The 140,881-nt window shown below is 45.1% G+C and overlaps 4 protein-coding genes, 3 long non-coding RNA genes and 1 pseudogene across 15 annotated transcripts in view; 3 read left to right on the top strand and 5 right to left on the bottom strand.

Moving 5' to 3' along the window:
* Positions 1–10,701: 10,701 nt before the first annotated feature.
* On the bottom strand, positions 10,702–11,369 carry LOC150000906 (uncharacterized). Its single transcript, XR_016513582.1, has 2 exons — positions 11,073–11,369; positions 10,702–10,904 (listed from the first exon to the last, which is right to left on the bottom strand). It is a non-coding gene; the product is annotated as an uncharacterized LOC150000906 (long non-coding RNA).
* Positions 11,370–11,700: 331 nt separating this feature from the next.
* LARP1 (La ribonucleoprotein 1, translational regulator) lies at positions 11,701–59,643 on the top strand. 3 transcript variants are annotated; one of them, XM_090288472.1, is made up of 19 exons: positions 11,701–12,572; positions 39,952–40,013; positions 40,276–40,341; positions 41,276–41,450; positions 42,595–42,723; positions 42,800–43,006; positions 43,105–43,267; positions 44,102–44,246; positions 47,086–47,260; positions 47,392–47,561; positions 48,868–49,260; positions 50,076–50,199; positions 50,325–50,530; positions 50,922–51,028; positions 51,839–51,990; positions 54,715–54,859; positions 56,919–57,028; positions 57,221–57,348; positions 58,937–59,643. In XM_090288472.1, exons 1-19 carry the CDS (start codon positions 12,140–12,142, stop codon positions 59,144–59,146), a joined length of 3,300 nt encoding a protein of 1,099 aa, XP_090144598.1. In that variant the 5' UTR covers positions 11,701–12,139; the 3' UTR covers positions 59,147–59,643. The 3 variants fall into 3 exon arrangements, with proteins under 3 accessions (XP_090144598.1, XP_090144600.1, XP_090144599.1); XM_090288474.1 differs by having other exon boundaries at positions 42,800–42,907; XM_090288473.1 differs by having other exon boundaries at positions 42,628–42,723.
* Positions 59,644–63,532: 3,889 nt separating this feature from the next.
* Positions 63,533–91,452, bottom strand: FAXDC2 (fatty acid hydroxylase domain containing 2). 2 transcript variants are annotated; one of them, XM_090288475.1, is made up of 9 exons: positions 91,305–91,452; positions 77,356–77,403; positions 73,074–73,165; positions 72,856–72,959; positions 70,653–70,774; positions 67,391–67,596; positions 66,837–66,942; positions 66,271–66,437; positions 63,533–65,277 (listed from the first exon to the last, which is right to left on the bottom strand). In XM_090288475.1, exons 2-9 carry the CDS (start codon positions 77,401–77,403, stop codon positions 65,124–65,126), a joined length of 999 nt encoding a protein of 332 aa, XP_090144601.1. In that variant the 5' UTR covers positions 91,305–91,452; the 3' UTR covers positions 63,533–65,123. The 2 variants fall into 2 exon arrangements, with proteins under 2 accessions (XP_090144601.1, XP_090144603.1); XM_090288477.1 differs by lacking the exons at positions 77,356–77,403; positions 91,305–91,452 and adding an exon at positions 73,447–73,465.
* On the top strand, positions 70,080–78,574 carry LOC150000909 (uncharacterized). The gene is made up of 3 exons (XR_016513329.1): positions 70,080–70,106; positions 75,638–75,824; positions 78,011–78,574. It is a non-coding gene; the product is annotated as an uncharacterized LOC150000909 (long non-coding RNA).
* Positions 91,453–95,935: 4,483 nt separating the features above from the next.
* Positions 95,936–97,279, bottom strand: LOC150000910 (uncharacterized). Its single transcript, XR_016513330.1, has 2 exons — positions 96,911–97,279; positions 95,936–96,794 (listed from the first exon to the last, which is right to left on the bottom strand). It is a non-coding gene; the product is annotated as an uncharacterized LOC150000910 (long non-coding RNA).
* A 50-nt stretch (positions 97,280–97,329) lies between these two features.
* On the top strand, positions 97,330–115,143 carry CNOT8 (CCR4-NOT transcription complex subunit 8). Of its 3 annotated transcripts, none has more exons than XM_090288478.1 (7): positions 97,330–97,525; positions 106,216–106,399; positions 107,623–107,816; positions 110,264–110,425; positions 111,064–111,208; positions 111,986–112,096; positions 113,657–115,143. In XM_090288478.1, the coding sequence occupies exons 2-7, from the start codon at positions 106,283–106,285 to the stop codon at positions 113,804–113,806; spliced, it is 879 nt and encodes a 292-aa protein (XP_090144604.1). In that variant the 5' UTR covers positions 97,330–97,525; positions 106,216–106,282; the 3' UTR covers positions 113,807–115,143. The 3 variants fall into 3 exon arrangements, with proteins under 3 accessions (XP_090144604.1, XP_090144606.1, XP_090144605.1); XM_090288479.1 differs by lacking the exon at positions 97,330–97,525 and adding an exon at positions 101,267–101,335; XM_090288480.1 differs by lacking the exon at positions 106,216–106,399 and having other exon boundaries at positions 97,432–97,525.
* Positions 109,621–109,718, bottom strand: LOC150000912 (U2 spliceosomal RNA; annotated as a pseudogene).
* A 1,737-nt stretch (positions 115,144–116,880) lies between the features above and the next one.
* GEMIN5 (gem nuclear organelle associated protein 5) overlaps positions 116,881–140,881 on the bottom strand; it is a 36,255-nt gene continuing 12,254 nt past the window's right edge. For 2 of the 4 annotated variants that reach the window (XM_090288484.1, XM_090288482.1), the window contains exons 10-28: positions 140,829–140,881; positions 139,701–139,837; positions 138,077–138,150; positions 137,234–137,415; positions 136,657–136,796; positions 135,542–135,713; positions 134,687–134,923; positions 132,944–133,057; positions 132,415–132,537; positions 131,120–131,215; positions 130,534–130,671; positions 129,376–129,523; positions 125,761–125,880; positions 125,081–125,291; positions 123,340–123,594; positions 121,733–121,895; positions 120,661–121,150; positions 119,380–119,476; positions 116,881–118,795 (exon numbers count right to left, since the gene is read on the bottom strand). The exon at positions 140,829–140,881 is cut by the window's right edge and continues 30 nt beyond it. In XM_090288484.1, the coding sequence (XP_090144610.1) occupies positions 118,628–118,795; positions 119,380–119,476; positions 120,661–121,150; positions 121,733–121,895; positions 123,340–123,594; positions 125,081–125,291; positions 125,761–125,880; positions 129,376–129,523; positions 130,534–130,671; positions 131,120–131,215; positions 132,415–132,537; positions 132,944–133,057; positions 134,687–134,923; positions 135,542–135,713; positions 136,657–136,796; positions 137,234–137,415; positions 138,077–138,150; positions 139,701–139,837; positions 140,829–140,881 (3,118 nt within the window). In that variant the 3' untranslated portion in view covers positions 116,881–118,627. Of the gene's footprint in view, positions 118,796–119,379; positions 119,477–120,660; positions 121,151–121,732; positions 121,896–123,339; positions 123,595–125,080; positions 125,292–125,760; positions 125,881–129,375; positions 129,524–130,533; positions 130,672–131,119; positions 131,219–132,414; positions 132,538–132,943; positions 133,058–134,686; positions 134,924–135,541; positions 135,714–136,656; positions 136,797–137,233; positions 137,416–138,076; positions 138,151–139,700; positions 139,838–140,828 lie in introns of all 4 variants that reach the window. The other 2 variants (XM_090288483.1, XM_090288481.1) reach the window with 1 other exon arrangement.

Raw genomic sequence — 140,881 nt, forward strand, 5'->3', positions numbered from 1 at the left:
ATTGTTCCAGCTTTCCAGCCCTGCCCCAACTCCCTTCCCCTCAGCCCTCTCACTCAGTGACCCTGAAATTTCCCTGATCCACTCGCACACTGGGTCCCAGGGACCCTCAGATCTTTGTCTCCAGTTCTAGGCCCTCAGTTAACCTTTTCCAGGAATCTGCTCAGGGAGGTCAGTGAGCACGTGCATGTGTGTGTGCTTTCATGCATACATGCGTGTCTCTGTGTATGCCTATCTGTCTGAGGTGGGATACTATAACTGCCATTCCCTTAGCAGTCTTGGTTACCACATGTGCATCTCACCCTACTGAATTCCACCCTACTGAGAAATTCATGCTTTTTTCTCACAACCTGACCTCTACATGCCAGCAAGCACCCAATCTGGACCTTCCCAGGAAGCAGCAGGCTGTTACAATGCCCACAGATACACCGTCAGAGAGACTGTGCCGGCTCCAACCTGCTGCCTTCCTCAGAACAGTCCTTAAACCCTTTAGACTATACATTATTTTTGCCCTAACTGTTAACCTTAGACACTGACCCTCTCACGAAATAGGATGCTGCCGTACATTTTATCATTTTATAAAAATTGGGCTGAGCCATGACCAATGTGGGCCAGTTGACTGGGCATTATTCCATCCACAAGGTGAAAAAAGTCGCTGGTTTGATTCCCGGTCAGGACACGTGCCTGGGGTTATATCCCCAGCTGGGGTGCCTACGAGAGGCAACTGATTGATGTTCCTCTCCCTCTCTTCCTCCCTCCTCTAAAAATAAGTAAATAAAATCTTTTTAAAAATTGAGCTAAATTTATAATAATATACTGTACAGATTTTTCAGTATGTAGTTCAATGAGTTTTGACAAAGGTAAACCCCTATGAATTACAAGATTTTGATACAGAATCAGCTAATGTAGAAAAATTGCAAGATTCCATATAACTGTTGGAAAGAGAATAAAGTTTTTAGTCAAGAGGCCTGGCTCTCTGGTTAAGCCTCTGCCATTAACCAGCTGTGATTTTGGGCAAGTACCTTCCCCTCTCTGGACCTTGGTTTTTGATCTGTACAATGAGGAGGCTGCCTCTGTGGGCGTCCTCCAGCATTAGGTCTACATGACATGATCGGGACTGAACAAAGGTCACATAAGACTTCCTGAAATGATGCAGCGCTACTGTGTTCTGCTGACATTCGCGCAGCGCACGCACCTCACCTGAATCCTTCCAATCAGATTCCTGATGAAGAGAAACTGAAGAAATAATCAATAATTATAACAATCAGCCTAGATGGCAGAAATCAGCCCAGCCCAACCTTGCATCCTGTAGGAATGTACCAAATGCTTGTAAATAAACCCTTCTCAAATGTGCTTGCTCCGTACCTTCATGAAAGAAGCTTCTGAAGCAATTAGCTTCCAATTCACGACGAGTACCAAAAACACACTGTTTGCCAAATAGGTTAAGTTTAGCTGTTTTGCTGTTTGGAAGCTAATGTGCCTTGCTAAAAGAGGAAAGGGCTTCTCCAACAAAATAAGAGGCTTCCCTTACATTTATATAGCATCTCACTTTTCAAAGCCTTCTTGTTCCGTTTCTCTTTTGATCTATACATGGTTTCTAGGGCAAAAAGCAAGACAGATTATGCGCACTCCTTTTTTGGGGTGAGGATGCTGTGATCCAGAGAAATGAAGTGAATGCTCTCCTGGCCACCAGCGAGCCTACGCAGGCCTATGTCTTTGGGCAGAACCCACCGCTGTCTCTTTTGCCAACAAACCTACCTAGAGAACAGAGCCCCTGAAGATCTAAATACAGTCACAAAAACAATAAGAACACGCATAGGTGGCATAGGTGGTAAAGTTACAGATGTTCATTGACCTCCCTCTAGGTGTTAACACTGGTAATTCTCCAACAGCCCCACCAGTGTTACCCCTCCTTTACAGAAGACGAAATGGAGTCACAGCGAGGGTTCGTGGCTTGCTCAAGCAAACGCAGCAAGCGGGTGGCAGAAGTGGGATTCCGCCCAGGCCACCTGGCTCTGAGCCCCGGCCCTTTGCCCTGTCCTGCACTGCCTCTTGTTTAACAATGCTGCTGATTAAAGAACTTTCTAAGCAAATCTATTCGTAGGCAAGGCAGGCGGTGTGTCCCTTACCGAGCACTTCAAGTGGATCAGTGCTGAGCGCTATTTAGAGGGCAGTTAGGCTTAAGGCAGAGGGCTGGCCAAGTAGTCCTGGAAGGTCCCTTATAACCAGAGATTAGAGCAGTGGTTCTCAACCTTCCTAATGCCACGACCCTTTAATACAGTTCCTCATGTCCTGATGACCCCCAACCATAAAATTATTTTCGTTTTTACTTCATAACTGTAATTTTGCTACTGTTATGAATCGTAATGTAAATATCTGATCTGCAGGATGTATTTTCATTGTTACAAATTGAACATAATTAAAGCATAGTGATTAATCACAAAAACAATATGTAATTATATATGTGTTTTCCGATGGTCTTAGGCAACCCCTGCGAAAGGGTCGTTCGACCCCCAAAGGGGTCGTGACCCACAGGTTGAGAACCACTGGATTAGAGGATTTGATGAAATCTCTCAAAAATTCCAGTCTTTCAATTCAGGACAGTGATGAGTCCTCCTGGCCCTTGGGTTTCCAGATTGAACATCCTCTTCTAGCCCACCCTGCCTGCCAGCTATCCCCTCCTTGCAGGTACCTGATCAGTGAGCTGGGAGAACAGGTGGCTATGCGTGGATTATCCTGGAAATCTGACAGCATGGTCCCTAACCCAGGGACTGGGGAGGAGGAATGGCAGAACACTAAATTCCAGGGTGCCTGCTGCCTGATTAAATCAACGTGCTATGTGCAGTACTACAGAGATACAACACGCCAGGCTCACTTGTGGGCCTGAGGCCCAGGTGTTAGTCAAAGAACCACAGTCAGAGCTCCAGGGGCCCTCAGCAGCACCTCATCCAACCACTTCATTTCACACAAAGGGCTACAGAGGCCCAGAGAGGGAGAGCAACTTGCCAGAGGCCACACAGCACTCATTCAACAAAATATTAACTACCTACTATGCCATGCACTGTGTTTAGGACTGGAGATACTAAAAAAGGAACAGAAATAGCCATAAGTTCCAGTCTTGTAGAATTTACATGTTAGTGGAGGATATGGGCAAAAAGCAGGTAAACACATAAAAATCAGAGATTGTGATCTGTGTTATGAAGAACATGGAGTACTCCAGTCAAGTTGGTCAAGGGAGGTCTGTCTGAGAAGGGTCCATTCAAGCTGGGGCTTGAAGGATGAAAAATGTATAGTGTTTGTGTGTATGCATGTGTTGGGGGGGAGGGACATGCCCCAGGCAGTGGGAACTTGATGCCCAGAACCCCCAGGCTAGGATGAGTCCCATGTGTTTGAAGAGCTGGCACAGGGCAAGGGCTGGGGAGAGGAAAAGAGAGGGGAAGTCGGAGCTGGTTGGAGTCTGGAGCACACCAGGTTTTGTGGGCCGAGGTAAAAGGTCTGGAGTTTATTCTTGTTGCAGTATGGAGTTATTGGAGGGGTTTTTGCAGGAGAGTGGCAGACATGCTATAACGTTGCTGCCTAACCCAGTTGAGGGGCTGCCCGGGAGCCCAGTCCCCTAGGAGGCTCGGGGATAACTCACCAGGCAGTGCTACCCACACAAAATGAGCTAGGCTTTTGATACCTTGTTTTTATCTAGTGATTTCCATGCACTTTGCCCATATGAGGTAATCAGGCCACTCGTATGTCACAGATCTAGACACTCAAGTGCTGTGAGACCCTGTGAGAACAGGAAACCTCTCTGATCCAGTGGCTGTTGCTGGGATAGGCAGGTGGGCAGCCCCATCAGCTTGCCACACTCTCCTGCCTCATACCTGGGGCCAGTGCACATCCCCTTTGCTGCAGAGGTATGAAACATTAGAAACTGCTATCAAGACTGCTAGGATGAGAAACTTACAGAATATTTCGACTTTTGTTTTTTAATGGGAAAACTGAAGGCCAGAGAAGAAAAGGGACTTTTTTAAGTCCCATAGGAAGGAGCAGAGGAGCTGGAACTGGAAGGCAGACCCCTTCCTAAATCCCATTGTCTGAGATTGGAGTTGCCTTGACAAACCTGAGGCAGCATTTCTCAAAGGGGGTTCTGCAGAATACCAGGCCCAGATTTAGTCTTTGTCACGAAAGTCTCAGGAACGCTGCAATCACTACGTCCTTTTAAAAGATTCACCATGAACATTAAGGGCCCCAACACATTCTATAGCAAAATACTCATTTAACTTTGCTTAGCCCAGATTATTTCATTTTCAAAAAATGATTTCATCTTGGTGGACTATCTTTTCATACTTTGGGGAACATTCCTTGGGATGTGCTGCCCTAAGCAAAAAGTCCCCCTTTCCTAGCTCCTGCCGCTATCATTCTCATTCTGACTGTTATCATACTTCGACTCATGTGATCACGCCTCTCTCCAGGTGCCCCGAGTCCTCAGGGATAATGGCACAGATCAATTGCTCAATCAACAAACACTGATGATGTGTGTTGACTCTCCACCTCCTGAGTCATGTGGGCTCTTGTGAGATAAAAAGCAGCTCATTTCTTTCTTCTCCTTTATCAAAGAAAAAGCCTGGAGAAGCCTTGGCAGGGAAAGTAAAAAACATCCCTGAAGGTCCCCAAATGCTAAAGCCATCTGCTCTATCTCCTAGTCTCCCTTTTAATCTGGACACATCTCACTCCCCAATCTTGAATCCTAATTCAAATACAGTCACCTCCAGGAAGGCTTCCCTGACTACCTCTTCCCAGTCCCTCTGGCCTGTGGTCCTTTCTGCGTCCCTTTTAGTCTCCTGAAATTGACTGTACTGTGTGTATAGTGAATGACATGGCATCAGCCTGTGCAGGGATCTAAATGAGGGTAGTGGCTAGGTACAACAAATGTACTAGTGTGTGCTGGACCCATCTAATCACAGTTAAATTAAATTTTGAAAAGTACTGTTCAGGCCAAAGAAAACATATATGGGGTCTGTAACTTGCCAGAGGGCTGACAGCTTGCAACACCTAGAATATTATCTAGGTGGGGAAAGCATTATATTTGGAATCTTTAGAAGTCCTAGAGCTGCCACCAATTAGCAGTGTGACTCCAGATAAACACCTCATATTTCTGGACCTCAGTTTCCTCAACTATAGAATAAGGTAGCACTTGCTCTGCTTTCTTCATGAGATTTGAAGAATATTTCTCTTGACTCTATGCCAATGACCACAACTCCCTTTATAATAATAGGGAATGTTTATTGAGCACTTACTATTTGTCAGGCACTTTTCTAAACACTTTGCATGTATTAACTCACTTAATCCTCACAATAACCCTAAGAGGTAGGTGTAGTCATAAGGCCGGTTTTACAGATTAGAAAACTGAGACTGAGAGAGGTGAAAGAACTTGCTCAAGGTTAGAGAGCTGGTGGATGGCAGAGCTGGGACTATAAAACCCTTTCGCAAAGATTGGTTCACTTAAGTTCTCAAAGGCGTAATGAATTTTATCAGGCAGGTATTTCCTTTTTCACCATTTTATAAATGGAGACACTGAAGCTCAGAGGAGTGAAGTAACTTGCCTGATATCACAGCAAGGAAGTGGGCAAACCTGAGCCTGAACCCAATTCTTGATCCAAAACCTTTCCTTTTTCCTTTTTTCTTTCTGTGCCATATGTAAAGGACAGGCATGTGGTCTGTGAAGAGAAAAATGTGCTGGTGTAGAGAGGTTTGCTCCCTGGGTCAGAGAGCATGTCTTACCTTCACTGTTTCCACTCTAGTCTCTAGGTCAGGGCCCTCCTGTCCTGGGAGCTCAGTGCCTCTGACTAGTGATGGTCATGTTGTTGGGGAAATTGCCCTCAGCCTTCATTTTGGCTGCTGATTTCCACTTGTCTCCATGAACTTGGATGTTTCCTTACCCTGGAGTGGTTAAACATGGTTACTTGAGTCTGTCTGATTGTGGGGTTTTGCACTTTCCACATGTGCTATCTGTGCTTCCTGTTGTGTGGAGTAAGGGCCTGGAACGGAAGGGGTGAGACCTGGGCTCTGATCTTGATTCTGCTGCCCTGGCATCCAAGAGCAAGTCACTGAGCTTCTGTGGGGCTCAGTTCTTCAGATGCCAGCTGGAACAATCATGTTTGCCCTGTCTCCGTGAAAGCCCGTTGGAAAATGCACTGTGATGCAAATAGGTGTGCTGTGAGTTAAGGGATACACAGGCGCTTAATAGACGACACTTAGAACTGACGGTATGGAGGGCATTTGCGATGATATGGAGAAAGCACTCATAATAAAGTGTTGGGGGAAGCAAAAAATAAGAATGCTGAATGTTGCAATATGATCTCAATGATGTAAAGTATACATAGAAAAAATACTAGAAGAAAATACACCAACATGTTGCCAGTGATTGCCCGTGGGTTGTGGGCTTTTATGTGGGTTTTGCTTTGCAGGACATAAAATTTTTTTTGTTTGCTGAAGTTAATGCATTTTACTTTTATATTTTATCATTTAAAAAATATATCTATATAATGTATATTATATACATTATTTATTATATATAATATATATACAGTAGTTTCCCCTTATCCACCCTTATTCAGTGGTTTCAGTTTCCTGTAGTCAACCACAGTCCGGATCTAATAAATGAAGAATTCCAGAAATAAACAATTCATAAGTTTTAAATTATACACCATTCTCAGTAGTATGATGAAATTTGAGCTGTCCCACTAGGGATGTGAATCATCCCCTAATCCAGTACATTCACACTGGATAGCCACTCAGCGGTTAGTCACTTAGTAGCTGTCTTAGTTATCAAATTGATTATTACAGAGAGAGTGAGAGAGGAAGAGAGAGAGAGCACACACGGTCACATAAGTTTTATTACAGCACATTGTTATACTTTTCCTATTTCTTTATTAGTTATTGTTGTTAACCTCCTACTATGCCTAACTCACAAATTAAACTTTATTATAGGAATGCATGTATGGAAATAAACAGTAGATACAGGGTTCAGTGCTGCCTGCATTTTCAGGCATTCATTGGGGGTCTTGGAACACATCCTCCTTGGATAAAGGGGAATACTGTATGTGTGTGTGTGTGTGTGTGTGCATATAAATATAAATATACATCGCAGGGAGAACAACTAGTGGGGAAGCCTATCATGAGACCACTACGAAGTGCAGGAATGCCAGGGAGGGTAGCAAGGCTGGGAAGAGAGGCTACCTAAGTAGGATGGAGGAGAAAAGGGCTGGGACGGTGCCTCTCTCTTAACTCAGAGTAATGAATGTGTTGCAAGGTAATTTTCTATCAAACCGTCTTCACTGCAAACCCATTCTGTTCCTTTACCAGCTCCCTTGAGCAGTTTGGACTGCCTCTGAGCTACTTCCTTATCTTTAAAATGGGGATAATCATACTTACAGAGAAGGTTTGCCCTGAGGGTTAACCCGGTATTATGGGGACAGTCTGCACCCTCCCTCACTTCTCACCTTAGGCGTTAACTCTTGCAGTCTACATCTTTCCAAGAGGAGACCTAGCCTGAGCCTCCTCCCATGAACTGAAGTAAGTTTCTTGGCATGTACCAGAAGGCCCAAGAGTCTTCAAGGTTTGGAAAAACACTCCCCAGCTGGCACTGTTTGTTTTGGCCAGGTCCCTGCTTTTGCTGACCCCACCCACTCCTCCATGTCAGTGTAAAGAGGCCTCCTGCCCAGGAGCCCCTGATATCAGACGCAGATAAGTGATACAGCCCCAGTTCACCCAGAAATACAAGGTCCTTTGGAAAATCAAACTCAAAGAGAAATAAAACTGCATACCCCAGTGTGTGGAATTTTCCTTCCTAGTAAGCACAGATAACGCAAAGAACCACCCCCACCCCACTTGTATGTACGTCCCCCAAAAGACAGAATAAAGTTTCATGGAAGCTGTATCTTTCTTCACGCTCGGAAGCCAGATGGGCAGGCACTGTGCTTTTCATTTTGTGGATGGGGCCATGGAAGCTTAGGAAGGAGGCTGCCCCAAGTCTTTCAGCAAAGCCAGAGATGAACCCAGGTTACAAACCAGGTCTCCCGGCTCTCTTGTCCCTCATTTGGCTTCCTCTGTCTCTCTTTAGGACATTGTCAGCACCACGAGCAAATGAACACATAATTGATTACAAATAGGTATCTGGATCCCCTTTATCATGTTTATTTTGCAAGTCTGATTTTCTCCATGTGTCTGTTTTCAGCACATGATGTGTGGAAGTCATGGGTACAGCACAAGTTAGCCTGATCCTTGTTCCTTTCTGCCTAAATCATACATTCTTACCTTTTTTCCCCCTTAATTATTTGGTCCCCCCAATTAGAGTCTACCTTTTGGAGAGACAGAATTCAAAATTTTCAGTATCTTCCCCAGGCCTATGTATTTGACTGGTTCTTCATAAACACTTGTGCATGTGGCAATGGAGGGAAGAGAGGCAGGCCTTACAGTGTGGTGTGGTGGGTAAGAACAAGGCCTGTGGAGTTAGGCTGCCCTGAAAAAGACCACTCTGATATTTAGCTGCTGCCTGGGATGCAACTACCCATCTTACTTGCCTTTCTGAACTTCATAATTGTTTGTAACTGAAGATAACAATACCTGCAGGGCCTTGCCTAGTGCCTGGCACATAGTAGAAACTCAATAAATATTTGTGTAAAGAATTAATACCTGTCTTCCTGGGTTAGTGTAAGGATTAAATGAGATAATGAGTATCAAGTATTTCTCATAGAACCTGGCATTTGGTAGCTACTCAATAAAAGCTATTCAACTTTTGGGTCATTATTAGTATTAAAACTAAACACAGGGATGTAGAATGCTATGTGGGTTAGGAATCTAAAAAAAAAAAAAAAAAAAAAAAAAAAAAACCAAAACCTTGAATTCAAATCCAATATCCATTATGCAGAAAAAGCTACTGGATTTGGGATCAGGATACTCAGGTGTGAGACCTGGCTCTACTGAGACCTGGCTCTACCATAGACTGTGTGACCTGGGATAAGTAACTTTACTTCTCTCAACTTCAGTGTCCTCATCAGCAAAAGAAGGAGACTGAGTAAACATTAAGATTCTATTTTTTTAGCTCTAACCACCACAGTGTAAGATGTAATTTCATGCAGGCCCCAGTTTGCCCATCTGTAAAATGACACACAGGTGTTGAGAAGCCCCTTTTTGGGGCAGAGCAGGTCCAGGGTATGCAGATCCCAATGCCCTTCCAGCCTCCACACAGCAGGTCCTGGCAGTAGTTGTTCAGCTCAGACTGAGTGCTGAGTGGTGTGACCGCTGTTCGGTGTCCACACAGAGCTGTGGTCCCCTCATGAGTTGCATGGGGGCACCTTTCCCCTCTACCTCCAATTACAGGAATATTGAAAAGAATGACCAGCAATTATAATTATGTCCCCTACTAACAAAGTTTAGAAAGGACCTAGAGTGAATAAGCTCTTCAGGAACTATTTATTAATAAATACAGTAAAAAATAATGCATTGCAGCAGCAATGTGCAACAATTTATCTTCTGATTAAAGGTGTATATAACACAATTGTGAAAAATCCTGCTTAAACTCACTGAGATCCTTTTAATCATTACCTTCTTTAGTACCTCTTTTGAAGCATTGGCCTGTCTCTATAATTTGCACAGCCTAGACATTTGACTTACATTGTCTTGACTCCTCACAAAAGCTCAGAGGGTAGAAGCAAGTCAAGCATTACAGTATTCCCTCACTTATCACGTGTATTGCATTCTAGACCCCCCCCCGCCCCCCCCCGGCGACAGGTGAAAATCTGTGAAGTAGGAACCTTACATTTATTTTAGTATTTATATATATATATATATTTTTTAAGGCTTTATAAACCCTTCCCACACACTTATAAACTGTTCCCAGTCCCTTATTAACCTTTTCCACATTTTTATAAACACTACTTATGTTTTTAAACATATTCTACACTCTTAAACCTACGTAACTTTAACGATATATGTATACAGTACCGCCAAATCCCGCGATAGAGCGAAAAATCCGCGATAAATAATTAAATATAATATTTTTTAAAATCCCGCGATAGTGAGGCCGGGATAAGTGAACCGCGATATAGAGAGGGACTACTGTAGTTACCCCCCATTTTCCCACCAGCAAACGGGGCCCAAGGGAGTGGGCAGAGCTGGCCATGGTGCAGACATCAGATTGCCTGGCTGTCCCCCCAGCACCTCTCCCCAGGAGCCCTGGTTACAACATCCCTACAAGCAACCTTGCCCTGTAGGGCAGCTCCAAGAGGGTTTTCAGTAAGCCTTTTCTCCTCTATCCAGCAGGTTGTGGGTTTTAACTGTCTTGGAGATGGCCAACATTGCCAGGCTGTCCTGTCTTGAGCAGGTGGGATCACAGTTAGAGGCAAGGACTTCTCCAAGTGAAGTGTGGGACCACCTGGTGGGTAAGCACCCAAGGAGCCTTGTTAGACATGCTTTGGAATCTGCGTTCCAAGTTTTCCCTTGCCCTCCAAACTTAAGTAGCCGATCTAGACTAGCAGAGTACTGTAGTCATTATTGTCTTCACAGATACTAGACAAGAACTTGTTTATCACATAATTTGTTAATTATCTCGTTCTCAACCTTAGAATGTAAATTCCATGAGGATAGGGACTTTGTTAGCCCGGTTTATTGCCAAACCCCGGTTTCCTAGAACCCAAAGGCCCCCACAGCACGAGATATCAGTAAATATTTATTGAATTGCATGTGCGCTAAGGTTTGAAACCACTGTCGTCATACACCACTCCTTCGTTTTACAGTGGGGAAACTGAGGCCCACTGAGTTAGTGACTGCTGCAGAGTTGATAACGGGCACCAGAAGGATAAAATCTCAGACCTCCGGAGTCTCAATCAAGGGTTGGTTCAACTCCGCCCAAAACAGTTCTCAAGAAAAAACGAAACTCAGTTGAAATAAAAGACATTTCCTGTCAATAAATACCCAGTTTCAGGGGTTTGGCCGGGTTGGGGGCTGGTAATTCCGTTTCCATTTCCTAGGCGCCCCCTGCCTCCAAGGGTTAAGGACCCGCCTTCCGGACCCGGCGTCAAACACACCTCTGGGCAGTGTCCCCGGGGTTGGCGGGGAGGAGCTGAGCACAGCGCACTGAGGTGAGGGCGGCTCGCCCAAGGTCATCCGAGCGGCGTCTGGAGGGGCCAAACACGTGGGGTGCCAGGGAACCGGCGGCCTCGGCGCGTCTTCGGGGTGAATGGGCACCCTCCTTCATCATCTTGTAAGTCGGAGGTGACATTAATGGTTCCTTTCCCCAAACTTGGCGCACCCAACCTAAAGAGCGTGAGCAGGCCCGGCCAGCCGCGTGGCTCGCTCCATGTGCTCCACCTGCGGCCGCTCTCAAGTGTTGGCCCTTTAAGACACCTCCCCCTTTTCAGCCCGCCCCCCCGTGTCTCCTGCCTCCCTCCTTCCCCCCCCCGCCCCCCCCCCCCGCTGCCGAATTGCATCAGGCACGTGCTCGGCCCCGTCGGGTCTCAGCAACCCCTCACCCCCTAGCTTGGGAGGTGCTCCGAGGAATCGGAGGCGAGGGGCGGGGCGAAGGGCGGCTCAGCGAGGCCGTGCGCGCGCGCTCCCGCCTCCGCCTGCCCGCCCGTCGCCCAGGGTCGGCCTCGGCGGGCGCGCTCCCGCTGCGCCGTCCCTCCCCTCGCCCGCCGCGTCGCGAGGCGCGCGCCCGCCCGCCGCCTGCCGCGGATCGCGTGGTCGCCTCGGCTCGCCGCGCCTCTCCCCCGTCCGTCCATATTGCAGCAGCCCCCGAGCCGGGAAGCTCGGGCCGTCCCGGCGGCGGGGGGGAGGGAGGGACGGTACGAGAAGCCTGCCAGGCTTCGGGTGGGGGTGCCTTGCGAGGAACGGGCGGGGGGGGACGCGCGCCAAGGAGGCCTGGACCGCAGAGTGGGGGGCCTTCCTCCCCCCCCCGCCCCACCAGCGGGCCTTGGATCTACGGCGACTGCATCCGACCGGGAGGGAGGCCGCGCCTAGCGTGAACCCCGACCCTTCGCAGGGACTGGGTCCCAGCGCCCCGGAGGAAGGCGTCGCGGGCGCGCTGAGAGCCAAGTTCGAGGCGGGGGAGGCCGCCTCTGTCGCGCCCGGCTTCCCCGGGGGGGCGGGCGCGCAGATGGCCACTCAGGTGGAGCCGCTGCTGCCGGGGGGCGCCCCGCTCTTGCAGGCCGAAGAGCACGGGGCGCTGGTGAGGAAGAAGCCGCCGCCGCCTGAGGGCAAGGGCGAACCCGGGGCGAACGACGTCGGAGGGGGTGAGCCGGACGGCAGTGGCCGGAGACCTCGGCCGCCCTGCGGCAAGCCACACAAGGAGGCCGCCGGGCAGCTGGAGCGCGAGAGCCCGCGGCCTTCTCAGCCGCCCAGCGCTGAGGGCCTGGCCTTCAGCGACGGGGAGGAGGGCGGCGGTGAGCCGGGCGCTGGCGGAGGAGTGGCCGGAGCCGCGGGCGCCGGGCGCCGAGACTTCGTGGAGGCCCCTCCGCCCAAGGTGAACCCGTGGACTAAGAACGCGCTGCCGCCGGTCCTGGCCACTGTGAACGGACAGTCCCCTCCAGGTGGGTCTTCCTGCTTGCTATCCTCGGTACCAGGGCCTCTTCCGGGGACCTCGGCGTCCCCTCCCCCAGCGGCCTCCAGGGCCCGGGGGTCCGCCGCTGGTCGTGGTGACTCGGGAATTTTTTTTTTTTTTAATTGCTTTCTGGCTAATTCGGGTCGATGAGCACTCCCCCCAGACACACTGGGAAACCTGCCTCTTCCGGAGGACCCGGCCTCCCGGAGGCCTTATCGGTTAGTGGGCAACGGCGTGGTCCGGGCCTACCCAGCTGGGACCGGGTGGGCGCTGATTTCGGTGAAAAGGGCCCTCGCCCCCGCCGCGTGTTGGTGTGAGAGACGCTTTCTAGACTAAATCTTTCTCGGGAAGCCCTCTCTTACCCCTCCGCCCCACACGCTCCCTTTTGGTAGCATTGCGATCGTCCTCATGTAAATGTTTAATGAGCATATGTCATGGACAGCAGAGCGCCCGGCGGTGAGTTCTTACCGACCACAAGGGTTCGGGATTTAAAAGTTAGCAACTTTTGTTCTCGAGTAGATGATACCAGGCGGTAGAATCGCCATTGGCGACGGATTGAGGGGTCGGTTACGGAGAGAATGAGGAGAAGAGGAAACCCAACGTGTCATTGAATTCGGTGGTTTCCCTCCCCGATCCCGGGGACCTTCCGCCTTGAGAGGGGGCCGGATGGCGAGTGTGCGGGGAATCCAGTTATGGGGCTGGCGGAAAATGCGAGGCGAATGAGGGGGCTTGCAGCTGCACGAGGGGCGTGTGGCGGCCGAGGAGGGAGTGGCTGGGCTGGGCGGGCGGGTGACAGTTGGTTGGGCGCCGTGCGCCGCCGGCCCGCGGGCTGCTCGCGGCCGCTCAGCCTGTGCGTTCGGCGCCCGCCGCGGCGCTTGGGGGGTGGGAGGCGGGTGCGGGCCGGCGGCGCGGTCGGGAGTGTGCGTGTGCGCGAGTGTGAGTGCGCGGCCCCCCTTCCCGGCATTCCTCCGCAGCCGGGACAACGTGGTGCCTCCCCGCGCGGGGAGAGGCATGTGACCGGCGCTCTCCGCGCTCTCCCTCTCCCTTGGTTTTTTGGTCCTTTTGGGCCGGGTCCCAGGGGAGGTTGGGGGTGGTGGTGCAGGAAATCCCAAAGGAGCCGTGTCAGCACGGGGAGAGAGGCCGTGCAGAAATATGGAGGCTCGTTTGGGCCTCCTTTTGCCGAGAATAGACCGTCGGCTTGGTTTGGGAGCACGCCCTCTCGTCCCCCTTTGCCGGCGCGTAGGGGCAGAAGGCGTCTGGATTCTTTGGTTTTGGGTCCTTTTGAAGTGGGCCGGTATCAAAACCCTATTGTAGCTAGAGTGATGGCCTGTGGCCATTGCCCTAGTGCCTTTTCAAAACTCCTCCCCTTCTGCAGTCACTGGTTGAGGCTGACTGGTGTAAACCATCAAAATGGGGAAAGTTGAAGAGGGGAGCTTAATGCCTTCACTTTCAAGGGAGTAGGATCATTTGTAGTCCTAGGAAAACCAGAACAGCTAATTCTGAGAATGGCGTGTTGCAATTTTTATTTCTTTTAAGGTTGCTTCATTTGGAGGAGGGGACCTTGAGTTTACTAAAGTACCTCAAACCGGGTTCTCTTCCTTCTGCCCTTCCCCCTTTTCCCTTCCAGAGCCCTCTTATGCAAAGGGCAGTGCTGAAACCTCCATTTTCTTGCATATCCCTCCTGGTCCACCCACAGAGGGAGGGAAAGCAACTAAGACAATCTTTGGTCCTTCCCCCTCTTTAAACTCAAAGGGGTATAATCATCCCCAGGAGAGAGCATTCCTCAGAAGTTTAAATGGGGCTACTTACTCTGGCTGCTGCTGCTGCTTAGCCAGTGGTGAACCTGCCTTGTGGGTTTTAAATCAGCCATGACATCAGGTGCTATTGGGTGCCTGAGCTGGTATTTTGTGCAAGTCCAGGGGCCCTTGATAGGGTGCGTCACTGAGGTTATTGATCGTGGGAAGAAGACGGCTTGGCTGACATCTCACCTTTTCTCTGAGTGGAGAAGCTGACTTGCTCTAAGCGTCCAAAGCAAAATCTTAGTCGTTGGATTTGCTCTGTTCGTGTTTTTTCTGGAATCTTAAGGCAAGAAAGTGTCATACAAGCTACTCATTGATTTTGACACTTAGGAGTAGTCTTTGACAGACTAATTGAATTAATTCAGTGGCTTCCATCTAATCCTGTAGTTAGGGCTTGGATACTTCTTGCAGGAGAATTTTGTGATTGACTTGTCTGTCTGGTGAGGTTAAATGGTCCTTTCATTGTACTGGACGTGGGTCTCTAAGGCCCCTTTCCAGCCCTGATTTTATTTGCAGCTTGGACAAGTATAAATGGGACACCCGTGGAGTAACAGTGTGGTCTTGGGGATTTTTGTGTTCTGTGATGCATATGTTTTTGGGAGTCTACAGAAATGAGTGCCTCATAAGCAAGCGAAAAGCTTTCCAAAGCTTACTGCAAATGCCTATTTTTAGCCCTCCTTTTGGCTCAGATGAGAGTGTTTTGGTTCTTTCAGGGACACATGCAGTAACTAGTAATAAAAGATGTTTTTCGATATTCCCCCCCTTGCTTTTGGGGTTCCCTATTCTGGTTTAAGCTTCCACGTCTCACATTTGTACTTTAAAATCTTGGGGTTTGCATTTTGGCTTTTTGTATTTCCCTCCTCAAGAATATTTTGAAAACGTTTACTTTTTTTTTCCTATCCTAGCCACAACTCTTTAATTATAAGTACAAGAGACACAGAACATCTTAGTTAAAAGAAGAAATGATATATAGCAAAGATTCTGTGGTCAAAACTACATGGGTTCGAACGCCAGCTCTTACCACTTGCTAGCTGTGCTGCCTTGGGCAAGTTTCCTTAACCATTCTGTGCCCTAGCTTCCCCATTTGTAATAGGGATTAGATAATGATTTATCTGCCTTTTGGGCCTTTTGTGAGTATTCACTGTGATATGTGTAAAGCATTTTAGCCCACTGCCTGATATGTGGTAGCTGTTATACCATGTCTGGGAGACTGAGACTTATGGGACTTTCCAGAGGTCTTCCTGAGTCTGTTTTCTCCACCTGTAAAAGAAGGGGGCTGGAGAATGTACTACTTTCCTTTTCTGGTGTTGTATTGGCTCCATGAACTATATGGGATCATCTCCTTAAAAAATGAACTCTTGCTTATCCACAGACGTAAAGAGCATGATATGGATCATCTTAAATGTTGGTTACCCAAAGAATTGGCTATTTTTGCTTTGGAATGTGGTATGATGACTTCTAAAAATAAGTTTTAACTTGTTTATTTGCCTTTCATTAGGATGGGGAAAGGCCATTTTGACTGAAGTAAAAGTTGACTGTGGCTAAGTGCACGTGCAGTGCGCTGAGACTTGGCAAGTGTGTCGTCACTACACGCTTCCACTCCCCGCAGTGTGGGGAGTCCCTGCGTTGGTTGTGTAGCACCTCTGACTTAAAACTAACCTGTGCTGCAGTCTTTTCTTTTTTTCCTTTCTTCCTTTTTATTTTTATTTTTTTTAAAGTATATTTTATCGATTATGTTGTTACTGCAGTCTTTTCTTGATTTCTCTTTAAAGGAAAGTTGGGGCAGGGTCTGAGACTTGAGTGTTTATGTTCTGGGCGTTATTTTTCTCTGTGTCCCTTGAAGTGTACAGCTAACTGATGCCACAAAATAAAAAAGGGTTATAATCTCAGCCCATGACAACCCCAAGAATCCTCCACCCCACTGAACTGGCCTCAAATAAGCTTCTGCTTCCTTGCTTTACTTTCCTTCCTGGGTTTGGGCCCTTCCTCAGGTCCCCCTACCCCATTGCACTAGGTGAGGCATCTGTGGTTCTGGGCATCAATCTTCACTGTGTGAAGACCTCATAGCCTCAGACCTATTTCACCTCCTGATTCCTCCTTCCCCACCACTAAAGGTAGACTGGAATGCATGTGAGAATCACATAGTCTGCTCTTTTGAGCTCCAGCTTTGCTTCTTTTGCTGCTGCTACTTTTTCTTTATTGAGTTCTAATTATTGTATAATACTATATCAGTTACAGTTGTACAACATAATGATTGTGTATTTGTATGCATCCAGCTTTATGTTTGACTTGCTGTGCGATCTTGGGTGAATTACTTGACCTCTCTGAGCCACTGTTACTCTCAAAATGAGAATGATAGTTACTATTTCAGAAGGTCATGAGAATTAAAGAAAGTGATATTTATAAAGCCCTTAGCAAAGTGCTAAGCACAGAGCATCTGTTAAATGCTACGTATTTTATAATTGCCGTTCTAAAATTTTTATGATAAATGATCACTATTATTAGAATTTGTTCGTTCCACTTCCAATTCTGCTCGTGATCAGCATTGTGGAAACCCAGCAACCCCAGTGCTTTCTCTTGTTTCTTCTTTAAAATGACAGGATTGTGTTAGGTCTAAATATTGTCAAAGTTTTTTAGTATTAGAAATACTTTTTTAAGAAAAATTCCTATCCCCACAAAAGAAAGATACCAAAACAGAGCTGCTTTTTTGCATGTGTGTGTTTATACCTGCTATAGTGGTAAAAATCCAGCTCTGTGAGGGCTGGAGTGACTTCTGGTTTCAGGAACATGGGCCGTTCACTTGGGGGTACATGTCAGACATTGTGGAACAGCCAGACATTATGTGCCTTACAATGCTGTAGTAGCAAGTACACAGCATTGTCTGAAAATTTCTCCCCACCAAGTAAAAATTGAACCCAAACTTAATAGAACCGTTGATCTGGGGGGACAGAGGAACAAGCCAATTGACTGTGAGGTAGCAGTTATCCTATTCTAGAATGTGAGACATTCTACAGTACAGAATGCTTTTATCAGTCAGTAAATGGCATTTTTAAAAACGAAACTGTTTCAGATGAAAAGAGTGGAGATACCAATCAGATCAGTACTGTATGGATCCTATTTGAAGAAACCAGTTTAAGAAGACATTTTGGGGACAGTTGAGGAAATCTGATCATTTTAGATTTATATTAAAGAATGTATTACTTGTCAGAGTTGGTAATGGTATTATGGTGGTTTTTTATTTGTTTTTAACTCCATAGCTGGTTACATTACACACTTATGGTTAAGAACTGCTAGGTTAGCCTAGATAAATGAGGGCTTAAAGCTTTTTTTCTATAGTTCAAATTACTTTCTCCTCTTGGTAGCTGAAGTTGGTTGGAGCATCATCCTGATATGCCCAGGTTGCGGGTTCAATCTACAGTTAGGGTACATACAAGAAGCAATCAGTGAATGTATAGATCAGTGGAAAAACAAGTCAATTTCTCTCTCTTTCTCTCTCCCCCCTCTTCCCTCCTCCCTTCCTCTTTCCTTATAAATAAAAAGTTTTTAAAATGCATACAATTAGGGCATCCTCTGAAAGGGAAAGGTGGGGGGAGGTCTTCATTTGAACCTTCAGCTCCCCTGCCCCTTTTTCTGGGCAGGGAATTTGGGTTTTACACTAACTGGGAGGTGAGTGCTTGCTAGGGAGGGAGAGGTTAGGGGTGGTTAGAAGGTGGTTCCAGGCCCTTGGGAGGTGGTGGGTAGTCTTAATCCTCCTTGAACCCTGACCCTCCCAAGAGGCAGTCTCTTGGGTGACCACCCCATTTGCAGTGGAACCTAGGCAAGAATAAGCATTTTATAGCTGTTACTCAGCACTGTTTGTCTCCCTTTGGTAGGTGGGCAGGGGGAGGAGGATGAGTGGGCCTGAAACCACAAAACCCTCTATAAAATGGAGAGCTTGGCAGATGGGAGTGCCCCTGTTTGCAGAATCCAAGACAAGCTGAAAGGGGGTAATTAAGAGTTTTGGGGCTTCAAGAGGGCTCATAGGTGCCTCAGTCAGGGCTCACAGTCCTCACTGGCTGATCCAGAGCAACAAAGGAGTGGCCAGGAGAGAGGACAGCCCTACCTTGCTGGGGGTTCATGGTGAGAAATAAGTTTTGGTGCCTGGCTAATGTAAGTAAAGGAAACAACAGGGTGAAGGAGCAGGGGAAACAATGGGGTGATGGGGTTTAATTCAGAGCATGGGCAGCGTACCTCTCTCTGCTCTCAGTGACCTTAGCTTGCTTTGCCTCTTTTTCTTATTTACAGAATGGGACTACTGCCGCTGCTGAGGCGGTTTTAGAATCAAATTGATATTGTGTGGGTGTAGCATAGTTCCTAAGTTACAATGTCCTGCACAGGTGTAAGTGGTTTATATTCCAGAATATGCGTTCCAGAGCACCTGTTCTGGGGGTTATCCATACCTTTCCTAACTGAGGCTGGATGATAGGAATTAGCTTAATTTTCAAGTAGTGCTATTTATAATAGTTACTAGGGCCACCTGGCCAACTTCTTCAGGCAAACAGCTTAGGGTGTCTCCCTGAGGGAGTCCAGAATCAGGACAGTCTTGACACGGTACCTTTTTTGGGCTATGTCTTTGGACTGGGAAAGCCCTGGGTTTAGGGATGGGGTTGGCAGGAGTGACTAGTGTGGACCTTGATTGATGAATTTTGCAAAGCCAGCCATATGAATATCATGTATGGTGAGGGGCTTCCCCATCTCAGTTTGGGGCACTATTAGTAACCCAGATGACCTTGTTTACAGGGTGCTTTGTAATAACCTTCCAGAATTATGGTGGTAATCACCTTACCCTCCAGACATAATGCAACTCAAGGTAGCCTTTTTTCTTCCGCACTTTAAAGTTAAGTTGCAAGCTTCTCAGAGGAACTGAAGTCCCACAGTAACTGGGAGCAACCTGGATGAATGGTCCACCTGGGCTCTGTGTGGCTTTTGCTCTTCTTGTCACATACACTAGTTTATTGAAGCTTTTGATAACCCAGAGATTAATAATAGTGATACCATAGTTATGATTTATTGGGTGCTTTCCATGTTCTGTCCCATGTAATCTGAGCAGGTGATCTTTTTTATACCCACTTCACAGATGTGGAAAGTGCTCCCGGATGTATTCAGGTGCCACAGGAGGTTCTGAATTCCTTGACATGGTGGTAATACTTAAACAGTTTGGATGGCAATTTGCCGTAGGACTCTGCAGCTGCAAATTTGCGAAGTATTTTTCTAGATTTGTTCATTCAGAAAACATTTGAGTTAGGATTCGGGGGTAAACAAAACACTTTACTGCTACGATTGGGCTTATATCTTGGAAGTCACAAATGGGCATCTTCCACCTTACCTCCTCAAGCCCAGTCCAGCCTACTGACAGGTTTTGGCCTTGTGTTTAAAAAAAAAAAAAATTACATTTGTTTATTTGCTTATTTATTTTTAGAGAGGGGGGAAGAGAGGGAGAGAAACATCAATGTGAGAGAGGAACATTGATGTGTTGCCTCTTGTATGCACCCCAACAGGGAACCAAACCACAACCTACACATGTGCCCTGACCAGGAATCAAACTGGCAGCCTTTCACTTTGCAGGATGACACCCAATCAACTGAGTGGTGCTGGCCAGGGCAAATCACCTGTATTTTTAAATCAAGAAAATTTATTTGGAAACTTGGAGATTTGCAGCTTCTCTTTAAAAAGCCAGACTAAATATACAAAAAAAAAAGAAAGAAAGAAACCTATTGAATTTATACTTTACATGGGTGAGAAGCATAGTAGGTGAGTTATAGTAATAAAGCTGTTACGGAAAAAAAATAAGACCTGGCCACACTGAGCCTCTGTCCAGTGGTGGGATGTAGCCTCCCTTTAGACAGGGATGGCCTGTGGGCTCAGACTTTGTATGTTTTATTGTACAAAGGAGAGAGAGCAGTGTCTTTCCAGCCTACAAGCTGAGGGAGCATACTCTGGGAGAAGAGTTTGAGAGGAGACATTAGGGAGATCTTAAGACCTAGGGCAGGAATTGCTGTTCCTAGAGGACTCCTTACCAACCTCTTTTGAGGGAGAATGAGTGTGAGGGGAGACAGGATACCTCCAGGCATTGTGGCCAAAGGCCCCAGAGCTGTAGTAAAGAGCTGTCTGAGAGCTAAGGTATGGGCTGCCAGGGAAACTGGGTTATCTTAGGCCCCCGGGCCTTTGTTCCCTTCACCCATCTGTGAAATGGGTGTGACATCTTTGATCTCAGTCTCTGAGGTCTCCTTCAGCTCAGACACTCTGTTAGATGTGAGACCAACTAAGGCAGATGCTATTGTGTCCTGGGGTGTAAAGGGGAAAGATCCTGGCTAGGAGGCCTTGTGCATCATGGTCCTGCTTTTGGGCACTGGATCATTAAATTCTCTCTGGGAACCGGAACCACTGGAGAGAGACCTCTCCAAGGCAGAGCTGCTCCTCATATAGTTCTTGGGGTGACCCTGGGGGAGTAGGGTAGAGAATTTGGCAGGAAACTGGAGATCAGCCTTCTAGTCCCAGCTGTTTGGTTCACTTGCTAAGACACCTTGGATGGCTTAATAAACATTTCTGGACTTCCTGTCCCTCTGCTGAAAATGAAGGTGGTTGAGCCAGAAGACCTTTTAAGGTCCTTTCCCACTAGGAAGTTTGCTATATCAAATTGGAGATCAAAACTACAGTTGGTGACAAAGATTTCATCTATCGGGGATTGTTTTTTCCTCCACTTGCATGGACCAGCTTTAGAGTGTCATCCCCGAGAGGTTAGCCAAGGCTGTGGGATTCTTCTACCTAGGTGTGGGGCATCCTGACCTAGGCTGCTGGGAAAAGATGGGCTAAGATGGGCTGCCCCAGAAGGTTGGGGTGCCCTCAGCAGTATAGAGGCAGTGGTGGCACATCTCTTGGAATATTACTGAAAAGACTGACATATCCTGTACCTGGTTATGTTGGATGACTGCTGAGACCCACCTCCCCTGCTTCTGGCCCTGAGCTTTAGAACCTAGGTCTGGAGGAGGCCAGGATCAAAGTATCAGTGGTCTCAGTAAAGAGAAGCTGACCCATCTAAAGGAAGTGAGTATTCGGAGTCCTCAGGCTTGTCAAGAGAAGCACCAGGACTTAAGCCTAACCTTTTTTTATGTGAAAGGAACTAATTTGGCTGCCACCAAAGTGAAAGCCATTCATCTCACACATTTGAGTAACCTACTAAGTGTTAGACCATGGAATTCTGATAGGAACAAGACTGAAGGGGCCTGCTCTCATAGTTTATATTCTAATGGGCAGATGCAGTAAACCAGCAAGGTAGTTCTGGTTATCACTGCCAAGCAAATCACACCAAAACTTAGTACAACGATGTTATTCACCAATTTGTGGGTCAGCATTTGGACAGGGCTCAGCCGAGTGATCCTTTTCTACGTGGCCGCAGTAAAGGTGGCAGGTGTCCTGGTCTGGAGGGTCGACCACAGCTTCTCTCACGTTTGGTACCTTGGCAGGGATGGCTGAAGGCTGAGTTCAGCCAGAACTAGAGGGCCCTCTCCAACATGGTGGTTTCAGAGTAGTAGGACTTACTCCGTAGTGGCTTAGGGCTCCCAGCGAGTATCCAAGAGAGAGTAGATGCTGTCCATATTCTAAGGTCCTAGGCCTGCGCGCTGCCACAGTGTCACTTTTACCATATTGTGTTGATAGAGGTCACAGATTCTGCAGAGTGAAGGAAGGGAAGGGGACATGGGTCCTGCCTTTCAATGGGAGGAGTGTCCATTTAGGGCCGTCTTTAACACTACAGGCAGCTTCTGATTGTGGTAAGTGCTTTCTGAGAAAAACCAAGTAAGGCGATGTAACAGAAGAGTGTTGGAGGTATGTGGCTGGGGGCAGCTTCAGTCTAGGTGCTCGGGAATGCCTATAAGGGTGAACTGAGATGGGATGGATAGGGAGCCTGGTGGTGAGCCTGGAGGAATGTCAAGTGCGAGGTGGTAATGAGTGTCGACTTCTCCAAGGAGCACACAGAGAGGGCTGTGTGAGAGAAAGGCAGTGGGGCTCAAAAAACAGAAAAGCTGGAGGCCTTTGGAGGCCAGTTTAGGAAGTTTGGATTCTGTTCTGAAAATAACAAAAGAGGTGGCGTGACCTCATTTCTGCTTCGGGATTATGCTGTTCTGTTGAGAATGGACTGGGGTCGGTGCAGAAAGAAGCCAGGCTGGAAGCAAGGAGACCCCTTTGGAGACTTCTGCAGTAGTCCAGGAAAGAGATGAAATGGAATGGATGATGGCATGGTGACTCCGGCCTGAATTTTTTTTTAAGCTCCCCCTGCGACTAGGCCACTTAAAGAGGAAGTTTTCTGATTGCTTTTCTTACTTCCTCCTCTTTTTTCAAACTGTCCAGAAGCTGAATTGGTTGTACTGTGCCCATTAGTCAGAGGGGTGGCCTCAGGTAGGCAGGTGTTTATTCCCCTGGTTCTGGGTCTCCTGGCCCCAGATTCAGGAAGAGTGCTGGTGGTTTCCTTGCAGAGACCAGCTTTCCCTGGCCTGTCCCAGGAGGCGGAGTGATGAAGGCGTGTGGGTGAATACCATGTGGGTGAATAGCATGCGGGCACCAGCAGGGGCTGGGGCAGGGGTGGTGGGGCCTGGGATGGGGAAGGAGCCTGGCCTGGCATCCCCATGTTGTAGTTTTCTGTTCCTAACTTCTTGTCCGAAACCACCCTCGCTTTTTTATTTCAGGTAAGATCTTGAGTGTGAGTCGGGTTGAGGTGACAGTCTAGGGAACCAAGTTTTTTCTTGTTTTTGTTTTTTTTAATATTTTATTTATTTACTTTCAGAGAGTGGGGAAGAGAGGGAGAGAAACACTGATGTGTGAGAGATACAGAAACTTCAATCAGTTGCCTCTCTCATGCCCGGCAACCCAGGCATGTGCCCCCTCTGGGAGTTGAACCAGCGACCTTTTGGTTTGCAGGTCGGCGCTCAATCCACAGAACCACACCAGCCAGGGCAGGATGCAAGTTCTGATTTCAGCCCTGCCTCCCTCATTCTCCTGGCTGGACCTTCATTTTTTACAGCTTGTATGAAGGGATTGAATCCTGTGTTCATGAGTGCAGTTGCTTATCCATTGCAAGCGTGTGATTATCATTATGTCCCTGGCTTAGTCAGGTGTCCTAGAATCTGCCTCATGGGTTGCTTGCCTTGTTGAGGACAGATGCCTGGGGAGCCAGGTCAGACTCTGTTGGACCCTCCACTTCTCATGTGATTATCAAACTTCTGAGCCACCACACACATCTTTTTCACTGTCTTGGTTCATTTTCACAACACCTCTCTAGGGTCTAGCTAGCTACAGTTATGATCCTCCCTTTACAAGCGAGAAAACAGTTCAGAGAGGTTCAGCAGTTTGCTCAAAGCTGTGCAGTGGTTAGTAAAAGGCTGGAATTCCAGCACATAGCAGACTGACTCTAGAGTTCCCTCCTTGCTTATCATCCGGCTTTGCAGTCCCCAGACCACAGAAGTATACATACCCTACCCGGGAAACTTTCTGGGAGAGGACCCACACAAATCCGTAGACATCAGGAATCTCTGTGGGCCCCTGGTAGCCCGGCCTGGAGGTCCCAGCTCTGCCCCTTTGGCCACCCTGAATGGGTATGAGCCAGGCCTGGAACTTCTGATCCTCCCGGGGAGCCCTGGCCTCTCTTCCCCCAGAAATGTTCCTCTTCAGCTCTGTTAGGCCACGTGCCGCCTGCTGGAAAGAGCAGTGCTGACCTTGTGGTTTCTCAGGCATGGCTTCTGGGCCAGCACAAGGGGGTAAAGGGTAGGGGGCGTGGCTCTGGGTTACCAAAGGGGAATGGGAAGCACTATTGTGTGTTGGGCCTTTTAACTTCTTTCGAAGGGGAAATCTTTTCAACTTAAGCAACACCAATTCATTGTAGAAAAATGTCCAAATATGTTTTAGCAGAGAAGACAAATTCCTTTATAATCTGTCCCACCAACTACCATAAATACTAGGAAGCAACCACATCCTTTTAGACCAGTGCTGCCTAATAGAAATACAGTGCAAGCCACATATATAGTTTTAAATTTTCTAGGAGCCATATTTTAAGAAATAAAGACAGGTGAAATCAATTTAAATAATATAACCCAAGGCAGTTTCAACATATAATCAGTATGAAAATTACTAGTGAAATATTTTATATTCTTTGTAATAAGTCTTTAATAAGTCTGTATTAGCACATCTCTAGACTTACATATGTGTATGCACACATATATAATAGGTGTGTACACACATCTTTTTAAAATACAGGATCATACTTTGTGAGCTGTATTTTTTTCCCTACTTAGAAACACAGTCTTTCAAGGCACTTCTCTTCTTGTGACCCTGAGAGCAGCCCTGGTGAGGAAGGTTAAGGAGCTGGCCAGTGCTGCGTCAGCGCGTCACTGTGAGGGCAGGCACACACCACTTTGCTGGGGGAAGCAGGCCCACATAGGGAAAGCTACTGACCAAGGCTGCCGTACAGGGGTGCAGTGTTTATAACAAACGCTCCCGATGCCCAATGCGGTGCTATTTGCATCACACTCAGTTGCCGTCCAAGAGCTTACCCTGGGGTTTGCAAGTTGCCAAGGTACAAAGAGGAAACCAGTGGCGGTGGGCAAAGGCCTCCCTGTGGGTTTGTCCTGGGGTGCCCCTAAGTCCACCAGACATCCCCGAAGGAAGCTGGCCAGCAGTAGGAAAAACACCAGCTGGGCCAGCATGGGTGCAGAAAGGGACATGGGTTGGCCTGGGTGAGGTTGGGACTTAGAAATCTCTGAATAATTGATAGTTTGTCAAACAATCCTGCCCCCTGGTGCAGGGACACATGCACTTCACACCAGGACTGGTCTTATTTATTTTCTTTTCCCCCACACTCAAATCTGTGTCTTAGTTTTCAGCCTCTAAAATGAAATTGCCTTCTAGATATATCACTCGCTTGCCGCTGGCCACCCCCCTAACCCCTTCATATGAAGGCTGGGGAGGAGAAGAGACTTTGAATTAGCCTTCAGGTAAAGGGGCTGGATTATTGATGATTGGGGTTTTAAAGACTGGGTGTATCCAGGGAGGGTGGTCTTCCTCCCCATCACTGCAACATCCAGCAGCACAGACCCCCACAGTCTGGGAGGGGCCTGCTCCAGGGAACAAGACGGTGACTTGGTTTTTGCACTTTTGCCCTGAGGTGGGACGCCTGTCCAAGATGGCGCTGGCAAGACTTGATGATTCTAAGACACCTTTGATTTCTCCAAAATATTTCTCTATTCATATCTCACTAGTGCCCTTGAGGTAGGTAGTAGTAGGCTCCCTTTTATGGAGAAAATCCTTCTCCATAGGTTTATGGAGATTAGGGGACCTGCCCAAGGTAGAGTTGAAAAAACTGGCAGAGCCAGTTCTCCCCTCCCCTTTTTAAAGCACGACTAATGAGGGAAAGATCAGGAGAGTAGAAAGAAGATAAACGTCAGTCGTCCATGAGGTAAGATACTGCAAGGGAGGCGCTTAGCACAGTGACAAATCCTACTAAGGGCTCAATAGTAGCTCCATAAACTTTTTACAAAGATATTTGACTCTGTTGGCCTTTCTGTCCAGGAGCTGTGGGTACCACTGTTTGTCCATTGAGTGGGAGGCCCTCTTACTGATCACGGGGACAGGGATGTGAGGACATTGGCAGCCTGGGAAAGCCAGGCTGCTGGCTGGGAGTGGAGAGGCTTCTTAAGTTCCCCATTGGCTGCAGCTTAGCTTGTAGCTGCTCTAGGATATTCGCCGCCATTCCAGGCCTCCCGGGTCCCTTCACCTGACTTGCATTGTCACTGGCATTGCCCCTCTGAGGTGGCAGCTCTTTGGAGATCCTAGACTTGAGGAAGGCCAGAATGCAAAGGGGCTTTGAAAGCTATCAGGTTGCTTTTTGTTTTATAGGAAACTGAGTTTGTGTCTTGGCCAAAGTCTCCCAGGTGGTACCAAAGGGATCGTGATGGCCATGCTAGGTCTTATTTCATTCTGCCTTGTTCCTTCAAGGAGAGAGAAACAGGAGCTCCTTTGGATGGTTGGTGCTGCAGGGGTGCAGATTAGAAGAGGACTTGGCCTGGCACCATAAGTGCCAGGGCTGTCGCTCCTGGTCCTCTAGATCCAAGCCTTCAGCACTCTTTCCCCCCACGTAACTGGGCTAGCCATTGACACACCCTATGGAGGGCAAGGGAAGACCTGCTCAAATGGAGGTGTTGCCCAGAAATGCTCTAAATTCCCAGAAAAGAGGCCCACCCTTCCACTACTCTGCCTTACTGATGTGTTTCTCAGGATGATTCTGGGAGGGGTGGGGGGCACTAAGCAGACTTTCAGGACTAGGTACCTAATAGGAGGTTCACCACTGAGTTTAGGGTGGGGTGGAAATATGTCAGTGGCCTTTAATCAGATATTCAGAAACATATATAAACTTCCAAAATTATAGCTAGCAAGTATTTTTAAAGATTTTTTTTAGAGGGGAAGGGAGGGAGAAAAACATTGATGTGCCAGGGAAACACAAGTTGGTTGCCTCTCTCACGCCCCCAAATGGGGGACCTGGCCATGTGCCCTGACTGGGAATCGAACTGGTGACTGACTGTTCATATCATGGGCCAGCACTCAGCCCACTGAGCCACAACAAGTATTGAGTGCTTACTATGTGCTAGGTGCTTTTCCAAGCATTTTACAAATATAGACTCATTAAATCCTCACAATCGCATTAGGTTAGAAACATTACTATTTACAGAAACCCAGATCACCAAGGAAGAAGTAGCAGAACTGGGCTCTGGGCCCTGGCCTTTAACCATTGCACCACCCAGCTGCTAGTAGTGCAGTTGGGTGATCCAGGCTGACCCTGAGGAAGCAGACAAGCCTTCCTGACTCCCAGTCCAGTGCTCTTTCCACAGAGGCACCCTTTCCGTAACTGTCACTTGTGCTTCTGCATTTTGTTCTTCCTGGATCTTGCCTTAATCCCTCCAGAAGAGCTTGGACCAAAGGGTTTGCAGACCTTGCCTGAAGTGAGGACGGAGTGGCCCTTGGAGGGAAGGAGCATTGAATCCACCACTACCCGTGTCAGCTCTCACATCAGCTATTAATTTCATGACTGAACCTCTGACAACCTTACCCAGTTTCTGTATCCACAGTACACAGTATGGGCTAACATGGGTTGAGATGAAGAGCATTTTCAGTCATTGCCAGACTGGAAGTATAAATATGTTCATAGCTGTGTCCCTTCTGCCCATAGCTGACATTGCTAATTGGTCCCAGGCATTCGAGATCAGTTAGTCACAGGCGGAGATGAAGATTAAAGCCCTACCCTGACTGTTGTGGTACAGTGGATTGAGTGCTGGCCTGTGAACCAAAAGATTCCTGGTTAGGGCACATGCCTGGGTTGGGGGCGTGCAAGATGCAACCGATCTATGTATCTCTCTCGCACGTTGCCCTCTTTCTCCGTCCTTTCCCCTCTCTCTCTAAAATTATAGCCCCTATATAAACTGGACCCTCAAATAATAGGGACTGTCCTTTTCACTATTACTTCCCCTGTGGCTGGCACACAGACCCCTCAATAGCCAAGTTTACCTATGGTCAAGTTTCAAGACAGGGTGGCAGGAGCCCAGAGCTGGCATCTCAGAAAGCAAGTTGGTATTCTGGGGACAAGTCAGGAAGCTCTCTGTGTCTTTGTTCTACACTCTAATATAGGGACAACCACATCCACCACCCCTTCCTACTTCAAACTTTTTTTTGATACTTAGGTGCCATAGTGTGTGAGGAAGTACCTTATGAGCTGGTTAGCCCTGGTCACCAAGGTAAGGAAAAGTGATTTACCTGGATGGATGGTTTATTTTCAGCTCGCTCCTGTTCCCCCAAAGCAGGGCCTATAGAAAACCCGGCTTTCTCACCTCCTGTTCCCCTCTCCTGCCTGCCCTTGGTCCTGTATATAGGCTCTGCACTCGCCTTCATCCTCTCCTCTCTGACCTGCTGGGGGAAGCACAATCCTCCTTGGCTTGGTGCTGCCCAGAACCCAGGCCTTGGCTTGCAGGTGGCCCTAGAGTATTGTCTTTGCAATGTACAGTGCTTTGATTCCTGGCTCAGTTTTGCCCTTCTTCCCCTGGGCTGGGTGGTGGTATGCCCAGTTGGCAGGTTAGCTCAGAGAGGTGGATTCTGGTGCCAGTGGCCTTGACGCTTTAGGACCTGCAGGTTGGAGCCGGAGTGCCTTGAGGACCTAATGAACCTAGTATTTGTCTCCTGCAGAGCGAAGGGAGGCAGGCTGAGGGTAGGCTGGGATTTCAGATCCTAGGGGTCAGAGACCTTCTCACTGTGTGACTAGTCACTTAGGCTCTGAGTCTCCTCTACAATTGAGATACTTTGTGAGGATTGGAAAACCTAAAGCAAAAAAGGGCCCACAGCAGGAGACCTGACATTAATGCTTAGTAAGTGTAGCCATTCTTATTTAACGGACCCAGACATCAGAGCAGTGGGTGAGCAAACGGGCCTAGGGTAAGAGTGGAGGCTCTTTGGCTGTGAGGAGGAGGTATGCAGGCAGTTCTCTTCAGAACCTTCATTCTTCTCATCCTGGCACTGCCCTAGTTTGGCACTTGTGGAGCTAAACCCTGAGCCTAGCCCAGACTGATTCTTTGTGACCTCATGTCTGTCAAGACACTCAGCTTTTGGCTTCTTGACCTGCCCTGCCCCGGTTCCTGGTGCTGCACATTGGACAAGTGGGTAATTCGAAGAGCTGCTCCTTACGCACCACCACTCCTGGCTGCTCTTTGTGTGTGTGATTAAAGTATTCTGCCTCCTGTTCTTGCGAGCCTGTTAGTTCCAGTCTGCAAGAATAACACCCTGGACTGCTGGGGTTGGAGACCAGGCAGCTCAGTTCTCAAACATGAGTTGGCATCAGCATTGCACAGGAAAGCAGATGCCGTAACTCTGCACCCCTCCCCAATTTGATTTCTGGAGCTTGAGGGAAGGTAGGAATCTGGGTTTTTACGAAGGCTGTCCCCCCAACAAGGTGTCCTTAGATTACAGAAATGGTATTGCAGGCCTCAGTTTTCACAGCTTGAAGTGAGGATTTTTCATATCAACTTTTGCACAGGAACTCCATCTGAAAGGGCGATAAAGCGGGGAAGGGCTTGGGTTCCATTTCCATTGGTATAGCTCTGCCATTTATTTTTCTTTTCAAGAAACTATTGAGTATTTAATACAAAAGAACATAAGTATAAAATTAAAAGAAAAATACTAAAATGAGAACCTATGTACCCACTACCGGTGTAAGAAGAGCAGCCTAGAAAGCTGGCTTCATCTGAAATTGTGGTTTGAGTGACCAGTGAGTGTGATTAAAATCAAAGGGTGTTAGGATTGGAAGGACTGCAGACGACAGGTTCTCCCCACCCTGACCACGGGCCTCTGAAGGGAGAAACTGGAGACACTCAGGTGGGAACTTCTGCCCAGCTCCCACAGCCAGGGCTATAGGTTCTGTACTGGGACTGGCATCCCATCTGCGATGCTAGTCCAGGGCTCTGCTCACTACCCCACTGTGGGGCAATAGTCCTTCCTTCCCGTGGTAGCCAGATTTAGCAGATAATTCAGGACGGACGCCCAGTTGCATTTCAGATAAACTGAAGAATACTTTTAATATAAGTCATCCCAAATATGTCATCGGACATACTTATTTCTAAGAAATTACTTGCTATTTATCTGAAATTCATATTTAATTAGGTGTCCTGAGTTCCTCCTACAACCATAGTTCTCTATCTAGTTTTTAGCACCAGGTTTAAAAAATGCCTGAAAGAAACAAAAAAAATGCTATCATGCATTTATCCTAGTTCTTTGTTTAACTACGTCCTCATTTAAGTTGCTTAAATCCTGTGAGCTAGCAGCCATCATGAACCCCATTCACAGTTTCAGAAAACCAGAGGTTAAGGCTGGCTCTTCTAAGAGCTTCCATGTAAGGTGCCTTTCTGTTTCATGAACCTGCTTGCCTGGCCCTTACTCCTGTGTGGCCCAGTTAATGCCTATTAAGTTACAGGCTGCATGAGTGGTTGGTCCTATCTGACCATCTCTCCTGGCCTTGTAAGACTTATTTGATGGCAGCTGGTGTTCAGAAGTTCCTCGAGTGGACTCCAAAGTACATGCTGTTGAACTGCCCTGTCCTGCCTCTTAGCCCAGCAGCCTCATGAGTTGGTGGTGGGGTGGGCTTTTGTACAGGGATTAGACCCCCTCTGCATTTGCTGAAGGGGAAGGGGTGGAATAGGGTACCTGCTGGTGCCTCCAGGACCCCTGCCTCCACCCATAATGCCCCAGGGCTCTGCCTTTTGTCAGTCGGGACACAGCATGAGGTGCTGCAGGGGCCTCTACAGTCGAACTCAGCAAGAGAGGCAAGTCAGCTGCTGCTTGCGGGGGGTTAGTTAGTCTCTACCCAAGAACTCCTAACTCCCCGTCTACTTCTTGGGCACCAGCAAGCCCCTTTCACTTCTTTGGAGTTTGTGGTTACCGGGTCCCCCTGGCTTGCAGGACTGGAGCTGTTAAAGATCGTTTACAGAGAGCAAAAACCAGTTAGTGAGGGCACCCCACTTGCCACGCAGTGGACAGATGGTTGCTCAGCCGGCCTGCCCCACATCTCCCAGGAGCTCCAGTTCCACCTTCCTGGGAGAAGGGTGAAGAAGTCAGGGTAGGAATGGAAGTGGGCCCCCTCCCAGATCTGCTTCACCCAGAGCATCTTGGGCACTCCTCCTCCTCCATTCCAGGTGGGAAGTCGGTGTTTTGTTTTTTTTTTACAAACAAGCGGAGGAACAGTTCCTTTAATCCTTGGACGCCTGAGGCCCTCCCCATCCCTGGGTGCAAGTGCACAGGGTGTATTTGTTGAGGGGGGTAATTGGCTTTCCTACCTGTGAGGAAAGTTCTGGATCTGGAGGCAGGAACTCCATGTTCAGTGCCAGCTCCACAACAGTTCACAGGTCACTTTGGGCACAGCCTGGTTCCTCCTGGGCCTCAGTTTCCTGTCCAAAAGTATAATAATCCAGAGTAATGTTTTAGGGATTCAGAAGCCTCTTCCAGCAGAGAATGCCCTACATTGAGAGCAGTAGAAATGAGTTTGCGTTACCTGAGGCAGTGGGTGACCCCTAGGGACAGTGGAAAACCAGTTTTAAGGGAGGGCAGCAGCCTCCCACATCAGGATAATGGGGTCAGGCGGGCAGCAGCACCGGCCTGTGCCCCGGAACCTTCCTGAGAGGAGAGGCTCTGAAACCCAGGGCCCAGGCTCTGGGAGAGGCCACAGGCTGCATATGGAGTGGAGAAGGGTTTTTTAAATGTGAAATGATTAACAGCATTTAGAAAGCAGGAACCTTCTCTTTGCTATCTACTTTGTTTTTCTGCTTTTCTTGAAAACACAGACGGTCTGGCAACACTTAAGCCTATGTTTCAGGATGGAGCCTCTTCTGCCCGTGAGTGGGTGCTGCCCCTCTAGCTGGCTCCTGTGCTGCCACGCCCCACGGGTGCCAGCCGGCCTTGTGAATTAGAGTACAGCCTGGGGCCTGGGCGCTGAAGGCTGAGACCTGTGGGGTACCCCTGTGCTGTTTTGGCTGCTGCACCCCTTCTCTGACCTCTGCAGCTGCCCCCTGGTGTTTGAATGGAGGCACACCAGTTCTAGCTCAGGAGGCTAGAGCAGAGGTCTGGGCTCCTAGTGGGGTCATGCTGCCATGCTGTTCAGTAAAAATGCAAAGGGGGGACTAACCTTTCTTCCCAAGAGAGGATTTTCTGGAAGTTCTTTGAGAAGTACCTATACCCATGTAAATTCCTCCACTCAGTAAAGATTTATTGTGTACCTACCATGCGGAGGCTGCAGTAGTGGGTTCCAGGGGCCAGTGGGCCGGGTAGAAAAGACTGCTACCCTGGGGGGCTCCAGTCGTTCACTGCTCAGCCCAAGCTGGAGGCAGGCTGGCTGTACCTGGGCTTCTAATCCCAGCTCTGCTACGTGTTAGCCTAGTGACCTTGGGCAAGACATTTAGCCTATCTTCTTTTTTAAGATTTTATTTATTTTTAGAGAGAGGGGAAGGGAGGGAGAAAGAGAGGGAGAACATAAATGTTGCATGCCTATAACGGGAAACCTGGCCCACAACCCAGGCATGTGCCCTGACTGGGAATTGAACCAGCAATCTTTTGGTTCCCAGGCCAGTACTCAATCCCCTGAGCCACACCAGCCCGGGCTAGCCTGTCTTCTGATCCTCAGTTTCCTCATCTGTAATCTGGGAGTGAGTCATCATGGCGTTGAAGAATAACTGAGCTGACGTAAAGAGCTTTGGCACCTTGCAAGGACATAGTATGTGCTCAGTAATTGATTGGTTTGATGGGTTGGAATGCACATAAAGGCAACTATTTCAGGTGGTGGTCAGTGCTCTGAAGACCCCAAATTATAGGCTGAATTAGAACTTGATTCTGAGTTGCTAGTTGGGAAACACTTTCATTGGACAGTCAGGGAGGGCCTCTGTGAAGAATTTCCTCTGAGATCTGTGAGTACTATAACATGGAATGTATACCTTGTGACCTTGGGCGAGTCCCTTCCTTCAGTTTCATTTTTTGGACAACTGGAATAGTGTTTTTGAGGCAATTATGTGAAATCACACACAGAAAGCAGCTTAGACCAGTTCTTGGCATCTTTAGCACCCACTAAGAGGTTAGGGAGCTGGTAGTTGGAGGCCAGGAACTTCCCTGCCTGCTGATATATTTCAGCTTTGGGGCAGGGCTTTAGCGACTGGTACCAGCAATGGAGGTGGCCACAGCCATCTGAGGGCAGCAGGGTCCATGTCTGCAGGGAGAGTGTGGACACCAGGCTGATTGGGTCACCAAGGGCTAAAGATAGTTGACTGGGGCTGGTCCTGGGCCGGGCTGGGTGGCATCATGTGACCAGAGCCCTGCCCCTGCTGCTCCTCCCAAGCTTAGGGGCATAGACTGCACTCCTGGGCTGGTTGCTGGCCCTTCCAGTGGAGGAGTCTCCCCTCCCTCTTTGACCACCGCCTCTCACAAGGGCACCCCTCAGTACCCTTCTGCGTTTCATCTGCAGGTCTGAGGGAGATTTGCAGTGGGAGGGCTGGGCAGAGAGAGGCCTCTAAGGGCTGGTGGCAACAGCAGCTGCAGCTGGAGAGCTGACGAGTGAGGTGAGGAGGGTTAACATGGTGTTCTTTTTACTCTGCAGTAGCATGTTCCTGATTGGGGCTGTTAGGGGCTGTGGGGATGGGATGAAAGGCCTGTGGTCTCCAAGCTTCTTCTCTGTGACTTCACCCCAGCCCTAGGCTGTCCTGGAATGGACAGGAACCAGTGGGTAATGTAACCCAGGCTCCCTTTGCTGCTTGCTTCTGCTTCACTGTCCCCTTAGATGGTTCCACTGACTTCCACACTCGGAATCTGGGCTGCAGCTCAAGGCAGCAGGTTGGGGCAGAATCCTTGTCAGGTGGGCTGGAAGCAGTGCTTTTTCCTCCCACGACTCCTGGGGTGCCCGAGGGAGGGACTTCAGCTGGATATGCTTGGTGGTGGTTTCCCTTGCCCTCTCTCTGGGTCGGGGAGAAGAGGATTGTCAGGTTGCTAGCACTCGATCCTAAGAGTGTCGCTTGCCCTGCTCTGTGACCTTAGGTTTCTTGGCACTGGGCCTTGGTTTTCTCCAATGTGTAGAATGATACCCCTGCTGCCCTGCCACTGAGTGCCTGCCCTGTTGGCCACGCTGAGGAGGTAACTGCGACCCTTCTGTTGGTTAAGAGCACAGGTTTTAGAGTCAGACTGTTTGGCTTCAAATCCTGTTCTGCGTGCTGGCTGTGATCTTGGCAAAAAAACCTTACACCATGTGCCTTGGTTTCCTCGTTTGTAAAATGAGACCAATTAGAGGAACTAACTCAGTGTTAGAATACTGTATGGCATCTGGTAAGTGCTCGCTACGCACTGTCTGCACTTGTTAACATCACAGCCACAGCTTGTTGCTGGTGTCTCTCCTGCTTTGATGAGAAATCTGTGGTCGAGATACTGCCTTCCCTCTCCTCATACCTCTAGACACAGTATTACCATCTCGTGTTCAGTTGAGGAAGGTGAGGCACAGGGAGGGCGGTAGGTAGTGTCCCCAAGATGAAAGAACTGATGAGTGGGTCTGGGTGGGTAGCCTCACCTCTGCGTTCAGGCAGGCCTGGGCCAGGGGTTCCTCCGGGAGCTAGCACTGCCTAGGACACTTTTTTTTCGGCTTGGGGAGAGCTCCCTGCTGAAGACTGAGAGTTGAGGCCACAGCCTCAGGAATTAGCACTTGGAAAGCAAAGCCTTTTTTCTTCTCTGGGGTAAAGTGCTAAAGGAGACGGGTGTGTGAACTTGCCATTCATTGAACAGCTGTCAGCTGTGGTGCGGGGCCTGGAGCTAGACCCTGGGGTCGCTGCTGTGAAAGCAGCCTGCGCCTGCCCTCAGGAGCAGTGGTGGCGGTGGGGGGGGGGGGGGTAGGTGTGTGGACAGGCAGCTGAGACTTCAGGGAAGGCTGTGACAGGAGCACTTCTGGAACCTGCGAGGGCACCCGGGCTCCCTCCAGGGAGGTTAACGGAAGGGCCAGGAATAGGGCAGCAGGCGGGTGAGTGGGAACTCAAGCAAAGCCTAACACAGTACCTCTTTGCAATCAGGGTAAACTCGGTCTTTTCAGATGCCAGTCTCCAGATGATGCCAGCCCCAAAATAAACATTTGGCCTTGCTCATTCTGCTGGCAGTAAGGCCTGAAATCTAGTCCTCGGGCCATCCACTCAGTCTGACAGGCTTTCTCCTTGGCCCAGCCCCGTCTCACCTTTCACCCACGTTGGTCCCTCAATTTCACTTCCAGCTCTTCTCCCTTGCCAGTTCTTACCAAGACCTGATTGATGAGTTTGAGTCACCCACGTGCCTCTGCCCCTAAAAACCTTCGCTAGTTATACCCCTTGGTTGACCAAGTTCCTGCTCCTTAGACTTCTTAGAGCTGGCCCACCTGGGTAGCTTTTATTTCAAAAGGTCAGCAGCTTTAGGGACCTTTCTGGAACAAGAAACACAGAAAACATGTTCTCTTCATCTGGCTTTGTTGTAGGTGTTTCTGGGTTTAGCCCTTTGTAGGCTGAAAGAGCGATTGGAGGCCAAGCTCTCTTCCACCTCCGTGCTGAGGGAAAATTGAGTGACCACGTTTTAACTGAAAGAGAACTCGAGGCTTTCCCTGTGTTCTTCCTTCCTCTAGTGTGGCAGAGGTGGCTGCCAAGCCTCCCTGGGGACCTGTGGTAAATTCCCCTTCTTTCTTTCCTCTTTCCTGGGGAAATTGCCCTGGAGCCCAGCCTGTCCCTGGAGGGCAGTGTCCATAAGAAGAGCTGGCCTTGGGAGGGGCTCGTTTGTGATCTCAATCAGTGAGTTGAGCTAATTGATCCCCAGGAGTTTTTTCCCACACGCTGATTATTTTCATCTCAAGAGGGTATTTTTATGGTTTCTTTACTGAGGAGGATAGGGGTTGCTTGGAAATATTACACCTCCTTCGTGCATTTAAATTGTAATATTTAGCATTTACAGCTGACCTTTGAACAACATGGGTTTGCACTGCATGACTCCGCTTATACATGGATTTTTTTTTTCAATAGATACTTATACTGTTTCAATCTCCAAGTGTAGAAGGTCAGTTCTGTGGATTGATCTGCGCTATTTTATATAAGGGATTTGAGCAGTCATGGATTTTATTGGGGCGGGGTGTGTCCTAGAACCAATCCATGTGGATACCAAGGGATGACTAAGTTTTGGACTCAGAAGTCATGTGTGGATTTTCTACTGTTGCAGGGGTTGGTGCCCCAAACCTCTGCGTTGTTTGATTCAGCTGTAGCGCCCTGGCTGGTGTGGCGCAGCTGGTTCGAGTGTCGTCCTGTCACTCAAACGTTGTGGGGTTGATCCCCAGTCAAGTCATGTACAGGAGGCAACCAGTCGATGCTTCTCTCTTGCACCAATGTTTCTTCTTTCCTTCCTCACTCTCTAAAAAGGATGAAAAATATCCTTGGGGGAGAATTTTTTAGAAACCAAACAGCTGTGTTTAGCATTTGTTGTGTGCTAGGCGCTCTCACTGTGCTCTGTTCCTTTAGCTGTCAGAGCAGCCCTGCGGGGTAATTAAGGCTTCACGCTTGCAGATGCGGACACTGACGTTGCAGGGGGCAGTGTGCAGGGGCTCCAACCCAAGTGCATCCCATAGCAAAGTCTGTGCTTATCAGCAGGCTGTCCTTTCCCAGTCAGTGTTTGAGTAAAGGGGTTTCACACACTTGAAAGTTGAGGTACAGAGACAGCTGCTGTCTCTGCTCCCACCACCTCACTCATTAATCCTTCTCTGCCTGGCCCCCTCTCCCCACCCACCCCGTTGCCTGTCATCCTGCATCGGCTGTATTAGTTTAACTCCCTTCCTCCCACCACTCAGTACTGCTAGGTCAAAATACTGAGTTGGCCGCACAGAAACAGGATCCTGAAAAGTGCTGGTGCCCCTTCCCCCCCCCGCACATAGAGATTTCTGGTGTGCTGCACCCTCGAACTGGCCAGTGCTGGCTTCAGGCTGACTGTGGGCCTATGAGGCAGAAAACGCCTTTTCTCCTTCTCCAGATGACCCTTAGCTCCTGGCTTGCCTTTGCCAAGGGGGAAGACACTTTGGAGGCCTCTGTCTGCCACCTTCCATTCCCCGTAGGATGGAGACCCCGTGTAAGGCCCACCCTGCCCCACTTCTCCCTCCCTCCTCTCTACCTGAGAACCTCTCCCTACTGTCAGTAACCCTGTTTGCCAGGGAACACCGGGGAAGTGCCCTCAGATTGTGCTGGGAAGGTTTGGGACCCCTTTTCTCTCCAGTGGGCACATGGGATTTCTGGTGAGCTGACAGAGCACTGGACAAAGGGGTTGAGACTTCAGCTCCCATCCTGGCTCTTCCTGGGGAAGCCCCTTCCCTACCTGCCAACTGAGGGCATTAGAACGTCCTTTTTGCTGCTCTAACATTTCACAGCTGTTTCTTAGGCAGGTGCAGGGTGGTGACTTGAGTATTTCCTGAGCCGAGCTTGGGTCAGGGACAGTTTGTGCAAGTGTCAGAATTCAGAGGCTGGAGGAGGGGGCTGGTGCTTGTGCGGAGAATTTGTTTTCATTGGGAGTTGTTTCAGATGCCAGGCCCTGTATGTATATTGCAGTCGTGTGTGTGTGTGTGTGTGTGTGTGTGTGTGTGTGTGGCGCGCGGGTAGCCAGGAGGGGACTCTGAAAGGGATGTGTCATTGAAGTCAGGAAGCCTAGTCTTTTTTTCCCATCCTCCCACAGGGCCTGGCGACAGCTCACCTGAGCCTTCCTTGGTTTCCTGAGGCCCTTCAGGACTTGATCAGATCTAGGAATGTTTTTTAAAGGCAGAAGTAGTTGTGTCTCCCTAGTGGACTTTTCTTTCTCTTGGGGGACTTTGTTCTTCCTTGGGGCAAGGGCAGCTTGAGGCCCTAGTTGGGGGCAGAAAAAGAGCAGGCCACTACCGGTGCTTGGCAGAGGGCCATTAGCTAGGGGTGGGGCTTTTTCATCAAACTTCACACAAGGCTAATTGCAGAATATTCCATGTGTGCCCAGACTGGCCACAGTCCCCTGGTCAGCTTGGGATTCTGTGGAGGAGTAGGGAATCAGCGGGGTCTTTTAGTGGTGGGAGTGCTCTCCCCTTAACTGGAAACCGAACTTTCAGTACTTTACCATGTCGTTTTGTGATCTTGGTGAACAAAATATCAGGCAGGGTGGTCATAGGATCTGACTCTTCCAATTTTGAAAGAGTTATTAGTAAAAAAATGACCTGAAAAACTTTGCCTTGCCTTTTCCAAGGAAGTCTTCACGAATAACTCACCCACCAAACCTGATTCCCTTTTCCAACTTGGTGCAGCCCTTGCCTGTGTTTGTGCTGGTAGCAGGCAGGGAGTACTGGGCCTGGAGCATGGGTCTGGGAAGAGTGATTGCCACCATAGCTCAGGTGTAATCGAGGAAGCTGCTTCTGCAAGGAAATGGCTGCCTCTGCCAGCGTCCTTGTTTGAAGCAGCCTGGTCGGGGCACTGGGTGGTATTGGACTTCTCTGGGCCAACCCAGGATTAGCAAGAAAATCAGTGTGGAGCAAGTAGCTCCCTAGCCCTCCAGGTTTTGTCCTGTAGTGACAAGAGATTTCTGGTTCTCCGTTGCCCAGCACTGGCATGGGGGCTACAGTGGAACTGTGTTCCACAGCTTCGTGTCTCAGAGGTGTGTGGGCTATCTTGAGGGGCCAGTGGCTCCTGCATGGAGTGGAAGCCAAGAATGCAGTGCCTTTACAGTTAAGAGTCAGGCAAGGACTCTCTCTACTCATTAAGGGTACATGGGTCTGATCAAGGAGTAGAACGTTCCTTTTGAGGACAGCCTTGCAAGTTTCTCTGCTCAGAGACTGGGGGCAGCTCTTGCCTTGGCCTGGCTGACCAACAGTGGAGACAAAGTGATAGGGGAGAAGTGGGTGAAGTGGGTATCTGGGGGAGGAAGGGTTCAGAAACTGTTGAGAAAAACAGCGTAGGTGTAGAGGAGACCAGACTCAATAGAGCCACTTCCTTAACTAACACACACACTTTTTAAAAGCTTATGTCTGTCTTTTTTGAAACTGCTAGAGAATTCCAAACAAATTAAATCACTATAAACATACTACTTAACTCCATAAATACTTAGTTATATGTCCTTCCAGAGTTTCTACTATATAGATGTGAGTGTGCACATTTTTATTTGTTTTACAAAAGATTGTAACTTTTCTCATTTATTATTTATCTCTTCGTATCAGTAGAGATCATCATCTTTTTTAATGGCTATAAAAATTGTTAAACTTTAATTGAGCCAGTTCCCTACTGTTGGACATGTAAGCTGTTTTCAGTGTTTTCACAGTACTTAGGACATCTTTGTACACAACTCTAAACACTTGTTTAATTTGTATCATTAGGATAAATTCCTAAAGGTAGAACCATTGAGTCAAATGGGTCTCACTTTTTTGTGTGTGGAAACTTGCAAGGTAGACAGAATTTTTTCTGATTGGCTAACTCTCCTGTTGACTACAGGTCATTGAGGAGAGGGCTGTAGGCTCCTGGACATCTTGATTGTCCAGTGAGAGTTTTTATCTTGCCTCCCCTGTGACCACGATCCCAGGTCTGCTCACACACACACTGCTAGAATGCTAGAACCAGAGTGGGTCTCTTAGACCCTTCCTTTATGGCATCTGATGGCTGACTCTCGCATGGACTCCGTCTGCCATGGACTCGCCCTTGCTAGGCCTCAGTGGCCCTTTACAAGAGGGTGTAGGGCCGTGAGAGCCCTCCCACCTCTGAGTCAGGTTTCTGGGGTTTGGGTTGCCAGTTGTTCCCATGAGCTTACTTGCTATGATTTCTTCAGAAAGGCTGGTAAAATTGTTATTGGTGTTTGGGTATGTGTTCTTTAACTCTACCATGTCTCCCTCCTTCGGGAACGTGCAGGTTGCATGGCGGAGATGATGAGAGTGAGCAGCTGGTGGTGTCCCTCTCCCATGGGTTCTGCATAACCATCTCTCCCTTCTTGTTCCCACAGAACATTCTGCTCCAGCAAAGGTGGTGAGGGCAGCAGTTCCTAAACAGCGCAAAGGCAGCAAGGTAAGGAAGAGGAGTGGGCAACCCAAGCAGAGGACTTCCTGGAGGTGGCATCCTCTTTCCTGTTCTACTTGAGTGCTTTTGAGCTGCCAGGTAGTTCCGGATTCTCTAAATAGCAGAGGAGCCACGTCTGGGCTTCCAGTGTTGATGGTCTTCATGGGCAGACTAATTTTGGCCTCTGATTTCTTGATGGAGCTGTTTTGGGTGAGGGAATGAATGACAGGGGCAGGGTCACCCCAGAGCTCTCACAGAATGTGCTTTGCAGGTTGGTGACTTTGGAGATGCAATCAACTGGCCCACACCTGGAGAGATAGCCCACAAGAGTGTGCAGGTGAGTCTGAGGGACAGGATGGGTAGGATGGAATTCTGTCTCCTGTATACATTTGGCTTCTCAAGCTTTCAAAGCTTCAGGTCTTAGCTTAAGAAGAGTGGCTGGTACAATTTGGGCAGCACTGAAATAGCTAAAAGTTATCGTTTGAGCCCTCACTGTGTATCAGGAATTGCCAAGTGCTAACTGTTCATTATTTCATGTAACCCTCACAGCGACTCCAAGGTAGGTCCTTTAGTAATTCCCCTTTTATAGATGAGGCCACTAAGGCTGGGAGAGGTTAATTACTAGCCCTTGAAGGTCAAATGGGGATTGGAATTCAGGTATGTTGCATTATTTCAGAACCTGTGTTTTCCATCACTAGGATTGCCAGTGAGTGAAGCAGAAGAGTGGTCATTGGCCTGGTACCCCTAGACCTTATGTCTTGGAGAAGCTTTATAGCTGTCCTTTGTCCCAGCAGAGGAGGGGCTCCTGGTCTGTCCTCTCCTTCCCTGTGCTTTTGTTCTAGACTGATGGTCTAGGTTTCCTCCCTGGTTTTGGCCACTGGCCTTCAGTTTGCAGGCAGGGTAGGTGTGGACAGGCCGAGGGTCAGCATCTCCTCCATGCTCTGCAGACTGCCTGGAGGTGGCCCTGTTGCAGGGAGTAAACATCTGGCTTCTGTGAGGCTCAGTCCCTCTGTCCTGGAGGTTGTCTCTTTCACTTAGACTTGAAGAAGCCAGAGACATGGGTTGTCTCCCACCTCCTGCCTGTTTGACCACGCTTCCCAGTGAAGGCGTCTCAGGCATGAAAACAGGATCTTTAGAATACATCTAGCCCAACCTGCTGTCGCATGCTCCAGCTACTTCTGCCTTGTCTTTCCGGTGACAGGGGCTCCCTTCTGTCCCATCCCAAGAGACTCTGAGACTCACCACACCTGTTACTTTACTTCCTGCTTCAGCCACAGCCCCACAAGTCTCAGCCTGTCCGTAAGCTGCCACCCAAAAAAGACATGAAGGAACAGGAAAAAGGAGAGGGGAGCGATAGTAAGGAGAGCCCAAAAACCAAGTCGGATGAATCCGGGGAAGAGAAGAATGGGGATGAGGACTGCCAGCGAGGGGGCCAGAAAAAGAAAGGTGAGTGGCTTGAAGCAGGGCTCGAGAGAAGGTGGCAGGCAGCCGTGTGAAATGGCAGGGTGTGAGGGCTGCGGAGGAGTTTCAGGGGTACCCTGAGAAGTCCTTGGGACGCGGGCAGGTGCAGGCCCCTGGGCCAGCAGTCTTCACCTCAGATATCAGTCCATCAGGGTCTCCTCTTATTAAACAAGCCTCGGGCAAGCCCTGTTCTGAGCAGTAGGACTCTAGCAGTGTGCAAGACGGGAGAGGGCCCTGCCTCAGAGTGCTGTTTGTATGTCCTGCTGTATTGCTGTCCTTTGAAAGATTCACTTAAAGACAAGAGTTCGCATTGCTCTGGCTGGAACTGAGTAAGATGAGAGCACAAGTTCGGCTGCTCTAATAGAGATGCAGAGTCACAGTGTTCCAAACAAGGCAGAGCTTATTTCTCTCACCTGACCGCTCAGTGTAAGTAGACCAGGCCCAGCATGGCAACTCTGTGATTCCTCTGATCTTGCCTCGGTGTGTTGATGCTTCTCATGTAAGACGGCTCGCTATTACCTTCTCGTTCCAGCTAGCAGGTGGGGAAAAGGGGAGAGTGGCTCCCTTTTAGGGACTCAGCCTGGAACTGACTGCCTTCACTCAGCTCTCATAGCCAGGACTTGGCATGAGTCTAAAGGGAGCCTGGGAAGTGCAGCCTTGATTGTGGGCAGCCGTGTGTCCAGCTCCAGAAAGGGGTTCTCTGACCACAGAGAAATTGGTGTTGAGTCACCCAGCAGTGTCCATCACACTGAGGTCCATGACCTCCTTATTTTATTTTACTTATTTATTTTTTTATCCTCACCTGAGTATATGCTTCTATCAGCTGCCTCTCGCACATGCCCCAACCAGGGACTGAACCTGCAACCAGGCATGTACCCTGACTGGGAATCGAACCCAAAACCTTACAGTTTATGGGATGACGCTCCAACCGAGCCATACCAGCCAGGGCTATGACCTCCTTATTTTAGAGATGAAAATGATCTCCACCATGGAAAAGGAATTTTCCCAGGGTCATCAGATTGTGATTCAGGCCTGAGACCCCAGACTGGGGAAGAAGGTTGGGGGTAGAGATGGCTGGGAAGGGCCTTCTTCAAGCCTTTCTCGTGTGCGTGCCCATGCTATTCTCCAGGGAACAAACACAAGTGGGTCCCATTGCAAATAGACATGAAGCCTGAGGTGTCCAGAGAGAAACTGGTTTCACGCCCTGCTCGTCCACCAGAGCCACGACACACACCTGCCAACCGTGGGGAGATCAAAGGTATGCACCACCTACTAGGGAGGGCCTGGGCATGAGGATCTCTTCAGGCCTAACCCAGAGCCTTCTCTTCTTCTAGGGTCTGAGCCTGCCACCTACATGCCTGTGCCTGTGGCCCCCCCTACCCCAGCCTGGCAACCAGAAACCAAACCGGAGCCTGCCTGGCACGACCAGGATGAGACATCGAGTGTGAAGAGTGATGGGGCTGGTGGGGCACGGGCTTCCTTCCGCGGCCGTGGACGGGGGCGTGGTCGTGGACGGGGACGCGGCCGGGGTGGCACTCGAAGTACGTGAGGCCCCTTTGGGCTCTGGGATGTACCAGGGAGTTCGGCGGGGCAGTGGGCAGGATTTGCCTCTCCCTCATGGCACTTATTTTCCCTATAGCCCATTTCGACTACCAGTTTACCTACCGAAAGTTTGATGGTGCAGAGGGACCTCGAACCCCCAAGTATATGAATAACATCACCTACTACTTTGACAATGTCAGCAGCACTGAGCTCTACAGCGTGGACCAGGAGCTGCTCAAAGACTACATCAAGCGCCAGATGTGAGTGGCTGGGAGCCTTCTTTCTGGAGCGATGGGTGGGGGTTGGGGAGCTGCCTGAGGTTACAGCGAGCTACACTGTCCCTTTAAGCGCTGCCTTGGCTGGTGCTAAGAAAGATAACATTCAACTTCTAAGCTAACTTTTCATAAAGTTACTGTTTATTGCAGGAGTAATAATACCGTATTTACATTAAGAAAATCATAAATTGCTGCTAACAAAATGGAGAACAAACATGTAGACTCTTCCCCCTTCTGTGCTGCCATTGTAATGGCTGCACTGCCAGAATGCTAGCAAATGTATGTTGAGTCCTTACTGTTGGTGAGTCTTAAGTGCTTGGCAGGCATTCTTATATTTAATCCTGCAGTTACCGACGTAATTCCTCTGAGCTGGGTCTTAACCCCATTTTATGGTTGAGCAAACAGGCCCAGCACCTTTCCAATTGTCTCACCTGGTAAAAGACAAGGCACATAGTTGAATCCATTTCTGTCTGATTGCAGAACCTTAGCTCCTAACTACTCCCAATATATTATCTCTCAGTCCAGTGAGGGTGCCATAGAAGGAAATAGATCGTGGTACGTAGAATGTGGTAAGTGTTTTAGGAGCAGAAGAGAAAGGAAGTTGGCCAGACATGCAAAGGGGCTGAAGGGCAGAGGCAATGGTTTCATCCAAGGTTAGGGAGCCATGAGTGGATAACATCATTTCTTTCAGTCCTTAAAACCAGTATATGTACACCAGGGACACGAGGGTTGTTAGAGAGTCGCTGGGGTGTACAGCAGGACAGGGAAGACGTATTTGTAAGTGATGCAGCAGTTACACCTGTTCTCACCTCCACCCAGTGAATACTACTTCAGCGTGGACAATTTAGAGCGCGACTTCTTCCTGCGACGGAAAATGGATGCTGACGGCTTCCTTCCCATCACTCTCATTGCTTCCTTCCACCGAGTGCAGGCCCTTACCACGGACATTTCACTCATCTTCGCGGTATGTCTCCCTCCCTGGGGCTGGCGTTCGGGGGGAAGAGTGGTGCTCACTTCACGAAGCTGGGGTTTGGGCCAAGGCAGGAAACCTTGGAAGAGCCCCCATTTGATTTATTCCCTCTGCTAGAGATCTAAGGCTTGGCCAGCCTCTCTCCCTGCCTCCTTTTCTTTCTCTCTCCTTCTCTCCCTTTTGTTATGGGCATTTTCTGACATTTACAAAAGCAGAGAAAGGTGTAATGGATCTATCACCCATCCTCAACAGTTGCAGCTCATGGCCAGTCTGATTCCATCTACCCCCCAATCTGTTTCCTCTCCCAGATATCTCTAAAAGAGGACTTGGTAAAAAATAACCATAATAATATCCCATGTAAATTATTAATAATGCCTTAATCACCTGATATTTCGTCAGTTGCAGATTCACTCCACTTGTCAAAAAAATGTCTTTTAGGCCCTGGCTGGTGTGGCTCTATTGGAGTGTTGTCCTGAAACCAAAGGATTGCAGGTTCAGTTCTCAGCCAGGGCACATACCTGGGTTGTGGGTTCAGTTCCCGGTTAAGGTGCATACAGGAAGTAGCCAGTCGATGTCTCTGCCCCCCCCCCCTTCTTCTCTCTAAAAGCCATGAAAAAAATGTTCTCTGGTGAAGATAAAGAAATTTCTTCTAGTAGTTTATGAGACCCATGTGTTTGTCTTAAGTCCTGCGCGCCCCCCCCCACCCCTTTTCTTGTAATTATTTGAATACACTGGGTTGTATATCTTGTAGGACACAATGGTGTCATTTAACATGTTCTGTACTCCAAATTTTTTGTAAGGTGGTAATCTAAAGCCTGATCAGATTCAGGTTTGGGTTCTTTCCCCCTCATCAAGAGTACTTGATTGATAATTTGATTCTTCCCCTTGTGACAAAGCTTCTGTTGATGACCATTGCCTGTTATTTCATTGTGGATTGCAAAATGGTGATGCTCTAATTCTGTCAACCCATCGTCATTTGTTAGCTGAAATACCTCTTTAAGGAGGATCTTTGCTTCATCAACTATTCCGTTACCAAGAGGTATATAATTTATACAGGAAGGTTAGATAAATGCTTGATATTTACTTTTATTAACCAGTTTTCAGAATTATGAGTTGACCCCTAATAAACTTCAGAGATAACCAGTGAGGTTTGGGCTTTTTATTGTTGTTGTTTTGTTTTGTTTTGTTTTTGTTTCTATCATTATCAACTTAAAGATTCAAACATATTTTGTTTGTTTCAATCCATTGATATGCTCAATCAAATTGTCCCATATTTGACCAGTGGGGCCCTAGTACATCTCATACATTTCCTCCTTGAGATTTGGAATTGACCATTTTTCAGGGAACTCTAGTTCTTCTTTTTGGGGAAATGGTATTTATGATATTTAGATACCACACATTTGAGTTAAAGGGTTCATTGCTACTTGATTGATCATTGTTTGTAGAGGGGGGTGTGTGTGTGTTAATACATCATGAGGTTATGCTGTTACTTTCTATTAAAATTCAGGACTACAGAGTCTTAACCCCAGGGACCTTTTATTTATAACTGTACCTTAATGATATATCTACATCTACTAAAAAACACCCCCCACACTTCTATAGTCAGATGACTATATTTTCAACTTACTTAAAATAGTTTTTGGTTGGTTATATCTTTAACTTGATATATGTTAGTTTCATTTTGCTCTCAAGTTATTTTACTTTTACATAAAATATTTACATTATTCCAAGTCAATAAAGTATATTCATAGGAATTGGACTTAAAATTCTCCACATCTACCTTTTTCTTCCCTCTCTCTTTCCCTGTAGGTAACTTTTGAATCATTGCATTAAAAATATGCACATGCTTCTGTATGTATTTGTCTCTTTCCTCTTTCTTAGATGAAGAAACATAATACATGTATTTCTTCACCTGTTTTATTGTTTCACTTAATATGTCTGAGAGCATAATAGTGTATAATAGAAAGATATTCCTCTACCTTTTTAGAGTTGGATTTATATCTTTTTATGGTTCTGCTAGTGTGTCTTTGGTGTAAATTTCCAGAAGAAGAATGGCTGAACTAAAGGGCAAGTGCATATGTAATTTTGCTAGCTACTGCCCGATTCTCTTTCCAGGGTTTGGGCCTTTTGCATTCTTACCAGCAATATGAGAGTGCTTCTTTCTCTGGCCTCACTAACAGAGGATGTGAGGACATGTTGAAATGTTTTCCTCATCTATTTAAAAGATTTTTAAAAGAAAACTTTCTCTCCCTGTCTACTCTTCACCTTTTTCCTAGAGATAAACACCTGTAACAATTTACCTGTGAATCCTGGAAGAATTTGTATTTGAATTTTTTTATTGAAACACCAATGAGATTTTATACTGACCTAGACTTGTTTTTTTGTGGCTCTTTCCACCTCAGCACATATGAAACTATTTTTTAATGTCTGAGTAGTGTTCCATTGAGTGGAAGTGCCATAATTTATTTAAATTGCCTATGTGGTGGCAAGTAAGGAAGTATTCGCACTTTTTCCTGTTACTGACAGTGTTGCCAGGAATGGCCTTTTGTATGTATCTTACATGTATTGTCACCTGTTTGTGCAGGTTTTTCTCTGGGGCAGATTGCTGGCTGTGGAAGGACAGGGTCAGAGGGCAGGTGTATTTTCATGTCCGGGCCTCCTAGGAGTTTGAAATCTGACTTGTCTCCCTGTTGTGGAGGCGGTGCCAGTGTTCTCCTCCTCCTGCCAGCACCGGACTCACCCTGAGCTCGCCAGGCCCAGCCGTCTAGCAGCTTCTAAATCTCAGTCTGTTCAAGTCTTCTCTCTGCCTCCTCTCCCTCCTTCTCCCCCGCAGGCCCTGAAAGACAGCAGGGTGGTGGAGATTGTTGATGAGAAGGTTCGCAGGAGGGAGGAGCCGGAGAAGTGGCCTCTTCCTGGTCCCCCAATAGTGGATTATTCCCAGACGGATTTCTCCCAGCTTCTCAACTGCCCTGAGTTTGTGCCCCGCCAGCACTACCAGAAGGAGACAGGTAGGCACCCAGCCAGCATACGGTACCTCCCCTTGCCTTTGTCCTCCGGCCAGCAGACCCCCTCGGGGCTGGCACCAAGAGGAGGACTGGGAAGGATACAGACCTCACCTTTCTACCTTTCTACCCTTCAGAGTCGGCGCCTGGCTCTCCTCGTGCAGTCACCCCAGTGCCAACCAAAACGGAGGAGGTCAGCAACCTAAAGACACTGCCCAAGGGCCTGTCTGCCAGCCTGCCTGACCTGGATTCTGAGAACTGGATTGAAGTGAAGAAGAGGCCCCGGCCCTCCCCAGCACGACTCAAGGTGGATGAGGCCTATCCTTGGCCCTGGGATGGAGGGGCCCAGGCTGGAGTGCTCAGAGGGGATATCACAGGGCTCTGGGCTCTGAAGGGCTGTTGGGCAAGCTGGTGGCTCTGGTCATGTGAGCTGAGGCCAGCAGTGACTGCAGGAGGTAGATGTGGCCTATTTCCATTGTCAGTGGCGATTTTCACAGCAGGAGATCATGCAGCTTCTGGCAGCAGTGTTCCAAGTTCCTTGATACTTGGTTGTTCTTTTTTGCCCCATCTAAATCCCTGGAGCTGCATTTTAAGTGCCTTTTCCCTGCATCCATTTGTTCTCATTGCCCCTGAATAAGCTCCTCGGGCCCTCAGAAGAGGGGAGAGGAAGCAGATTCACAGCTTGGATGTAGAGTGGGAATCTATAAACTGGAACATGGATCTCCTACCTCTGGTAGTCAGTGACTTTGGATGCTTGTTCAATATCTCAAGGCCTCAGTTTCCTCATCTTCAGGATGAAGGAGGGATTAGACTGCTGTTGAAATAGTAAAGCAATATAGGAAGCGTACAAATTCAGCTTGCTGTTAAGAGAAGTTTGTGTACTCTGAAGCTGAAGTCACTACCCCCTTTCCAGGAGCAGACTTTTCTCCATCCACCTTCCCACTCCCCATACCCTCTTTGGTCCAGGGTTTGTGAGAAGGCCACAAAGATGCGGGGCCTTTTGGGGTCTTTTGAAACCTTTACTCCCCTTTTCCATTGTACCGCTGTAGTCACTCCTTTCTGGCAGTCTTCCCTAACTGTTCTCATTCCGGCCTCTGTTGGTTAAGTGCCCCTCTCCCTGTGTATGTGTACAAGTCCTGTTTATAGTCTTCTCCATACCACCTTGCACTTGACTGACTGGTGGTTGACTGCTACTAAACTGTGAGCTCCTTAAATTCAAGGACTTTGTCCTGTTTATTATTCTGCTTTTAGGGTTCTTCATTCAGGGCCTGGTACCAGTGGATACTTACTCATTCATAAAATAGTTGAACATCTGCTATCACTAGGTCACAGTCTAGGTACTGAGTGAGAACACAGTTTCTACCTCTAGGGAACTTATCATCTCATTGTGAATAACTGTGATTTGAGCTATATGTAAAGAAACCTGGAATCCCATGGGACATCCTTCCCCTTTGAAGCTGCCTCCAAGGCACATGTGACCTGCTAGCATTATCAGGACATAATTGTGACAATCTAATGTTGAGAGCCTGAGACCTCTCTTGTATCATAGCTACAAAACGTGGTCTAAGGCCACCCTGGTGATTCTCTTTTCCCTTGGTTTGTCCCTGTGTTAGAAGTCAGAGGAGCCTAGGTTCCTCCACCAGACCTCTCTGCCTCAACAACTGCCCTCTCAGCAGCTGATGTCCAAGGATCAGGATGAGCAAGAGGAACTGGATTTCCTGTTTGACGAAGAGATGGAGCAGATGGATGGACGGAAGAACACCTTCACCGCCTGGTCTGATGAAGACTCTGACTATGAGATTGATGACCGGGATGTCAATAAGATCCTCATTGTCACTCAGACGCCACCTTACATGCGCCGGCACCCCGGGGGGGACCGCACAGGCAACCACACCTCCCGTGCCAAGATGAGTGCTGAGCTGGCCAAGGTCATTAACGATGGGCTCTTCTACTATGAGCAGGACCTGTGGACTGCAAAGTTTGAACCTGAGTATTCCCAGATCAAGGTGAGGTTCAGACAAAGCAATAGGGGTGGGCCTGGGGTGCCTATAACAAATGGGGGAAAGGCTAATTAACTGTGTGACCTTGGGCACAGAACCTCGGTATCCTCAATATGAAAAGGGGGTGATGATTCATACCTTACTGGAGCATTAGGAGTGAAAAGAGATGTTTAAACACTTTGTAAACTCTGCCAGTGTGCAGGATGGTTACTCTGCCACTTGAGCATCCATATTTAATGTCATACAGTCAGCTGGACACTTCTGTGGGAAATAGAATAAGGGTTAGATTGTCATTTCTATTTATAAGTATTTAAGCATATATAAAAATTTTAAAGCCTTTTGAGGAGCTTGATTTGTGTTTGGAAAATGGAGAGAAGATGGGTCTTTTAAAAATCATTGCTGTCTGGAAACAGTCTAAACCACTGTTGCAGGTTTTTACAATGTGGATATATGTGGTGGTGGGTGGGCCTTTGGTGAGCCTGTGCAGTAAGTAGCAGTGTGTTGGGTGGAGGTGAAGAGAGACTAGCAGTAAGAGATTTGGGAGGAATCTGCACTGAGTTCCTGGGGCTCTGGAGTCCTGACCTGTCGTGTCGCAGAGAGGGCTGGGCTAGTACTAACCTCCTTTCTAGGTTAGCACGCTTGTGCCCAGATAACTGGGGTTGAGGAATGACGACAGGGCAGCTGAGAGCCTGGGGACCAGAATTCCACATATGTGGACGTGGGAGCTGCCTTCCCCAGCTTTCTGCAGGTCTTGATTCCTAAACAGGCTGGGGCAGTCCTCTTAGTAACATCTCTCCTCCCCCATCTCGTATCCTCTGTAGCAAGAAGTCGAGAACTTCAAGAAAGTCAACATGATCAGCCGGGAGCAGTTTGACACACTAACCCCTGAGCCCCCTGTGGATCCCAACCAGGAGGTCCCTCCGGGGCCACCCCGATTCCAGCAAGGTGAAGGGTGACACTGGGGACCCTGGCCTGGGTTGGAGGGTCTGGAGTCCCCTGACAGAGGGCCTTCCGAGGATAGATCTGACCCGGGCCTGCCCCTGCTTGCTGACCCCGCTCTGCCTCTGCAGTTCCCACCGATGCCCTGGCCAACAAGTTGTTTGGTGCTCCTGAGCCCTCTACCATCGCCCGCTCTCTACCAACCACTGTCCCCGAGTCGCCAAACTACCGCAACGCCAGGACCCCCCGCACTCCCCGGACACCGCAGCTCAAGGACTCAAGCCAGACATCACGGTTTTACCCAGTGGTGAAGGAAGGACGAACACTAGATGCCAAGGTGAGGCACTGCTGCGAGCTGCTGCTAGGGGTTCACATCACCACAGCCCATGCTGTGCTGCTCTCTTGCCTTGTCTAAGCTGAGAGTGCCAGAGCCCTGCCCGCTCTGTGTTCTTGGGCTGCTTCTTAGGAGCCATGATGAGACCCAAGGGGGACTGACCAGGTTTAGATCCTTGGGAATATCACTTCACTCCTAAGCCTAGACTTCCTCCTTTGCAAAATAGGCATGTCAGCTCCTAGATGTGGACGCTGTGAGGGAATAGATATGAAAATGATTTGTAAATTGTGAGATGACACAGATGAGGGGAGCTTACTTAGTCCTACGAAATGCTTGATGCTCCTCGCAGTTACATGAGTGTAATAAGTAACAAGCTCTGGACTGACCTTTGCAGATGCCTCGGAAAAGGAAGACAAGACACAGCTCCAACCCACCCTTGGAGAGCCATGTGGGCTGGGTGATGGATTCCCGAGAGCACAGGCCCCGGACCGCTTCCATCAGGTGCGGGCTGTTGCGGGAGGAAGAGCAGGCTGACTGTGGGGCGGGTGGGAGAGCCGTGAGATCAATGGCACCTTTGTCTAAATCAAAAAAACAGGACTAGTCTAGAAAGCTTCATCCAAGGCCTGGGAAGAGGGAGGCTTCTTTTCAAAGCAGTGGTGTTGCAGCTGTGTGAGACCAGATGGCTCAGAGCGTATTCTTGAGTTGATTTCAAATGAGGATATTTCCTGCCTACCTTGGTATAGCCAGGTAGTTGAATAAAAACACAGAATCCTGGGCTCTACTGGGGCTAGGGCCCAGATTCCTTTTTATTTATTTTTAGTGAAATAGCCCCAGTGTTCCCTGTTCCAAAGGAAGGTTTGGAAGCTATTGGCCTGTGCACTCTGCTTCCTGCAAAGATGGCACATACCAAAAATAGGCATGGTTTTAAGAAAAATGTGGATGAATTAATCAATACTAGCTCATGCAGGAAAGGTAAGTGCTAACTCGGGATAAATAAATGGTTAAGGGCTCAGGTTTGGACATTGTACAGATCTTGGCCTTTAAATAGCTTTATGACCTGGGATGAGTCTTCCAACCTCTCTGAACCTTAGTGACCTCTGTGTAAAGCTTTACGAAAGTTGATGCAAAGAACAAGTCAGACACGTGGTTATAAGTCAAAGGCCTACCCCACAGTACCTGGGCCTCCTTGTTTGTTGCTCTGTAAGAGGCTGGATCTTGGCTGATGGAAGAGACTTAGAGGGACAGCTGCTAACCTGATGGCCAGCTGCTCCGGGGAACCTGGTGACACTATCTCTTTCATGGCCTCTGTAGCTCCAGCCCCTCAGAAGGGACACCTACGGTTGGCAGCTATGGTTGTACCCCTCAGTCGCTGCCCAAGTTCCAGCATCCTTCTCATGAACTGCTCAAGGAAAATGGCTTCACACAACACGTCTACCACAAGTATCGTAGGCGCTGCCTTAATGGTAAGAAGCACAGGAGGGAGGGACTGAGCCTCTGAGGCCACTACTTAGCTCTAGAGTATAAGTGCTGATGGAGTAGGTAACTATTCTCTCTGACCTCAGAACAAGTGATGTGACATAGCAAGAAGGAATGAAGTTAGACTCAGGCCAGTGGTTTTGGAATACAGGAGGCTAAAAGGCTCTGGTACTCAGAACATTCTTGTTCTTTGATCTTCCTCTATTAATATAAAAATATATATCAAGCCCTGCTGGTGTGGCTCAGTGGGTAGGGCATCGTCCTGCAAACTGAAAAGTTGCTGGTTCAATTCCAATTGGAGCACATGCCTGGGTTGCATATTTGGTACCCAGTCAGGGTGCACACGAGAGGCAACTGATGTTACTTTCTCACATCGATATTTTGTCTCCCTCTTTCTCCCTCCCTTTCCCTCTCTCTGAAAAAAAATAAAATATCTATCAAGAGTTGGCCCTAGTTGGTGAGTCTCAGTTGCTTAGAGCATCATCTTATAATCAAAAAGTTGCAGGTTTGATTCTGGTATGAGCATGTACAGGAGGCGGCCAGTCGATGCTTCTCTTGACTCAATGTCCCCCACCCTACCCTAAAATCAATGAAAAAATATTTTCAAGTGAGGATTTTTTAAAAATCAAGAGTTTTCCTATTTCTGGCCAGACTGCCAACTCAGGCATTGTCCACCATGGTCCACTGTCCGTCACAAGAGGTACGCGTGAGGCAGCATATGTTCTCTAGGACAGGTAGCCTAGCTATGGTGTGAGCCAGATCCAGCCAGCAGCCTGTTTCTCTACAGCCCATGAGCCAAGAACAGTTTTTGCATTTTTTTAAGGGGGTGTGGAGGGAAACCTTATGTGCCTTGCAATGCCTAAAATACTCACTTTGGCCCTTCACAGGAGAAAGTTTGCTGACCCCTGCTCTAGACGATAGTCTAAGGAAGAACCTCTCTAGGTGCTCTCACGTGTTTCCTTTGATCACATAATGAAATGCTTTTAACTGTAGGTTTCTGTCAGGTTGGCTGTAAAGTGCTCAAAACCAATCTTAATACTCACTTGTAGTTAGTTACTACCTCACCCGACCCCCTTTCATTCAGCAAAGCATGGCTGCTAAGTGCTTGGTTCTTTATCTTACTTTCCTCTTCCTCTGCATGGATGTGTATGTGTAATAACAGCTCTATTGAGATAAATTTCCATACCATACATATAATTTACCCATTTAAACTGTACAGTACAATCACCAGAAACAATTTAGAACAGTTTTACTACCACAAAAAGAAACAGCCACTTATCTGTCACTCCTGATCACACTCCCCCACCCCCAACTCCTCCCAGACTTTTACAAACACCAATCTTCTCTCTGGAGCTTTGCCTTTTCTGGACTTTTCCTATTAATGGAGTCATACATTGTTCTTTGTGACCTGGCTTTTATTTTCAGGGTTCTTCTATGGTGTAGCATGTATCGGTACTTCATTACTTTTCATTGCCAAATAACATTCCATTTTATGTATATACTACATTTTGTTTATCCATAATTGATGGGCTTTTGAGTTCATTTATCTCGGGTGGAAGAGTGGAATTGTTGAGTCATGTGGTAGTTCTATGATTAACATTTTGGGGAATGGCGAGATTGTTTTCAAAAGTGGAGGCACTGGCCCTGGCTGAGTAGCTCAATTGGTTAGAGTATGGACCTGATGCACGAAGGTTGCAGGTTCGATTCCCGGTCAGGGCACTTAGAAGAATCAACCAGTGAATGCATAAATAGGTGGAACAGCATCTCTCTCTCTCTCTCTCTCTCTCTCTCTCTCTCTCTCTCTCTCTCTCTCTCTCTCTCTCTCTCTCTCTTTCTCCCCCCTCTCTCCCCCCCTCACAAAAATCAATAAATAATAACAATTATTAAAGTGGCAGCAATTTCTCTACATCCTCCCAACACTTGTTACTGTCTATCTTTATTATAGCCATTCTAGGAGGTAAAAAGTGATACCTCCTTAAAGGCTTTGATTTGTATTTCCCTGATAGCTAATAACGTTGAATGTTTTTCCATGTTGGCCATATGTGCATCTTCTTTGGGAAAAGATCTATTCAGATCCGTTGCTTATTTCTTTAACTGGATTATTTGTCTTTATTATTAAGTTATAAGAGTTCTTTATATAGTCTAGATACCAGTTTCTTAACCACATTCATGATTTGTAGTATTTTTCCCCATTCTGTGGATTGTCTTTTCTTTGTTAGTATTGTCCTTTGAAGCACAAAGATTTTAAATTTTTTAATAATCAAATTTATCGATTTTTTTTTCATTTCCTGTGCTTTGGTGTTGTGTACTGTTTTTTCACGTTTCCTCTTTGTACTTGTTAATATTGTAGGACTCCTGAAATAATTATTGGTAATGGAGACTGTAACTAGTTGGAATGTACAGACTGTTTGTTCATGCTTTTATTTGTTCTGCCTACACATGAGCACAGTATAGTTTGAGGTGAAGAGCTAGACCAGACAAGGGTGACCTGGTTCAGAAGCTCATGCCACCTGCTCCTGGTGAGGCACAGGGCCTGATACAGAGTAGTTAGTGCTCAATAAATCTGAAAGACTGAGGGGGCAGGTGATGAACAAGGGAGTGGGGAGGTGCTGGAGAAAGGACGATGGTCCTTGAGCTCTAGGATCCGCTTGTCCTGTGAAGCACCGGCAGCCTGCTCCTGACATGTCTTCTCTTCTTTTCTTCCCCCTCAGAGCGGAAACGCTTGGGCATTGGCCAGTCTCAGGAGATGAACACTCTCTTTCGATTTTGGTCCTTCTTCCTCCGAGATCACTTCAACAAAAAGATGTATGAGGAGTTCAAGCAGCTGGCTCTGGAGGATGCCAAGGAAGGCTACAGGTGAGCGGGATTGGGGTAGGGAGCTCTAGCTGGTAGGGCTCCCTGATGATGGGTCTGCTTCCAGAACTAACTGGAAATCTTTTGTTTAAAATTTTTTATTTTTGAATGAAGAATATATGCACATGGTTTAAGATTCAAAATTTAGCTCTTGCTAGTGTGGTTCAGTGGATTGAGTGCCGGCCTACAAACCAAAAGGTCACTAGTTCAATTCTGAGTCAGGGTACACACCTGGGTTATGGGCCAGGTCTCCAATTGGGAGCATGTGAAAGGCAAACTAGTCAGTGTATCTCTTGAACATCGATGTTTCTCTCCCTTTCTCCCTCCCTTCCCTTCTCTAAAAATAAATAACATCTTTGAAAATTAAAAAAAAAAAAAAGATTCAAGAGTTTAAAGATTACATAGTGAGAAGTCTCCTCATCCCTTTTTCCTCCCATTGAGTTCATTTTCCCCAGTCAGCCAGTATGATTAGAATCATGTGGGTCCTTTCTGAAAATATTTTGCCCATGTAAGCAAGGACATACACCTGTGTAATCTTTCTACCCCTTTTGTTTACACGAAAGATGGCCTCTATTATATGTGCTTTTGCTTCTTTATTTTATTATTATTTATTTATCTTTAGTTAGAGAGGAAGGGAGGGAGAAAGAAAGGGAAAGAAGCATCAATGTGTGGTTGCCTCTCTCACGCCCCGCCTGGTCCTCAACCCAGGCATGTGCCCCAACTGGGAATTAAACTGGTGACCCTTTGGTTCGCAGGCTGGCACTCAGTCCACTGAGCCACACCAGCCAGGGCTGATGCTGTCTTTTAAAGATCATGCCGACCCTGGCCAGGGGCCTCAATTGGTTGGAGCGTCGCCCCATGCACTAAAAGTTTCCAAGTTCCATCCCTGGCCGGGGCACATATGGGAGGCAACAGATTGATGTTTCTTGGTTGTTGTCAATATTTTACTAATTAAAAAACCTTTTAAAGACTCTTCTCTTTTATTCCGAAGTGAAATGTGTTCTCTTAAGCAATTTGAAAAGTACAGAAGCGCTTAAGGAAGCTTCAGTACAAAGACAACCCATGTTAGAGCTCTGCCGTGTTTTATGTTTTTGACATCATCCTGTGAATGCCTATTTGTGTCTTATTTATCATTTATAAGCATGAACATTTCTCCACGTTGCTAAATAACTGACTATTTTGGCCTTCTTACAGAAGTTATGTGGTTTTGCCTGAAAGTTTAGAAAATATATATAAGATCATTTGAAAACTTCCAACTCCCAAAGATAACCAGTGTTAATATATTTGAATGTATGCCCTTCTAGACTTTTGTGTGCACACAGATGTAAAATTTACACATTTATTTACAAAAATGGGCTAATTCTACATATAACACATTGAAACATGTCTTTTCCTCTTGATAATATCTCCAAGCATTTGTCAGTCTCATCAGTGAATATTTACGTTATAATTTTAATAGCTTATATCATTCCATTGAACAGATTTACCATGTTTTTCTTCACCACTTACCTATTCTTAGACATTAGGATTTTGTTTAATAATTTTGCTATGGGTAGTTTTGGTACATCTTTAAAATCTAAATCTGCACTTTTGGCCATTTCCCTGACATGTTCCTAGAAGTGAGTCATAAATGAACAAACCTACTAATTGGCATGGTCAAGTGGCCTTGCAGAGAGCTTATTCCGGGGATTGGCAAGCTTTTTTGTAAAGGGACAGACAGTAAATATTTTACACTTTGTGATTTCAGCTGCAAACTACTCAATTCTGCCCTTGTAGCAGAAAGCTGCCAATGACATTTCACAGATGAACTGGAGTAAACAAATGGTGTGGTCAGGGGCTGCTATTCATTTCGCCAGAGTTTGCTGACCCCTGGCCGACTGTAAGCATTTAATGTTGGAGCCACTTAGACTAGCATTAAACGTTAGCCTTCTTAAAGAATTTGTCATTTCCTTGATAATCCACTGTGTTTGGACTCTTCCACAGTTCATCTGTTGTACGGGTTCATGTCCTCATTTTCAGATGAAAAAACTGAGTCCTGATTTCCCTGACTTGTGTCCTGCAGATATGGTTTGGAGTGCCTTTTTAGATACTACAGTTATGGCCTGGAGAAGAAGTTCCGGCTGGACATATTCAAGGATTTTCAGGAGGAAACGGTGAAGGACTATGAAGCCGGTGAGAGCCCCAGCCCCAGCAGGCGCTCTGTGAGCCCTGTACCCTAGGCCTTCTCTCCCTCTCCCGCTCCCCCTCCCTCCCCAGCTTGGCCTGGCTCTGCCCAGTCACAGTGCAGCACACTGTCCTCTGTGCCGCTTCAGCCCCAGCTTGACACCAGCCCAGCTTCTACCTCTTTCTCCTCTTTCCCTACAGGGCAACTCTATGGGCTGGAGAAATTCTGGGCCTTCTTGAAATATTCCAAAGCCAAAAATTTGGACATTGACCCCAAACTTCAAGAATACCTCGGCAAATTCCGACGTCTTGAAGACTTCCGAGTGGATGTGAGTAAAAGTCTTCTTTTCTCACCCTGGTTTTCCTGGAAAGTAAACTGGAACAGAGATCGGCAAACCTGGGTTCTGACCTCAGCTATACCACTAGCCCAGGGACACCACCTGCCCCGTTTTGGGCCTGGTTTCTTCCTTTGTAAAATAAAGTGAGAGAAGTGGACAGTGAAGGCTGATTGGAAGGGGTTACATGGTTGCTCCTCCCTCCCCTTCCCCTGGGTGAAGTAGCTGAGCTTTCACAATGTTCTTTCCCTTTTATCTCAGCAGTCCTCCTTGCTGCTGTGCCCTAGTTGGTCAGGGTGGGTCTCCACGGTAAAATGTGTGTGGTCTTCTTGGAAGAGGCCAGTTCTAACCCCAGAAGTTTATGAATTATGTTCAATTTTTTCTCCACCTCCACCCCTGCTCCACTATCTTTTTGGAGTAGTAACTCAACAGTGACATCTGGTGGTGGGTCAGGGTTATTGCTACTGGGTTTTCAAGGAGATGGGTAGTTGGAGTAACTGGGTGTGGATGCATCTGTGCGAGGTGCTTCAGGATTCCAGTGGTGGGTGAAAGACTCCTTTTCCTTCAAGGAGTTTATAATGTAGTAGGGATAACTGTTCTCTTGAAACCTTTTAGAAAAAAAGGTAAAAATATAAGTAAATTGCAATAGTAGTTTACATTTTATTTTTTAAATTGCCATTGAGTGTTTACCATGTGCTAGACACTTTACAGTGTCCTCATTTAACTTTTATAAAGGGTGAAATAGGCAAGGGTTTTTGTTCTCATCCCTGGACCGACAGGTAAACTGAAGCTCATGGCCTCCCGGTGAGATAATGGCCACACTGCCTAGGTTTCCCAGTATAAAGATGAGTAGGTTCTTTTTCATCCTTAAGCTCTCTCTCCTTTGGGGGTGGGGGGAAGGGTCATGTGCAGAGAGCCATTTTAATAGGAAGACCAGTTAGGGCAGGACAGGATGGGCCTAGCTTTGTTGCCCAGAAAGGGAAGGAAATCTCCTTAGGGTTACAAGACCTTCAGTAGTGATGCAACTGGACTGGATCAATGATGGTCTGACTTTTAGGTCAGTGCCCTTTTTAGGTCCTTGTGGGGATGAGGCAGCCCCCAGGAGCTTTGGACCTTATAAGCTGAGATGTCTCAGACTGTTGTATGTCACATTCCACATATTATCTCCTGAGCAGTGATCTCTTCCCCTAATGGGAACAGAAACTCCTATGGATAAAAGCCTGGGCTTCAGCAATACATGGGCACAGTCCGTATTTTGTCTTTACCAATTACCAGCTATGGAACCCTGGGCAGATTACTTTTCTGTGCTTCAGTTTCCTCATCTGCAGTATCGATGGTTATGTCTTCATCCAAGGGTGGCAGAGACCCCATGAGTAAGTGCATAAAATCGCACGGTGCATGGTCCTGGCATGGAGACGTGCTTAATAAAGCTAGTAATTTGTTTTTAGGGTTAAGCCTGTTGATTATCTACATAACATTTGGAGGTGAGAAATAGGAATTTCCCCAGACAGTCCTGGCAAGGTGGGGGCAGGGGCGGGTGTGGGTAGTGCCCCCAATCACCTGTGATTCTCTCCTGTTACAGCCCCCCATGGGTGAAGAGGGCAACCACAAGCGACACCCAGTGGCAGCAGGAGTTGGCAGTGGTGAGGGCCGGAAGCGGTGCCCCTCGCAGTCTTCCAGCAGGCCAGCCACCGTGATCAGCCAACCCCCCACACCACCCACCGGCCAGCCCGTCCGGGAAGATGCCAAATGGACAAGCCAGCATTCAGACACACAGACTTTGGGAAAATGAAAAATCCCTTAACACTGGGGGTATTGTGTGGGGAGTAGGCAAGAGTCCATGGGGGTGCCCAGTCCCAGGAGAGGGGACAGAGAAGGGACAGGCCTAGATTCATTAGGATGGGCTTTCGTGCTGAGTAGCAATGTGTACACCATTTGGGCTATCAGAGGTACCCCTGGGCAGGAGCCTCCACATATCCCCTTCCCCCTCCTCTCTTCATGCCTCTTCTTCACATCCTAGCTTCTTCTAAGGGGGGAGGGAAAGGGGGGAGATTTTATATATATATATACATATATATATATACTATATATATCAAGTTTTAAATTATTGATAGTTCATTTGGATTACCAAAATCACTAGCCCTGTCCACGGCTGATAGGCCGCAACCCTGGTCCCCACCCCACAGCCTCCTGCTCCCTCTCAAGCCAACTATGCAGCCCACGAGAAGGCCCTGTGGGCCCCATTGCCTAGCACTGTCCCATGGAAGGCTGGCAGCACCCCTGGCCCCATTATCGTCTGGGGCTTTCCATCACCGTGTTCTCTCCCTGCTGTCCCCACCATGCCCTTCTGCCATCTTCTGGGAGAAGGAAACCAAAGGATCTAAAAGTGGAGGTGGGGGACAGTTTCAGCCTCTCCCCACTCTTCTCTCCCCATGCCCCGTCCTTCCCAGCCCAGAGAGACGCTGCTCATACCAGAAAAAGACTATTGAAAGATGACTTATTTTATTTTTCTCTGACCTTTCCATCCATGGGGAAGAAGGAAAAGACAAAACCGAACATAAAAGACCAAAAAAAAAAAAAAAAAAATCAGAAAACCCCCACCTAATCCACAGAAAGTAATGTTTTTCTCCTACCCTTGGAATTCTTTTTATTTTGTTTTGTTCTTGAAATAATATTTTTTTTAAAAGTTGCCTTATTGTGGAGCGGGAATCTGAACTACCCAAATGCCTGTTTTCCTCAGTGGAGTCAGCTCAAGCTCCCACCTTCTCTGGATGTGCCTGGGCTGGATTGGCTAGAATCTTTCTCTGGACTGATTTGCATGTACAATGCCTCCTGCCTTGGAGGCAAGAGAGTTGGGGGTGGCTCGGATTAGAGCCGTGCCCCCAAGATCCCTGCTGTTGCATCGTTTGAAGCTGACGTCCTGTGTCTACACTGCTGCCACTGTCGTGTCCTCACTCTGCTTGCTGTTGCCTCACGCCAGGCTCTGTCCTGCTGTGATACCCTTCATCCTACCCTCGGAACCCCTCGGCCAAGTTTGCTTCAAACTATTGGAGAAGAGCGCTGGCCTGGATCTGGGACACACTTGTCCTCAGCTTGACCGTCTCCCCACCTCAGAGGGGAAAGATGAACACCTGGCAGGTTGAGGCTTGGAAGTGTTCATTGTGTTGCCCTGAAAGACCTTTGAGACCTCAAGGAGGCTTTATCTCATAAAAGGTGGAGAAAAATGCCCTTCTCCTTTGGGTCCGATGTGGTCTCCCCATCTCGAATCCCCTTCTGCAAGCCATTTCTGCCCACCCTCCAATGGACCCTGCCTGGCAATGAGGAATAAGGAGGAGTTTGGGGCTGGGGAGAACCCTGCCAGTTGGAGAAGCCCCTTGGCAGGAAGGTATATGTGGACATAGAGTATACCTGACTTCTCCAGCCACTGACTGCTTGGATTGGGCTGTGAACGGCAATGGAATGGCTGGAGTCTACTGGCGTTTGAACCTGGGGAGAGGGCGTGCATGATGGCACGTTCACCCCCGGTGGGGACCAGGCAGCACTGAAAAGTTCTGGTAGCGTTGCTCAGTTGCTGACACTTCTTTGGCCTCTTTTTCGGTTGCTCCCTCTGCTGGACCCGAAGGTTGGGAGTAGGAGATAGTATCCCAGACTGGCAAGGGCTTGCCTTTGTCTTGGGCACCTCACTGCTTTTGGCCTGTCCCCTCCCCGTCTCTGCCCTCCCAGTGGTTAGTATGTTGGGAAGCCCATCTCAGTTTTTGTGACCCAGTTGTCTCAAAAGCCAAGGATGAGTGTCTGATCTCTGCTCTGACAATGGGCTCTGAGGCCTTTCGCTGCCTGTCTGGTGCCTGCCCCCCATTGCACCAGACACTGGACTCCTGCACCCCGCCTCCTTTTGCTTTATTCCCCCTTCAGGTTGCTCAGCCCTGTACTGTATCCAGCACCACAGAAACCTCAGTGTTTGTCCTCTGCTGGGTTTGGGGGCACAAGGAAGCCTTGGGAGTGTGGGAAGAGGTGGTTCTGATCTAGACTTTATTCCCAGGCCAGGGCGCCGCCATCTCCCTGACCCTCCCCACAGATATCCTGGAAAGAGGAAGCCCCTTGGAGGTGAGGAGGTGAGGACTTTATCTCAACATAGGCTGAGGATGGGGAGAAAGGAGACTTTTTCTTTTCTTTTCTTTTTTTTTTTTTTTTTTGGTAACATGTTAGGAGTTGACGTTTCAAAGAGTAGTTTACATCTTCACTTTCTGAAGACACTTGAATTTAGGACCGATGTATCTGTGACAAGCATGCCAGGAGTGGCAGGGGCCGTCGGGGCTTGCCACTTCACACCCGCCATCCTCTCCTGGGGATCCACGATCTGAGACACGCAGCAACAGCTTGCCCAAATGCTCTTCATCCTGTGCCTGTGCAGGGTGGGGCCGTGCCCGCATAGCCTCGGGGCATCGAGCACCAGGAGGCCTGTGTGCGTCGCCCCTCAAGGGGCGGGCCTCTCAGCCCCTCCTGCACCTGGGCGCAGCTGCACTACCAGCAGAGAGGCGCTGCCGGGTCTGCCCCAGCCTGGACCCCTGGGGCTCAGACCGAGGTGCTGAGCCCCCATGTCAAAGTTGTTATGTTTTGTTTTGTTCAATTGTAGCTCTTTTCCCCCACCTTTCCTGGTGACTGGTTTTAGAAAAGGAAGGAAGCTGCTCAGAAGGCCCTCGAAGTGGGGAGGAGGGGCATGAAAGAAGACCAGCTGAGTAGGGTTGGGGTGGGTTTTGTTGTTTTTTTTTTCTTTTTTTTTTTTTTTGCCAAAAGCCTGGGTAGAGTGGTCTGGATCACCTGGCGCCCTCCTGAATGGGATCCCCGAGTATCTCCTGTGTGGAGGGTCCCTGGATTTGCCCCAGCCCCACCCTCTCCTTCAGCCATGTTGGTGGCAGAGAAGATTGGAACTTACAGCCCATTTTTCACTGGAGAGGAAAACTTGTCATCTGGCCTTGCGGAGAAGGTTCCACCTTACGCTCATAGTACGTTATCTTTACCATGTGCTAGGATGTCACATTTAAAAGGACAAAAAAAAAAAATGTAAAATACTTGAATGAGCTTGTATTATAACATTAATATTATTGAGAGTATCTGCGTTCCAGGCTGAAGTGATTCATTCATTATTCTAGTCTGCTTTAGTCCTTTGTAATTTGTGGTAATTATGCTTTTCTTTTTAATACAAAAAATGTATAAAAATAAAAACTTGAAAAGGCACAACACTGGCTGGTCTCCCATCTGGGGTACAGCTGTTGGGTATGAGAGAAGAACCCTGGCCTGCACGTGAGCCCTTAGCAGGGCTCTGCTCAAGGCAGGGCCCCGTAACTTCTAAGGCTGTTGGTGCATTCAGGTGGATTTCTCAGGGGTCATGAGCGCTGCCAGTCTTGAATTTGTGTTCAGCTTGTGTCTTAAGTAAAATGTGGGAGCTACAGCCAGTGCCATAGAAGAGAACCACCAGTCTTAACAGCTCAAATTCCAGGGCTTCCTGCACTGACTGTGGCCTGGCGTCGTGGGACGAGCCAGCCAGGAAGAAGGCGGCTGCTGCGATTTCTCACAGGAGGGCTGGCCTTACCCCCTCACTGAACAGACTCCTCTCCTGGGTGTCAGGTTCAGCACTGGCCACAGGGAATCTGGGTCAGCCACAGAGCCCGGAGGATGGCTGCGCGGAGGAGCATCATCTTCCGCCCCGCACCCCCATCATGGCTGGCCTCTGGGCCGTTGGTGGCTTTTCCCCAACCTGTGAGACCAGGCACTGGCAGTAGTAACACGGAATGCCAGTCTGGCCTAGATGTATAATTACAGAAGCATAAATGAGGTATGGCCACGTTGACTCACTCATCAGACAACTGTTTCCTGTGCCTGGTGCTTGAGCATCCCATCAGAAATTGTTCTCCAGAGAATTCCACTGTCCGCCAGGTGGGCAGGTACTTTAATACCTCCATAGGCCAGAGAGTGGAGGAGATGGTGGCCAGGGCTTCTGCAGACTGATTTGGACAAGAAGACAGTTAATTCATCCCTGCTCCCACAGCCTGGTAGGAGTGCCTGTGAAAGAGGCCACAGCTTGTCCTGGTTGTGCCTGCGCCACTGTAGCCCCCAAAGGCTAGATGCTTGTGAGTGTTGAACGAGTGACGCAGTGGAGAGCAAACAGTGAAGTAGCTAATGGAGTTAAAGGAGACCAGTTTATTTTCCATGCTTCCTCCTTTCACATCCACATTTTCTGCTGCCTCAGCCTTTTCTTTAGGCTTATTTGCTTACCAACTTCAAGGGCTATTCTGTTTGATGGAGAAGAGGGTCGCCCTGGGCTCCTCCGACAGCCTGACCACTTGCCTGCCCAACAGCGTGAGAGGACAGCTTGTCCCCCTAGGGGACCTGCTGTGACTTCAAACTCAAGACCTTAAAGGGAAAAAATGTTTCCATTCTTTACCCATGCTTATTTCCTACCTTTCTTAAGTATACTGAAGGTGGGCTATTGTCTAAATGTTTATTTGTAGGAACAAGTTATATGTGCAGGCCAGCGGCTGTGATAATGTAGGGCATCAGTGCACTAGAGTTGTACTTCAAGCTAAGGGTACAGGTCATTCTAGGGAGCAGCTGGGGGCACCAATGCCAGAGGTGGGTGGGGCTTTGCGAGGCCAGGGAGGACTCTGCCTGGTAAGCACCCAGTTGGCCTACTGGGCAGATTCTCTGGGGTCCTAGGGCTGATGGGAAGTCCTTTTTGATGGTTCTGCCTAGACATCTGGCTATATCAGATGTTCAGGTGTTATACAGAGCTATAGTGAGTGGTTACCTTGGCATACTATAACACAGTTCAGGAATAGACCCAAGTGTGTATAAGAATTTAGTCACTGACAATGGTGGCCTTTGAAATCAGAGTGGTCCTTGGGTTCTTGGAGGCCACAGGGTTCCTGGCAATGTCAGTGGCCTCTGAGGAAAAGCTGGCGTGGGGCTACTTCAACCCAAACAGCTCTTTTTTTTTTTTTCAGCTAAGGTTCCTGGTAAGATTTCATTTGAATAGGCATCCGTACTGAAATCCTGAATAAATGGGATGGGGGCTGGATGAGAATTTTGCCCTTCGTTCAGCTGTGTTTTTTGCCTTCTCATTGGAGGAAGAGGTTCTAGCCTTGGGTCCTGCTTCTGAGGCTTGGCCTTTGGTTCCCAGATATGGCTGAAGGTATTGGCATTTGGTCTGCACCTCTTTGGTGTCTCAGTTGTAATCCAGGGAAGAGTTTCTATGGTGGAGAGGAATGATGTTCTCAGCGGGTCAGAGATAAAATGGGAACTTTGTCACTTGGTGTGTTTGGGACAGGCAATGGGGTCATGACCCCTATACCTATAGTCAGGGTGTTCGGGCCCTGGCCTGAGTAGGGTACAAGAGAAGTTTTGGGGACAGAAAAGGAGTAAAGTTGTTGTCACCTGGTTCCCCCACACCCTGGCAGCAGAAGATCTCTGGAGCCATGGAGCCTTCGGTGTGGCTGCTACATTTGTCATTCTCTGCATCTTGCCTACCCAAGGGGTCATCTGGGGTGCCTATTCTTTAAGCGGACTTCTGGCCCCCTTTAGGGATAACCGGGGCAGTTGGGGGAACCTTGGCCCTGCATTTCCTGGAAACCGACTGTCCCCCTGCCCTCGTGGTGCTGTCATTAGAGAGTGCGTGGCTGAAGGAGCAAGTCCTTAGGTGCGATCAGGAGGCCTCAGGACACCTTAGTAGTCTGCTGTGGAGGAGACAGCCAGGATGGCACCCGGACTCTCTCTCACTCCTTCTTCGGGGGGTCGGGGATGCTCTCGGAGAGTGGGGTTAAGCCTAGCAGGAGGATGTGCCTCTCGTACGCCTTGGTTTGCTTAAACACGGTGTCAGTCCCATGGAGGTGGTCCAGCACGCCCAGCACCCCGTAGCACTGGTTGAACCTGGGGGAGAGAGGAGGGTGCTGGAGGCCCGTGTGCTGATCTCCAGTTCATGCGTGGCAGCCTCTCACGCGTGGCTAAGCCCTCCTATCCCCCACGCATCCCTGCCACGCTGACCACCTGCATCAGAATAACCGGCGGAGATGCTGCATACATTCCCACGGCCACTCCAGACTAAAAATCTGCCATCTTCCTCTGAAAAGCTCTCCATGTGACTGCGATGCACACAAGTCAGAACCTGTGGCAGAACTCGGTTTGTTCAGGTAGGTTCAGGGACTACTTGAGTCAGAATCCCCTGGAACAGCTATTAAAATGCAGGTTTCCAGGCCCTGCTCCTCCTTCCCCACCCCACCCCCAGACTCTTGGATTTAGCATATTTAAAATGGATCCCAGGAACCTATATTTGCGAAGCACATCTCAACTGATTGGTGCAGAAGGTTCACAGACGCACTTAAGAAATCCTAGAGGCTTTCAGTGCACAAGTCCCTTTGAACTGCATGCAGGGTTTTTTTGTTTATTTTTTAATCATCACCCGAGGACTTTTTCATTGCTTTTGGAGAGAGAGAGAGAGAGGGAATATCAATTGAAAGAGAAACATCAATTGGTTGCCTTCTTGTATGCACCCCAACTGGGGATTGAACCTGCAATCTTTAAGAGAAAATGCTCCAACCAAACGAGCCACACTGGCCAGGGTGGATTTTTATGTATATATACATTTTTATGACAGTGTCCATAGCTTATATTGGATACTCAAAGGATCCAGGAGCTAAATAAAGGTTAAAAACCTAGTTGCAGGAAGATCCAGTGTCAGAAAGAAGGAAAACAACAATATGGTCTGGGATCCAGCGTGGTCATTATCCCACCCCCTCTAACCTCTCCTCCACTAGCAAGCACCTACATGTAAGCTGAGACACCAGCGTCTGCTAACAGGAGCTCCAAGAGTAACGGTGGAGGTTACTGCCCGGGGACCCACAGTGGGAAGGGGGGCGGCCTTACTTGAGATGGTGATAATCGTGGAATTCAGGCGAAGGCAGGAAAGGTAGGTGGTAGCCACAGTGGGAGATGGTGGTGACGACGAGGGCCAAGGAAGACCACACGATGATGGAGGACAAGTGGGAACCCATTACTAGGGGACCCGCCACTGCCGGCAGCATGTTGGAGACCTGCAAGGAGAGGACTGTTGGAAGGTGGGCCCAGGTGAGGGGGAGTGGACCCAGTTGTGGGCCCCCTTTGCCCCAGGGTGGTACCAGGAGGCTTTCCTTGACTCGGATCTGATGAAGCCAAATGGGTTTCAGGACCTTGATTTGCTGGAATCATTCACCTTTGTAACTTGAGACAAGTTGTAAATGGTTTGAGCCTCAACTTCCTCTTTAGCAAAATGAGGATTAAAGGCGTTCTTGGGAAGATTAAATGAGATCGCTTATGTTGGGCATCTAGCCTGGCTTGACATATGCTAAGTCAACAGCAAGTGATAGCTGGTTAATGGGAAGAAGGGAAGGGCCAGTGTGGTCTGGTTTTCTGCAGGGGACCTTTGCCTCCAGGGAGAGCCGAGCTGTGCTCACCACGTGTTCGATAGGGTGGGCGTAGAGAGAGATCACGCCGATGGGAGCTGTCCACTCGTGGTGTTTCTTGTGTATTTTCTTGTACAATTTTGGGTGGTGAAGGAGCCTGGAAAATGGTTAATAGTTAACCTGCCAATCTCCCTTCCTCCCTCCCCCACTAGATCAGAAGAAACCAAAGGTAGGAACCAGGGGTTACACTTATGGAGCAAAGTTGAACACACACACCCGCCCCACCTCTTATGCTGCATAACTTGGGGGTGGGTTACCCTGCCTCTCTCCACCTCAGTTGTATTAGCTGTGAAATGGGGATGAGGCCCAGAAAGGATTCTCTAAGGAAATGAATGCGAAAAGCCCTGCTACACGCGTGAATGGAGATGGCTCTTTTCTGGACATTCAGTTGCCTGAAGTTGTCAGTTGCGGAACAGAGCCATCTCCCTGTTAACTACCTGGCTCTTGAGGCCACATGGTGTTGGCCTCCAATTCGGAGGCCTCGGCTTCCTCGTGAGCCACAGGAGAGTGTGAGCCAGCTGTACCCGGGCAGGGGCCCCGCTCACCGGTGTGAGTAGTAGAACATGACCTCCTCAATCAGAGTGAAGACTACCAGCTCCAGAAGGAACCAGTGGAAGGTGGGCAGCTCTTGGCGGCAAGGGTCTCTCCACAACTTGAGGGTGGGATAGAGGAGGGCCATGATGGGGATAGAGATCAGGAACTGGTTGATCAGAACTGTGCGGATGGACTGGCGGAGCTTCACAGGGTCCACCTGCCCGAGGGAAGGGAGGAGGGAGATAGACGAGAGTGTGAGAAGTAGGTCTTTTCCTTCTGGAAATGGCTCCACTGTGACCTGCTCCCAGGAAGCCCTCGGTCAGGGTGGATGGTAGGAGATGTCTGTCGATAGCCAGCAGCCCCTGACTGCTGCTCAGTCCTGGGGTGGAACCATCTGGTAATGCCCCTGCCTTTGGAAACTCCTCTTCCTGCAGCCTTCAGGCTTTGCCTGAACCTGCCTTCTTCCTGGTTCTGCAACTATCACCACTGTCCTTGCCATTTCTCTGGCCCAGTCCTTGGGGAGCCTCCAGGGTACTTGGAGAAGACTGTCAACTCTCAGGTTGATATCCTTACTCAGCTTTTTAGCCCCTTCTCCAGGGAACCTTGACCATGATCAGATGCAGAGGTCAAGGTCATCTGCCTCCTAATGTGGTCCAGCCTCACTAGACTAGGCCCAGATCACAGAAGGAGGTGAGGCAGGTAGCTGCCTGCGTGTCCTCCTGACTGACTTCCTGTGACCTGGTCTTCCTGGCTTTCACATTGGAGCTGTCCAATGGGGTCACTGTGGAGAGCTAGCATTTCCCCAAAAATCAGTAACACCCCTGAGCATTCTTTTCATCAGAGCACCGGGGGTCCCAGGAATAGCTCCATAACCAAAGGCTACTTCCTGGGGTCTGATGAACTGGTTTAGAATGATCAGGAGGGATTTCTCCCTGAGTTCCCTCTGCAAATTGTAGGGGTTTCTGCCCCAAGGGGAGCCTGAGTTCAAGATGGTCCTCAGAACTTAAGCCTGCCTTTTCCTCCAGCTTTTCCAGGCACGGCATCATCAAGAGATGATGGTTTGGGGATTATTTTAGGAGATGCAGGCTGAAGGATTTAGGGTGAAATTTTATGATGTCTGGAACTTTTAAATGCTTAAGCAAAAAATTACAGAGGCATAGATATTTATATTTTTATATATTGATGGAGCTAAGGTAAAATGTTTAAAATTGGTGAATCTAGGTGATGTGTAAATGAATGATTATTGTACTACTTTTTCAACTATTATATATATATATGTTTACGATTGTTCATAATTACAAAATGTTAGGGGAAAAAAGAGTGGACAGAGAGAAATTGAAAACTGTAGACAAAGAGCTTTGCTGCAGAAGGGGAGCAAAAATATGAGCGGTAGTGAGCATGGGAGATGAAGTCAAGGGTTCTTGTTTGGTTTTAAGATGAAAAATATTGTAGCATGTTGATAACAATCCAGAGAGGAATAATCTAGGAGAGGAAGGAAGAAAGGATACATTGAAAGAGAAGGGAGAACTGCTAGAACACTTTCCTGGTGCAAAGCTTATGGAGGGATGGCTGAAGCAGAGCAAGGAGAGAGAGCTCCCCTCTTGTATCAGGTGGGAAGGCAGAGCTTGTGGTGAAAGTCTGGGACTCCTCTGCTTGTTCCCCTTAGTGAAGAGGAAGTAAGGCCATCCTGTTCCAGTAAGTTAAGAGAGGAGGTGTGGGGGATTTGAGGAAAGAGGAGAGGTGGGAACTAGCTATTCAGGGGAGTGGGAGGGTAAACAGACCAGGGATGGATCTTACTAATGCCTGCAGCATTCAGATCCCACGTGAGGATCTGTTACGGTGAGGGGTCAGGTCTTTCTGGAATCGGCCAAAGACTGAATGGCCCCCTGGGCTTCCTTCTTACTTGTGTCTCTACCTGCAGATGCACACAGGGTAAGAGCACTGGACCTGGAGTCAGGTGAGACATACCTGGGCTCTGTTTCCTGGTAACAGTCTTACCTTGAGCTAGTCACTGGCCCTTTCTGAACCTCAGCAAAGTGTGATGCCTTTCCTGTGGGGATCTCCTATCATTGTACACCGGGAAGTGTTGCCGTGTTAGGTGATATTCTTGGGAGCTGATGTGGCCTCGTGGCTAACGGCATGAGCCCTGGCATCTGAAAGCTTGAGTGTGAATCGTGGTTCTGCCCACGTCACATCTCAAAGCCTCCGTTTTCTCACTGACCCATGAAGGTTATTACAGTACTTGGCCTGGAAGATGTAAGCATCTAGCCAACAGTGCCTGTTAAGGAGACCCCCATGATCTGGCAGGTGAGGGGCTCTCAGAGGCCAAGCATTGGTGTGGACACTTACGCACCAGTCCAACCTGCCAAGCTGGACCTGGAGGAATCCCCCTGATGGGCTGGCAGCTCTCATCCCAAGTGAGGGGGACTGTGAGCCAGGGCAACAGCTCTGGTTCAAGAAGGAGCTTTCCGAAAGCCTGGGTCAAGGACACTATTTTTCATCCATTCTGCTTTCTGGAGCACTGGGTTGGGGGTGGGGGAGGATGCCCTGAGAGCTGAGGTGATTCACCCAGGTACCTGGGCAGATCATTAAAAGATGATTGTCTTCCCTGGGAAAGAAGCCAGGGTGTGATTTGGGTGGAGCTGGGCAAGGAACCTGGGTTAAAGACTCAGCTTCCTCCTTGTTGGGTAAGAAAAGGCTCCTGGCAGCTGTGACAGCACCAGGCAGGTAAACAGGGCTGAGAGAGGGGTGGGGCTCCCTTGCCGGTGCTGTGTAGAGCGCCTTGTGTGCCTTCTCTCCTTGCCTAGGCCAGCTCCTCATAAGCAGGGTCGGTGCCTTGTTTATCATGGATAAATGAAGCACTGCTGGCTGAACTGAGTAATTGGGAGGGAGGACCTGCTTGAAAACCACCACCACCTACACATTCAGAATCCATACTACCCATCTATAATAGTGGGGTCAGCCACTCGCAACAGCTGTTATCCATGGTTTCAGCGTCTGGCCATTGCTCTTCCTGCTCCTGGGGCTGAGGGGGGTGGAGCTGCCTGCAGGGACAGTGGGGCTGGGGATCAGAAGACCAGAACAGTAATCTTGACTGGCTGGCTCTGGGATTTGGGCAAAACTACTTGCTCTCTCTGCCCTCCTACGTTGGAGGAGCCTTGTATTGGCTCCCCCTGGCCATGGTCTCTCTGGGCCAGCAGTGAGACTTTTGAGAGTGTGGCTTTAGTGCCTGCTTTCTGGGCTATGACCTGGAGGAGCTGTGGCGGCTCTTACCGGTTCGTTCTTGCCAACCTGAATCCGGTAGCGGGAGATGAAGCTGGGTTTCCCTGTTGTGTCAACCACCAGGAGAAGCCCATTGAAGCCCCAGAAGAACAGAGCGGGCACGAAGGTGACACCTGGGGTTGGGAAGCAGAGGGAAGGGTCAGGGTGACTTCAGGTTCTCACAGCACAGATGTTAACCAACCTCACACTTGGCAGCGAACCCAGCAGCTTTGTGTACTGTCCCTGGCCATGGAGGTCTCGGTGCTCCCGGTCAGGGGACCTACCTTTAGTCCTGGGTGACAAAGTAGCTGAGGGAAACTTGGACACTAAAGGAGTGTCTTTACTTATTTTTGTTAGTTGCAATACAGGTGCAACAACCTTCTAGGTGGTTAAAGACTATATATATATATATATATATATATATATACACACACACACACACACACACACTCTAAAATATAAATTAAGTTGACATTGGGAGTCTGTGCCCCTTGAACACTTTGAATTTCCAAGGAAGGGAGAAGCAAAGGAAGTATGGTATGGTTCAGAATGAGCACTGGACTCTTGAGTCCATCGGGGCCTAATCCCCATTACCCTACTAACAGTGGTGCGGCCTCAGGCATCTGCATGTCCCAAGGGCCTCTTCGCTCAGCGGCCTTCATAGCCCAGTCTTCTGGACAGTCACGGTCCAGACTAGTGTGTGTGTGGCTCTGAGCATTTCTGCAGCAAAGAAACCTGCTTGACCTTGTTAAACTCACCTTTCCCAGGCTTTTTTTTTTTTTTTTTTTTTTTTCACCTTAAAATTGATTTTCTCAGAACACTTAAGAATAGGATGGCCATACATGCCAGTTCGTCCAGGACAATTTTGAATGACATCTGTCATCCCAGCACAATTAACAACCCCTCATTTACTCTCACACTGTCTCTATTTGGATGGTATGGTATATGGCCACCCCAACATCTTTTTTAAAATAAAAATTTTTTAAATGGTGTCTTTTAAGTTCAACCATATATCCAATATATGAGAGATTAATACTAACATATTTAAGAATGGTGTTTCTTGGATATGGGAGAATGGGTGATTTTTCACCTTCTTTTGATTATATGAACTGTCTGATTTTTATTTTAACAATGAGCATATATTTACTTTTATCTTTAATATCAAACTTTTTTATTTAGAAAAAAAAAATTGGGGGTTGGTGGTTACCTAGTGGGTCATCCTTGAGAGTGGCTGCTTACTAGGAAATCCAGGGGCTCCTTGAGGAATACAGAATGAAAACCACAAGAGATAATCTTGAACTATCTTCCTGCTCTAACACTTAAAATTGCCAATATTTTTTGTCTGATGTTTGCTTACGTTGAGGTAATAGGTAGTATTCTCATCATTGCAACAGGAATATGTAAAATGTCTTCCCATTTTCATTTAGAATCTGCACTGTTCTTTGCCAGGATTACTTAAGATTCCTTTGAACCAGTCATACTTAATGATCCGTGCATTTTCAGAGCTGTCCTTCCAGCTGAAAACGGGACATTTTATTTGTACTTTTGCTTTGTAACAACTGACACTTTTTTATTTCCCCTTCTAGACTATTATGTCATTTTTTGATGGGGTAGACAAACACTTTATCTTCAATATTTCTATATGCTCCATACAAAATTAGCACAGAGCAACACTAATAACTATTACTTGAGTGAACAAGGACATTCACTGTTGTAGATAATGCTGTTATAAATAGTTGAAATGGCTTTTTCTTCCACTACGCTTCTTCAGGCTTGTTTCGAGCCATTCACACTGTCAGTAAATATTTGCATGGCCACTTGTTGTCCAGCCCCCAGAGCTAGATGGCACCAAGTACAAGGACAGAGCCTCACATGACACGGAGCTTGCTCTCTGCACCTGTGCACCTGACATCTAGAAGCAAGCTTGTTGCTCTAAACATGCCTTATGTTCACATAAACTTTTTTTTTTTTTCATTTTTCTATTTTGGGGGGAGGGAGGTCTCCATTTCTCAACCTCTTTATTAGATATTCTTAGACAGCTATTCCAGGTGGCCCACAAGCTTAGCGCTCTTGGGGGTTACCACTGTCCTAAACTTTAAGCCCTTATTCCTTGTGATAATGCACTGAGAAGTCCCAAAGCAGAGAGCAAAACAGCAGAAAAAGAAACGATAGTCCTGTATTCAAACCCTCAGTGCTGGTGGTCTAGGAGGCTTACCTATCATGAAGAGGATCCACTCCTTCCCTTTGAATGGGAACAGCAGCCTCTCCCACTGGGCTTGCCAGAAGTAGCCAGAAGCACCCCAAAATCTCTGAAGATGCCTTGGAAGAAAAAAATCACTCAGGTTTCTGAGTGAAGAGTGGTGGGTGCTCTGACCCCAGACAACCACCCTGCTGCCCTCAGGTCCTGAATTAGAGCTGACCCAACGGACTTACCATGTGACTGAGTTCCAGAAAGCCACAAGCAAGAGAAGGCCAGAGCCCAGGATGAAAGCTGTCCTCCTCATGGAGCCCCAGATGTGTCCCTCCTGGGAGGATAAGAAAGTGTCAGGCCCCAGTGAGCCTGCCTTTCCACGCAGCTCACTACTGAAGCCAACAAGAGTGACGTGTGACCGAGGTTCAACCACACCAGCCCTGCACATCTGCCGACCTTTCCCCAGGTTATAAGGACGACCTTATCAAGAGCTCTACGGCTATATATGGGTGTGTCTATGAAAATTAGAGCTGGAAACTGGGCGAGGGAAGGGAGCCAACCTGCCTCCAGAGAAACTGGCAGGCAATTCTGTCACCCAGAGAAGGGAAGGCAAACCTGCTAGCAGCTGTGGGATTTTGTCACTGGGCCTCTTGTTGAACAGATGCCCATTACGTACACGTTGGAGTCACTTGGGAGCTTTTAAAAAATTCAGATGTTCAGGCTCCTCCCCAAACCAATTACATAAGAGTCTTTGGGGGTGGAGCCAGGGCCTCCAGGTTTTTAAAAGCTCCCCAGCTAATTGCAAGGCTGAAACAGCCATCACAGAAGGATCTGCAGAATCCTTAGTGACGACATAGGGGCTTCACTGTATCCGTGAGCCCAATCTATTTTCCCATCCCCATCATCTTCTTGCCCTTGAAGAAAGAGTAAATGATCATATGTTCTGACTTTGTTTTTTTCCTTTGGCTTCAACATTTACTTTACTCTTCTTAATGTCCCCCTGTTTATTTTATACCTACCAGTTATGTTTCATGATCCCTGAACCATTTCCTCCATTCTCTCCCTTCCCCCTCGCTGCTATTAACCCTCCATATGATCACCAAACCTATGGTTCTGTTACTGTTCTAGTTGTTTGCTTAGTTTGTTTTTGTTGATTAATCTGTTGATAGTTGTGAGTTTATTGTCATTTTACTGTTCATAGTTTTGATCTTTTTCTTAAATGTGTCCCTTTAACATTTCTTATAATAAGGGCTGGGTGATGATGAACTGCTTTAGCTTTACCTTGTCTGGGGAGCATTTCATCTGCCCTTCCATTCTAAATGATAGCTTTGCTGGATAGAGTAACCCTTTCATCACATTGAATACTTCTTGCCAGTCCCTTCTTGCCTGCAAAATTCCTTTTACGAAATCAGCCCACAGTCTTATAGGCACTCCTTTGTAGGTGGTAACTCTTTTCTCTTGCTGCTTTTAAGATTCTCTCTTTATCTTTAACCTTTAACATTTTAATTATGATGTGTCTTGGTGTGGTCCTTTTTGAGTCTAGCTTGTTTGGGACTCTCTGTGCTTCCTGGACTTGTATGACTATTTCCTTTGCCAAATTTGGGGAGTTTTCCTTATTTTCTCACATAAGCTTTCAATTTCTTGCTCTTCCTCTTTTCCTTCTGGCACCCCTATGATTCACATGTTGGCACGTTTAAAGCTATCCCAGAGGTTCCTAAGCCTCTCCTCATTTTTTTCAATTCTTGTTTCTTCATTCTGTACAGGTTGACTGTTTATTTCTTCCCTGTGTTCCAAATCATTGATTTGAACCCCAGCTTCCTTCCCTTCACCATTGGTTTTGTGTGAATTTTTCTTCATTTCACTTAGCATAGCCTTCACTTCTTCCCTTATGCGTTTGCTGTACTCAGTCATTTTTGTGAGCATCATTATCACCAGTGTTTTGAACTCTTCATCTGTTAGGTTGGCTATCTCCTTATCACTTAGTTCTCCCTCTGGAGACTTAATCTGCTCCTCATTTGGGTCATACCTCTCTGTCTCCTCAACTTGGCAGCCTTTTGTGTTTGACTGTATCTTAGCTGTCACACCTATTAAGTTGTAAGGGGCAGAGCCTTAGGTATTTGTCAGTGCTGAGTGACCCCTGTTTCAACATGTTGTGGCACTGTATGTGGGGGAGGTGTCAGAGGGGGAACAATGCCACTTGCTTAGCACTCGTCCCCTTTTCAAGCACTTTTCCTACTTCCTGTATGAGACTGGCACCACTGTAGCTGTTGCCCTGGTGATGGTTCCCAAACTGGGTGGGTTTGCATAGGTTCTAGGACCACGGGGGCCTCTAAACAGACTCTACTGAGAGACAAGCAGTTTCTCCTGCTGCCCCAACCCCCACTTATTTTCATAGCTAAAGCTATGGGGCTTTATCTTCAGGTGCTAGAACCAAGAGCTGTGCAGTATGGCCTGGGGCTGGGATCACTCCCCAGGTGTCCCTCCGAGCTTTTATAATTTGTGACTGCTCATTCAGCCACTTGACTGCAGCTAGTGCCTTGCCTCCGCTGCCACCACACTGCATCCTCTCCATCCCTGGCTCCACGTCTCCACCCCTCCTACCTATATGGATGAGTATTACTTCTTTATATCTTTGTTTGTTGAACTTCCACACAGCTCAATTTTCTGACAGTTCTGGTTGTTTTTTGTTTTGAGGTAGTTGTATTTTTTCTTATGATTGTGGAGGGAGGTGAAGCATGTCTACCCATGTCTCCATCTTGGCCAGAAGTCCTCTGTTCTGACTTTTAATAATTCCTCTGCCTCCCAGCAAGCCTAGCCAAAATTGCCAGCTGGACAGGATGATGAGCAGTTCTATGGGCAATGCACAGACCACTGGTAATCACTGAGAGGTGCTGAGATGTCCTCCAAGAGCTTAAAGCAAAGATCATTGCAAGTTTGACTCAAACTCACACAAGAAGTTCCCAGACTTGGAGAGGGAAAACACTGCCTGCCAGGTGAGTCACCAATTTCTGTTGTGCCATGGACAGGAATTATAAACATCCCTTACACCCCATGTTTCTAAACCCAGATGGAGTCTGCTTACATTCTTTCATGGGAGAGAACTGGATGTGCCATTCCCTGTGTGCCTGGGGCACGTCTAAAGGGACTGAGTAGGACGCTACATTTTAATCCAGACTTTTGAGAACTGAAGAAGCAGATTATTTTGACTCATTCAGAGCTCCGTTAGTCTGTGCTGAATTGTTTCTTCTCAGTTTACTCGCCCCACTTTTGTTCAAAAGAAGCAGGTCATTTTGCATGGCTGGTGAAAAGCTGTTGAAGGTCTAGAGCTCATTGTGGTCCTGAGCTCTGTCAATAAGCTTTTATTTCCCTCTCTGTCTCCCTCTCCATCCTTGAGACTGGGGCCACAGGACCAGAGAAACTTGTTCTTTTATGCAGGCCGCTCCAAGGTTACCCCCAAGTTTGTCAGATGGGTAACCTTGGGCTTTTGCAATTATTCCTTTCTAGGATTCAGAGGACCCTTTCCATCAAGTTTCCAAACTAATTAGCAATTTTTCATTTGAGTCTTTTTAAATTGTTTTTATTGATTGATGTTAGAGAGAGGGAGAGAGATAGAGAGAGAGAGAGAGAGAGAGAGAGAGAGAGAGAGATTTGTTATTCCACTTATTTATGCATTCATTGGTTAACTCTTCTATGTGCCCTGACTGAGGAGTGAATCCTCAACCCTGGAGTATCAGGACAATTCTCTAACCAACTGACCTACCTGGTCAGGGCTCATTTGAGTTTAATCAGATCAAGCTAAGTCAAATTATAAATATGAATTTCACGCCCTGGCCTGCATGGGTGAGTTGGTTAGAGCATCATTCTGTAACCAAAAGGTTGTGGGTTCAATTCCTGGTCAGGGCACATACCCAGGTTGCAGGTTCCATCCCTGGTCTGGGCTTGTATGGGAGGCAGCCAATCGATGTTTCTCTCTCTCCTTTCCTCTCTCTCTAAAAGCAATGAAAAAAAAAAATGTCCCTAGTGAGGATTAAAAAAAAAATAAAATTCACATTTAAGATCAGATTTTGGGGGGGATTATGGTGTTTTCTCTCTCCAGCAGCCCAAGGGAAGGGCGTATAAAGAGAACACAGATCTCTGTGGAGGGCAGAAGCATGTGGTGCAGAAGTTAGCTGGGGTCAAGAGCTGATTCTCAGCCGTTTCTAGTCCCCAGTGGGCCTCTCTTGTCCCCAGATCAGTTCTCGAGAGGGATAATTCCAAAGGCCTGAGGTGTGGGACACTTTAAAGGCCAAGACACAATGGTAGGGTAGCTACCAGCAGGCTGCTCCCTTGTGCAGGTCAAGGGGCTTTGCTCATAAGGCAGCTTGGAGTCAAGAGCTGTCAGCTCAGCTACTGAAATGGGCACATCACTAATGTGTCAGTTACCCCTAAACCTTGGGGAGACATCAGATGTGCAGCAAGCACAGATATAGAAAGGGTCACTGGCTGCATCCTCACCAGTTGGATGGGGTGGGGGTGGGGATTTACCTGCTTTGGCTTCTCATCATGCAGCTGACTCCCGGCTTCTCCCTTCATCTGAAATAAGAAAGCACAGGCGAGTCTGCATGTTATTTCACATGCAACCAAGGAAGAAGGGAATGAAGAAAGTCAGGGAGAATGGCTAGTAGTGATGTTTAATGCTGGCTACTCATTAAAACCACGTGGGGAATAATTGCTCTGGGCATCAGTAATATGAACCAGTAATATAACACGGGACTTTGTCTATCTGAAATGGGCTTTCTCAGAGATGGGCTGTGACAAATCCTTCTTTTTGAATAGTTTCACTCTCTGGCTCAATATCACTCTGTCTCATCCAGAAGAAATCTCTGCCCTCTGAACTGTCCCATAACTGCCAGTGACCTATTGTTATCAACATGCTATAATATTTTTCATCTGAAAACCAAACAAAACCCTTGGTTTCATCTCCCGTGCTCACTACTGCTCATACTTTGGCTCCCCTTTGCAGCAGAGGTCTTGGTCTAGTTTTCAATTCCTCTCTGTCCACTCTCCCCCTCGCCTCAACATTTTGTATTATAAACAATTGTAAACATATATGCAAAAGTTGAAAAAGTAGTACAAAAAATTTAAGATTCAGAAATCAGATAGTCTTAAACATTTTTAAAAATATGTTTATTGATTTTAGAGAGAGAAGAGGAGAGAGAGAAACGGTGATGCGAGAGAGAAACATGGACCGGCTGCCCCCACACATGTCCCAACCGGGGATCGAAACTGCAAACCAGGCATGTGCCCTGACAGTGAATCAAACCCCCAATTCTTTGGTGTAGGGGATGACACTCCAACCAACTGATCCACACCAGCCAGGGCTCAAATAGTCTTTCTGTGGTTAGAAGAAATAATGGAGGAGACAATACAATAAATAAATAAAAATACCTCGTAACTTTAACAAGACATATGCAAAATCTAAGTGAAAACTTTAAAATACTCCCGAAGGACACAAATGTGGACTTGAACAATCAGAAAAACATGCCACGTAATTGGATCAGAAGACTCAGCATCATAAAGCCAGCAGTTTCCCCTAAATTAACTTATAAATTCAAAGTTACCTCAATATGAACACAGATAGGTTTGTTTGTTATTGTTGTTCCAGAACCAGACAAACTGATTCTAAAATTTATATGGAGAAATAAATAAGCAAGAACAGGCAGGAAGACACCAGAAAGGAAGAAGAGTAGTGGAGGGGAACGGGGTGAGGGATAGTAGGTCTAACAACTATAAAAACATATTATAAAGCTGTTCAAAAAACATGGTTATTGTTTTCATTTCTTCAAGTTATTAAAGAATTAGATAAAAGAATGATTTATCCAGGACTTAAACAGTAGTTCTAACTTGAATTGGTCCATTTTATACTCTCTGTTATTATTTGTTGATTGGTTTCAATAAAAGGATCAAGATTTTTCTGAAAGCAGTCAATAGTTCTATGGAACAGTAAATAGGTATAAATGCTACACATGAACCTTTTAAAATGCAGCCTAACAAGAACTGCCTAGAAGCAGAAGCATTGGCAATGTGTTTGAGATCTCCATTTGTGGGTTTGACAGAATAAATCTTTCTGGGAGTCTTTTTTAAAAATTATATTTTATTGATTATGCTATTATAGTTGTCCCAATTTTTCCCCTTTGCCCCCTCCACCCAGCACCCCCCTTCACTCCCTCAGGCAATTCCCCCCTACCATTGTTCACATCCATGGGGCATGCATATAAAAGCTCTTTGGCCACTCCATGTCCTACACTGTACTTTAGATCCCCACGGTACTCTGTACCTACCTGTTTGTACTTCTTAGTCCCCTCACCTCTTCACCCATCCCCCCACACCCCCCTCCCATCTGGCAACCACCAAAACGGTCTCCGTATCCATGATTCTGTCTCTCTTCTTCTTGTTTGCTTAGTTTGTTTTTTAGATTCCATTGTTGATAGATATGTATTTCTTACCATTTTATTGTTCAGAGTTTTGATCTTTTTTCTTAAATAAGTCCCTTTAACATCTCATATAATAATTGTTTGATGATGATGAACTCCTTTAGGTTTTTCTTGTCATGGAAGCTCTTTATTTGCCCTTTCATTCTAAATGATATCTTTATTGGATAGAACAATCTTGGCTGTAGTTACCTGCTTTTCATGACCTTGAATATTTCTTGCCTATCACTTCTAGCCTGCCAAGTTTCTTTTGAGAAATCAGCTGACAGTCTCATGGGAACTCCCCTGTAGGTAACTCTTCTTTTCTCTTGCTGCTTTTAAGATTCTCTCTTTGGCCCTGGCTGGTGTGGCTCAATAGATTGAGCACCAGCCCATGAGCCAAAAGGTCATGAGTTCGATTCCCAGTCAGGACACATGCCTGGGTTGTGGGCCAGGTCCTCAGTTACATGAGAGGCAACCACACATTGATGTTTCTCTCCCTCTCTTTCTCCCTCACTTCCCCTCTCTCTAAAAATAAATAAAATCTTTTTTAGAAAAGATTCTTTATTTTTAACCTTTGGCATTCTAATTATGATTTGTCTTGGAGTGGGCCTCTTTGCATCCATCTTGTCTGGGACTCTCTGTGCTTCCTCGATTTGCATGTCTATTTCCTTCACCAAATTAGGGAGGTTTTCCTTCATTATTTTTTCAAATAGATTTCCAATTTCTCACTCTTTCTTTTCTCTTTCTGGCACCCCTATGATGCAAATTTGGAATGCTTGAAGTTGTCCCAGAGGCTGCTTATACTGTCCTCATGTTTTTGGATTCTTTTTTATTCTTGTTGTTCTGATTGGTTATTTTTTGGTTCCTTATGTTCCAAATCATTGATTTGATTCTCGGTTTCATCCACTCTACTATAATTTTTCTGTAAATTGTTCTTTATTTCAATTAGTGTATCTTTAGTTTCTGACTGGATCTTTTTTATGCTGTTGAGGTCCTCACTAAGTTCCTTGAGTATCCTTATAACCAGTGTTTTGAACTCTATATCTGACAGATTGCTTGTCTCCATTTTATTTAGCTCTTTTTCTGGAGTTTTGATCTGTTCTTTCATTTGGGCCATGTTTCTTTGTCTCCTTGTTTTGGCAGTCTCCCTGTGTTTGTTTCTATGTATGAGGTAGAGATACTTTGCATGTTTGGTAGTGTGGCCTAATGTAGTAGGTGTCCTGCAGGGTCTAGTAGCACACCCTTTCCTACCACCCAAACCATGCAATTTATCTATTTAAAGTATACATTTAAATGACTTTTAGAATATTCACAAGGTTGTACAACCACCACTCCCATTGATTTTAGAATGTTTTCATTACCCACAAGAGAAACCCTGCACCCCTCAGCCATCATTTACAATCCTGCTACTCTCCCACCCCCACTCTAGCCCTAAGCAACCATTAATCCACTTTCTGTTTCTATGGACCTGCCTGTTCTGGATGTTTCATAGCAATGGAATCATACAACATGTGGTTCTTTGTGACTGGCTTCTGTCACTTAGCAGAATGTTTGTTTTAAAGGTCACCCATGTTCTTGCATGTATCAGGGCTTCATTCCTTTTATTGGCAAATAACACTCCATTTTATGGGTAGACCATATTTTGTTTATTCATTCATCTGTTGTTGGACATTTGGGTTGTCTATCTTTTATGAAAAATGCTATGAACATTTATGCATTAATTTTTGTGTGGACATATTTTTAAATTCCTCCAGGATATATGCCTAGACATGGAATTGCTGGGTCACATGGTAACTATATTTAACCTTTTGAGGAACTGCCAAACGGTTTTCCAAGTGGTTGCATCATTTTACATCCCCAGTAGCAATGTGTGAGGATCCCAATTTCTCTCCATTCTCACCTATTAAATAGTGTCATAACCTGGCTGAGGAGGAGCACGAGAGGTCATCTGGTCCTGCTGTGTGACCAGGAGGAAGGAACCTGACAGAATAGGCTAGGTGACCTCTCAGAGTTTATAGATGGCAAAGTCAGTATCAGTGGGACATTTTATTCTTGTGTACTTGATGATTTAACTCGGTTTTATTATTCTAGGTGCATGTCTACCTGCTATGACCATAGGAAATACTGCTTCCCTTGACTCACATTTCTTCTAGGTTACTCAGGTGCCTTATGAAATCCAACAGCAGGAGAAAGTGATGGGCAAGCTGCTCACCATCTCCACTGTGAATCACAGTACAGCAGGAGGGATGCAGTCAGCTCAGAGGAAACGCCTGTCGGGGACAAGTGCTGGGACATTTGGTACCCAGTCAGGGAGATAGCATCTGATTTAAGAAAAGGCCTCAGGATGTTGGGCAGGTGTTGGCCCAGCTCCCACCTGGAGGCAGGGAATGGATCTCAGCCATGCTATAGCTTCCCCCCAGCCCAACCTGGCCCCACCTAGGCCTGCTTCTTGGCCATTCCTGCTCCCCCCTCCAGCTCCCTCTGTGGCCTGGATGACAGCAGGGGGACCTGTTGTGGCTTGTAGGTGTGGAGCTCTGCCTCACCATGAGTTTTCATGAGAACGGAGTGAAGCTGCATGCACTCACTCGCTGTGCTGACACAGGACAGCAGTCAGGTTCCTTTGCGTGCCTGGTTGTTGGGTGGGGGGCGCTCTCTAGTCACATTCCGTACCTCCTGACGCTTCCAGAGTAGCTGAGCAAGCATGTCAGGATGGGAAGTCTCAGCCCAAACGGATGGGCAATACCCCTGTCCCACATGTAGGACAACTGTTACTTAATCTGGGCTGATAAGGATTCCAAAGAATTCTCCTTCAAATGATTTTCTCCACCTTCATTGTCCCGAGCATGTCTGTTTGGCCAGATCCTGAGTTCGGTCCACATCAACACGGTGGATAAGGCCCCATTCAGAGAAGCTGCCCTTCCTTGCACAGCGATAGGGTTTTGGGATGAGGCAGGTCATTTTCTTTTTTTAAATTTTTAAAAATCTTCTCCTGCCCTGGCTGGTGTGGCTCAGTGGATTGAGTGCCAGCCTGCAAACAGAAAGGTCGCTGGTTGGATTCCCATCAGGGTGCATGCCTGGATTGTGGGCCAGGTCCCCAGTTGGGGGCACATGAGAGGCAACTGATCCATGTATTTCTCACACAAATTGATGTTTCTCTCCCTCTCTTTCTCCTTCCCTTCCCTTTTCTCTAAAAGTACATAAATAAAATCTTTAAAAAATTAAAAAAATTAAAATCCTCTTTTGAGGATATATTTATTGATTTTAGAGAAAGAGGAAGGGGGAGAGAGAAAGAGTGAAACATCAATCTGTTGCCTCCCATATGTGCCTTGACTGGGGATTGAACCTGTAACCTAGGTATACACCCTGACCAGGAATTGAACCCACAACCTTTTGGTGCATAGCACAACACTCCAACCAAGTCACCTGGCCAGGGCAAAGGAGGTGATTTTCAATCCTGCAGTTTGCCTGCTGCCTGGAGTCCCCAAAAGCACATATTATTGAGCATGAGGAAGGTAGTGGTACTTGCTTCTTACCTTTGGGGATAAGCCTGTCAAGGGTCTTAACAACAAGGAAGCAAATATTAAAGGAAACACAACAAGATGGGAAAGACCTGGGGAGCTAAATGTCTGCAAACTATTTGCAGGCAGGTAGAATCTTGGCACCACCATGGTTTTCTCTCCTCAGTGCCTGTTAGGAAGTGTGAAAGGTTCTGCTGACCCTGCTGAGATGTTCAGGTAAGCATCCTGGAGGGATAGAAGCTGAGGGGATTGTCTGTCTGTCTGTCTTTTAAATTTCCAGGACTCGTTTTGCTATTCCATGTCATGGGAATGTCACTTACGAGTCAAAGTCTCTTTTCTAGCCTTTCCCCAGTGTCTTATCATCACCACTGCTTTTGCTAAGAGCTTGCGAAGCAAATGAGACATGACCTTTGATCTTTCAGAAGCTCATCCAGTCCTTCCAAGACCATTTATGAAGAACTTACTCTGTGAAATAGCCCTGGCTGGTTTAGCTCAGTGGATTGAGCGTCGGCCTGCGAGCTAAGTGTCGCTGGTTCGATCTTCCAGTCAGGGTACATCAGAGAAGGAAAACTCTGACTCCAAAAAACCTCCGCTGCCTTGCGGCATACCTCTTCAGGGGAAAGGCTAAGGGAGTAAACCCCGACAGAAAATCCGGAGCCGGAGTCCCTAAGGCGGTTTGACGTTGTAGTCAACACCGGCAACTCCTGCGGCGCACCTGAACCCAAGCTGTATCGACTCCGTCTTTCCCTTGGACCCTTCAGCTGCGAAGAGAGGGGGGGTCTGCTGCATGGGCAACAGCAGACCCTCCATATTACCCTGCCCAGGCTCTGTAGCTTCAGCGTCATCACAAGATGTCGATTCAACACAGGAGGAGACAGATACCATGTCACTCCCGAGTCGGACTGCACAGCCATTCTCGGCGGTGCAGAGACTCTTAAGAAGCTACACCATCGTCTCTCGAGACGGACGGCTGCCGACGACTCTGTGAAAGGAGCCCTGGAGATGCAAAGATAAAGGAGAAACTCTGTCTAGATACATAAACCCATCATTCCAAAATCCATATGTAGACAGCACTAGGCTAGAGGTGTGGGCCGGAGCGAAGAAAATACTGAGTAGGGCAGGAGATCTGGCACATCAAGAAAATATTTAAAGGAGGACACTGCTCAGGCTTTCTCTCCAACCTCAAAACTGCAACTTTCCCTCCCAGACTGGGTTTCAGCTCAGCCAAGGAAGGCTGAGTTTTAGTTAGACCATACTTTTTTTTTTTTTTTTTAAGCAAGGTAGATGTAGAATCTACCACATGAATATCAAATCTGTCATTGAAGATATTTCTTACTCCGTTATTTAGTTCCCCAAAGGAAGCAGTGCGCTTTCTATGAGGATGCAGATGATAAATTCCTAAGAAGAAACTAGTGCACAGAAGTTTTTCTCTTTGGGAGAAGCGGTATGCTTTCCTGTGGAATGCAAAAAGGAAATGAGCAGTTTATTCCCACCCCATCCTTTTTGCTTTGGCTGCCAGTAAACTCAGGGTTAAATTTAATGCTCAATTAATACTTCTTGGGATTTTTTTCCTATGATATAATTCTGTGTATAAAAAATGATGTCTGTACAAGGATGTTCGTTGTGAAATTGTTTCTTTGTTTTGTTTTCTTTATCCTTACCCAAGGACAGTTTTTCATTACTTTTAGAGTGAGAGGAAGGGAGAGAAATGTCCGCGTGAGAGAGAAACATCAATCGTTTGCTTCCCATATGTGCCTAGGCTGGGGATTGAACCTGCAATCTTTTGGTTATGGGAAAACATTCCAGCCAACTAAGCCACTCGGCCAAGGCATTGTGCAATTGTTTTGAATGGCTAAAGATCGAAAACAACTTAAATTCCATCAAGAGAGGATTGCTTAAATAAATTATATTACATTCAGTAATGAAACATTCTGCAGCCATTAAAGAAATGAGACAGTTTTGTGTGTACTTGCCAGAAGTATTAACTGAAAAAAGCAATGTGTGGAACATATACAACTGTGCACATGTGTATTTGTATGCTATTTATGCATGAATAAAATAATGTATAATATTACACTAGCTTCGGAAAATATCTATGAAATTGGTTATTATGGTGGTTTCTGATGAGCTGAACTGGGCAGCTGAGGGACAGGATGGGTGGAAGGCTATCTTTTTACCGTGTGCATTTTTTGTTTGTTTTGAATTCTGTACCATGACTATATTTTACCTACTCAGAAAGTTACAGAAACATTTAAACATTTTTAAATGAATTCAATGGCCATTCCTAGGAAACATTTTACTGAAGAGTTGCAGAGTAATTTGCTCTCCCTTTACTCTAAATCAGATTAATTTCAGTTCCTGACAGGCTTTGAGAAGTCTTTGTCTCCCTTGAAATTGTGTGCCAATTTTTCCATGTTCATTTTTCAGGGGAGAAAGATCCATGGCTTTCACTAGATTATTAAAGATAACTATGATTATTAAGAACCAGTGCCCTGTTTTCTTCTTCTTCTTCCTTCCTCCTCTTCCCCTCCTTCCCCTCCTCTTCCTCCTCTTTTTTAGTAAACAATTTTGCATGGTCTGAAGGCAAAGCAATAGCAGTCAAGCACCTGTTCTTTCCTTTACAGATCACAACTTGTTCCACCCCCATAAAAGCATTATGAAAGGTAGTTATTAAGTTCCTGAAGGTTTTTAATCAGTTTTTATTCATTTTAAGGTGTTCTATTGTATATATACTTTAATTGGAAGTTATCTCAAATTCTTTTGAGATGGAGGCTGGGGATAAAGTATAAATAAACAAAACCAGGTATTAAAATTAAGAACAAAACCTAAGAGAGGCTTGGATGATACGCGTACAATAAGACCTTGACCTTTGGAGGAGGCAGCTCTGGTTGATGTCACAAGGCAGGTGCTGATGCCCATCGTGTGCATGTTATGAAAACTGAGTGTTGCTGAGACTGAGTGATTAAAGACTGATATATAAATTTGACCTTGGAACCCTCTGCTCCACGTACACCTTCTGACTAAAGTGAAAGCAACTGTTTAACTTTTGATGGTGAATGGTTCATTGGGCTGCAGGAGTCACAGCATTTATCTGTTGACATCTGATTTCATTAGAAGCAACCAAGTATTTCCTAACCTGCCATTTGTTCTTTGGCTAAGCCAATAGCCCATATGCTGTCTCCCAAGATCCTTATCTAGGTAGCAGACTCTTCTAAGCCACTCAATCCTATCATTCTGTTGAATATTTTATGCCAAAGCACCTTGTTTTCTGTACCTCCCTTATCTGTCTCCAGACATGTTTGCAGTTTTAAGTGAACAGAGTCAGTCAGAAAGATTCTAGGGGAGACCTTATAGTAGGCAGATGTGTCTTCACCCAGAGAACTTCCTTAACATTATTTGCTAATGGTGCTCAAGTTAGAAATTTTGGCAAACTAGCCCTGGTTGGGTAGCTCAGTTAATTAGAGGATCCTTCTGATGCACCAAGGTCGTGGGTTCGATCCCCAGTCAGGGCAGATACAAGAATCACCTAATGAATGCAGAAATAAGTGGAGCAAGAAATCAGTGTTTCTCTCTCTAAAAAAAGAAAGAAAGAAAAGAAAGAAAGAAAGAAAAAAAGAAAGAAAGAAAGAAAAGTATTGGCAAACATAATTAACAATGATTAAATATTGAATATATTAAAGCACTATAATCATCACATTTTTATTGTGCTTCCTCTCTCTGACTTTATCTCTACCCTTTGAAGTCTCTCATCGGAGAACCAGAAGTTGTTTTAAGTTCATTGATTCCAATGCCCCATTTTCCATATGAAAAAATGGAGGCCTTGAGATATTCAGTATTCAGCTTCAAATTACACAGCTCTTATTGGCAAATTTGAATTCAGTGCTCATCATACCAACTGAGTCTGCAAAAATATTAGAATGTGCTGATGTTGGTGAATGCAGGGTAGGCAACAGGATTGTAATGGGACACAAAAAATGAGATCAGCCTCTGCTGGCCATGAAGAGTGGATTAGATATTGTGTGTGTTTGTGTGTGTGTATGTGTCTTTAATACCAAAGGATAGAAAGAACATCCTCAGCTGAGGATATATTTATTAATTTGAGAGAGGGCATGGGGTGGGGAAAGAGAAAGAAACATCCATGTGTGATAGAAACATTGATCTGTTGCCTTCTGTTCACACCCAGACCGGGGATTGAATCCACAACCTTTTCGTGTATGGGACAATGCTCCAACCGACTGAGTTATTGGCCAGGGCTGGAACATGCTTTTCTAAAATATTAATCATCCTTTCAAGAAACACTCATTGTGTGCTAGATACATTGCTAGACTCAGGGTATACAGATAAATAAGACATGCTTCTTGCCCTACTTAATAAAGTAATACTATATAACCTTGATTTTCCAAATGGGAAAGTACATAGGAGGAGATTACAAAATAGAATTTATGATGAGAATTCCTTCGGGGAAAAGAAAAAAGTGAAATGCATTACAAGTAAGTATTCTGATACTTTATAACAATGAATTGATTCCTCCTTATAGGGGATTTGATATGTATTGTGAGATTATTCAAATTAGATACTTTTTAGTGTGGTTCTTTTAAAAGCAGACGATTCTCCAAATCTAGGTAAGTGACACAGTGAGGCTACAGCTGATGTTTATGACTTCAGGGATCTGAACACAGGACCTGGGAATGGAGCGAGGGTGGGAGGAGTAGAGAGAGTTCAATTTTATGTTTTATTTGTCTGCAGCCTGATTCTTTCAGATTCCAGGTTCCTGGATATTCAGCATGACTGATGAATGTTCCCATTTTATAGGTATAAGATTTACAGTCTTTATGTGAATGTGCACCATTTCTTTGTAAACATTTTGGAAAATTATTACAATTATTTACTTTTAGAGGAGAGGAAAAAAACGAAAAAGAACTTGTGAAGCATCTGGTCTACCCCTTCCATTTCATAGCTAAGGAGATAAGGCCTACATAGCAGGACTGACTTGTTCCAAACTCCACACACTTTCTGGCAAAATCCAAGCTTCCTAACCCTTTGCCTAGTGCTTCGTGTGTTTTTGGAATAGGGCAACTTCTATTTCATCAGCAGGAAATGACGCAGGGAGAGGGCTGATGACAAGGACTGAAACTCCTAGTATTTCAGGCTGTTTGCATCCTTAGCAAAAGCGGAGCAATCTGCTTCCAGGGCTGCGGAGACAGACCTGAACTGCAAGGACACAGCGTAAAGCCTCCGGTGAGGAGGGTTTTGAGGAGCTGCTATGATCACAAGGTCTGTGCCTAAGTGAGACTTTTAAGGAAAGAGGTATTCATTCAAGAAGATTAAATGCATGAAGAGAAAGGTTGAACTCTGAGACAAAAACAACTCCCTTTGGACAGTTTTAGCCATACTCCCTTCTGCTTCCACCCTGTACTTGAACCCTTGAGTTTCTGGCCCCACTAGACTGCCTGCCCCGAAGGCTGAAAGCCTGCCTATCTTGTCTACCGTATCTACAGCACCAAACACAGGCCTGGTATGTAGCAGATACTCAGGAAGCATTTGCTGAACAAATAAAAGAAAGGGAAATGAATAAAAAACATTTTTTATTTTTGTCCTCAGAATGTGTCCAGCATTTGTTATTGAACAACTCAGCACCTTTTCCTGGAGTAATGATTTCCTGTCAAAAGTGGCTGCTCAGAGCACTTCTGTTTTACCAAACAAAATGGAATCTTTCTACCCCAACCAGAGAAATTTAGTTGAAATTGCACATGAAACTGAAGCAGATCACAAGTCTCTCTGTCTCTTGTCTATCTTGTCTGTCTTGTCGTGCTTGCCGTGAGTCCCAAAAAGGCCTGGATGAGAATCCCAAAACCCTGGGCCTATTCTATTGTTCGCGCCCATGGGCACACTGCGTTCATCTCAACCAGTAAACTTTGTTAAGTCTAGATAACAGAACTGACTGACACAATTTCTAGCAAGAACCAAGCTTCCTAAACACTTTGCCTGCGATACATGTGTTTTTGAATTAGCACAAATAGGTAGTACCTGCCATAGGTACTACCAGGCCACTAGCAATTCTAAAACCAGAGCCATTGTTGATGAATCTCAATATGTTTCATCAAAACAGCTTTGACATGGTTATCCAGCTCCTAGCCCTCACATCTCTCTTGGGCCTTTACATTTTTAAGACTTGTAATTGACCTCATCGCTTCCAGGTGACTTTGGCAGGTTAGAGAGAAGCAATTAGACCGCAGTTGCTTCCTACCAATCTCTTCCAGTTAGATTTTTCTCTTTTGAGTTCTGACGTGGGAGTTTCTATTACACATGGTTTTGAAGCCAAACACAAGTCCATATGACAGAATTACCTGCCAATTGCTACCAAAACAAGACTACAGGGGAGGTAGGTGGCGCAAATAGAAGCAGAGGATGCAGACATTAGTGACAGACATACAGGGTACTCTGTGCACCAAGACAATGTCCCAGGAGCCACATGCAAAAGAAGGAAATCAGTCTGTCTCTCAATCTGAAAAATGAACTCTAAACGGATTAAAGACTTGAATATAAAGCCTGAAACCATAAAATACATGGAAGAAAATATATATGAGTGCTAAGTATCTGGACATCAGTCTTAGCAATGTTTTTGTGAATTTAATTCCAATGGCAAGGGAAACTAAAGCAAAAATAAACAAATGGTACTACATCAAACTAAAAAGCTTCTGTACAGCAAAGGAAACCATCAACAAAATGAATATGCAAACTACTGAATTGGAGAACATATTTGCAAATCATATACCCGATAAGCGGTTAATATACAAAATATATAAAGAACTCAAACATCACCACCACCACCACCACCAATGAAAAAATGGGCAAGGACAAGAAAATTAACTCTCTTACGTGACACGTCAAGAGTCACCCAGGTTTTTTTTTTGTTGTTGTTAAAAAAAAAAAAAATGGGCAAGAACTCTAAATTGGCATTTTTCCTGAGAAGACATACAGATGGCCAACAGGCACATGAAAAGATGTTCAACATCACTAATTACTAGGGAAATGTAAATCAAAACCACAATGAGGTATCACCTCACATCTGTCAGAATGGCTATCATCAAAAAGACAAGAAATGACAAACATTGGTGATGGTGAGGAGAAAAGAGAACTCTTATACACTGTCAGTGGGAATGTAAATTAGTGCAGCCACCATGGAAAACAGTAAGAAGATTCCTTATCTTACCATAAGACCCTGCTATTTCTCTTCTGGGTATTTGTCTGAAGAACATGAAATATTAATTCAAAATGATATGTGTACACCTATGTTCACTCTACTATTATTTACAGGAGTCGATATATGGAGGGCCCTGGCTGGGTAGCTCAGTTGGTCAGAGCATTGTCCCTTTACACCCAGGTTGCAGGCATGGTCCCCAGTCAGGGCACATATAACAATCAACCAATGAATGCATAAATAAGTGGAACAACAAATTGATGTTTCTCTCTCTCTCAAATCAATTTAAATAAAAAGATATGGGAATAACCTAAGTGTCCATCGACAACTAAATGGATAAAGAGAAGTGTGGTATATATACAAGCAGATATTCACCATAAAAAGGTGAAATCCTGCCATTTATAACATGAATGGACTTTAAAGGTGTTATACTAAGTAAAATAAGATGGAAAAAGACAAACACCACATGATTTCACTCGTATGTGGGATATAAAAACAAAAACAAATGAGCAAACAACAACAAAATAGACGAGAAGCAAACTTACAGAGGCAGACAACAGATCAGTGGTTCTGTTGGGGGGGGGTGCACGGAGGGTGAAATGGGTAAAAGGGTCAACTGTACGGTGATGGGTAGAAGCCAGACTTCCAGGAGTGAGCATGATGTATGCGGTACACATGCATGTTTTTATTTATTTACATGTATTTATTTTTTTATTGTACCTATTTTATAAATGAAAAATCTGAAGGCTCAGCAGGTCACGTAGTCAGCCCATGGCTCAAACCTTGCAGACTTTGAAGCTGATGTTCTTTAAAAAAAAAAAAATTTTTTTACTTCTAATTTATTTAGAAGTTTTTCCATTATATGTTAATCTAAAGAATGTATTTTGCTTTTTTAATTTCTTTTTTATTGTTGTTCTATTACAGTTGTCCCATTCCCCAACCCCCTTGCTCTTTCCTGCCCCGCCCCACTCCCACAGTCAATCCCCACCCTGCTGTCCGTGTCCATGGGTCATTTACACTAGTTCCTCAGATGTTGAATTATAATGTTGTAAACAGGAAACTTCTATAATGTTATAAACCAATCTTACCTCAATTTAAAACATTTTAGAATTAAGAAAGAAGTTAGGAAGAACGAAGAAAACGTCCTGGGACATCGTTCAGACACAGATCTCACCTGTACCGAAAGTGGAGAGGACAAGGAGGTGGCAGGGGTGAGAAGAATGCACTTTTCCTTTCTTTAAATGAACTTAAAATGATCTTGACCTTGGCAAACAGCTTCCCTCCCCAGCAGTTCCCGCTTACCTCTGCAGTGGGCTTCTTCCCAGCTCCTCCCAAATCCTGGCCACAGCTCGAGGCTGCTGTTTCTTCCCTTCAGCCCCTACCTCGGGGACTGCTGTCGCAGTACTGACGCCTAACTGTGTTGTCGTTACTGGAGTGGGTCAAAAGGCTGGCCACAGAGCTCGAGTTACACAGCAGCCCACTGGCTTGAGCCAGGCACGTGACAAGAGGAAAAAAATATGGGTTTGTGTGGACTGGAGACAAGAAAACGCTTTTCTTGCCAAAGAACATCATCTCCTTAAAGCCCAGAGGAAATAGGCAGTTCAGGCCGGAGCTTGCAAGAGCACATTTGGCCACTCTGGGCTCTTTTTTTTTTTCTTTTTAAAAACTTCATCTTCTCAACTAAAGAAAATGTTGCTGTGCCATAGGAGGCAGGTTCAATAAGAGATGTGGGTATCAGATAATGTGGCAAGCACAAGGCAGGCAGTCCAAGTAGATAAAAAGGTTACTTGGACCAGAGGACCTCATTTTCTCTTTTTATTCTTTCTGTTGCTGCGGAGGGGAGGCAAGGGAGAAGAGTGCATCGGCCAATACCAGTGAGTCTAGAAAGGGGCCCCTTCGGAGGTGAATTTACATGTTCATTGAAACAGGTGAGAGTAGGATCCAGGATCCGTGACAGGACCTGGCGAGCACCTTTGAAAAAGAATGGAGCTTTTATTTTTAAATTTCTAAAAAATTATTTTTGAATAGGCAATATGTGCATCTCATATGAAATACAAAAGGGTCACAAGGGTAGACAGTAAAAAGTAAGTCTTTTTTTACTCCTCCCAGTGTTTTTTTCTATCTGTCCGGAGCTTGTTTATGTAAATGCAAGCATATGTCTGCCCCACTTCTTTGGACACAGCATACATACGTGCTAGTTCTGCTCCTTATTTTTTGTCCTAACACTCAAATGTGGAGATTGTTTTACATGGTCCCTTTAAGTGATACCACAGTCTTTTTAATTGCTGCATGCTGCCCCCTTACATAGGTGTGTCACTTTATTTGGCCAACAAAGGACGATGTTTTAGTTGTTTTTCCCTGCCCCATTCCTTGCACAATGCAAGCACTTAATAAACACGTAGTGCTTGCTCACAAATTAATTACATTCTGTACAACTTCTTCATGTTTTTCTTCATCTCTCCTTTCAGAGGTACCCATGTTTTTTGTACTGATCAAACCTTGCTACCTGATTTCCAAGGCCCACCTTAATCTAGCTGCTCTCATATAACATTATTCCTCACAATTTTCTGCTTTCTAATGCTGCAGGCATAACTGTCAAGCACAGATATTTACTGCTCACTTGCCGTGGGCAGATTAGTTTGTTTGTTTGTTTCTATTTTCTGGTATCCCTTACATTCCTGCCATTGCTTATAATGGTCCTCCCATCCAGAATGTCCTTCCTGTTCCTGTCCACTCTTTTGCCATCAGTTCTTTTCTTTCTGAACTTTTTTAGCTTGTATGGTCAACACTCTCGAGAGGAGCAGGTAATTTTTGCTATGATGATTTCAAATAGGAGCTTTATATATCTCCATGGATCTAATAGCTCTGGCAACTAGGTCCTCAGCAGAGCCTGCTAAATGAGAATCTCTCCCCAGTCTCCCCGGGTTTCTCTCCATCCTATCTTTGAGGGATTGCTCAGCTTTCTTGGTTTTATCTCTTTTACAGGAAGTGCTCTTGAGGGGTCCTGAGGCCCTGGGTGAAGGTGGGTCTGGGTTCAACCCGAGAGCTGCCACCCACCAGTTTTGTGAGCTTGGCTTCTCTGAGTCTCAGTTACCTCATTTGTACAATGAGTGAGATGGATTAGTGGATCTCTGAGGCCCCTCCCAGCTCTAAAGTATGATAATCTGGAGTTGACATTTATAACTGTTTGAATTTTTCCGGAATACACCCCCAACAAACATAGCTGCTTAGAAACTTCTGAGATATTCTGAAGCCTTTGGGTCCCATTGCTCCTAGAACATTACAGACTGTTACAGAAATCCAAAAGAAGTTTCTCAATACTGGTATTTTTGTTTGTTTGTTTGTTTAAATCACAGAGATTTTTGAGATCTGGCTGGAATGTGAGAGGTGCTGGATTTGTCGTATGTAACCGCAGGGACAGGGAGAGAGTGAGAGAAGAGAGTTTTAGAACTGACTAGAAGGTCCCAAAAGACAAGTTTTAGTTTCATCTCTTTCAACTGGCCTATTTTTTTATTTGCTCACCAATAGGAAGTGATCTATATAGCAAGGATCAACTTCTTTGTAAAGTACTGAATATTCATTTAGCAGCCTTGGAGATTTTCACAATAATAATAATAATCAAAAGATGCAGTGGCAATTAATTCTCAGTCAGAATCATCTAGCAAAAATTACCTAAATTGTTGCCTAATATTTCCATAGGCAACATTTACCATGTCTGGGAGAAGCTAGCTTTCTTATCAAAATATAGTGTAATTCAAATAAGAAAAGTAAAATGTCCCTGCCTTTAGTCCATTCTCTGTCTATAGGCGTCAAAGTAATCTTTTAAAACACCAATCAGTTCAGAACATCCTGTGAGGAAAACCTTTCTGGGTTTCCCAATGCTCTTTGAACTACAGTTTGAAAGCCTGATACCTGATACCTTGGCTCCCCTGGCCTCTCTGCTTTCTGCTCCAGCCTTATCTTGGGCGGCTTTGCCTTTGCCCTACCTCTCCAAAGCTGGCCTGGCCTTCTTTTACTATCTATCTCTTATATGCAAAACTCATTTTTCCTCTGCCCGAAATTTATTGCTCCCAATTCCTCACGCCTCTCTTCTCTCCTTGTCCCCATGTCGGCCTAAACGCACCTTCCTAGAGAGGCTGTCTTTCCTCAATCCAGTTATTCTCTGTCACTTTACCCCATTGGTTTCCTTCATGATAGTTATCAGAGTTTCTTGTTTTCCTTTTATTTCTCACTCAATCCTTATTTACTTGTTTTGCTTTCAGTCCCTTGACAACGAATGTTAAACTGCACGAAGCCAGGGACCAAGTCTGTGTCCTTCACCAGGGTCTCCTCCAGTGTCAACATGGGGCCCTGCCCAAAGTAAATGGCCCATAAACAAAACTGGATAAACACCTAATCTCATATTAGAAGACTCAAATCCTGGTCTTATCCTTCGGAGCTGGGTGACCTTAAATTATTTAATGACTTTCTGTGAAATTAGGGGAATGCCTTATTTAGAACATCTTTATGAACCCTCTCAGCTTTGGCAGTTTTAAGGTGAATTATTATTATTGATAGATTTTGAAATATTACTTTAGTAGACTCTAAGGAAGAAGGAAAATAAAAAAAAATCAAATAAGATACAAATAAAATAGATTTGTTATCTATTCCTGTATTTTGAAAAACGAACTCTGATCTTATAAGAGAAATCAGATGGTTTTTCAGGTTGTCATTGAAAGATCGAAATAATACTCAAAAGGCATAGTCATGCAATGTATTTGCTTTATATTTAGGAGAAGTTTAATAATCTGTTGATAATTTTCAAGAGTCAGAAGAAGGCTTTCCTATTATGCAGAAAAAGCAGGGACAACACACCGAGAAAGCAGGAAGTTAATCCCAGCTATACCAAGAAAAAAACCAGCTGGGTGCATTCTTCAATTGAATGTAAATATAAATATATAACCTGATAAAAGAGAGCATTACACAAAGTGACAGACCTTGGCTACTTTTGGTGGGGAGGGAGCACACCAACAATGGAATCAATCAGTTGATAGGCATCCAAGTGTGTCAGCCCTGAGGAATACAAAGGTGTCTGAGACTTGGGCTCAGAGGGTGACTTACAGTGGCACCATATGCCTGGCGTTACCTTCTTCCCCATTTTCAAAATATTTCAAACCCAAATATTTTTATTACATTTTATCTTCATACACATCTTATACTTTAAGAAATGCACCCTGTTCGATTTAGTTAGAATTGGGAATAACAAAATGTCCTGCCTAGCTAAGATTTCACCCTGGTTCTTAAGATCCATTTTACAACTAGTATTTCTCAATTTTTAAAACACCTATATCCTCCCAGTTGAGTATATTTAAGCCTTACTTTCTATGCTTTGTAGTTCAAAAACAATAGTTTTTAAAAATAAATATGAAATTACATTATTTAATATATTCTCCAATGGCCCCCTCATTTGTTTAGGGCCTTCCTCCTATTGAGAATCAGTGGTTTTGTTCTAATTTTGCACAGCGTAAGTGCAGTATAAAACCCATTGTTTACAACAAGCACTCCAACACCTCCTGAAATATAAACCATCTGCGTTTTGTATTTATCTTCAATAACCTGAGAAATAAAAACCATGTTCTGGGCGAAGGGGTTGGCGGGGTGATGTTTGTTTCCTGTTGGATTGTTTCAGTGCATACCAGGCCTGAGTGCCGCGGGAAAAAGAAATCCCAAGAAAGGATCGTGAACGCTGTTCTTCATGTGACTAGCTCCTGATAGGGCTGTCCTCTTCTGGACCTAATTGTAAGTGGGCGAAAGGATATGAGAAACCCACAGGACAAGGGGGAGTGTCTTGCCTGCCTCCTCCATCACCGTATTGCTTAACGGAAGGACAGCGGAGACAGTGGAAGTCTGCCGCGGAGCGCTAACAAAGTGTGGACATCTCAGGGGTCACAAACTGAGACCGCCAGAAACAATTATTTATTGAATACACATAACATGGTTTCCTCGGTGGGGGGTAGCTGTTTCCATTTATTAATGCAACCACCTTGTGAGATACTTACATCTCAGCGTTACAGATAAGGAGAGAGACCCTCATTTGTAGGGGAAAGGAGTTCAGAAAGTCCTTTTGATGCTGAATCCTGGGGGCCAGGGTTGGGGGGGGTCGCCCCCTGGAGAATAGATTTTGGGAATCCAGTTTGAAACTGCTGCTTAAGGCCAGCTCAGCATCCAGCCTTGGAAATGGGAGTAGGATTTTGGAGATTCCCCTTAGAGGGAAATGCTTAAAAGTAGGAAGGCCCAGTAACTTGGGGTGAGATCCTCTAGGAGCAGCATCGTGCTTTGGGCCGTCCACATCTCTCCAGGACCGGGAATCGGTAGCCGCGTGCAGGAACTCAGGGCTTTTGTCTTCTTTCGCACTGCCGACCAGCCTGGTTAAAGGATGCCGAGGACAGGCGTTGGCAAAGAGCTTTCTTTCCAAACAGGATTTCAGGGAATTAAGGAGGGTGGGGGGCCTTAGAGTCCTCCTAGGGTAGGACTGGGCCCCGTTGTTCTCTCATTGAAAATCTGTCGAGCCTGCTTAGCGTCCGTCAGGTCTCGGAGCTTCCCGGAAGGCCGGGCGACACCTGCGGTAGCCCGGAGATTCCCCCAGGGGAGCCCGCGCCCTTCAGGTTACTCAAGCAGGTCCCGGTGGGCCCGTTGCTATGGTAACGTTGCTCGCCGGGCTTCTATAGGCCGGGAGGAGGGAGGTGGGCCTTGGCGGACGTCAACCACACACTCGGTTTGGGGGGTGCTGTCCCTCCACCTGTAACTGTTTGCCTGGAAGAAAGCCGTGAGGTAGATGCTTTGTAAGTGACGGGTCGAGCGGGGCACATTAGTACAGAGTGAAGCGTCAGGATCACGCCCCACCCTCCTTCCCCCAAGCCCGCTTCTACCACAGATTTGAAGACCCTTCAAAGCAGGGGGGAGAAAGCGTTGTCATTTGGAATTTGGCCTGACCGGCCAAGTCTTCTGGTCCACACAGGCCACGCCCACCAAGGAGGGGCTGATTACAGACCACGCCCCCCCTCTGGGCGCACGGGCGGAGAACCAAAATGGAGGAGTAGGGATCTAGATTAAATTGAGTGAGCGCGACTAACTCGCGAACTCCTAGGGCGGGCCGTGTTCCGCATGCGTGCTCTGAGTCTATCCCCGCCTCGCCATTTTCGCTGCGCCCTCCTAATTTTGCGCCTGCGCGCTTCCTCCCGCGAGTTAACCGGTTGGGCGAACACGCATGAAGTCGCAGGGGCGCGCAGAAGGGGAGGAGTAGGTTTGATCAGGCGCGCGCGCGTCGGAAGTGACGCAAAAGGAGCAGGCGAGTTGGGCGAATCGAGTGGGTAGAGTGGTGCGTAAGGCCGCTCTGGGTACGAGGGCGCTCATCTCACTGGCCCGCTCGATCCTAGGAGCTGATCCGGGGCAGAGGGAAGAGAGCGCCGGGTCAGGGGCCGCAGCTCCTGTGCCGCGGAGTCAGCCCGCCAGCCCGCCAGCTGTCGCGGGCCTTGTCTGTCAGGGTAAGCGGGCGCACGCTTACCGGGAGGGGCGTGAGACGGGAGAGTTTGGGAGGCCATCCGGGCCTGTGGGAGGAAGGAGAATGGGGCGTGTTGAGAACCCGGGTGTGTGAGACGAGAAAGGCCCGCAGAAGTGGTAATACAACAGCCACTGCCACAGGGTAATGATGTTCTGGTGATGTGTGCCAAGACTTTGCAAAACCCCTTAGAAATGCTTCATTCTGTTTAACGTCTGCTGCAGTCTTCCGAGGTGTATACTATTATTAAACCCATTGTACACGTTAGGGAAACTGAAGCACGAGAGAAGTTAAGTAATTTACACAAAGCCCCACAGCTAGTCTCCGGTTTGGCTTCGAACTTAGCTCTCTCTGGCCCGCAAACAATTTTCATTGTTTTGCACAAAAGGTGGGGGTGGGGGAGGGAAGAGGGAAGTGCGTGGGCAATCCAGAACGCGGAGAGAGGGGCGACGTGAGTTTGGAACCCTTCTTGGTTCTTGTAGCCTCGCAACTTTCCGCTGCTGTTCTGCGGCTTTGTGACCCGGGGCTGTTGCTCTGGAGGAGCCGACTCACAGGCCTGGGCCTGGTGGGTGGTTTTACTGCGGTTCCGTCCAGGGTAGTGCCTTCCGACGCTGTGTTTTGGGGGACCGGGAAGACGGGGCGGCGGCTGCCGCCCGGGGTCGTGTCTAGAGAGGACCCTCTTCCAAGTTGTTGCCGTTTCTTCTGACGCGGCTCTGCGTCCTTTTCCATCTTATGCACGCGCTGCAAAGCCTTTGTTCACAAGGAGGATGTGATGCTTACGGTTGCTCATATACTTAGTTTTTAAACCAGAAAAGCCGAACATTCTTCCCAGGCTTGCTCAGGTGGCTGGATCATCAGTTGCTCTTTTATTCGAGATTTCCTGGGTAAACAAGGAGCTTTGTTTTAGAGGTGTTTCACTCTAGAGGTCGTCAGGAAGGATCTGAACGGATTTCTCTAGACACCAGCACATGGCAGGGACCTCAGTAATTCCTGGGGCGTGTGTGTGTGAGGGGGAGAGGGGGGCGTTTCATTCTTGCACAGTCTGGTGCTGGGAAACAACAGGTACCAATTAGCATTTGTCTTGTTCTTTCATATGGAGTGGAGCAGCTCATGTGGAGTCGTTTTAAAGTCGGCCTGTGAGGCAAGCATGCATGCGATCAAGTCATCCTTAAACATTGCCTCGGAAGTTGCTGCCTTGGAGAGGGCAGGCCTGTTTCTCAGTACGTCCAGCAGGCTCACTTTTTCCTTCAGCTTTGAAACTTCTTACTGTGTCTTTCGTTGTGAACTCGATGAAGTACTTAGGGTACCTTTAGGGAAGATGTTGCACCAGTGCACGTATTTGAAGGCATGGTCATTCTGCACTGCGAGGGACTCTGAGGTGCACGCACTGAGCGACTTAAAAAGAGGAAGGCTCGCCAGGGGGAACAGTGTGTTTGCGATTCCCATCCTAGGCTCATTCTGGAGCGTGTGCTCATTGAGTGGAAAGTGGCAGGCAGAATTGCTGGCAGTAATTGTTATTATTATCTCACTTTTTAACTAGCATATCCAGTAATTAATGCTAAGGTAAATATGCATAATATGATTCCTCTTCAATTTTTGAGCAGCACTGCGTTTACGGGCCTGCAAGCTGTTGTGTATTTCCTAACAGTTTCCTAGAGAAGAGTTCGGTGCAAGAATGTCTTGCATGTTTTTGCTAGTAGTTTGCTTTTGTGTTCCCCATTTGTCAGATATGTCTTTTTAAAGTTTTTAAAAAACATTTTAGCTTTTTAAAAAAGCATTCTCTTGGAAATGGAAGTCACAATGCTACCTTTTTAAATTAATGTCTCTGAATTTCAGTTTTATCTGTAAAGTGTAGAGGAAGACAGCATTGTATAAAGTTGTGAGTTTTCTCCACTTATTTTGAAGCAAAACCCCACATTGCTTATCAGTCACCTATTTTGCATTATCTAAACGATAAAGACTCGTTTTGTTTTATCTTATTTTGTTTCTTTCTTTTTAGAGAGAGGGGAGGAGAGCAAGAAAGAGAGGGAGAGAAACATCGATGTGTGGTTGCCTCTCATGCTCCCGCAACCTGGGACCTGGCCCCGCAACCCAGGCATGTGCCCTGACTGGGAATCGAACCCATGACCCTTTGTTCAGCCCTCTACAAGGACAATGTGATGTTAATGTTTTCTTATATACTTAGTTTTAAAACCAGAAAAGCCGAACGTTGATGTTTCTCTCCCTCTCTCCCTGCCTTCCCCTCTAAAAAGAAAGAAAACCTTTAAAAAAAACAGTTTTGCTCTAAAATAGTATGCTGTCACATCTGCAGCAGCCTCATACATCTGGTGCTTGTAGAATCTTTTGATAGCGTCATTTTTCTTGTACTGGATTTAATCTTGTGTTGTTTTGTACCGTTCGATATTGCACAAGTTCGTAGCCTGGGAACAATGGGCTATACACTGTGTAGCCAGATGTAAAGTGTGCCATCTGGGTTTGTGTAAGTGAACTCCACGATGTTCGCACAACTGTGAAATTGCCTAATGATGCGTTTGTGCTTCTCATAATGTATCTCTTACGTGGCTCGTGGCTATTTTTATCAAGTGGCCCCAGTTGTCTCTTTTTGTGATAACAGCCATTTTGATTATTGTAACAGCTTTATTGAGGTATAATTTGCATATTATAAAACTTGCCTATTGTAGACAGTGCTTCTAAATGAATTTTTCAATTATTGTAATTGAGGTTGGGAACATTTCCATCACCTCAATAAGATCCTTATGCCCATTTTTCATTAATCCCCGTTCCAGTCCCCATTCCTGTCCCCATCCCAATGCTGTGATCTATGTTCTGTCTTGATAGGTTTGCCTTTTCTGCTTATTCCATACAAATTCCATTATGATTATTCATTAGAAATCACAAAATAGTTATATATTTTAAAGATTTTATTTATTGATTTTAGAGAGAGGTGAAGGAGGGGAGAAAGAGAGGAGGAGAAGCATCAATGAGCGAGGGAGACATCCATCAGTTGCCTCTCATACATGCCCAACCATGACCTGAACCCACAACCCAGGCATGTGCCCTGACCAGGAACCAATCTGGTGACCTCTCCCTTTCTGGGATGATGTCCAGCCCACTGAGCCACACCAGTCAGGGCAAAATGGTGATATTCTGTCATTTCATATTCATTTGCTAGTTGTATAACTTCTGAAGATAAATCCTCAGTTATTTGATTACTTCGAAGTACAGTTAATATTGGAGGAGCATGGAGAAGAAATGCAACAGCCATCTGCCTTCACCTGTAACAAGTGCGGCAGGGATTGTCACTCCCGAGTCGGACTGCACAGCCATTCTCGCCGGTGCAGATAGACTCTCAAGAAGCTACGTCATCGTCTCTCGAGAGGGACGGCTGCCGCCGCCGCCGACGACAGTTAATATAAGAAAGACAAGATACAATTTAAAAATACTAAGTCGATTCACTAGCATTCCCCAGTGGTGACCAATTTAGCTTTTTTTTTTTTTAGTTCATTATGCACTCATGGATTTAAACCTGAGAAGTTAAAAATTTTTTTTTAATCATGACCTGAAGACATTTTTTATTGCTTGTAGAGAGGAAGGGAGAGGGAGACATTGATGAGAGAGAGAGAGCGAGAGAGAGAGAGCAAGAGAGAGAGAGAGAGAGCGAGAGAGAGAGAGCAAGAGAGAGAGAGAGAGAGCGAGAGAGAGAGAGCAAGAGAGAGAGAGAGAGAGAGAGAGAGAGAAGCATCGACCAGTTGTCTCTCATAAACACTCCCAACTGGGAATTGAACCGGCAACCTAGGTATGTGCATGTGCCCTGGCTGAGAAGCGAACCTTTTGGTTACAAGATGATGCTCCAGCCAAGTCAACACTGGCCAGGGCCTATCTGGGAAGTTTTAATAGACTGTAGTAATTGTCCATTATGATTGTTCATACTGTCTTTGACCAGACTGTGAGATTGTCTTAGCTGGGGAACCTGGTTCTAGAGGTTTAATGTAAATACCTAATTGTCCCCCTTTTAAGCCTGTTCTTTGCTGCTTGGAGGCCAAAGGGATTTTTTTTTTTGCTTGGGTCCCTTTTGTTGCTTTTGCTTTTATGGAAACATCTCTAGGAGATACTTCCCCTAAAGTTATTTATGGTTGTGTTTGAAATGACACCAAAAAGGAAGTGCATTGTTTCAGTTAGAGAAATAAGGAAGCTAAGTGGTACTAACCTAACATCAATGGACATAGCATGGTTTAAGGCCCTTTTGCTGGTTTAAGTGAGGTTTAGAACATAAAATTCTGAGTCCCGACATTTTCTTAATTATGGTCAGATATTAAAGTTCACACTCTGTCTGAAGTTATGCCCTTTTCTGATGTTCTTTATTTGTTCATTTGCAAGCCTTTTATTCATGCCCATTGTGTACAGAATGAAAAGAAGAATGGATTCTACCTTTAAGGAGTGCCCATGTATATTTGTTAGGTAGATACCAGTCTAATTAAATTTCAGAGTAATAATGGGAAGTCTGCTATGATTTCAGAGAAACATGTTGAAGTGTAGAGTACCGTAAATAAATGGAATCTTAAAAGGCTGCCAGCAAAACAACAGATTGATATCTTAGAAGTTTCTCAGAGAAGCTGCTCTCTCCGTGAAGCACACCTGTGCCTTTCCTGCGTCCCCTCCTGCAACCTCGCTCTCATAAAGTCCAAGGGCCTTCTTTTGCCTCTGAAACTAGTTTCCTGAACCCACTTCCACAGCTCACTTATTCTACTCCTGTGACTTTCTAAGTAAACTTTTCCTTGTATTTGAGTCTTGGCTCTGAATTCTTTCTTAGCCAAGAACTCAAGGGCCGAGGTTGCTGGACCAAGGTCTGATCTGACTCCATCTGTCTAACACCGGGTACCATTTTGCCGTCAACAGTTGGATCTTGGGCACATGTAATATAAAATTCTAGTCATTGTTTACATTTGTTTGTTTAGCTGATAAAAGATCTCTTAACAAAGAGGGGATGGTGCGAAAACATCAACAGAGAGAGCTCTTATCAGAGGTTAATTAGGGCTTTCAATTAGGGAACCAAACTAAGGATCCTTTTAGCATTCAACTAGGCATTCTCCTTGATTTAGAAGAATCAGACTACACCCACATCTCATCTAGCTAACAAAAAGAAATATTTTACTTTAATACCGACCTCCTGGTGGGCTTAAGTCAACACAGACAAGCAAGATGAGAATCATCAGTCTCAGAACCACACTGAAGAGACCACTGTCCCCAAGTTACCATCACAGTCGTTTTTTAACACTAGAACAGTTAGAACAATGCATGGCTTGTTTGCTGCTCTTTGATCAGTAGAAATTATTAGTAAGCCCATGGCCAATTTTAAGAGTAAAAAAAAAGGCAAGTCACAGGAGGAAATTTTCTACCTAATAACGGGACTAATTCAATTTTTAGGAAGTTTTATGAAGTCCTACATTGCCTTGTGTATTTCATCTGTATCATGAATGCAGCCCCCTCTTTGCCTCTGTTTTAAAGAAGAAATAGTTCTTTCCTCCTCTTCCAATTAATTCATGGTCAGACTGCTTTAAAAACTAAATGCTCCTACTAGTCAATAAGAAAAAGTACACAATGCTGAAATAGCATTGCTGTTCTCTACAAACTGAGAGACTAGCCATGGATAAACAGAATTTTTTAACCCAAGTAACATCCACAAGAATCTAATTCTGACTAGGACACTTACAAAGAGGATCGAAACTTAAATTAGTCCCAACAATAAAAAAAAGAAAAAAAAGTTCCTCAGAGAAATAATGACACCTGGGAATGCCAGTTTTGTTTTCCAAGTTCTTATTGAAAAGTAGAAAGCAAAGATTTTCCTTGCTCTGTCCTTTTGAAGACAGTCACGCTCCTTTTACTGTTTATAGGAACTTTCCTGAGTATGTGCACTGGCGCCCACTCTCACGTTGTGTTGAGAATCCATGTGGTGGGGTTGCCTTTAAGTAAATGCCCTTATGGTAACTTCCTTTTAGGCTATTTATAACTAAGCATCTAATGTTGAGTTTGCTAAAATAACAGCGTTACTCTGAGGCTAAACCATGTTGAGTTTTTATTTTGGGGAATACTGTTCCCTCCATAATTTTCTATCAGAGTATATACCATAAGTCATTTTAAAAAAAAGATTTTATTTATTTATTTTTAAAGAGAGGGGAAGGGAGGGAGAAAGAGAGGGAGAGAAACATTGATTAGTTGGCTCTTGCACATGCCCCAACCTGGAGATTGAACTTGTAACCCAGGCACGAGCCTGACCGGGAATCGAACTTGGTGGCATTTTGGTTTGCGGTATGACTGCCAACCCTCTGAGCCACACCAGTCAGGGCAGTCATTATGTTTTTGATTGGACTGTTTATACCTGCACTTACATATCTTTTAAAAATTATATTTTATTGCATATACTGTTATAGATTTCCTGATTCCCCCCCCCCTTTGCCCCCCTCTACCCAGCACCCCACAACCCCTCAGGCAATCCCCCCACCATTGTTTGTCCATGGGTCATGCTTATAAGTTCTCTGGCTGCTCCATTTCCTATCCAGTACTTTACATCCCCATGGCTACTCTGTACCTACCTGTTTGTACTTCTTAGTCCCCTCACCTCTTCACCCATCCCCCCACACACCTCTCCCATCTGGCAACCACCAGATGCTCTTCATATCCATGATTCTGTCTCTATTCTTGTTTGCTTAGTTTGTTTTTGACATCAGTTATTGATAGATATGTATTTTTGCTATATTATTGTTCATAGTTTTGATCTTATTCTTTTTTTTTTTTTTTTTTGCATTTCCATACTTTACATTTTCTTCTTTTTCTTAAATAAGTCCCTTTAACATTCCTTATAATAATTGTTTTGTGATAATGAGCTCCTTTAGTTCTTGTCTGGGAAGCTCTTTATCTGCCCTTTGATTCTAAATGATAGCTGTGCTGGGTGGAGCAATCTTGGCTGTAGATCCCTGCTTTTCATCACTTTGGCTATTTCTTGCCAATTCCTATAGCTTGCAGAATTTCTTTTGAGAAATCAGATGACAGTCTTATGGGACCTCCTCTGTAGATAACTAACTACTTTTCTCTTGCTGCTTTTAAGATTCTCTCTTTATCTTTAACCTTTGGCATTTTAATTATGATGTGTCTTGGAGTGGGCCTCTTTGCATCCATCTTGTTTGGGATTCTGTGCTTCTTGGACTTGTATGTCTATTTCCTTTGCCAAATTAGGGAAGTTTTCTTTCACTATTTTTTCAGATAGATTTCCAATTTCTTGCTCATTCTCTTCTCCTTCTGGCACCTCTATGATGCAAATGTTGGAAGGCTTGAAGTTGTCCCAGAGGCTGCTTATACTAACCTAATTTTTTGGATTCTTTTTTCTTCTTGCTGTTCTGATTGGTTGTTTTTTGCTTCCTTGTGTTCCAAATCATTGATTTGATTTTCAGCTTCATTCACTCTACTGATGTTTCCCTGTAAATTGTTCTTTATTTCAATTAGTGTATCCTTTGTTTCTGATCTGATCTTTTTTTATGCAGGTCGAGCTCCTCCCTAAGCTCCTTGAGCATTGTTATGTCCTTGCTCAGACCAGCCATTCATATGGAAAAGCAGCTTGGGAGGGCCCGTAAGTTGGGTGGGGCAGAGTCTGTGGGGGATTTCCAGGGTGGGTCAAACAGTTAACCTGGTTGATGGAGTCTCAGATATGGAACCAGCTTGCTGGCTCTGTTGAGGGAGGGTTTAGAAAAGGGACAGTGGCCTCTGCTGCCTTGATCCAGACATTTCGGTTCCTCCCTGTATGCCACTGGTGCCCTTCAAGCTGCTACCGGGTGCTGGAGCTCAGAGGGAGTGAGTCTGAGTATGTGAGTCCATGTGTGGGTTCTTTAAGAGGATCTGCATGGGGCTCCTGCAGTTTCTTCCACCAACTCGTCCCTGCTGATTTGCAGCCAGCTGTCTTCGGTATCTTGATTGTCGAATTGCTGCTTGGTTTCTTTACAGTATTATGTGTTTAAAAGTAGACGTTAATAACTCAAATTCAGATATTTCTTGTGGTTGTTAAGGTTGAATTTAACAAGTGTTTTACCACTTAAATCCCTATTTGCACAAATCTAAGGAGGCTCCATATTAAGTTCCTCAATTGCCTCTACTATTTGACTTCTGAATTGTAGGGAAAAAGAATTTCTCTTTTGGAGGATGGAGGGGGGGAGTACCATATCCATATCCATCATATAGGTGTAAAGACTTTTAAGTGTGAGAGTTTAGGTCCACATTCCTGCAGGCTTTCAGAGGTCCCAGGTACATTTAAACTGGCTAAAGTTTTATTCCTTTAGGAATGTTTCCACGGTTTGGTTTCTGAGCCAAGTGCTGGGAAAGTTATAGATAAGGGCATATGTGTGGTCACAGGGGACTCTTAGTCCCTAGGTGTTCTGGAGAGGGCTCAAAACTGGTTAGGGTAGTGATTTTACTTCTGTGCTAAAGGGAAGCTTGGACAAAAGTTTCTCCCAGTTTCTTAATTTCAGTTTCTTTAGGTTAAAGAAATGTGAGTGTGTGTGTGTGGAGAATAAATACTGTAATAGTCTTAATATCTTAGCTTAAATTGGTGAAGTGATGATAAAATATTGTTTTAATGCCTTTGTTTTATTGACATAACTGTGTGATTGCGAAATGTGTTTTTGAATCTAGATCGGATCAACCGTTGGCTTGCCCTCTGTCATAGTCAGCTGAAAGTGACTTCTGAAGTTTCTTCAGGATGCCTGCAGCACTTGTGGAGAACAGCCAGGTTATCTGTGAAGTCTGGGCCAGCAATCTAGAAGAAGAGATGAGGAAGATCCGAGAAATTGTGCTCAGTTACAGTTATATTGCGATGGTAAAGGGTTCTACTCTACTCTGTTTGACCCACCTTCGGGGATGGATTTAGGGAATATTTAATAGGAGATTTTGAAATAAATACACTAAAGTGGTGGTAAATTAAACATGATGGAAGGTTATATTCCTTTTATGAAACATCAAGGTAGCCAATATGTCCGAGAAGGATGTAACCTCAAGTGTCTTAGATATTTTGTAATGTTACTCTGTGTTTGAAAGTCTAAAGCAGAAGTATGTCAGCAACAGGGCACATCTATCCCTTAGATATGGTAAATGTGTATAGTATTTAAAACAATTTAAAAAAATTAGTTGCCAGTGTTTAAAACTCAAGAGACCTTACTTAAATTCCAAATTTTTGCCATCTCTGGAAAAATTGGAAGATGTGGCAATATGGGGTCCACATTTCTGCCTGACGTTGAGTGGCTGTGTATCATGGTGATATCAAGGGCCTCTTAGGGGAGGCACGTACTCTAGTTTGCTTCAGCCCCCATTACTTGTAACCGTTTTCATACCCAGTTTCCTTTATTTCTTTACATGAGCTGTTGGAGTTTGACTCTTGGTGTAGAGATTATAGAATTATTCTTTAGGCTGGCATTTAGCATTCTCTATGATCTTGTTCTTTTTACTCAAACTAAACGTGGTTCTTTATTGTATTTTTCTGAATGGCATTTTCACTTCCCTATTTTTTTATTTTTATTCGTCTATTGTCCTCAACCTAGAATATTAAGAAATTTTTTTCTTTTATTGATTCTAGAGAGGGGGAAGGGAAGGAGAAAGAGAGGGAGAGAATCATCAGTGTGAGAGAGAAACATTGATCAGTTGCCTCTCGTATGTGTCCCGACTGGGGACCGTACCCACAGTCCAGGCATGTGCCCTGACAGGGAATCAACCCAGGGACCTTTGGGTTTGCGGGACGATGCCCGACCAACTGAGCCACACCTACCAGGACTAGAATATTCTTAATTGCCTGTATACCTGCCTATTGTTAGTCACCTACTTCTATTCATATCTTACGTAGGCTCTGCTACTTGCTGTGCAAAGTTTCCTGATTTTAGTGCTTCTGTAGATGTCAGCAAGATCAGTATTTTTAGATTTTTCTGTCCAGCCTTGGGGCTTGTCACCTAACTTTTATAAATTGAGGTAAAAATTTTGTTTACGAATCAACAATTCAGCATCCAGTATTTTGTGAAACCTAATGATGAGAGATTTTTTTCACTTTTCCAGGACACAGAATTTCCAGGTGTTGTGGTACGACCAATTGGTGAATTTCGTAGTTCCATAGATTACCAGTATCAGCTTTTACGGTGCAATGTTGACCTTTTAAAAATTATCCAACTGGGCCTTACGTTCACGAATGAGAAGGGAGAATATCCTTCTGGGATCAACACTTGGCAGTTCAACTTCAAATTCAACCTTACGTAAGTGTCAGACACTTCTGAGTGTTATTCTTAGATCTGCTACATTTGTGTAGACTGATGTCTAAGTAAATTTATTAATTTTAAGTTTTGTTTCTGCTGAACCCAGGTAAGGGTTTGTCGGAGCAGAGGATGCAATAGAGAATCTGAGAAAGTAAAGTTCGTATTAAAGCATTACAAGCCAACAATAAAAAGACAAATAATCCAATTAAAAATGGGCAAAAGATCTGAATAGACATTTTTCCAAAGAAGTTATGCAAATGGCCAGTAAGCCAATGAAAAGATGCTCACAATCATGTCACTAGAGAAATGCAATCCAAAAACCACACTGAGATACCACTTCACACCTGCTAGGTGGCTATAATAAAAAAGACAATAACAAATGTTCATGAGGATGTGGAGAAATTAGAATACTCATCCACTGTTACTGGAAATGTAAAATGATACAATCTCCTGGAAAACAGTTTGACTGTTCCTCAACGGGTTAAACGTGGAGGTACCATATGACCCAGCAAATTCACTCAGACATATGTCCAAGAGAGATGAAAATAAACATCCATGCAAAAACTTGTATGCGAACATTTATAGCAGCAGTATTCATAAAGACTGAAAAGTTGAAGCAACCCAAATATCTGTGAACCGACAAATAGATAAACAGTATATCCATGGAATTGTATGTTACAGAGCAGTAAAAAGAAATGAAGTACTGATATATGCTGTACACGGATGAACTTTGATAACATGCTAAGGGAAAGAAGCCAGTTACAAAAGGCCCCATATATGATTGTTTATTTGAGCTGTCCAAAATAGACACATCTACAGAGACATTAAATAGGTCCGTGGTTTTTAGAGCAGGGGGTAGGAAGTTTATGGGATAATGGGGAGGGATTTCATTAATGGCAAGAGGGTTTCTTTTTGAGGTAATGAAATAATTTATAATTGATGGCAGTGGTTGCATATCGGTGCTTTAAAAAACTATTGAATTGTATACTTTAAATAAGTGAATTTTTGGTATGTGGATTATATCTCAATAGGGCTATTTAAAATTAAGTCAGTTTCCCAGTTAAGAGATTAGTGTTTGAATGGAAGCTATACTATTTCTTCACTGGTTGACTTTGGGTCAGTGATTTCTCCTTTTGTAATTCAGTTTTCTTATCTGTAAAAGAGGGTTATTACTGTTTTTCATAATAAAAATAAGGTACAGAGTAGGTGCTAATCAAAGGTAGTTGAAACTGAAGCCTGTCTGGTATTGGGACAATTTTGATGTAATTTTTAAAAATATGTGGTTAAAAAAGTAAAATTATTGTCTGTGCACTCTTGTGAAACAGACCTCCAGAAATTTTTTATCTTGCCAATCTGAAACTTTATACCCATTAAATAACAAGTCCCTTATTCCTCACCCCCAAGCTCTTGGTAATCACCAAACTGCTTTGTTCAGATGGAATCATAGAGTGTCTGTTGTTTTATGACTGGCTTATTCCACTTACTATAAAGTCATCAAGGTTCATCCATGATGTAGCCGTAGCAGAATTTCCTTCCTAAAATTGAATTGTATGTATGTACCACATTTTGTTTATCCATACATCTGATGGACATTTGGGTTGTTTCCACCTCTTGACTACTGTAAACAAGGGCTGCTATGTACATGGATATGCAAATATCCCTTTGAGACCCTGTTTGCAATTCTTTTGGTTGTATGCCCAGAAATGGGATTGCTGGATCACATGGCAATTCTTTTTTTAAGTTTTTAAAGGTGATACAATTTTTAAGGGGAAAACTGGGGGGAGAGTGTGATTTTGCTGATTGTTTGAGGTGGTGTTAGTGTATTTCTTATTGGGCTCCAGTTCTTTAAACCAATAAGAACAGATAATACATTTGATCTTAGCCAAAAAGCCGAGAAGCGATTGGGCCCCAGTTCTTTAATACTGCTTTGTTTAACGAGGCACCAGGAGCATTTGATAGCTCAGGAATAATTTTTTGATTATTGTCCATGTGTTTTGGAGATTTCTTTAAGTTTCAAAGAATAATTTTGGCAGATAATCTAGATATTCCTTTAACTGCATTATTTTAGTCCATTGCCAAAGCCAGTTATTTATACCGTAATGATAATATAATGTGTAAAATAATGTAATGTTTTTATTGCAGGGTTTGTATGTTTAGAATAATGTTTATTTGAGGTGGAATAAGAGATTATAATTCTAGTTTTAATTTAGTGGAAAAAAAATTGTGGCAGTTTTCTTTCTAGTTGTCTCACCTAAGTTTATGTGAAAAGCAAAAGAAAGGAAAGCAGTGAAACCCAGTGGAAAATAAGTTATTTTGTGTTATTCTAAATTGTCCTTGTTTAAATTAAGGGGTATACCTGTACAGTGAAATATTATGTCAGAGGTGCAAATGCTCACTCCTTGTGTTACATCACCCATCAGCTAAGAAGTGAACCCCTTCTTTTTCAGAGAGGACATGTACTCCCAGGACTCCATAGACCTGCTTGCTAACTCGGGGCTGCAGTTTCAGAAGCACGAAGAGGAAGGCATTGATACGTTGCACTTTGCAGAGCTGCTTATGACGTCGGGGGTGGTTCTCTGCGACAACGTCAAATGGCTTTCATTTCACAGGTCAGCCCCGGGGAACGTGTGTCTCTTGATTTGGGAGCAAGGGATTGAATTCTCGTGTTACTTTTGAAGTCTTTTTTTTTTTTTTTTTTTAATTTATTTCTGATTGTTTTTCTGTTATTTTTGAAGTCTTACTGGCTCTCTTCTGTTGGTCACTAGCAGTTATGAAGTTGAAATGGTAACTGTTACTTATGTTTTTCAAAACGCACTTTGGAGGTCATGCTGGTTTGTCACACCGTATTGGGCTCTATCGTGTGCTGTCAGTGGGTGTATTCTGAGTGGAAATATGAGGGTGGGGAGGGCCGAAGCACTTGGTTGTCTTTTTCTTACCTTTTAAGTGGCTGGCCTGGAGCTTCCCCTGTGTTTGAAAGCCAGATTCTCTTTAGATGCTACTTATCCTTTTCAGTACTTCTGAATTTTTGATGAATAAAGCCCACATTCATCATCCCTTGGGTCTTCTTATATATCTTACATACTAGTCTATGTTATTTTTTAATGGAAAGTTCAGATTACGGTAGGATAAACTACTTTGGAAGACTGAAAGGTAGCATCATACATAATCTTTGAGAAATAAAGTGGTTGAACACTGGGGCCTAGTCACTACTTCTTTTTTACCTTAGTACCTCCTTCTCTCCTTGCAGTGGCTATGATTTTGGCTACATGGTAAAGTTACTTACAGATTCTCGTTTGCCAGAAGAGGAACATGAATTTTTTCATATTCTGAACCTTTTCTTCCCATCTATTTATGATGTGAAATACCTGATGAAGAGTTGCAAAAATCTTAAGGTACAATGTTTTTCTTAATACTAGTAACAACAGCAACGAAAAACCAAAAAAAGCAAACTTATCATTTTGCTTTATTTGTTTAGCACATATTCTTGAGTGCCTGCTAGGTGCCAACATTGTGCTAGACAGGCTGTGTATAGAGCTGATTGGCACAGGAATTTTTGTGGTAACTGTCTTTAACCTGGGCATGAAGGGAGTCCCTCTGCTTCTCTCATCCTAAGACAGGCTTTCTTCACTTAAGGTCCACGGAGCAAGTGAAACAGTTGGTAACATGCAATATACATGCATTTTGCCAGGAATGGGGTCGGTAGTGTACCCGACTCTAAGACTAGAGGAGTTCTTTACCCCTTAGACCAGCAATTTTCTACCCGTGCGCCGCAAGAATTTTTAGAACATGCAGTACCTGAAGATTTAGTCAGGGACCTCTTCCCTTAAGACTGCCAAATAAAAACTACGCCCTGTCTGGGCAGCTTGGACAGACAGCTTCAGAACTTAATGACATAAGAGGTTTGCTGTCTTGAATTAGATTGGCATTTATCATTTTTTAAACCTTGTTTTACAGCAGTTAAGACTTTATAGGGTAGAAATCTGACAAAATTAATGATAAAGAAAGGAATGAAAAGTGGGATACAATACAATGTATCATTTGGAGGGCTAGGGTAAGGCCTGTTCCCACTTCTCATCACCAAAAGGAACTCCGGAATGGGTGTGGTTGAGTCCTGTAGAGGAGTGTTGGGTCAGTGATATTATCTCTGCTTTCCTCTCATCGGTCTCCAGGGAGGTCTTCAGGAAGTTGCGGACCAGTTGGATTTGCAGAGAATCGGAAGGCAGCATCAGGCAGGCTCAGATTCCCTGCTGACGGGAATGGCGTTCTTCAGGATGAAAGAGGTAAGGCCAGGGAGAGATGTATGCCCTCTGTGGGCTGAGGATTGTTGAATGTTTATAGTTTCTGTTGGAAGTTGACCACATCAGAAGCAGTTTTTTTATTTTGTTTTTTTGTTTTTTTAATATATTCAATGTATTGAATGTCGTTTGGGAAGCAAAGAAGCATTCCGAAATGGAGGCCACTCGGCACGCCTAGTCTAGAAGTGTATTTGGTGTTCTTAGCAGCTCTAATTGTTGCAATTATTTGTTTTTCTTGATTTCTATAATGTGAACACATTTGCTAGACCAACCACTTAGTCCACAGCTAACATCATACTCAACAGCTTTTCCTCTAAGGTCAGGAGCAAGACAAGGATGTCCACTCTTACCACATTTATTCAGCATGGTATTCAAAGTTCTAGCCAGAGCATTTAGGTGAGAGAAAGAAACTGAAAGGCATGCAGATCAAAAAAGAGGAATTAAAACTATTACTGTTTCCAGATGACACGATGTTATTATATATGGAAACCTTAAGGACTCCAACAAAAAAAACCATTAGAACTAATACAGTAAAGTTGCAGGATACAAAATCAATGTGCAGAATTCTGTTGTGTTTCTGTATACTAATAATGAACTTCCAGAAAGAGAAATTAAGAAAACAGTCCCCTTTACAATTGCATCAAAAAGACCTGTACACTGAACACTGTACGACATTGATGAAAGAAATGCAGATGCCACGAGCGAGTGGGAAGCTGTTCTGTGCTCATGGATTAGAGGAATTAACATTGTTAAAATAGTCCATACTACCCAAAGCAGTCTACAGATTCAAGTGCAATCTCTATAGAATTCCAATGGCCTTTTTCACAGCAATAGAGCAAACAATTTGTATGGAACCACAAAAAACTCCAAACAGAGCAATCTTGAGAAAGAACAAAGCTGGAGGCATCATTCTTCCTGATTTTGCCCCCTGAAGTACAATACTTTTGGCAATGTCTGGAGACATTTTTTGTCGTCACATCCTGTGGGAGTTCGGGCGGCAATGTGCTACTGGCCAAGGATGCTGCTAGACCTCATACAATACTACAATACACTGGACAAGCTATCCCCCACCCCATCAAAGAATTATCCTGCCTAGTAGTGCCAAGGTTGAGATAGCACCCTGTTATAAGTGCTTAATGCCCATGATCTTACTCATGACAGCCTATTACATTACTCTTTTATAGATAGGGAACAGTGGCTTAAGGAGAGATGAAGTGATTTTCTTAAGGTCATGTGGTCAGTCTGTAAAGCCCAAGCTCTTAACTGTTGCACTGTGTATTAAAAGAGAGGGACAAAACGGGACATTTGTCCTAAACAGCAGCAGCTGCAGCAACCCAGGGATCCCGGCAGTAAAAGAACTCCTGGAAAAATAGAAGTCTGTTCAGAAAGGAGCATGAAAAGGTTTGGTGCCTTTATGGAATTAGTTTCTAGTTGGCTAGATTTTCAGGGCACTAAGAAAGCTGGGAGGTGTTGATGGGATAGTATTGAGATTTGACATGATTCTTGGCATGACTCTTACTACGGGTTCTCTGTCCCATTCTGCAGTTATTTTTTGAGGACAGTATTGATGATGCCAAGTACTGTGGGCGACTCTATGGCCTGGGCACGGGGGTGGCCCAGAAGCAAAATGAGGACGTGGACTCTGCTCAGGAGAAGATGAGCATCCTGGCGATCATCAACAACATGCAGCAGTGACGGCCGTGGGGCTCTGCAGAGCGGGCCCGGCCCCAGTGGTGCTTACCGTGTGCTTTCCTTCCTCCCCAAGAGAGACGCTGCTTGTGAGCAAACTACTTACCCTCTGCATTGAGCAGAAAGACAATTTTGTTTTACGGAAGACAAAAGAGGTCTTTTAGATCTGGAAGAGATGAGTTTGCTCTGCATTTGTGAACAAGTCTTACCTATTCCTCATCCCCAGGCCTCTTCTCCAGTTGCCTCCTGCCACCAGCATCCATGGCTCATTTGACACCTTTTAAAATATCCAGGACAAGTGAGAAACAAACTAGTAAAATGTATATAACTCTTACCTGTTGTCATTCTTTTTCTTTTAAATTTGTTGCTAATCTCTGAGGATGAAGACTTATCACTATGATTCTCAGCTGAGCTGAGGGCTTCCAGGAAAAGTGGAACAAAATGGTATCCTTAAGTGTGGGTGATAGGTGTTGAGTCTTTTCCTTTCTTTCTTCCTCTTTTTTTCCCCTAAGACTTCTTGAGGACATTTGCTTTCCTCACTTTGTTAAGTCTTTTTTTTTATATACTGTTATACGGAAATTACACACTCAGTGCTGAAATTTGAAGACTAGGTAATGAAAACTTCATAAAATAAATTCTGCTGAATCTATCTACTCTTTATTCATGAGGAACACCAGAGTGGGTATTAAATTAACCACTTAAGTGTCTTTATGACACTGAGATTTGCTGTCACATGTGCATCATTTGAAATAATTTGTTCTCATATAATAAAATCATGGATTTGATTCTGAAGGAAATTAGTTAAGATCAGATTTTTGGATTATTAAGATGTTGTGATTTCAGATGGCCATTTCTATTCTCCCGCCTTGCCCCTCTGTTTTCCCTACTTTTCCTTTCAGTAAACCTGATAAGAAGGTAGGGAGATGGAATAATGTGAGTGCTAGGAATGTGAATCTTTAGAAAGTTTTAGTGGTTCATATAAACAGAGCGGTAAGGAATTTGGTTGAGTTCTCTTGGAGTAATATCGCGCAACTGTGGTACAAAGCTCATAACTGATTTTTCCTCCCCCCTAAACTAATCATTTAAAAAGTACATTGTATTTTCTTTTGAATGACTACAGTATAGACATTTTGAAAAACCAAAAACCCATTTGCAATGGTGGAAAAGAAAACTGATAACTCACTGAAGTGGATGAATAAATAATCTTGCATTTTAAAAGCTTATAGAAACTCAATTTTGAAACGATTCAAAAATGTCAAGTATTATAAGCTGGTATTTAAGATGCTTGTAAATATATTTATGTTTTTAATTTTGTATAATAAAGATTTCTTTTTAACCACTGGCATGAAGGTTTGGTCTTTTATAGTTGTGAATTTCTGGCTCTAGAAATGGATGTTTGCGCTCAGTAACAGAAGCATTTTGTCTGTCCCCAAACTCGTGCCTCCATTTCCAGCAAGTTGGCTTGCATACAAAATGTTTCACTTTGAAGGAAGCTCTTAATGAGCAGCTGTGTAAATGGAATCATCATTTCATACTCATTGCTGATTATTGGGCCTTCTTGGAAACCAGTTATAACTCTTATTTTTTGGGGCCAGTCCATTATATATGGTGAATTAACTTGTTAGTGGAATTCTTGTATAGAAATTGAACTTCTGATACCCTCAGAACTTAGTTTCTAACCTTTTCTATTGGCACAAAAATGTGGGGTTATAAGTCAGGTACAGGAGCAGGTCTAGGATTTTGACTGGGATGTTCACATGTAGGATATTTATTACTGAGATTTGCAGTCAAAGCAGCCTAAGCCAAGTGGTTCTCAGCCAAAGTACTTTGGTGTGCTAGTGACTGAGTTCTGCACAGATGTCTCCGGATTTGAATTAAAATAGGAATTATCTTTGCCACAATTGAGGACAGACTTGCTGACTTGTCAGGAGGAATGTTGAGTAATTCAGTGTTGAGTGGGGCTCTGGTCATTTACTGCATGGGAGAGATAAGAGCTTATTAACATGCTAAAGGAAGGGCGCAAGTCCCGTAGAACTGGCAGGAACTTGGCCTTTTGTATGTGTGAGCGTGTGTAGGGCAGTGTGAGTGGTTATACGCAGAAGGGGATGCTCCTGAAGAGTAACCAGGAGAATGCCAACTATGGGTATAACCACTCCTCCACATACACTGCCGAATGCATTGAATTCGAGTTCTAACCCAGTAAGGCTGCAGACCAACCGCAAGCTTTGTTGTCAGCTAGTGCTGGTGTGAATGAACTCAGTTTAGAATCCTCTTAAGTACAGGCTATTGGTGAGTATTCTTTCAGTTTCAGAGTTTATGCAGTCAGTAAGTTTCCACTAGACATTCTCTCAATGCACATGTGAGACCTTGTGAGGAGGTGCTGGGGCTAAAACAGCACATGGAAAGTCTATTCTCATTAGTTTGCAATCTCCCTGTGTTACCAGACAGTAAATAGTTAAAAATAGTTTGTGAACTGTGAAGTATAGGACACTGAGGTCCCTGAGTTGGAGGTTCAGGGATAGTCTTTTTGGAGAAAGGACTTGGAAGCTGAGAGCTAAGAGCTGAGTTAAGAGTGGGTCAGGCAGAGAACACGGGCAGAACCCGAGATGACATGGGGACTTACTTGGTGGGTTCCAGCAGCTACGAGACCGGTGTGGCTATAATCTAGAAGCAAGGATGACAGTATCTTGACAGATGACCAGGAGGTAAAGGCTGGGATCCAGCAGGACCTCATAAGCCACATTCAAGATTATCTTTTTTCCAGGAGCAATGGGAAACTACTGACTTGTTTTTAAAACCAGGATATTGACAAGATTTAATGTGCAATTTAGAAGAGTCATTGGTATGTAAAAAATGAAAAATGGAGAATTATTAGGCAAGCGCATATGGAGACATTGGGAGGTGAACGCAGTCATCCCGGTAAGAGGATGGTGGTTTGTATCAGATACTGTAAAAATTACTTTGGATGGGGTAAAGGACTAAAACTTATTCATTAGTTACTTGGTGATATATTTTATCCAGTCAGAAAGCTTGAGTGAACTCGGTGCTTTGGCTTTTGGAGGTTCTGATAATTACAGAGATAGAAATAAAAACCATTTATTCAAATTAGAATAGCTCGAGTACATTCTATAATACTGGAACGAGGTGTTTGGAAGGGAATGGAGTTGTGCCATTTCTATTATGCTATTGGGTAGTTTTACCGCTTAGTTGTCAAATAGTAATTCTTTTCTTACCAAAGTAGTAATAGAGGAGTGTGCAGGATTCTTTCACCGACAGGCGATGGTTTAGGTAAACCACAACGTTTAGAATTTTTACTTGAGTAATACATACTGCTCTTTACTCAAGTGGAAGGGAGTGTTTTTCCATCTCTGCAAGCAAAGCATTTGTTCATTTTAGCAAAGACTGTAGAACTGGCATCAGTTGTCCACTTAATCATGCCTGTTTACATCTTTGCTACCAGGAAGATTCTCCCACCCCTACTAACAACCATATTCTTTCTCGAGTTCATGTAACTGCATAAAGGACTATGAGGATCAGTGTTTCCACTTTTGAGTTTACCATTTTTAAATTCTAAAGATACATCTTAAAAAGGAAACAAAACAAACACAAAACCCCAGTAAGTCACATCCTTTGAAATTGCTTCTCAAAACGTTTTCCTTCCTAGAGAGTTCCCGTTAGTGAATTTCATTATTGCTGGCAACGATAATCCCAACCCTAGGAAGAAATTGGAAAATAAACTAGACACTCAGGCAGAAAAGTCTTCACAATGAATTCTAAAAGAAAATAGTTCAATTATTGGGGAAGAGTGCTTCCTCTCAACCCCACCCAACTAATTGGCAAGCCCTGGCAACTGGGATATTACAGGAACATGTACTCCCGACCTTATTCAACTATTTCTGTAACCAAAGAGAAGAACAGACCTCAAGAATGCTTATTAGCCAAAACAAACAGACACAAATAAAATAAGGATTTGTAATTAAATAGTATGCAGGGTCCCATTATACAATGATCCAAAAGTCAGTGTCCAATGATCCAAAACTTACACAAAATTAGGAAGCAATACGCATTTTTCTTCGAAGATCATCCGTGGCTTCAGTCTAATTCTCAAAGGGTCCTGTGATCCAAAAAAGATTAGGAACAACTGAAACAGTAATTTCTTCCTGAGCTATTTGGTCACCTTTAAAACTGAGGGGATAAGACACATTTGAGTTACTTGTTCTTTTAACACTTTAGTAAGTGATTCGTTCAAATAAGCAATTACATGAAACAATAAACCAAATTTTTGACCTCAGGTTCAGACAGAGGGTAAAGAGTCAACATGATGCGTGAGGCCTATTTCACAAGCAGTAGAAGTAGTAGTAGCAGAGTAGAAGGGGAGAGTCCAAGTTAACAAAAACAAATTAAAAGATGATACCAGTAGTCATAAACTGCAGCAATTCTATCCTGAACAAGAATGACATATTTACGATCAGGGGAAGCATTTATAAAGGTAGCTTGTGTATAAGAACATACCACTTTGGGTGATTAAAAGTTTCTCCTCTTTGGTGAAACCTACATAAGGCTCTAGAGATGACCAACAATCACTCTTGCAGGTGTTACTTCTAATAACTACTGCTGACTTTTGATGATCCTTCAGTAGGAAACCACAACTGAGTCCAAAGTGAGATTCTACTGTGTCTAAGGGTATAGTTAATTCAAACTTGACCCTCTTTTCGTATTGTTTGGATCACTGCAAAAACATCTAGGATCAGAGCGAATGTCTGGCAGAGGTGAAGGGTGTCAGACGTTTTGAATTTGGCACAGTTTATCTTAGAGGTCCTTGAAAGTTCACGTGCAGAAGGTCTGGCAGTATCTTTGGTAAACTTTAGTATTGCCGTATTTCTGAAGGAGCTCTTGGGCCTGTCCCTGCATTTCCTGGGTCACGTGGCCAGGACACTGGGACTGGATGTGAAGCAGGACGAGGCAGCACTCCAGCACATCTGGGAAGGGCCAGGTCTGAAAGATGGCAAGAAAATGAAACAACGAAGCATTTGCAGAAGAGGCACAAACACCTGCAAAGCAGGCCCCTGTAACTCGAAGTCTCATCTACTGCCCCTTCTCAGGTGCAGGCGAACCATTTCTCGTACAGTATCTTGTTCTTCCTCAGTTACTCTGTGCAGAGATGGTACGCCAACCCGGATGGCTACTGGGATGTCCTCTGACAAATACAGTCTAATCCTCTAGAGCTCTACTCTCATTAATTTAAAAGGAGATGCTTCTGTTATTACTAGGGTCACATCCAAATACACCTATTTGCAAGCTATCAAATACATGGCACCAATCTTAATTTTACTTTACTTTCCAATTACAAAATTTGTTAGCTTTCTCTGAAGACTGAGGTTTAGAATTGCTTGTTTGTCAATAATTCTACTCTCACAAAACATTTTAGCTAACCAAAGACGACTGGACCCTAAAATTTTAAGCACATACCAATGCATGCAGATTTCAAAAACTGAACAGAAAGTAGATGACCTTAAAGAATTTGGTGTAGTCAGTTGATAACAAAGTAATTTTACCAAACACACTGCTATAAGTCTTACCTTAACACTCTCAGGAAACTTAGTTATTCTCTCATTCGCCTCCGTAAGCCTTTTGGTTAATTCAGGCAGAGAAACTGGCTCATTTTTTGCTTCTTTACTAGTAAATATAATAATAAAAAGTATAAGTCATATGTCTTACCCTGGGTAACTGCTAACTCTTATCTGTAAATAAAACTTCTTTGTCACCTGGGTCTTTATCTCCCATCTTTAAGTATAAAGTTCAAGAGAAGGCAATTTAATGTGATATATGAAGTTTACAAAATGCAGTATTATTCCTTATCATTTCCTAAATCCCCACTTCTCAGACAGAGCTCCAATGAAAATATAGGACCCTTCGGGACTCAGCCTGCAGCCAAGGGCAGAGGGCCTCGATTTATTCAGGAGTGGTTAGACTGACCTGGGGCTCTTCCCCATGCAGTGTGTGGATGTACACTCTTCTGGGAAGAGTGTGTTAAGCTTCTCAACGGGGTTCTGTGGTCCAGAGATTAAGAGCTGCTGGGTTAGAGAACTTCCCAGTGTGTTTCTTGTTATTAAAACCAAACCTGAAGCTGCTTAGAGTGTGGTAGCTTATTGGAGAAGTAACTCAAAACTCTGACTCAGAATTTCAATGGGAGTATTTTTAGAGCAAGAAATAGAAGGGCTTCAAAGCTTCTTAATTTTAATTTTTTAAGTTAGTAATAATAACTAAGTTTATCAACTGTTCTAGTGACTTTTAGGCTCGGTGCTGGAGGACGTAAGGTAAAAGGCTCTCATCATAATAACCAATCAATAACTGTCAGTCACTGCAAACACCACAGCAAAGTGTGTGGTGGTAATACAAGCCCTACAGTGCCTGGTGGCGGGCTACTGTCATCCATCTGGTCCCTGTTCTCCTTGGAAGTGATTAGGATGCTAGAGTATTACAATCACTCGGAATTTTCTCACTACCTTCTTTTGCATTTTTTGTGAGAGTGCAGAACAACTGAAAACCAGTGGTTTTCATTAATGATGCAATAATACAACTCATTTTACATGACCGAATTTTTTTGGAATCTACTCATTGCACCAGAGGAGGACTTTACTGTATTATTGTTATTACCGTCTGCAAGGTAGGAGCTGGCACTCCCAGTTACAGACCAAGGAACTACAGGTCAGAGACACTAACTTGCCTGAGGTCACCTAACAGGGCTACAGTACGTTGCTTCCAAGTGTCCTGAGCAGCTCATCATGTACTGGTTTTCATCTGACTGAATGAGTCCAGCAGGGTATTTTTATTCCATTTTGTACTGACTTGGCACTTACCCTTGGCTCTGAGGACTAGAGAGGGCCTGTTCTGTTTCCTGCTCAGGGTCATTTTTATCAGGACCATTTGCTGTGGATTTACAGAGCTCACTCTTCTGGTGCTGGCGGATCATTTCTGCCAAGGTCTCGTGCACTTCAGCAACAGTTCTCCGTGAGTGTTGGAGACTGGCATGCTTTTCTGAGAAGAGCTCCTTACAAGCGCTCAGCACTCGCTCACTTTCTTCTAATTCTGGAGGCCTGCTTGGCCCCGGCTGAGAGACTTGGGGGTCACTTTCTTCAGGGCTGGCATCGTCCGGCTGCTGGCTTTGTTCAGGAGAGGTTGTCCTTCTGGGAGCAGCCATTGCGCAGACACTGGATTCGGGGCAAGGCCCGGAGATAGACCACCAGAATTCATACAGACGTCCATAAACAAAAAAGGCCTGCAAGCTTTTGAACGCTGGTGTGGCAGGGGACTGACAGTCGCCCAGCTTCTCTCTCAGGTAGTCACAGCCTAGGAGAAGAAGAAAAGCACTTAGGGTTGTGCATTTCTTTATCTGCCAGAAATCTGGCTTCCTACCTGCATGTCGTTTCCTTTCACCTAAGAGGCAGACTCCAAGGAAAAGGACAGCATCAATCCACGGGACCACATGCCTTCCACCAAACGCCAGCCAAAGCTAAACATTTCTTGGCTTAGAACAATGTTCTTGTTGCTACAGGCTACGGGTCAGTCAAAGCACGATAGTAAAAGTATTCAATCTGTTCGGCTGAAGGCTCTGGGATCCTACTGTGTTTGTGAGAAAAATTAGTGATTTAGTTCAGTGACTAATGATGCAGCTCAAGGAATGTCTGTCTTTCATTGTGCTCCTCCAGTCTCATGGGTACAATGCTATTTTGCGCGCTCTTAAACTGTGTGCAGGGGAATATGTAGGAGGCAGTAAGGTAGGCAGGGCCAGGTAAAGGAAAGCAGTGCCGTCGTTCCGGCTACCTCTTAGGCATCTAGGGAAGAGAATTCAAACTTCCTACTGAATGACACAACTGGCCTAAAACCTCTACACTCCCAGTGCCTTCCCATCGTGGGTGTGGGGTCATTTACCCTCAGGAAGAAAGGCTGAGTGCACTTCCTGCATGATGGTGAAGTTCCCCGAGTCGTAGCTCCGGACCACAGCCCGGAGCAGTGCTTCCACAGCCTTGTCCCAGGAGGCCACCTGCTGGCTCAGCACTGCCAACGTCAGGTCATGGCAAATGTGAAGCAGGAGCTGGAGGGAGAAGCCAGAGTCTCAGTTAAACATCTGCCCATAGAAAGCACCGGGACGACACCAGACACGTTTCTGTTAACGGCACTTGGACAGAAGCACACAGTCCACATTTAAGAAAGGTCCTCCTTCCACCATCCATTTTTGCCTTCCCATCTGAAACTTGCCTAAGTGCAAAGCAACATATACCGTGAGTTAAAGTCTGCTCACATAAGAAACACCCTGACATTTGCATTTAGTTAGAACAAAAACTGAGCTTCTGGAACTAAAAGCTGTAACTTAAAAACAATAACAAGCAAACCTAGGGTATAATTTAAAAGTTTTATCAATTTTAGTGAGGAATTTGACAAGTTTTGGCAAATATCTATATCTATCTATCTATCTATATATATATACATACTATAACTACAACCAATATCAAGACACAGGACATTTTCATCGTTGTAAAATATTCCCATCTGTCCTTTTGTAGTCAAAGTCGCCACTCCCCACCCCCGATCTGATTTTTTTCCACTATAATTCTGTCTCTTCTAGAATTCATGTAAATGGAACTGTAGAGTATGTACAGGTGCTTTCTGTCTTGGTTCTTTCACTTACAATGCTTTTGAGATTCACCGATGACGTTTGTGCACCAGTAATTGGGTCCTGTTTATTGCTGCACAGTACAGTGTCCACTGTATGGCTTATGCCACAGCTTGGACATCCACTCACCAGCTAATGGACATTTGTGTCGTTTCTGGTTTGGGGCTGTTGTGAACGAATTTTGTTTCTTTTAGTGAAATATCGAGGCAGTGGCACTACTGGGTCATTGGGCACTTGGTACCATTTAAGGAAGTCTCGTTCATCAATAATATAATAATGTTCTTTTACTTTTAAAAGAGAAAGTAGATAAATCGGGCTACAGTCATAGGATAGGTAGACTAGTTGTAATGAATCAATTTGATCTCTTTGCGTCAACCAGGATAGATTTTACAAACAACGGTCACTGCAGTAGCAAGGCACAAACCAACATATGTGGTCTGACACGGGCTGCCTCTGGCGCCTGGGCTAGGCCAGGGGAACGGAACTGAGGGGTGGGAAACGAATGACCTCAACTGGGCTGAAAACCAAAAGAAAATACAAAACAAAGCCCCAAAATACTATGAAACAAAAGTGACAAAATGTGAACATTTGTTCATTTTGGTTGATGAGTACTGACATTATTCTCTGTGCTTTTCTGTTTTTAGACCTCTTTTTCTCTTTTAAGAGGGAATGCTGATGTAAATCTAACTTCAGAGCTAAGGGGCTTCAGTTAGTCTAAAGGGATCTTTTCCGGTTGCCTGGGGCTGCCTTAGTCTTTTCTGAAATGCAGAGTGGCACTGCACTTGTTTCCTTATCATACTATGCATGGATTAAGGCATTCTTACAACTGAGTGATTAACAGCAGAAGCTCCTGCAGACGGGGTACCTGTTTGGAGGGAGTGTTATTTGTAGCAGATGGGTACTCGATACTTTGCAGCTGCTGAAATGCGGCCTGATACTGCTCTGGGGTGTCCAGGCCGAAGGCACTTTTCCATATGGCAGTCACCCTCTCTGTGAGGGGCCCTTCGGTGTCTGTGGACCAGGCGTTGTAAGAAGAGGAAGAGCTTTTGCCCTCCGATAGCTGCCTCTCCTCTTGTTGCTTAGAGAGTAGTTCAAGAAGGCAAAACACCAGTCTCTGACCCTGGAATCCAACAACAAAGGAGAGGAACCATCATGCAAGGAAAGTGCTGATTATCTAGACAGCTTCCCTAAGTTTCTCCCAGTATCCCCCTTTACATCTGTAGCGGCCATACCCCCTTAGTGGGCTGCTTGCCCAACGTGAGTCATGCATAAGGGGGAAAAGAGGTGCTCTAGCAGACAGATTCTCCAGATGCCTTTTGGAGGAATTCCTATCCATACCCTTGGAATCCAAACAACCACTTTTTATAACATGGAGTCCCGATGACAGCCTTACCCACTACAACTTAAGCCACATGCAGATTAGCCAAGATTTTGTGCCCGGCTCATCCAGGTCTCTCCCCTGCCCAAATTTGAGATTAAGGATTGCAGAGGAGAGCCCAATGGGCAGAAGGTGCTGGAGCAGATAAACTGTGTATTTCTGAGCCGGGGCAGGAGTTAGGGGCCACGTCCAAATAGGCTTCACAGAGGGAGGTGGCTGCAAGGGAACGGAAACACAGAGAGAGGCCTGGAAAAGTCTTTATTTTTGCTGGGCTCTAATTTGCCATGAGGTTCCTTGTGTACCCCTACTGTTTTCTCAGTTAAGCTTGGGAAGGGCTCTGCTCCGCACCACCAGAATAGCCCATGTCGTAACATTTAGCATAAACTTAGAGGTTTACTTGGTTTAGTAACGACGCTGTTTAGGAGGAAAAAGAGAAATAGCTAAATGACTATTCCAGAAACTTAGTTGCGGATAAATTAAAACCTCTAGATTTGGTCACTTTGTAAGTAACATAACAAGTGACACTATCTTTGAGAGTGTGCTCCTTTTGCAAGCTTTTTCATTTCACAGTTCCCAGCTAGCTACCTCCTTACCTAGCGTTTTTCTTGGGCTTGGAATATTCAGCTGGGAACTACTGTTAGGCTCTGTTACTCCACAAGGGAAAGAGGAACTGAAAAAAGTTCACATTAGTATCTGACAAAGCAAAGCCATCTAACACAGACCAAATTGTTTTGTATTTTGGAAACAAGGTGAGTGTGCTGCAGCTTCTATAGTAACCTAAATTTTGATGTGTCTTCATTGGCAGGGGAAGTTACTCATTTTCAACCTGGGACAAAATGTTTAACGGAACGTTTTGGTTTTGCTACACTTCTGTAAGGCATAGAGCTGAAGAGGGACGCTATAGGCAGAGCGCCATCCCTCTTCGGTGATGTGCTGAGGACAGCAATGACCAGGCACTAGACTGCCAGCCCGGAGAGGGGCTGAGCTGACTAGTCTATTCTCGGATGTTGTACACAAACCAATGCGCAATGGGAAGTAGTGTGAATAACCACATTATCTCCTGCTCTGCGTATGGCAACTGACAAACCACAGTACCTTGGTGGGATAGTATGTCCAGGATACCTGCCAAATCAGTACAGCTTGTGCAACTGGGTTATTCATTTGGAGTTCGAGGAGAAAAGGATCTAGGGCCCCTCTTAAATATCACGAGATGCAATAACAGACTGACCTTCAGACTTTCATGGAGCTGCAGGGCTTCCTGGGCTCCCACCCAGTTCCTGGCCAGAAGAAGCTCTTGGGCACATCTGAGAGCCAGGGAAGCAGACAACTCATCCTCTCCCACGATTGAAGCCAACTCTGCGGCTGTTCTAAGTGATGCTGCATCCCCCTTTTTGGCCAAAACTTTGGCTGCATCATAAGCGGAAGCAGCTCCTAAATAGCTACAATACAAAAGAAAACTCGAACAGATTGTCATAGATCTGCTCCTCCCCAGAGGGTCAAATTATTTCTTTCTGTTGGTTTTTCCGTGCCTCATGTGCCTTCCTGTGGTCCCAGGTGTGTCTGCCTTTGGCTAGAGTCCAGCACAGCAGACAGTGAGACAGCATCGTATGGGTTAAGGACATAAAGGAATCTCAATATCGGCTGAACTGAACCCCAGCAAAGGAGTTACTCTCTCCCATTTTTCTTATCTGATAGTATAAGACATCCCTAGAAAAAGGTTTAATTTCTTACTGCTACTGGGGTTTCCTGAACAGTTATGGTGGTAGATCTTGAGTCTTACAGAACCGGGTTTAATACACATATGCTTTTTCATTTTCTAGTCACTTTACCTCCATTTCTAAGCTGATCATTTTTATTCTTATCCTGTTCTTCTGTGTCTGGGTGCACTCCTGTCTCTGTGAGGCTTACCATTTGGCTGCCACGGCATAATGGCCATCTTTTTCAAGGACGGCTCCCCAGCTGAGGTACAGGTCCTTCAGGACTGGGTCCTCTGGGCGCAGCCGGGCCTTGGCGACTGCAATGGCCTCCCTAGAGGCAAGAGCACATGATTAGCCAATCTGTAAAGGCTTCTCTTTTAAGGGGCCCCAAGGAGGGGTTGCAGAATAGGATAAGCTGTTCCTTCTGTATTGTTCCAACTTATTGTAAAAAACTGTGTTCCTGCATACACGGGAAGCTAAAACCACATGCTGCGCTCAATTCTTCTCCCAGGTCAGCTGTTCTGTGGATTCCTGGGGGTCCCCAAGGCTGTCTCAGAAGGTTGAGGTCAAAACTATTTTAGCCCTGACTGGTGTGGCTGAAGTGGATTGGGCGTCATCCCACAAACCAAAAGGTTATCGGTTCGATTCCTGGTGAGGGCACATGCCTGGTTGCAGGCCAGGACCCCGGTTGGGAAAGTGCAAGAAGCAACTGATCGATTTTTCTCTCACACAGTGATGTTTCTCTCCCTCTCTTTCTCCCTCCCTCCCCTTTTCTCTAAAAATAAATAAATAAAACCTTAAAAAAAAAATCCTTACCTGAGGATATGTTTATTGATTTTGGAGAGAAAGGGGGAGGGGAGTAGAGAGAGAGAAAAATATCCGTGTAAGAAACTGATCAGTTGCTCCCTGTATGTACCCTGACTGGGGATCGAACCTGCAGCCTTTTTGGAGTATGGGACGATGCTCCAGCCAGCTGAGCCACATGGCCAGGACAAGCCCATGCCTTTTAAATATTCTGTGTGACAAAGCGGGAAGGGCATCTTGTATCTTTGCTGCATCCCGAAGTATGATGGTTGACTCTAGGAAAAAGTTGTATGAATGAATTGTAAGCTGAACTAGCTGCTTTTTTGTTCATGAAACCTCACTGTTTCTTGAAAGAATGACTACTAAACAAATGTCTTTAGCAGACTTTTTCTCCAAAATGAACAAAACAAGCCTGTTCCTTCACAGAGAACAACCAAAAGTAATGTTTGAGCTTTCAAGAGAAAGTTAAAATTTTAAAAACTTGTGCCTGCCACTGTGGGTTTGACAGCTTCCTCAACTTTAAAGATGTTTCTGATGAGCCTGATGGTGATACTAAGGAATGTGATCTTTTTTGATATTTTATAATGAAACTTTGTTAGAATTTGGAGGATCGTATAACTCAGTGAACTAATATATTCCAAATGAAATAAAACTTCTGAGTTGTAGGAACCTGATAAGAGTCAAGGGACCAGAATTAACCCTCCTGCCAAAAACTGGATAAAGTATGTATGAAACAACTGTTTTCAGATACTGGGCACCAGGCAGTGCAGGATTATCATCCGGAGAGAAGGGAACCAATGATATGAGCACTGTCATGGCTCCTTAAAGCCACCTACCCACAGGCAGAACCTCAGCGGTCTCACTGAGCTGAGGAGAGGAACTAACTGGAATTTGAGGGGACAGGAAGAAGCTGTCCAGAGAAAGAGCACCAGAACTCTGTTTAGGGATCCCATTGAGTCTTCGCACGTGTAGGAAATTCATTAAGGCTGGACAAAGAACAATCAGGGAATAATTCCTAGAGCTCACTCAGGGCTTGGAGACTTTTGAGTTTTGACCAGCCCAGCATACAAGACATTCAGGAAAGACACCAGAAGGCAGAAGGGCAAACTAATTCCAGAGTATGGATTTTTCTAAACCTGCTTCAAAATAAGCCATGAAAAGATCAACACTCTAAAGAAAGGCAAATGAAAAGAGGATAAACAGTCTCACCAAGCCATCATCTCAAATGGCTGAAAATCAGTGACGGGGAAAGTACTAACAACAGAGAAAAAAAGCCATAGTTCCTATGTTACAAAAATAAGTGGAAGATGAAGAGGGCAAAGTCAGTCAAATATATGGTAATGGCAGGAAGCTGGAGTACACAAAGGAGTATACAGATGCTGTATTATAAAGTTGTACAACTGAAATTTTTATAATGGTAGCAACCAATGTTATCCCAATACATTTAACTTAAATAAGAATAAAAGCACCCTGGCTGTTGTGACTCAGTGGATTGAGCGCCGGCCTGCGAACCAAAGGATCACTGGTTTGATTTCCAGTCAGGGCACATGCCTGGGTTGCAGGCCAGGTCCCCATTTGGGGGTATACAAGAGGCAACCACAGATTGATGTTTCTCCCTCCCTTCCCCACTTTCTAAGAATAAATAAATAAAAATCTTAAAAAAAAAAAAAAGAATAAATGCTGTTGAGACAAGTCAAAAATGATGCAAACCAAGAGAAAATGGAATGACAGCTTTGAAGTGCTGATAGACAAAAATTGCTGATGGGATTTGTCATCAGCAGAACTACACTACAGAAAAGCTTTGAAGTTCTTCAGGTGAAGAAAGAATTGATAGCAACTGGAAACTTTGATCTACATAAGAGGATGAAAAATACTGGAAATAAGTATGTGAGCAAATATAAAAAAGTTTTAAAATGACTAAAAAACTTCAACAGTAGAAAGGACAGGAGGAAGGAAAGAAAAACAATGTATACATGAAGTGGTACAATATTATTTGAAGGTAAACTGTGATAAATTGCTTACCCAAAACCCTCGAATAACCATTAAAAAACAAAGGAATATAGCTAATAAACCAGTATTAGATGCTAAAATAAACAAATAAATAATATTTAGTTGATCCAAAATAAAGCAGTAGAAGAAGAAATGAACAAATAACAGATGGGACAAACAGCAAGATGGGCGATTTAAATCAATCATACCAATATTTACATTAAGTGTAAATGGCTAAACATTCCAATTAAAAGGAAGAGACTATAATACTGGACAAAACACAAGATCCACTTATATGATGTCTATAAGAAATACTTTGCTCCTTTTGTCTGTTGGTATTTACATATATAGTCATGTGTCATATAACAATGTTTCAGTCAACGACATACCATATATATGATGGTGGTCCCATAAGATTATAATGGACTGGAAAAATTCTTATTGCCTAGTGACATCGTAGCCATTATAAAGTCATAACACAATGCATCTCTCACATGTTTGTGGTGAGACTGGTATAAACAAACCTACTGCACTGCCAGTTGTATAAAAGTCTATCAATCTCAGGAGAGTGGTTATTTCTAGAGAAGGGATGAGGACAGAATTGGGGACAAGCAATTCAACTGAATCTGGAACATTATACTTAGAAAACAAACAAACTGGGGCATCTGGAGAGCTTTTGCGGTGGCTAGGAGATTGTCTCTTCGTATGTGGAGCTTAAAAAGGGAGCTCCTCTTTCAGTAATTCATTAAGCTCTTCATTTGTCTTATGCTGTCTTCTCTATTTGTGTTGAAGTTAACACACATAGTAAGTTTACCAAAGTAAAGTTTAAAAGAGACCAGTGGCATATATTGATAAAAGTTAACATTTGTTAAATAGAGGTGGCAGGTGCACTGATGCTTGGTAAGCTAGTATATCTGTATTTATGTGTGTTTCACATGTGTGTTCACCACGAAGGTTTGATACGAGAGCTGTTAAGTAGATTAATTTCACATTACGCCCAACTGTTGGCTCAGTTTGTCAGGGGTTCACAGACCTGTAGAAATGGTTTGACTTGAGCAGTTCCACAGCTTCGTACACTTTGTGGATAGAAAGCAGGTGGGAGGCAGCCTTGACGTACTGATCCTGAAAACAAAGCTGTTTGGCAAACGCCTCCACGGCCCACAGCCACACGCGGTAGCCAGCTTAAAAGGGAAGAAGGGAAAGAAAAACAGTGGTTAAATGGGAAGCAGGTTTAAGGGGGGAGAAAGCATGTACACCTGTACATTTGGGTTGAAAATATCTTTTCAGTCGCTGTATTAAGCAGAAAATTTAGGTAACTCAGTCGCCATTATAGATCATTTGCTTCCCCTCCCCCTCCCCACACCCACATTTTGAAACATAAACTGTTGGATTATGTGATACACACACAATTCAAGAGAGAAAAGGTATGGAAGTCAGGAGAGCAGTGGCCCTCGTTGGGGGTGTGAACACTGACTGAAATAGAGCACGAAGGAAGCTACCGATGCTGGTTCCTGATAGGGGTGCTGGGTACAAGGGTGCATTCAGTTTGTGAGATCCATGTTATACGCATGACCTTTGTACTTCCTGTGTGTGGGTGTGTATGAATATGTGTGCGTGTGTAGCATACTTGAATAAAAAGCTAAAAATCCAGGCATGGCATAAAGGTCTCCCTGTTCTCCTGGCCCCCTCCCACCCGTCTCATCCACATTCCTTTCCCTAGAGACAGTCATTATGAGTTATTTTGGAAACCTTTGGAATTATAGTCTATGAATATACAGCCACACATGTATAAGTACGAATGACAGAGTATTAAATAACTGTTGCGCATCTATACCTTGCTTCTTTTCGCTTACTGCTCTGGAGTTCTGGTCCATATTGGAATGTACCGAGCTGCCTCATTCTTTTGGTATCTGTAGGAGTTTCTACTGCATAGATGTAACCAGCGTCTTATTAATGAACACAGAATCTGTTGCGATCTTTTGTTATCATACACAATGCTGCAACAATAGTCTGTGAATATCTGTCATTTTGCATGTGTGAGTACAGTTCCATTCCTACAGCTGGAATGGCTGACTCAAGGGGGATGTGCATTTTAAACATATTAGTTGTGGCCAAACTGCCCTTCAAGACACTGGCCATCATTAGTGGACATATGCTAGAGATGACAGAGCTTTTGTTGAAAAGAACATACCGACTGGCGCCATAGCCACGAGATTGTCTGTCAGCTCCCCTCTCTCTGCTGCAGTCTGGAGAACACCTTTGAGGTCTCCTTTCCAAAGCATGAGCTGGTGAAATAACTCAGGGTGGCCATTTTCCAAGTGCCCCTTTCCTGTTGGGAGGAGAGAGAGTTTGGAAGGTGCCTCAGGAACATCTGTCTACACAAGCGTCTACAGAAAGGCAGGACGGGAGTGAGGGGCAGACTCTAGAACACGTCGTCACTCACGGATGGGTAAGTCACTGCCCAGAGTTCACAGAGGGGCCTGAGCCCACTCAGTCACTTGTCCCCTCACTCTCTCTGTCACTCGGAGTGAACACTGTGTGGTTAGAGTCCTGTGACAGACGCATGGGAGCTGTGTGCATGCAAACCGGGGAGCTCAAAACCTAGTTAGCTGACGTGTAAAACTAACCATTCCAAGGCCACAGGATGGCAGCCATAAGAGACGTACATACAGGGCTTCAGGGAACGGGGACGTCTGCAATAGTGTCAACAACAAAAATAAAGAAAAGCACCAGGGAAGCCTCGAGACGGAGGCACGGTGTTGATGGACCCGCCTCACCTTCAGCCTCCATCATTCGGTACAGGGTGGCCCTGTCTGTGAACAGCCCCAGGTGGACTCTTCCCTCTAGGTCAGCAGACACGTCCTCACTTAGCTCTGCTAATTCAAAAAAGACAAAATAATCAGATGAGGTGATTATATAGGTTACTGTTTTTTGTCTAATTACTTCTGAATGTTACGGCCAGAACGCCAGTTTCAGACCCTGAGAGTCCATGGCCTCGCTTACTCTAACAGAGACCCTGCTGGTTGCGAAGGCAGCAAAATATGAGAATATTGCCTGTTTGTTAAGCTTAGCTTGAGCCAACCCAACGAGACAATTTAGTTTGCTCTAAGAAACATTTTGGGGTGGGTGGGGGAGAAAGGAATGTAAAGAGTTAACCCAAAATTCAACATGTATTTAAATGCAGTTTAAACCAAAACATTAAAAAAAAAAAAATCAAAAACAAAAACAACAAAAACAAAAACAAACTCACAAGGAAATGTCCTTAATGTTCACTAGGATCTACCACAAAGGGATTCAAAATTCATTCTGTTTTTTAAAAAATCAACTGAGTAATTTTCCGATAAGGAAGATATGTAAAACTATATGGTTAATTGTATAAGTTACTGAACGTTATCACAAAGTTCCAAAAAGAGGGCTCTGTCTATAATAAGAGCATAAAATATCTCTGGAGGGAGACAAGAACCTGGTAACAGGGTGGCCTTGGGGGTGAAACAGAAGAGTGGGTGTTAGGGGTAGGAGGGAGTTTCACTTTCTTCTAATACTGTTTGAATCTCACTTTATCATGTACATCCCTTTTCAACGTGTAAAATTCAAAATTAAAAAATATAATTGCTCCAATATCAAAATAACAGGCATTAGATGAGAGCTTTGAAAAAATTAAAACCATAAAACCTTCTGTAAACAAAAACTTCCGTTAGTTTTTCTTAAAGGAACTGCCATATTATGGTATATTTGCATAAGCACGTCATTTTGTTTCTACATGACGACACTGTTGATTCATGCTGAGCTATTTAAGCCCGCATACCAACTCCAGCACAGGGACGGCTGGGAGCAGCCTGACTTACAACAGTACAGCAGAGCGTCAGGCATCAGAGGCCCCGAGGGGCGCTGACGGTGGGTCAGCAAAGGGAGTCTGGCAGTGCGATGTGGGAGACGAGAGGTTGGAGAAGAATCCAGAAATACAAAGAAGCTTGGACATCTGCTGGCATATCCGTTCAACACATAAACAAGCACCTGTTGTGTGCCAGTTCCCAGAAGACTACGGCTGGGCCAGGGAAGTGGATTTTTGTACCTTTGGCGTATTTCGCAGTTGCCAGTACCAGACAGTCCTGATGAAGCTCGTCTTTGGACCTGTGGTCCAGGCTTGTACTCAGGGGAAGTATGAGACGGGCTTTTCTCTTCTTGACCAAGGCCTCTGAAATGTAGCAGAAGTACAGGCTGTCTAAAGAAGAGCTGATCAGAAACACGAAACTGAGTGCCCCTGTGTGAATGTAACCTACTGGAGGGATACTGCTGGGCACAGAGTCTCCAGCATCATGAAGAAGCCTTTAAATTAAATTAGCTTGAGGCAGGCAGTGTTCACAACACACACAGCTTGACCTGTGAACACTCATGAAGCAGCATCAACAACTGCAAAACGAGCCTTCATCAAAGACTGAAAAATGTTTAAAAAAGCATGACCCAAAATTGAGGTATAATCAAAACACAAATATTTAAAAAATATTTAAAACTTAACAAAAAAACCACACACTTTTGAGTTTTCCCTTGCACTTAACATTTGAAGATGCTTCAACAAAGTATTTTAACTATTAGATACCAACCCGGCTTGTCTTTAGGTGGCTCCTTTTTCTGTAAAGTGACTTTATTATTAACGATGACTTTCGGCTTTTCTAAGCCTAAGGAAACTGGCGGGCAGGGAACTGGTTCTCTGGAAACTACATCATAGAAGAAAAAGAAAAAGTTTAGATAAGAACAATGTAGAATCTTGTTCTTCCTAAAAATTAAGAACTACACTAGGCTTAATGGTGCACTTTTATCTATTACCCAAATTTGAGATAGAATACTTTGGAAAGGAAACATGGATGGTCTCTCCTTCCCACCTCACAAACTGTGTCCCAGAATTCTGTAAAAGTTCATTGCTTATAACTTTGACTAATTGATCTAAAGAAAAGTTATAAGCTTCTAGCCTCCACAACACTATATCAGAGGCCCAGGAGTTCCCCAACTTTGCTCAGGTGACAAAGGACTTTTTACATATTTAAGTGATGAAGTACTAATTACATGTTTAATTACACAAAAGAGAAATAGCTTTACTAACAGAAAAAAAAATTGAGGGTATGTGATATGGAGTCACAATCTTCAACATACCACAAACATGAACTTAAAAACACAAAAAAACAAGCTGTTGACCTACAGCGGTAAGGGACTTTTTTGTGCAGCCATTTTGTGATAATAAGGTATTCTGATGAACCTAAAAATAAATCCATTAAGCTTTTAGCTCTTTATTTACCATAGGTCCAACAGCTACCCCTTGGGATGGAGAGGGTCAGGGATGACTTTGTACCATATATTTTGGCCACTTTAATTCTGTCACATCAAAATATTGTTTTAGAATTAAATATGAGTCACTGCTTCTATTTATATTGTTTGCTATTTATAGTCATTCCTTTTAACAGCTAATAGGCAGGAAAGCTTTAAGGTAAATATATAAAAGAATTAAGATGCTAAAATATTATCCATTGACATTTTTTCCCCTTCAAACTAGAAGTAGACTGCTTTGTTAGAAATTAGTGAAGGGACACTGAAGAACAGTTTTTAGAAATACTTTAGTTTTTTTATTTATTGATTTTGAGAGAGAGAGAAGGGAAGAGAGAGAGAGAAAGAGAGAAACATCGATTCATTGTTCCACCTCTTCCCATCTGTGCCCTAATTGGGGACGGAACCCGCAACCCTGGCTCATCAGGACCAACTGAGCTACCAGCCAGTGAAAAACACTTCTATAAGCAATCTGAGAACTGTCACTCTAGTTTAACAAATTGAAAGAACTGAATCATAACTCATAAATCTTTTTAGGAAAAAAAGACAAAACAAAACAAAAAACAGGTACGATCCCAAGTAGGAAGGGTGAAAACTTGCAAATTCCCAGAGTGGCAGTAGCTTCCAGGTCAGACATTTGTCAGGGACAGTGGTTTCCTTCAGTGAACGTGGGTGATGGTGTCAAACTGTTAGACCTCTTCCCAAGTTAAGTGTCTACGCATATACCCCCTGGCTCTGCTTTGTCCCACAGGCTTACCGTGCCCAAATTGATGAGAAGTTTCCCTGCAGATCGCACTATTTCTGTCCCAATCATCCATTAAATCCCTTTTAATACTGAGAGGTATTTAGAGGTTTAAAGAAGCCCTCTGAAAAAACCTAATGTCGTTTCCAAGGGCACCAAAAATACCACTTCAGTTAAGGAATTGGGAAACCAGGTCGGTCAGAGGCAGAAGTTCCACACTGAATGAGGACCTTAGTTTACTGGTCACGACTATTTAGTCCCAGAGAGTGAGTGACATGGCACCTACCTACAGAGGCGGAGGGGACACCACAGGCCAACTCTGGCTCCGGGGCTTCCTCCTCTCCCTCCTGGTCAGACACGCTGCCATTCTCAGCAGGCCCCGCACTCTCCCTTTGGCCCTCTTCTTCATTCCCGTTGTACAAGCCCTGCTTTACGGCCACTCTCAGGGTGGGCTTTTTCTTCTTTTTGGGCTTTGGCTTAGGTTGAGAGAGCCTCTTTTTCTCTAGTTCAGTACTTTTCTTGCCTATAGGAATCACAATTAAAAAAAAAAAAAAAGGATAGACTAAAATATATATTCTTGGTTAAAAAGCACTCTGGGAGATAATCTCCAAACCCTCATTGCTCTTTTTGGATGGCGGTCTTACCTTTTCCCTTCCTTCACAATGGATTTCTAGTTACATTATCAGAATGTTAACTAAACAAAACCAAACCCTTTGGGAATTTTATTCAACCATAAATACCATGCCCGATTATCCCTGACTATAGTGTGTATACCACAAATGGATATTCTGCATCATCACAGCACAGCCATTAACATCAGGAAATTAACACTGATACGTCACTACCATCTAGTCAACATACTTCATTCAGGTTTCACCAATTTGCACCAAGAGTGTCTCTTACAGCAACAGGAATCAGACACTGCATTGCTTGTTACATCTCCCTAGCTGCCTTCAGCCTGGAATAGGCTCAGTTTTCCTTTGATTTCTTGACTTGAAACTTTGAGGCCTGACTGTTGTTTTCATGATTAGGTTAAGGACATGCATGAATGTCTTCCTCGCTTCATCCTGATCAATTCAGTTATTGAGGAAGGGAGAGAGGGAGGCAGGCAAGCGTTTATGGGCTCCAAGGTACGACTGACCTTGAGGAGGCCGGGAATGTTCTTGCATGGAAGTCAGCCATTTGTACACACAGAAGTCATCTGCCCCTGAGTAGATGCAGTCTGGGTCCAAGGGGGACCACACCACACAAAGCAGTCGACCTCGATGTCCTCGGAAATTGAACAGAGGCTCTTCCTGGAGAGTATCCCACACCTAAAACCAAAAGTCACATGACAGAATTGACAACTTCTGGTTATTCTATTGTTCTGTGAGATAAGTTAAAAAAATATTTTTAAAAAATCTGTGCACACTTATTTCCTCCTGTGATTTGTAATTTTCTCTTAGGAGTTCAATTTCAGAGAGAGTGCTATTTCCATAGGGGTGATTTTGAGTGAGCTTCTAATGGTTGCCTATGGGTTTCACTATCCTGAAGTAGGAGTACTATTACGTTATTTAAGAAGAGGATTCTAACTCAGCCTATTCCTGCATGTGTGGTGCTTACTGAGGGCTCTTAATTTCTCATAGGTGATTCTTCTGTCCCCAAGAAGTACCTGAGCAACTGACCAGTGTCCTTGCTGTTTCTTTAATTACACCATTTCAGTGGGCAGCCCTGCCTGGCTCTCAGCTTTGAGCAGAGAGCTCCGTTATGACTCAGCATTGAGACAGACACCCGCCATACGTACTGCCCTCCAGTTCCTAAGGTCTCTCTTGTCTGTCACCCGAAAGTCCTACGTCACAGTTCTAGCTTGGCAGCTTGTCTTTATTTTTTTAGAACTTGGGGATTTCTGACGTACCAGTTTCTTATTAAAAAATGTTTTATGACTTATTTGCCACCATTTTTGAGTTTAATAGCAATGAGTACTTTTTACATCAATTTATAAGTCCATCATACTAACAGCAAGTCAGAATAAAATCTTTAAAAAATTAGTTTAGCTAGTTTCTATTGATACTTTCCTTTGCATCAAGTAATAACAAAATCACCCAATCTTAGCTTGTCAAAGACCCAGATATGTGGAATAAAAGTAAAATGCCTTCTAGGACTTAGAAAACCCCTTTCTGTGGGAGACACCAGTGAGGAAAGGACACGGGGAGAGACGGAAGAGTTTAAGTCAGAGCGCACGGTGAAGAATGTGCAGACTCAGAGACGCAGTAGTACCTGAGCTGTCCCGTCGTAGGAAGCAGACACCAGCCTTCCATCATGATGTGGACTCCACGCCAGACTGGTGATCTTGGCCGTGTGCCCAGAGAGCGTCCGGAAGGGCTCTGTAATCGTCACTGGAGATTCAGGATTACTCTCTAAAAGGTGAGGGAAAATGAGGCTAACAAACCTGGTCACAGCGGACTGTGAAAGCTGGACGCAACCAAACGTGTGAATGGGATGTGCGCTGTGTGTGTCAATACTCAAACGCTATGGGGGGAGGGTATGAACTGGAACAGTGCTTTTCCGTGGTCACTTGGAAATAACCAGTCTTTAAAACATCTAGAGAAACATGCAGCAAAGTGATAACACTGGTGATTATTGAGGGATGAGATAGTGGGAGGAGCTTTCTTAGTTATCATTTCGGTCACAGTTGAAACTTTTCGTATTTTAAGTAAGATGAACATACTACTTTTGAAAACGAAAAATGAGAATAACATTAATTTTAGTAGCAAAAAAGGAGGTAAAGAGGTACAGAGACTGGGATGGAATAAACACAGGACGGCACGCCCGGTGCGGAAGAAACCGAAGTCACCTATGACCGTCTTCAGGTTGTGCACATAGATGATGGCGTTGTTGGATCCGGAGGCCATCAGGTAGCTCAGCTCGGGCCGGCTGCCGTGCTCATGATGCCAGCTAATGGTGTTCACCAGCTTGTGGTGCTGCTGCACGGTGCAGATCAGTTTCAGGTTGGGAACCTGGAATATTTCTATTGATCTAAAATAAGAAACACACCAAGACAAGAAAGATGGATAATCAATTTACAGTTGATGCAAACAGGTAGCTCCTTCATTCCATCAGCCAAGGAAAGGTGAACAGGAACAGGATAACCCCATCGATCACCGCAAAGGTCAGTCTCTTACAAAGAACCAGGTACAAATGGCTGTCTCTCAAATAAAAATTTTCAGATTTAATAAATCCCCCAGATCTCTGCAAAGCTGTGTTTATCAGGCTCTTGTAATAAACAGTACTAAGGAGAAGCTAAGAGAAGAATGGATGAACCAATAGCTGAATTAGGACTATGTTACTATGAACAACACAGAAGGGCATGGTGAAGCCTAGAGAGGACTTGTGCCTGGGCTTACTTCAAAAAAATGAAGGGAGATTTAGGCAGTTCAGTGTAGGATGAGCATTTGTGAAGCATAAAGCAGCCAAACACAGAGTAGGCAAAAGCTCTCTTTGGAATGAAAATATCCAACTTATTTTACAACTCTCAAAGATGCAGAGAGCTCCTGGATCATTCACAGACACCAAGGATAGATCCGAATATCAAGTACAACTGGGCTTCCCCAACTAACATTACACGCGGCATCAACAGGCTGGGGATCAAATACATGTGTAATTACAAAGTGTTTTTTCTACAGAAGCAAACACATACCCATCTTCATTGCCAAGAGCCATGATTTTGCCATCTGCTTTCCAGCTGATCTCTGTGTGTACAGGCAATTTGTACTAGAAAGCAAAATAAACCGATCTTGACTAAAAACATTGTTCTCTCCATATATCTTATAAATCAGTGATGACAGCATTGGAAATAAATCCCTAGTTTAAAAATGTTCTAATTACACGACAGCCATTCTTGTAAATAGTCTACATAATTACCCAAAGAATAATGTCCTAATTATAATTTCTTAATTGGGACACAAAGAGGCCAGAAATACTAAATGTCTACAATGTCTAACTTCATGAAATGAACGACATTAAAATGATTTCTATCCCCCAGTGAAGAATGAACCATGTCTGCTGGCTCTGACAACATAGGGGTCACGGTCTCCTTAGCAAAAACCACACACACTGCCCTTGTTTTCCTCCTGTCCCTTCTGTTTCCTTCCGTCTTTTCCTGAACTAGGTTGGTGTTCTCCATGGCTGCCGAGGCCTCCTTCTTTCCTCACTTGTCTCTTTAGATCGCCCTGTCCATGCCCACAGCTTCTTCCACTACCATTCACGTAAAGGGGTTCTAAGTTTCTACTTCTAGCCCAAACCCCCGATATGAGCTTCTTATCCACATATTCAACTGCCACAAGACTCAAAGCTCATTAGGAACAGGAACTTGGCCCCTTTTATTCATTGCTGAATGTTAATGTAAGGATAACATTTAAGACAATGGAGGGCCCTGGCTGCTGTGGCTCAGTGGATTGAGCGCTGGCCTGTGAACCGGAAGGTCGCTGGTTTGATTCCCGGTCAGGGCACATGCCTGGGTTGCAGGTCAGGTCCCCAGCTGGGGGTGTCAAGAGGCAACCAGTCGATATTTTTCTCCCTCTCTTAACTGACAGATGTTTCCTTCACTCTCTTTCTCCCTCGCTTCCACTCTCTAAAAATAAATAAAATCTTGAAAAGACATTGGGGGAATGTAGTCAATAAAAATAACTCTGTTTATAACTAAACGCTATTTTTATGCTAGCCATACAAAAATAATGAGCAATAATAAAAAATGCTCTTTTGAAAGAGTAAGGAAATCTCAGCATTTATGATTTTACTTCAAAAGATAGCTCTGGCATACAGATATATTGATAGGATGGTAAAGCAAATGTGATTAAATGCAGGAATCTGGGTCAAGGATAACGGAATTATCTATTATTTTTGTAGCTTTTGTGTAAATCTGTAATTACTTCACTTAAAAACTTAAAAAAAAAAAAATGACAATGCTTTCTTGAGCAAAATACCCTGTAGCCACACTCGGACACCGTATTATAAAGTTATTTTTACCAAGGCCTCACTCTGGAGGAAGTGGCTGGCCTGAAACAGATGCTTTTATATCCGAGATCTGAAAGTTTATAATAAATCACCATTGCAAGTGAAACAAAACTTTTTCTCTGGATTAAGTTCCCTGCTTTCCTCAAGGATGAAGAATTCTAAGATATGTGTTATAAATTCATGGAGTTTTTAAGGACACCTAAGAAATCTGTCGGAGCATAGTGGATAGCTCTGATAATGGCATTTATTATGTAAGATGGGAAACCAAGAACCAGCACAAGAGAAGACTTTCGACCACAAGAACTCACTTTGATTGAATTGGTGTCCCTGATGAGTCTGTTGATGTCGAAGGCCTCTCCACTCAGCTTCCAAGGGTTATGCTGTAAGACAAGCCCTTCCCCTCCACAGCTGTATAAAGTGAGGGAAGGCCTGTCTCCTTCTCCTCCTATATGAGATAAGAAAGCTAATGAGTTTAGTGTCCCACCAGCAATAGTATGACCATATCATACTAGCAATTATTTTAATAGAATTACATTAATACATTGTAATAAAGCCATAGTTCTTTGCATCTGAACATAGTTGCTGGGAGTAGAAGTAAAATCGGTATACTAATAAGTCTACGTTGATACTTATAATGCGGCATATTTGTTTTAAATATTTTTCTGCCATTCCTAATAGAAGGGGTGCCGAAGCTGTAACAGAAAACTTGTTCCCAGCGGTTCTGAGAATTTACCTTTTCTTTAAGAAATAAGTACTCTACTCTCTGGACAGTTAAATATGTGGAGCTGCAGGACTTCCTATGACTGACTAAGGAATTGTCCTCAAAGCAATAGTTTCTTTAGTGTTACAGCGATCCTCTTGTTGATTTTTAAGCAAACAGTGGTTCTGATGGCTTTCTGTACAGGCACATTTCCTTTTCCCCTGTTAGACTTCTGCCTGGCACAAACAAGGATCCAGTCAACGTTTGTTGAGTGAATGGATGAACTACAGTTGCAGTGCTGTCTGAGTTCTGATGATTTACACTATTCTCCCTCCATGACACAATTACTATGGAAGTTTCCAGTAGGGTGAGGAAAGTTTACCTAAGATTTTTGCTGAAGACAATCATTTTAAAAGGTATTTTGAAAGAACTGTCACTTTAGGAATAAGAAAGGGAAAGACCAGGCTGAGGGGCTGGAAGAGGGAAAGGGTCAGAATACAATAAAGGCAAAAAGAGATCCTTTGAGAAATTCTCAGATTGCCTTGGAGCTTAGGGAGACTCATCATGGGTGAATGGTTTCTGACTTGTCACCCAGCACGACAGCCCTCGTGGACCCCTGGGGACACAGCACACAGCATAGAGATAGCACTAGAATATTAGGACTTAAATACCCTAAGATTAAACAGAAAGACAAAGAATATGCCCAAGGTTGTAAGAGAACAGCTCTGACACTTACCAGGTGACATGGAGGGTGTTGGTGGCCCCCAGGCCAAACTGTACACAGTCTTC

Source organism: Furipterus horrens, unplaced genomic scaffold, assembly GCF_987537825.1.
Source record: "Furipterus horrens unplaced genomic scaffold, mFurHor1.1.pri manual_scaffold_10, whole genome shotgun sequence".
Taxonomy (NCBI): Eukaryota; Metazoa; Chordata; class Mammalia; order Chiroptera; family Furipteridae; genus Furipterus; species Furipterus horrens.

Coding starts and splice junctions, on each gene's coding strand:
- LARP1 (XM_090288472.1), top strand. CDS start 12,140: ATGGCCACTCAGGTGGAGCCGCTGCTGCCGGGGGGCGCCCCGCTCTTG. Junction 40,014..40,275: donor AACAGCGCAAAGGCAGCAAG/GTAAGGAAGAGG, acceptor TGTGCTTTGCAG/GTTGGTGACTTTGGAGATGC. Junction 57,029..57,220: donor GGTGAAGGACTATGAAGCCG/GTGAGAGCCCCA, acceptor CTTTCCCTACAG/GGCAACTCTATGGGCTGGAG.
- FAXDC2 (XM_090288475.1), bottom strand. CDS start 77,403: ATGAAGGGAGAAGCCGGGAGTCAGCTGCATGATGAGAAGCCAAAGCAG. Junction 66,438..66,836: donor CCCACCCTATCGAACACGTG/GTGAGCACAGCT, acceptor CTCTCCTTGCAG/GTCTCCAACATGCTGCCGGC. Junction 65,278..66,270: donor CACGATTATCACCATCTCAA/GTAAGGCCGCCC, acceptor TCTCTCCCCCAG/GTTCAACCAGTGCTACGGGG.
- CNOT8 (XM_090288478.1), top strand. CDS start 106,283: ATGCCTGCAGCACTTGTGGAGAACAGCCAGGTTATCTGTGAAGTCTGG. Junction 106,400..107,622: donor GTTACAGTTATATTGCGATG/GTAAAGGGTTCT, acceptor TCACTTTTCCAG/GACACAGAATTTCCAGGTGT. Junction 110,426..111,063: donor AAATGGCTTTCATTTCACAG/GTCAGCCCCGGG, acceptor CTCTCCTTGCAG/TGGCTATGATTTTGGCTACA.